The following is a 144,179-nucleotide window of genomic DNA, read 5'->3' as shown; positions in this document are numbered from 1 at the left end:
GTGCTTTACTTCAGCTTAAAATCAGATGAGATTACGAGAATCTAGTGTAGTCACAGGCTTTTTGGGGAGTCAGGATTTTAGAAGGTCATAGTCAAGATGTGCTACCTTAAAGTTGGTAATTGACCATTGACTGACGGGGGATCCGGTATAGTAATAATAATAATAAAAATTCAATTCAGTATTTAAGTGAACACGTAAGTACCCAAAAGCCTTACTTTCTCAACAGCAAATGTAAGTGTAAAAAAAAAACCAGCAGTTCATTGGTAGGCACTATGCTTCAGATGGAAATGCAGGAAGCCTCAGTTGTCCACACTAAGGACATAACCAGCTGACAGTGAGTGCATGCATTGCTTGGTAAAGCAACGTGAGGGCTGAGTAGGCACTAAATAAAACAGAGAAGGGAGAATTTCTGAAGACATCCTTAAAGGTTATGTAGTCACTGTAGCCATTTATCGAGCGGACATAAGATACCATGCACTTAGTTTTGCATTGTTACAGAACTTTTGTTTAGCAGATATAAACGATGACATAACTGTAAACGTCACAACACAGTGACACAATAGTCTCCAATGAGCTCCCAAACAAACTGTTGTAATCTCACTGCATTTCTATAAACAAAAATGGAAATAAGATAAATTGTTGCGGAATGGATCGCTTCTATCTGATTGTAGAGCTGCAAAAAACAAGAGGTCTTAAAAACAAGTAAGTGGTTTACATAATAAGTGCAGAATGTTTGACTTACTAAAATTCGAATTGATCTTTGAGCAAAAGACAATCTCAGCGCCGTATTCTTAAAAGTGATGTTCCACTTACTTTGCTGAATTTAACCCCCTTGTAACAAATTGAAGCAATTGAAACATCATTGCTTCACTCAATTCTTCCAGTTTTTCATGGGGGGGGGTCACCAAAAACCCCCCTATACATTGAAGCTTTGTGGCTTCAAAGTGATGTTTTCAGCCTAACACATCTCCTGCGCATGCACGCTATACTCACAGTCAGCTCCAAGAGATAAACTACCTTAATATGCATTCTTTCTTGGTGAGGCTCCACGGGGCAGCGCACCATCCTCTTAACTGTCCTAAAATATGGTACATGTAGTAGTTTTTCAAATTGTAATCGCCTTTTTATTTTTTCATTAACACAAAGCACGAGCAGACATTATTCAGAATGTGCCAAGAAGAGAGGAACAGGCGAGTTAAATGGAAAGATAAAACAGTAGAAATTGCTAGGATCATAAAACTGGTCAAAGCTGCAAAATTATTATTTTGTGTAATCTGAATGTAACGATATACTAGTTACTAAAACTACAATTCCGAGAAAGGTTAAATGCATGTACGCTGTAAAGAAAGCTGGCTAGGATATTTGTTCAGGGTAATTCTGTCTGTTTTCTGGGGGCTGGGATGACTTTGGGACCATTGTTGGTTCACAAACGTGTCATTGTCTGTAGGAATCCAGAGAGAATCCACATTCTACTTTACAAAAGGTGTCTGTGAAACAAGTATTCAGGATGAATACAGAAGGTGAGGGAGAGGCAAATATAAACTGGAGCCTACGGCGGGAACCCATAACATTTTAAATCTAAGAATTCCTCCTTTAGCTTAGAAGGAAATACTGATTCAACAACATACTGAGAAATTATGTTCTCTACTATAACTTAGTAGGTGATACATCTTTAGGTGAGGCTCCATAACAGTTGATAGCACTAGAATCTCTCTCTAGTAATTGAGCAAGTTGGGACCACAACTGGAAACATTTAGTGGAGAAACCCACTATGTAAAAAGGCATTTCCAATGTCCTTCACAATACTAAACTAGTGTCTGATCCTAAGTTTTATGAAAAATAAAAAAAACAATTGTGCTATATCTGATGTATTGAGTGCCAGGCAATAAAAAGCAATGCAGATGTTAATGAGAGCCACAGGCACAAGCGTTTTGGCCAAGTGATGCAAGGCAAGCATTATGTGTTATAACTGTGTGTATGTGTGTGTGTGTGTGTGTGTGTGTGTGTGTGTGTGTGTGTGTAGGGTGGGGGTCTTTCAAGTTGCACTTTACGATGACAGCTAAGTGTTTACTCTCTGATCTTCATTTTTTCTGCAGTCATATTAATAAGATGGTCCCTGGGGTCTTGTACCTCGCATTCATTTCCTGGGTACTTAAGTCTGTGACATCTTCATACATCACAACCCCAGAAGTGATCCCTCAAATGACACTCTCTTTAACGCCATCACATTTCACAGCCCTTGGCACTCCGGAGTTGAGCACAGTTTGCACAGAGGAATGTGTCCAAGGAGATTATCTGGCAGAGCAAGGTGATCAAATGGACTACGAGACCACATTTCCCAACGGGAGCCGCACACTCACTACACTGACCATACACGTGCAGAGTGGTGGTAACAGGCTGTTGGAAAATAAAAAACGCTCTTTAAGATCTCGTAGGCAAATCTATGGTCCAGATGTTCGATTTTCTATCCGCAGCCGTAGATTCTTGAGAGATGTCCCTTTTGCGGCAGCTGTGCGTGTGTCCACAGGCTGCACTGGAGTGCTGGTAACTGAACGCCACGTCTTAACGGCTGCCCACTGCATCCACGATGGACAAGACTATGTACAAGGTGCACGCAAACTGCGCGTTGGTTTTTTGCACCCAGGACGGCGTCCCTCTTTGCGTTGGGTGCGTGTCAAAAGCACTCGAATTCCCAGTGGCTGGATAGGGGCTCCAGCAGAACTCAGCATGGATTATGATTACGCTCTTTTGGAACTCCGCCGGGCCCAGTCACAGCTTCCCATGAAAATTGCAGCATCACCACCAGTGCAGGAGTTGGCTGGTGGACGGGTGCATTTCTCAGGCTTTGACAGCGATCGCCCGGGAGAACTGGTTTACCGCTCATGTCGAGTGAAGCAGCAGACAGCGCACCTGCTTTATCAACACTGTGACGCACGCCCAGGTGCCAGTGGCTCAGGTGTCTATGGTCGGCTGAGGCATAACGGTCGGTGGGAGAGGAAGGTGATTGGGATATTCTCAGGACACCAATGGGTGGAAGTGTCTGGTGAGCCAAAGGACTATAATGTAGCAGTCCGGCTAACACCCCTAAAGCATGCACAGATCTGCTACTGGATCCGTGAAGCCAACTACAGCTGCAGATATGAATGATGGGAACAAATGACTCAACAAAATACCTCATCACAAAGAAGGTTATACACCAAATGACACATCTTGAACACAGGAATGTAAAATGATTCTTTTAAGCCTTTAGTTACCTGTAAGTTGTAGTTGGCAGTATTTTTGAGTTAAATTGCAGGAACTTAATGGGGCAGTCGAGTTATTATCTCATCTTCCTCCTCCTTTTGGGTACACAGAAAAAACCCCCCAATGGTAGCCCTACAAAGAAGCTGCTGGCAGTGTACTTCATCACACTTGAAGACAACATTGATTGGTATTCCAACATTATTTTAAGCAGTCACATGCTGCGATAGTTATTGTTAAAAGTAAACATTAACTAAATTAATAAAAACTACTTGAATGAACAAAAATTCAATAAGTTTGTAGAATTATAGAATTCATTTTAAGTTTCAGTTAATGATTTGTGCGCATACTTTTATTTACTCACTTAAAATGTATGGGGTACAGACTGAAGCAGGATTTAGGACCACTGAATATTTACCACTTAGACTACCTGTCCAGTGTATCCAACCATAGCAATCACGTTGGGTCCTTATGCCAAGTGAGGAAGGGGGCCATCAGCACCTTTCATCTTTTTATTTAGTTTAGCAAGTTAAATATTAATTGTTAAATATTTCTAAAATGTCTTAATGTATTTGATAAATTATAATTGTATTGACTTTTGACTTCAGAGGTCGACAAATTTTATTTGGATCTAGGAGCCGGTCAAAAAATTCAGGAGCCAACTTTTTTTTCCCTTCACTAATGTTTTTATTTTAATTTATTTACCCCTGTCTGCAGTGAAATTATATGTATTCTCGTTTGAGCAGGGCCCGCCTCACCTGTTGTCTCTGTTAGTCAATTTGTTATGTTACATACTACTTGTTATGTCCTGTCTACCCATTGTACAGCGCTACGGAATTTGATGGCGCTATATAAAACAATACATAAATAATAATAATAATGTATTGGGGCAATACAACATAAAATACAGCTTTATTCAATGCTGCACCACTGTACAGTACTGCAGTTAAACTGTGCATGACTACGGCTAACTATTTAGCTATTATAACTATTATTCTTACACACACCAACACCATACAGTAACAGACACATGCTAATGTCTTATGCTAACAAATAATAACACACTAACATTCTACAGTCATATATACACACACTAACACAATGTACACTATTTGCTGATATACACACTCATGCTAATGCCATACCGCAACATACACTCCACCACACACATATATATCTAAATACACACTCTAACACTATGCACACTGCTGGAAAGCAAAGGCTGCAGGATTTATGATGGCAGCCCTGGTAAGCTTTTACCCCCTTGTTCCCCAAAACCCTAGCTGCCAGGAACTTTTTTTATTCCCCATGGCAACCTGGTGCCCAGGGTTAGTTGAACCTTGTTCAACTAACCCTGGGCACCAGGTTGCCATGGGTTGCCACCACCCTATTTCGAATACATTGGTTTTTAAAGGTCCTTAAGAGGCACCTGTTGAACCAGACCTGTAGTTCCAGGGCTCCGGACTTTCAAGGCTGGGGTTAATCTGTTGATCTGTTAATTATTGAATGACAATTAGGCATTCCCTGAAAAATTATGGATGGCGAGGCCAGACTGATCAGATTATCTTGTATTTCTCTCCTGGGCTCATACACTTGTGAGTCACGTTAATTTTATTGGTAATTTGATTACTTTTATATTGATTCTATTCAAACTAGTTTTCTTAAAAACATTAATTTACTGATTACAGTTATCTATGAAAAATAACCGATTCATTGGTGAAAATAATAAATCAGATTTTGATTTGGTTTGAGAGTTATGATGTACTGAAGTCTTATTGCCCACTGAGATTAATGAACCTTGTGTGCCTTTATTTCACTTTGGTGCTGGTTTCACTGGGTGTTTGTGAAGTTTTACATTCAGAGCTGTGTCACAATGTCACTGTGTTTTTGGATAATAAAAAGAGTGGTGACTGAGTCAGTTTGGCCACATAGATTACAGTGTGCCTTGGCTTTTATTGAGAGGGGTCTGTGTGCGTGTCGGTTTGAATGAGAGTTGCATTTGTCAGTTAGGGTAAGAATGGTGTTTGCACGCTTGCTCAGCTGGCAAGCGAGTGAGAGTGTGAAGGTTTGACTGCAATAATGGCAAGTGCTCGCGGTGGTAGTTGTGGTGCTTGAGAGTATCAGCGGAGTCAGAGCATGGGAAAGAGTTGAGGTATGTAGTGTGTGCCAGACAAAAAAAATAAAATAAAAATAAGCATTACACTCATTTTTCACTCCATTGTCTAGTAAGGCCGACGAATATTTTTGAGGCCAGCCTATTACATCAAGATCAAGTAGAGCAAGCAGCAGGTGGAATTAACATACCTTTGACCATGGGAGTTTTGTCAAGATGGTTGCAGCTAGTGGTAATAATCCATATCACGATATACAAAGACATCTAACTTGTATATGCTAACCAGGACTGCTAATTTCAGAACATCTGTATAGACCAAAGTTTATCAAGCTGAGATAAGACATTCTGCATAATAAACACACTGTGATTTTAGTAGTTTTAACATCCAAGACAGCATTGTATGTAAGTTCTTTAACGACCAGTGATGTGCCTGGCACGTCAGAGACACCGCCCTCTGTATGTTTCGTGCTGGAAGTTCCTAAGAGCTTGCAGCCTGTATACTGATGGGATTTGTGATGGAATGTGGGTGATGGGATTGGGGGTTGGGTTCGGTGCAGATTGAATTAAGATTCTATATAAATAAAAGGAGTTCTTGTTTTACTACGAATGGTGGTCTGACTGATCCGTGGATAGCAGGAGCTATCCATATGAGGGACTGACTGGTGATTCCTCAGCCCTCAAACAGGGGTATCCAGCCTTGGGTACGGTGACCCTGTAACAGTAAGGACCTGAGATCCTCAGGCGCTTCTCCTTTAAGCAAGGGTAGGATATCTTAACTGGGACATGGGGACAGGAGAGAGGAACTGAGATCCTCAGATGATTCAGGGAAAAGAGGGCAAAGGCACATGAATGACAGACAAACATGAATACAGGAACTAGCCTAGGACTATATGATAACAATTGGAGATTCCATCACATTTTTTGGCCATAGTATGCTTAGCCCACCACTACGCCAAAGTACTCCAATATTCGGTGGGTCCTAGTTACACTAGAATAATGGAGAATGCCCAAACTGAGGTCCTGGCCCTGCCTGAAACAGACCATCCTGAAACCTCTGGAGGTACTGTGATCAGCGATGCAGGGCAATGGAGCAAGTGATGTCACCATGATCAACCTCATAAGGGGTGCCATCCGGTTTCAAAAGAGATCCTTGAGGTCTTGAAAGATTGTAAAGTATCCAGTTAGAAATGTAAAATATATATATATATATATATATATATCCACAAACACCTCTCACTGGTCCTACTCTAAATATACATTAAAGATTACTCCTTCTTAGGTTTTATTTTTACATATTATTACTAAAAGTGGTATAAAGCCCTTGCTGTCCTTGAAAAAATATATGTAATTTGTGTGGGTACACTAATCATGGAAAAGGGGAATCATCATACCTCCCAAATTTTCAACAGCAAAGGCAGATCAGCCTTAACACTGGTACTAATCCATGCTACTTAAGCTGAAAATATTTCTCAGCAACATGCATTATCATATATCAGAACCCCAGCCAGGTAATATCACACAGTAACATGCATTATCTATATCAGAGCCCCAGCCAGGTAATATCGCACAGTAACATGCATTATCATATATCAGAGCCCCAGCCAGGTAATATCACACAGTAACATGCATTATCAAATATCAGAGACCCAACGAGGTAATATCACACTGTAACATGCATTATCATATATCAGAACCCCAGCCAGGTAATATCACACAGTAACATGCATTATCATATATCAGAACCCCAGCCAGGTAATATCACACAGTAACATGCATTATCATATATCAGAGCCCTAGCCAGGTAATATCACACAGTAACATGCATTATGAGAGCCCCAGCCAGGTAATATCACACAGTAACATGCATTATATATATCAGAGCCCCAGCCAGGTAATATCACACAGTAACATGCATTATATATATCAGAGCCCCAGCCAGGTAATGCAAAGTAACATGCATTTGCTATATCAGAGCCCCAGCCACATAATATCACACAGTAACATGCGTTATCATTTATCAGAGACCCAATGAGGTAATATCGCACAGTAACGTGCTTCATCTATATCAGAACCCCAGCCAGGTAATATCGCACAGTAACATGCATTATCTATATCAGAGCCCCAGCCAGGTAATATCACACAGTAACATGCATTATCAAATATCAGAGACCCAACGAGGTAATATCACACTGTAACATGCATTATCATATATCAGAGCCCCAGCCAGGTAATATCACACGGTAACATGCATCATCTATATCAGAGCCCCAACGAGGTAATATCACACAGTAATATGCATTATCATATATCAGAGACCCAACTAGGTAATATTGCACAGTAACATGCATTATCTATATGAGAGCCCCAGCCAGGTAATATCGCACAGTAACATGCATTATCATATATCAGAGACCCAACGAGGTAATATCGCTTCTTTTTAAAATCATATTAATCCCTTTAGTATTGATTTATCATGTAATGGCCCCAGTTGCCCTCTTGTGTATTGGTGACCCCACAACCTTGTGTATTGCCTGCAGTCAGGCCTCTATTATGTTTTCATGCCCCCTGCCAGCCCCCCTTTATGTGATAGCCCTCACTCCCTTGTGTGTTGCCAACAGCCAGACCCCCATTGTGTATTTATACTACCACCCAGCCCCCTTTCAGTATAGATGTAAGTGATGTCCCTAGCCAGCCCCCCTTGTGTATTAATGCCCCCACAACCTTGTGTCCCTTGCCTTCCCCCACTGTGTATGTATGCTCCCAGCCAGCAGCCCTTTTAGTCTTGATTTATATAATGCCCCAGCTTTTTCCCTATTGTGTAATATTATCCCATTCACTTTGAGCCCCCCCAGCCGCATACCTTTTTTCTGACTTGCCTACCTGCTCCACAGGACTGACTGACACAACTCTGTGAGCCCGCCCCCTCCAGCATCGCACCCCCTCTTCAAGGGGGCGGGACAAAGAGTGTAACTGAAGCAGAAGCTCTGGAAATATAGGGGTTAAAAGGCATATCATGGGACAGAGTGGCATATAGGGGGTTAAAAGTAATTTCTGGAGGTAGATGGGCATATAGGTGGTTAAAATGCATTTCTAGAGGCAGAGTGGCATGAAGGGAGTTAAAAGGCATCTCATGGGGCACTCTGCCTCCAGAAAAGCCTTAAGCCCCCATATAAACCTCCCTCCCTCCCTGACTTACCACTGCTTCTGGTGAGGGCAGCGGGTAGAGGCTGGCATTCATGAAGTTAACGGGGGCGGTGTTCACGCACCGCGCTGCCCAATGGCCGTGCCTGGGCTCTTCGTCCCACCCCTTTTAAGACGTGGGACGAAGTGCTGAGACACTGCCATTGGGCGGCGCGGTGTGTGCACCTGCCCACTTAACTTCATTAGACGCCGGCGGCGGGAGGAGGCGGCCCGGGTGCCGCTTTTGACACTAAGCGGCTGTTTTGAAGGTTTGTCTCCGGCGGAGGCCCACGGATCAGTCCGGCCCTGATCGGGACGGAGCTAGGGACAGAGCCCCAGTTGGTGGCCTGAATCATGGTGGAACAACGATATGCCAAAAATGGCAAAAAGCTCTGGTAACTTTGGGAGTAAAACCCCTCTGTCACCAAGCGATTAAGCTTAGTTTTTTATTCACTCTCATCTTCTTCATTCTGAGTCTGGCTTTGGTTCCTAAGTGCTACCTTGTCCTTCAGCACACCTGCAGAGTACCATGGTGGTTTCCTTTTTTTTTTGTCTTTTTCTAAACTCTTTAAGTCAATACAAAAAAAAAGACAAAACAAACTTACGTTTTGTCTGATGCTGCTAACAAAAAATGGTGAAAGTTCTCCTTTCACAGAAATTGTAGCTAAAAGCTAGACAAGATGCGCGCCAACAAGGACTAATGCATGCAATAAACCTAAATGAAATTAAATAAAACAATGTCCCTTCAATAATAAAAAACGGCATTACTATATAGAGTGCTGTGTATATGTTTTTAATGAGATCTTAGGTCCCAGAGAACCCCACAACACACAATACCTTTGTCCAAGAAAAAAGGAATCCAGAAGCGCCTTGAATAATGTCCTGGCACATGACCATACATGGGAACTTCTGGGCACCGGCTACCCAGAGTCTTCCCTTGCGGGACGTGGCCAGGACTGCCCACTGACGTCGTTGGGCGGTTCCATTAACATCGGTGGGAAACCCCGCGACCCGGAGGATTTTGGTCTTGACCCGGAGAAGCAGTGCTTCACCTGGCAATTTTTCCCAGGGATGCTTATCAACTACTATAAATAAGCCAGAAGAAGAAGAGGGGTACAAGTCAGGGGCAACTAAATGCAGGGAGGTGGGGGCAAGAGAAACTCTAGGACCACCACAATATAGACAGATATAGACTAGATAGATACTCTATTGTATGTTATTGTATACTACCCTTCTGCTTCCATTGATCCCGTGTCATAGCCGTTCCTGGTACTAGATCCTGACAGCGTGCTGAAGCCTCTGGCTGAGACACAGTGAGACGGAAGAAGCCTGAATACCGCGTGCAGCGCCCGACACCCTGGAGCCATGCTAGTCGCACTCACACTTCCCCTCTGCCACTCCCATAACACACGACACAGCAGTCTGAAGCCACCATCCTGGTTGACCTCGTCTCCCAGCCTATGTGCGCAGCTTAATTTAACCAATGAGAATAGCAGCTTTGCAGACCGCTAACGCCCTGTACCGTGGTGTATGTGTGGAGGGCTTAAAAGATTTTCCTGTGGGTGACCCCATTAACTACAACTATACCATACCACGCAAGTGTCCCTGTTTAGTAGGGGAAAGCCCTCTTTAAGACCCAGTCCTCAGTGCCATATTTCCTCCCTCGGAGTCTTTTGGTGGGTATGAGTCTATCACAGTGTTCTGCAGCCCTAAAGGTAATTACATTAAATCATATTTATAGAGCGCCTGTAGATTCCACAGCACACAATAATGTGTATATAAATCAAAGAAAATGCATGCCATCCAACTGTCCTGCTTTGCGTGGGACAGTATTGATTTACCCGCTGCTCAGGACAGTGGTAGAACTCAGCAGGACTGCAGTCCCAATTGTGTCCTCCAGTGTCCAGTGCCCAGTAAACTTCTCTCCCTGGCCAATGCCGTTCCGCGGAGCTTGAGAAGTAAGCGCTACTGCACGTGCGCATATACACAGTAGCACACCCCTAGCCACACCCATTTTTTCATAAAAAGTGCCCTGCTCAAAGATATCTAATTATGAGATGCCAAACTTTCTCAAACCAAAATTCGGAAAAAAGGCCGCCCCATGTGCAAAATGGAGGATGACTCGGATAGGTTGACAGACCACATATTCTGCAAGCCGATCTACTCCAGCATCGCTCATGAGAAGCATTTGTAAATCTCAAGAAACCCAAGAACCTACCTGGCACTCAATGAAGACTTTTAAAAGAAATGTGATTAGAATTGATGGATCTTGAAGACAATTTCATCCAGAGTCCATGGGAGGCTGAAACCTAAATGACTCGAGTCCATTACTTTGATCACTCATATGGGCAGCAGCCCGTCATTGGATGATGACAGAGGAGGCCCATGCCGGTGACCAATAGAGTTGCTTGTACGGACCTTTAACTCCTGATGGTGAAACTTGGCCTGGGGAGGTTCCAGGAGTTAAAGATCCATACGAGCAAATCTATTGGTTACCATCAGGGGCCTCCTCTGGCAAACTTTTGAAGGGTAGTGTGGAGAGTCCCGATATTTGGGCATTATTCCGGGTAGCTGCCTATTGTCAGGGGTTCGCTAATGATCCTGCTGCGCTAAGCAATTATTGTACATTTGTTGTTTAAAGTGACATTAAACTTTATATTTCACTCTTAGGAAAATGATTAAGCAAACTTTACTCCTAGGAAAAGATAGCTTTTTTCGTAATCTTAAGTATCTGATTAAAAAGCCATTGTGCTTACCTAACCATCAATTGCTTCCTGCTGCCCGCTCCCTCTCTCCAACAGTATGCCAGCAGTGTCCACATAGACAGTTCTCTTCCATCTGGGATGAACCAACAGCGTGATATGAACACTGCTGGCCTCCATACTCGAAGAGCGAGGGAGTAAGCAACGGAAGTGCTTGACGGTAAGCTAAGCCGTATGTAAGCAAATCCAGAAGCCCCCCTGTGAACTGTCAGAAACGTCCGTTTCTGATTTCCATATAACATAAAGAAATGTTGTTTGCAGTAAAGAAAAAGAGTAAGGAGGGTCTTTGGAGTAATAAGCAGTTTACAGAACATCTATTTGTAAATAAGACAGCATTGTGTAGCCAATGGAACCACAAACGGAAAATCAATCATCAGTCAGTAATTCTTATATCCTCCCGCTTTACCACCAGACACCAAGTACAGTAAACCATGGACTTCCCCACCAATGTTTTAAGGAAGTCCTAAGCAGTCTTTAAGGAATTACAGACCGACCAACCTAGTTACACTGTTCTTCCATAACTACCAACAGCCCAGAAATTGCTTCGACACACTCAACCACCCAGCTTATGCAGATTTTGCATGTACACACCTTGAATCGAGTGCTATGTATCTATAAACACATTAAACACTCTTTTTCCCATTTTTTAGGTGGATGCAAAGAAGAACTAAGTATTGACAATCCCATTAACGAAGATCATTAGCAAGGATAACATTGGATAAAGGAGTCAAGATATGGTCACATAAAATGACTGAACTTTTAATGGAATACAATATTGTAGTCAATATGTACATTGCATTAGCAAGTTCCTTTCTAATTTGTTAAAATGTACAAATAGTGTTGATTTTAAATAAAATAGGAATAGTTGCTTGTTTATTTGTTTTATATTTTCCCACCTAAATTCTACATGATTTTAATCTTCAAACTAAGAGTGACGATCTGAATAGTAATAGTGATGGTCACATATCAAAGAACGTGTTTGCGAGTCAAATCAAATACATGTATACGAGCAACTACTCAAAGGATCTGTGTTACATGTTAAGATGTTCACTCTGGTTCTATTAACCTGCATGAGATTCACACCTAACGCTTGCATATGGACAGATCATGGAGGACACTGACTCATCCACACACTTGTCTAAGCTCCTATAAAAAGGAATGCTTTCGAGAAATTGCCTCTGCCAGGTAACTTTGTCTTATGTTCGATGACTTCAGGTTAAGAAAATTGAAGTTTCTCGCAAATTCCTCATCTATGTAAAATAAGTTTTACTTGATAGATAAGGGAATATAAATGTTTACTTTATCATTATGTAATATCTTGAGACATTATGTAAATGTCTTTTAAGTGCTTCATAGACCTTTTTGCATCATTCTTGTGTTTTATGACTTACAGCTGCCTATTTGAATCAATTTATTTTCATAATGGTTGGAAGATTTAGTATGTTACATTATTATACGCATATATTGGAATTCACTGTATTTGCCACAGTAGAATATATGATTAGTAGATCATGAACAGAGCTCTGAAGTGCTGAAATAAGCTTCATCTTAGGCCTGTTCCACCCATACCCTCAGTTTTGTTAAACTTACTGTGATGGTCTGATAGGGAGACTAAATACGGAATTGTCCATTTCAAAATCAGACGCCCTACTGCCAAGTGAAGAGAAAGGCTGAGGTCCACAGGTTAAACCACATGAAAATGTCACAAGTAGGATAATAAACAATACAATGAGTACATTTGAACTTTAAGATTATATTATTTATTAGAAAAATATCTGTAGTTGAAAGTACCACCTAGCATAATGTGGTCAAGTACATTAAGTAGTACTCAAGCGTACAGAAAACACCCTCTGGACTCACTTAGAGTCATCCTCCAGCACTCAGGAGAGGAAAACCCCCTGTGGGGGAAACCTCTGGGGATCCATGGCTAAAAGGACTGCCCATCCCTCTAGGCAATAAGAGGTTAGTAATTAAACTGAGGTTGCAAGCACAATTGTACTGGAAGTAGAATGGACTTGCTGAAGGTGGCTCTGTGGATCTTATTATTATACAATTGGAACTTTATAACTTGTTCAGGTAATGTTGAAGAAAAGATGATCATCATGCTCACTTCTAAAAGGGAAAGCAACATAAAGTTAGTTAGAATAACAGCTCTATGTACTAGCTACTGGAAAAAAATGACTCCTCCCCATTTCCGACAGGCACTCAACCGGGAATCTCTTTGGCATTTAAAAACTCAAGCCTTTACAGACAACATAAGTCGAGAACCCTTCATACAGGGTTCTAACTGCACCTGTCCACCTGTCCGTGTCTCTTCAGGCTATGAGTGATAATGTCATGTAAGGTCTCTGGCCTTACCCTTCAGGTGACTCGTTGTCTCTGATTATCCTGCTGTCCTAAGGGTACATAGTACTGAGCGCTATTATCAGGAACCACGACAGGTAGAAATCCACCTGTCTGGAAACATAGTGTCCATCAGGTTCCTGCAACGCTGGTCCTCCAACTGTTACACTATACGTGTTTGTGTGTAGGTGTTTGTGTTAGTATCTTGGTATATGTTAGTGTGAGTGTCTGTGTGTGTGTTAGTGTAACTGTCCCCTCCGCGATAAGTCTCTGGATCTGCCAATAGTTACATCTACCATCGCTAACAGGCTCTCACCAGGGAATCTTTCTTGCATTTAAAAACTCAAGCCTTTACAGACACAGTAAGGTGAGCACCCTTCATTCAGGGTTCTAACTGCACCTGTCCACCTGTCCGTGTCTCTTCAGGCTATGAGTGATAATTTCATGTAAGGTCTCTGGCCTTACCCTTCATGTGACTCTTTGTCTCTGACTATCCTGCGGTCCTAAGGGTGTATAGTACTGAGCGCTATTATCAGGAACCACCACAGGTTGAAATCCACCTGTCTGGAAACTTTCTCTCTGTCAGGTTCCTGCAACGCTGGTCCTCAAAGTGTTACACTATACGTGTTGGGTGGCTTGATCTGTGTTAGTGTGAGTGTCTGTGTGTGTTAGTGTAACATCCCTTATCGCAATCAGTCTCTGGATCTGCCAATTGTCACGTCTGCCGTCGCCGACAGGCACTGACCGGCGAATCTAATTTGCATTTAAAAACTCAAGCCTTTACATACAACGTAGTATGAACACCCTCCTCACAGGGTTCAATCTACACCTCTCCACCTGTCCGTGACTCTTCAGGCTATGAGTGATAATTTGAAGTAAGATGTCTGGCCTCATCATTCAAGTTACATTTTGTACTTGACTGTCCTGCGGTCTTAAGGGTATATAGTACTGAGCGCTATTATCAGGAACCACGACAGGTCTAAATCCACCTGTCTTGAAATTTACTGGCTATCAGGTTCCTTCAACGCTGGTCCTCCAAATGTTACACTATACGAATTTTTTGTCTAGGTGTTTGTGCTTGGTCTGTGTTAGTGTGAGTGTCTGTGTGTGTTAGTGTAACATCCCTTTCCATAATCAGTCTCTGGATCTGCCAATTGCCACGTCAGCCATCGCTGACAGGCACTCACCCAGGGAATCTTTTATGCATTTAAAAACTCCAGCCTTTACAGACAAAGTAATACAAGCACCCTCCTTACAGGGTTCTAACTGCACCTGTCCACCTGTCTGTGTCTCTTCAGGCTAAGAGTGAAAATTTCATGTAAGGCCTCTGGCCTTACCCATCAGGTGATTCTTTGTCTCTGACTATGCTGCGGTCCTAAGGGTATATAGTACTGAGCGCTATTATCAGGAACTACGACAGGTCGAAATCCACCTGTCTGGAAACTTACTGTCTATCAGGTTACTGCAACGCTGGTCCTCCAGATGTTACACTAAACGTGTTTATGTTAGTATCTTGGTATATGTTAGTGTGAGTGTCTGTGTATGTTAGTGTAACTGTCCCCTCCGCAATAAGTCTCTGGATCTGCCAATTGTTAAATCTACCATCGCTAACAGGCTCTCAACAGGGAATCTTTTTTGCATTTAAAAACATAAGCATTTACAGACAAAGTAAGACCAGCACCCTCCTTACAGGGTTCTAACTAAACCTGTCCACCTGTCCGTGTCTCTTCAGGGTATGAGTGATAATGTCATGTAAGGTCTCTGGCCTTACCCTTCAGGTGACTCGTTGTCTCTGATTATCCTGCTGTCCTAAGGGTACATAGTACTGAGCGCTATTATCAGGAACCACGACAGGTAGAAATCCACCTGTCTGGAAACTTACTGTCCATCAGGTTCCTGCAACGCTGGTCCTCCAACTGTTACACTATACTTGTTTGTGTGTAGGTGTTTGTGTTAGTATCTTGGTATATGTTAGTGTGAGTGTCTGTGTGTGTGTTTGTGTAACTGTCCCCTCCGCGATAAGTCTCTGGATCTGCCAATAGTTACATCTACCATTGCTAACAAGCTCTCACCAGGGAATCTTTCTTGCATTTAAAAACTCAAGCCTTTACAGACACAGTAAGGTGAGCACCCTTCATTCAGGGTTCTAACTGCACCTGTCCACCTGTCCGTGTCTCTTCAGGCTATGAGTGATAATTTCATGTAAGGTCTCTGGCCTTACCCTTCATGTGACTCTTTGTCTCCGACTATCCTGCGGTCCTAAGGGTGTATAGTACTGAGCGCTATTATCAGGAACCACGACAGGTCGAAATCCACCTGTCTGGAAACTTTCTCTCTATCAGGTTCCTGCAACGCTGGTCCTCAAAGTGTTACACTATATGTGTTGGGTGGCTTGATCTGTGTTAGTGTGAGTGTCTGTGTGTGTTAGTGTAACATCCCTTACCGCAATCAGTCTCTGGATCTGCCAATTGTCACGTCTGCCGTCGCCGACAGGCACTGACTGGCGAATCTAATTTGCATTTAAAAACTCAAGCCTTTACATACAACGTAGTATGAACACCCTCCTCACAGGGTTCAACCTGCACCTCTCCACCTGTCCGTTACTCTTCAGGCTATGAGTGATAATTTGAAGTAAGATGTTTGGCCTCATCATTCAAGTTACATTTTGTACTTGACTGTCCTACGGTCTTAAGGGTGTATAGTACTGAGCGCTATTATCTGGAACCACAACAGGTCGAAATCCACCTGTCTTGAAATTTACTGGCTATCAGGTTCCTTCAACGCTGGTCCTCCAAATGTTACACTATACGAATATTTTGTCTAGGTGTTTGTGCTTGGTCTGTGTTAGTGTGAGTGTCTGTGTGTGTTAGTGTAACATCCCTTTCCATAATCAGTCTCTGGATCTGCCAATTGCCACGTCAGCCATCGCTAACGGGCACTCACCAGGAAATCTTTTTTGCATTTAAAAACTCCAGCCTTTACAGACAAAGTAAGACAAGTACCCTCCTTACAGGGTTCTAACTGCACCTGTCCACCTGTCCGTGTCTCTTCAGGCTATGAGTGAAAATTTCATGTAAGGCCTCTGGCCTTACCCATCAGGTGATTCTTTGTCTCTGACTATGCTGCGGTCCTAAGGGTATATAGTACTAAGCGCTATTATCAGGAACTACGACAGGTTGAAATCCACCTGTCTGGAAACTTACTGTCTATCAGGTTACTGCAACGCTGGTCCTCCAAGTGTTACACTACACATGTTTATGTTAGTATCTTGGTATATGTTAGTGTGAGTGTCTGTGTGTGTTAGTGTAACTGTCCCCTCCGCAATAAGTCTCTGGATCTGCCAATTGTTACATCTACCATCGCTAACAGGCTCTCAACAGGGAATCTTTTTTGCATTTAAAAACATAAGCATTTACAGACAAAGTAAGACGAGCACCCTCCTTACAGGATTCTAACTGCACCTGTCCACCTGTCCGTGTCTCTTCAGGCTATGAGTGATAATTTCATGTAAGGTCTCTGTCCTTACCCTTCAGGTGATTCTTTGTCTCTGACTATCCTGCGGTCCTAAGGGTACATAGTACTGAGCGCTATTATCAGGAACCATGACAGGTCGAAATCCACCTGTCTGGAAACTTTCTCTCTATCAGGTTCCTGCAACGCTGGTCCTCAAAGTGTTACACTATATGTGTTGGGTGGCTTGATCTGTGTTAGTGTGAGTGTCTGTGTGTGTTAGTGTAACATCCCTTACCGCAATCAGTCTCTGGATCTGCCAATTGTCACGTCTGCCGTCGCCAACAGGCACTGACCGGGGAATCTCATTTGCATTTAAAAACTCAAGCCTTTACATACAATGTAGTATGAACACCCTCCTCACAGGGTTCAACCTGCACCTCTCTACTTGTCCGTGACTCTTCAGGCTATGAGTGATAATTTGAAGTAAGATCTCTGGCCTCATCTTTCAAGTTACATTTTGTACTTGACTGTCCTGCGGTCTTAAGGGTATATAGTACTGAGCGCTATTATCAGGAACCACGACAGGTCTAAATCCACCTGTCTTGAAATTTACCGAGTATCAGGTTCCTTCAACGCTGGTCCTCCAAATGTTACACTATACAAATTTTTGTCTAGGTGTTTGTGCTTGGTCTGTGTTAGTGTGAGTGTCTGTGTGTGTTAGTGTAACATCCCTTTCCATAATCAGTCTCTGGATCTGCCAATTGCCACGTCAGCCATCGCTGACAGGCACTCACCCATGGAATCTTTTTTGCATTTAAAAACTCAAGCCTTTACAGACGAAGTAAGACAAGCACCCTCCTTACAGGATTCTAACTGCACCTCTCCACCTGTCCGTGTCTCTTCAGGCTATGAGTGATAATTTCATGTAAGGTCTCTGGCCTTACCCTTCATGTGACTCTTTGTCTCTGGCTATCCTACGGTCCTAAGGGTACATAGTACTGAGCGCTATCATCAGGAACCACGACAGGTCGAAATCCACCTGTCTGGAAACTTTTTCTCTATCAGGTTCCTGCAACGCTGGTCCTCCAAGTGTTACACGATACGTGTTTGTGGCTTGATCTGTGTTAGTGTGAGTGTCTGGGTGTGTTAGTGTAACATCCCTTACCGCAATCAGTCTCTGGATCTGCCAATTGTCACGTCTGTCGTCGCCGACAGGCACTGACCGGGGAATCTCATTTGCATTTAAAAACTCAAGCCTTTACAGACAACGTAGTATGAACACCCTCCTCACAGGGTTCAATCTACACCTCTCCACCTGTCTGTGACTCTTCAGGCTATGAGTGATAATTTGAAGTAAGATCTCTGGCCTCATCTTTCAAGTTACCTTTTGTACTTGACTGTCCTGCGGTCTTAGGGTGTATAGTACTGAGCGCTATTATCAGGAACCACAACAGGTCGAAATCCACCTGTCTGGAAACTTATTGTCCATCACGTTCCTGCAACGCTGGTCCTCCAACTGTTACACTATACAAATTTTTGTCTAGGTGTTTGTGGCTTGGTCTGTGTTAGTGTGAGTGTCTGTGTGTGTTAGTGTAACATCCCTTTCCGCAATCAGTCTCTGGATCTGGCAATTGCCACGTCAGCCATCGCTAACGGGCACTCACCAGGGAATCTTTTTTGCATTTAAAAACTCAAGCCTTTACAGACACAGTAAGACAAGTACCCTCCTTACAGGGTTCTAACTGCACCTGTCCACCTGTCTGTGTCTCTTCAGGCTATGAGTGATAATTTCATGTAAGGACTCTGGCCTTACCCTTCAGGTGATTCTTTGTCTCTGATTATCCTGCGGTCCTAAGGGTACATAGTACTGAGCGCTATTATCAGGAACCACGACAGGTAGAAATCCACCTGTCTGGAAACATAGTGTCCATCAGGTTCCTGCAACGCTGGTCCTCCAAGTGTTACACTATACGTGTTTGTGTCTAGGTGTTTGTGTTAGTATCTTGGTATATGTTCGTGTGAGTGTCTGTGTGTGTGTTAGTGTAACTGTCCCCTCCGCGATAAGTCTCTGGATCTGCCAATAGTTACATCAACCATCGCTAACAGGCTGTCAACAGGGAATCTTTTTTGCATTTAAAAACTCCAGCCTTTACAGACACAGTAAGGTGAGCACCCTTCATTCAGGGTTCTAACTGCACCTGTCCACCTGTCCGTGTCTCTTCAGGCTATGAGTGATAATTTCATGTAAGGTCTCTGGCCTTACCCTTCATGTGACTCTTTGTCTCTGACTATCCTGCGGTCCTAAGGGTGTATAGTACTGAGCGCTATTATCAGGAACTACGACAGGTCGAAATCTACCTGTCTGGAAACTTTCTCTCTATCAGGTTCCTGCAACGCTGGTCCTCAAAGTGTTACACTATACGTGTTGGGTGGCTTGATCTGTGTTAGTGTGAGTGTCTGTGTGTGTTAGTGTAACATCCCTTATCGCAATCAGTCTCTGGATCTGCCAATTGTCACGTCTGCCGTCGCCGACAGGCACTGACCGGCGAATCTAATTTGCATTTAAAAACTCAAGCCTTTACAGACAACGTAGTATGAACACCCTCCTCACAGGGTTCAACCTGCACCTCTCCACCTGTCCGTTACTCTTCAGGCTATGAGTGATAATTTGAAGTAAGATGTCTGGCCTCATCATTCAAGTTACATTTTGTACTTGACTGTCCTGCGGTCTTAAGGGTATATAGTACTGAGCGCTATTATCAGGAACCACAACAGGTCTAAATCCACCTGTCTTGAAATTTACTGGCTATCAGGTTCCTTCAACTGTTACACTACACGAATTTTTTGTCTAGGTGTTTGTGCTTGGTCTGTGTTAGTGTGAGTGTCTGTGTGTGTTAGTGTAACATCCCTTTCCATAATCAGTCTCTGGATCTGCCAATTGCCACGTCAGCCATCGCTGACAGGCACTCACCCAGGGAATCTTTTTTGCATTTAAAAACTCCAGCCTTTATAGACAAAGTAATACAAGCACCCTCCTTACAGGGTTCTAACTGCACCTGTCCACCTGTCTGTGTCTCTTCAGGCTAAGAGTGAAAATTTCATGTAAGGCCTCTGGCCTTACCCATCAGGTGATTCTTTGTCTCTGACTATGCTGCGGTCCTAAGGGTCTATAGTACTGAGCGCTATTATCAGGAACTACGACAGGTCGAAATCCACCTGTCTGGAAACTTACTGTCTATCAGGTTACTGCAACGCTGGTCCTCCAGATGTTACACTAAACATGTTTATGTTAGTATCTTGGTATATGTTAGTGTGAGTGTCTGTGTATGTTAGTGTAACTGTCCCCTCCGCAATAAGTCTCTGGATCTGCCAATTGTTAAATCTACCATCGCTAACAGGCTCTCAACAGGGAATCTTTTTTGCATTTAAAAACATAAGCATTTACAGACAAAGTAAGACCAGCACCCTCCTTACAGGGTTCTAACTAAACCTGTACACCTGTCCGTGTCTCTTCAGGCTATGAGTGATAATTTCATGTAAGGTCTCTGGCCTTACCCTTCATGTGACTCTTTGTCTCCGACTATCCTGCGGTCCTAAGGGTGTATAGTACTGAGCGCTATTATCAGGAACCACGACAGGTCGAAATCCACCTGTCTGGAAACTTTCTCTCTATCAGGTTCCTGCAACGCTGGTCCTCAAAGTGTTACACTATATGTGTTGGGTGGCTTGATCTATGTTAGTGTGAGTGTCTGTGTGTGTTAGTGTAACATCCCTTACCGCAATCAGTCTCTGGATCTGCCAATTGTCACGTCTGCCATCGCCGACAGGCACTGACTGGCGAATCTAATTTGCATTTAAAAACTCAAGCCTTTACAGACAACGTAGTATGAACACCCTCCTCACAGGGTTCAACCTGCACCTCTCCACCTGTCCGTTACTCTTCAGGCTATGAGTGATAGTTTGAAGTAAGATGTTTGGCCTCATCATTCAAGTTACATTTTGTACTTGACTGTCCTACAGTCTTAAGGGTATATAGTACTGAGCGCTATTATCAGGAACCACAACAGGTCTAAATCCACCTGTCTTGAAATTTACTGGCTATCAGGTTCCTTCAACGCTGGTCCTCCAAATGTTACACTATACGAATTTTTTGTCTAGGTGTTTGTGCTTGGTCTGTGTTAGTGTGAGTGTCTGTGTGTGTTAGTGTAACATCCCTTTCCATAATCAGTCTCTGGATCTGCCAATTGCCACGTCAGCCATCGCTAACGGGCACTCACCAGGAAATCTTTTTTGCATTTAAAAACTCCAGCCTTTACAGACAAAGTAAGACAAGTACCCTCCTTACAGGGTTCTAACTGCACCTGTCCACCTGTCCGTGTCTCTTCAGGCTATGAGTGAAAATTTCATGTAAGGCCTCTGGCCTTACCCTTCAGGTGATTCTTTGTCTCTGACTATGCTGCGGTCCTAAGGATATATAGTACTGAGCGCTATTATCAGGAACTACGACAGGTCGAAATCCACCTGTCTGGAAACTTACTGTCTATCAGGTTACTGCAACGCTGGTCCTCCAAGTGTTACACTACACATGTTTATGTTAGTATCTTGGTATATGTTAGTGTGAGTGTCTGTGTGTGTTAGTGTAACTGTCCCCTCCGCAATAAGTCTCTGGATCTGCCAATTGTTACATCTACCATCGCTAACAGGCTCTCAACAGGGAATCTTTTTTGCATTTAAAAACATAAGCATTTACAGACAAAGTAAGACGAGCACCCTCCTTACAGGATTCTAACTGCACCTGTCCACCTGTCCGTGTCTCTTCAGGCTAGGAGTGATAATTTCATGTAAGGTCTCTGTCCTTACCCTTCAGGTGATTCTTTGTCTCTGACTATCCTGCGGTCCTAAGGGTACATAGTACTGAGCGCTATTATCAGGAACCATGACAGGTCGAAATCCACCTGTCTGGAAACTTTCTCTCTATCAGGTTGCTGCAATGCTGGTCCTGCAAGTGTTACACTATATGTGTTTGTGGCTTGATCTGTGTTAGTGTGAGTGTCTGGGTGTGTAAGTGTAACATCCCTTACTGCAATCAGTCTCTGGATCTGCCAATTGTCACGTCTGCCGTCGCCGACAGGCACTGACCGGGGAATCTCATTTGCATTTAAAAACTCAAGCCTTTACATACAATGTAGTATGAACACCCTCCTCACAGGGTTCAATCTACACCTCTCTACTTGTCCGTGACTCTTCAGGCTATGAGTGATAATTTGAAGTAAGATCTCTAGCCTCATCTTTCAAGTTACATTTTGTACTTGACTGTCCTGCGGTCTTAAGGGTATATAGTACTGAGCGCTATTATCAGGAACCACGACAGGTCTAAATCCACCTGTCTTGAAATTTACCGAGTATCAGGTTCCTTCAACGCTGGTCCTCCAAATGTTACACTATACGAATTTTTGTCTAGGTGTTTGTGCTTGGTCTGTGTTAGTGTGAGTGTCTGTGTGTGTTAGTGTAACATCCCTTTCCGCAATCAGTCTCTGGATCTGCCAATTGCCACGTCAGCCATCGCTGACAGGCACTCACCCATGGAATCTTTTTTGCATTTAAAAACTCAAGCCTTTACAGACGAAGTAAGACAAGCACCCTCCTTACAGGATTCTAACTGCACCTCTCCACCTGTCCGTGTCTCTTCAGGCTATGAGTGATAATTTCATGTAAGGTCTCTGGCCTTACCCTTCATGTGACTCTTTGTCTCTGACTATCCTACGGTCCTAAGGGTGTATAGTACTGAGCGCTATCATCAGGAACCACGACAGGTCGAAATCCACCTGTCTGGAAACTTTTTCTCTATCAGGTTCCTGCAACGCTGGTCCTCCAAGTGTTACACGATACGTGTTTGTGGCTTGATCTGTGTTAGTGTGAGTGTCTGGGTGTGTTAGTGTAACATCCCCTACCGCAATCAGTCTCTGGATCTGCCAATTGTCACGTCTGTCGTCGCCGACAGGCACTGACCGGGGAATCTCATTTGCATTTAAAAACTCAAGCCTTTACAGACAACGTAGTATGAACACCCTCCTCACAGGGTTCAATCTACACCTCTCCACCTGTCTGTGACTCTTCAGGCTATGAGTGATAATTTGAAGTAAGATCTCTGGCCTCATCTTTCAAGTTACCTTTTGTACTTGACTGTCCTGCGGTCTTAGGGTGTATAGTACTGAGCGCTATTATCAGGAACCACAACAGGTCTAAATCCACCTGTCTGGAAACTTATTGTCCATCACGTTCCTGCAACGCTGGTCTTCCAACTGTTACACTATACAAATTTTTGTCTAGGTGTTTGTGGCTTGGTCTGTGTTAGTGTGAGTGTCTGTGTGTGTTAGTGTAACATCCCTTTCCGCAATCAGTCTCTGGATCTGGCAATTGCCACGTCAGCCATCGCTAACGGGCACTCACCAGGGAATCTTTTTTGCATTTAAAAACTCAAGCCTTTACAGACACAGTAAGACAAGCACCCTCCTTACAGGGTTCTAACTGAACCTGTCCACCTGTCCGTGTCTCTTCAGGCTATGAGTGATAATGTCATGTAAGGTCTCTGGCCTTACCCTTCAGGTGATTCTTTGTCTCTGATTATCCTGCTGTCCTAAGGGTACATAGTACTGAGCGCTATTATCAGGAACCACGACAGGTAGAAATCCACCTGTCTGGAAACATAGTGTCCATCAGGTTCCTGCAACGCTGGTCCTCCAACTGTTACACTATACGTGTTTGTGTGTAGGTGTTTGTGTTAGTATCTTGGTATATGTTCGTGTGAGTGTCTGTGTGTGTTAGTGTAACTGTCCCCTCCGCGATAAGTCTCTGGATCTGCCAATAGTTACATCTACCATCGCTAACAGGCTCTCAACAGGGAATCTTTTTTGCATTTAAAAACTCAAGCCTTTACAGACAAAGTAATACAAGCACCCTCCTTACAGGGTTCTAACTGCACCTGTCCACCTGTCCGTGTCTCTTCAGGCTATGAGTGATAATGTCATGTAAGGTCTCTGGCCTTACCCTTCATGTGACTCTTTGTCTCCGACTATCCTGCGGTCCTAAGGGTGTATAGTACTGAGCGCTATTATCAGGAACCACGACAGGTCGAAATCCACCTGTCTGGAAACTTTCTCTCTATCAGGTTCCTGCAACGCTGGTCCTCAAAGTGTTACACTATACGTGTTGGGTGGCTTGATCTGTGTTAGTGTGAGTGTCTGTGTGTGTTAGTGTAACATCCCTTACCGCAATCAGTCTCTGGATCTGCCAATTGTCACGTCTGCCGTCGCCGACAGGCACTGACCGGCGAATCTAATTTGCATTTAAAAACTCAAGCCTTTACAGACAACGTAGTATGAACACCCACCTTACAGGGTTCAATCTGCACCTCTCCGCCTGTCCGTGACTCTTCAGGCTATGAGTGATAGTTTGAAGTAAGATGTCTGGCCTCATCATTCAAGTTACATTTTGTACTTGACTGTCCTGCGGTCTTAAGGGTATATAGTACTGAGCGCTATTATCAGGAACCACAACAGGTCTAAATCCACCTGTCTTGAAATTTACTGGCTATCAGGTTCCTTCAACGCTGGTCCTCCAAATGTTACACTATACGAATTTTTTGTCTAGGTGTTTGTGCTTGGTCTGTGTTAGTGTGAGTGTCTGTGTGTGTTAGCGTAACATCCCTTTCCATAATCAGTCTCTGGATCTGCCAATTGCCACGTCAGCCATCGCTGACAGGCACTCACCAGGGAATCTTTTTTGCATTTAAAAACTCCAGCCTTTACAGACAAAGTAATACAAGCACCCTCCTTACAGGGTTCTAACTGCACCTGTCCACCTGTCCGTGTCTCTTCAGGCTATGAGTGATAATTTCATGTAAGGTCTCTGGACTTACCCTTCAGGTGATTCTTTGTCTCTGATTATCCTGCTGTCCTAAGGGTCTATAGTACTGAGCGCTATTATCAGGAACTACGACAGGTCGAAATCCACCTGTCTGGAAACTTGTTGCCTATCAGGTTCCTGCAACGCTGGTCCTCAAAGTGTTACACTATACATGTTTCTGTCTATGTGTTTGTTATAGTGGCTTACAATTCCAATAATTTTCACATATTTTTTAAACATATTTTTGCTAGGTTATATAAACACGTATCCAAACATAAATCAAAAGCCTTCAATTAATACTTATCAAAACTCTCTTATTCCCTAAAATGGAAAACATTTTTAGCAAACTGATTAATGTGGATAAAAAGGCCACATTTTTTTTTACAATGTTTTAAGTAAAGATCAGAGACAATAAGTGGATTTTAGGCCACATTAACCAGCTTTTTATGGAATTTGGCATCCTACACAGCAAAATTAAAAAGTAAAATTTGCTCAGTTCAATCATTTAAATGTAGCTTAAAACTAAAATATAATATATTTCATTCAAATATAACTTGTTCCTGTGGGCTTCCCAGTGCAGGCCACCAACTGGGAAATCGTTCCCCTTACTTTCAAATATATCTAATATTATATAAACAAATTCCATTGGTCATGAAGGAGTTAAGCAAAATCAGACATTTTAAATATAAGACATTTTTGGAAGACTAGAACTTAAATAAGAACCTTCAGCAAATTTTATGTAAAGTTTTGAATTTGGTCATATTGTCAATACCAAAAATAAAGAAATTACGTTTTTTGGGATTGGAGCTTGGTTAAAATGCAAAATTATGAGCAAATTGGCTTCATTTGGCACAAATTCTGAAAAATGTAAAATCATTTTTTTTTTATCATTTTCCACATTAAATGTGTTAAAAAAAAGTCAATGATATATACATACATATAACAGAAACACAAAAATACAAAGTAAGGGTGACAAAAAAGCAATAAAAACAGAAAGTAGGGAAAGCAGAAAAAGCATAAAATGGAAATACAGTTTGAAATAAACAATAGAGAATAGAAAGATATATCCAAATATGTGAGACTTCCTACCAGACATTCACCAGTCAAGAAATGCATCCAATCGAGATGGCTCCATAAAATTAAACAATCATGTATACTTTGCATTGAGCGTATGTGTCATATATATGTAAATATAGATATATAGATAGATATATAATAGTATTGTACGTTTCCATGCTGATTTGTGTGTATGTCTGCTGCTGATTTGGGTGTGTAGCTGTTTGTTATTTTCCGGTGATGTGTGAGAGAAAGATTACTGTTAGCTCACTGATGTTGAGAGTCTGCATTATGACATCACTGCCTAGCATCACAATTCTAGCAGGGATGGGAAGCAAATATGGAAAAAGGGCTATATTTTGTATGCAATGTTAAATGTATATGGGCATATTAAACATTATTCAGGTTTTTATGTATTTTGGAGACCCACTATCTCAATAATTTAAATGTAGCTTAGCACTAAAATCAAATATATTGCAATCAAATATAAATTATCTCCTGAGTTTCCGCAATGCAAGTCAACACCTCGTCCAGGACTTTTAGTGAAACACAAAGCTTTTCCCTTCAATCATTCTCTATACTTGTCCAAAAATAAATTGTTGCATGAAAAAGATCCTTCAGCATTTTTCACAATAAATGTGTTAAAAAGCTAGTGATATATATACATAAAATGGAAACATAAAAATACGAAGCAAGGGGAAAAAACAATAAAAACAGAAAGTAGGGGAGGCAGAAAAAGCATAACATAGAGATCCAGTTACAAATAAACTATAGAGAATAGAAAGATTATCTCCACAAATGTGAGACTTCCTACCAGACTTTCACCAGTCAAGAAATGCATCCAATCGAGATGGCTCCATAAAATTAAACAATCATGTATACTTTGTATGTGTGTATGTATATGTGTGTATATATATATATATATATATATGTGTGTGTGTGTGTGTGTATGTTGCTGGTTTGCATGTATGTATTTTGCTGAGTGTGTGTTCGCTGCTGTTTGTTAAATGATGTGTGAGAAAGAGATTACTGCTAGCGCACTGTTATTGAGAGTCGGCATTATGACATCACTGCCTAGCATCACAACTCTAGCAGGAGGGGGAAGTTAAAGCTGATTAACGTGGGAAAAAATGTTTTATGCAAAGTCAGTGAATGTATTTTGAGCATATTAAGACACTAACACTAATCAGGTTTTTTTTGGAGCTTGGAAGCGTACACTGCCAAAAATGAAACAAACATTAGAAAATACCTTGACAGAACTTTCTATCACTTGATGCAGCAAAATAAGTGCAATCAATGATAAGTTTACTTTATAACAGTAAATCTAGAGACTCTATCATGACGATTTCATGGATGTTTGTGGCTCACTATTTCAATAATTTAACTGCAGCTTAACACTAAAGGGACATGGCTGTTGTGCAGGGAGAGGACTGTCTCCAATGGAACATCAGACCCATGCTGCAGGCTGTCTCCGTGGAGGAAGAAGTGTCAGCAGGTGAAGAGCAGAGATCGTCCAGGTGAGTATCCAGCCCTGCAACAAAGCTGAACCCTTCTGATCCAGAAAGCCCCAGAGGCCAAAACGAACTACATGGGGCTGCATGACCGGGGCAAACGGAAGTGAACAGCCTATCCTTAGAAACCATGTGGTGTAGTGGAAGCAGCAGCGAATGGGCAATAGAAAGGTGTGGTACATATATGTATATATATATATGTATATGTGTATATGTATATATATATATATATATATATATACCAGACGCCCTCCCCTTGTTCCTGGCGCGCCCTGTTTTTTCGGTCATCTTGATGTATTTTGATGATCCTGTTAATTAATTTTTTGGAGACGGTTCGTCAATAGTGAGGTGGAGGTACGCCGCAGTAAGTTGTATTGTTTTCCCTAGGGCAGGGTCCCTTTGGAAACATAACGTGATTTATGCCAGTCCGCCTGCCAATGTAGGCTTATGACAGGCGGGAATAATGTCGGCATTGGTTACTGTGGCTTGTTGCCATATGTTTTATGAATATTTTAAGGCAAACTTATGACCAAATGTTTACTGTTCTTACACGGTGTATTGCTTGACAAGCAGCGTTTGACGAGTATTAACATTTGAATGCTGTTTTACAGTGTACAATAAAAGAACTAATAAAGCGCTGTGGCCATACACTTTCCAACTAAATTTCGGTCTCCTGTGTGTTTCATTATTATTATGTGAACTCAAAAAGCGGTATGCAGTCAAGAATCCTGACAATGCTATCGGCAGAGGGGTTCCACCTCTGAGGCTCGTCTGGATCGCAGAAAATAGCTGTGAGGGTGAAATCATATATTTTGCTTAAAGTTCTTCTGTACTGTTGGTGCCACAGCTGGACAATGACACAATTTATATTCAGCATCATCTTCTAATTACGGTCCCCACATACATAGTTCTTCTTTGTTTAAGAGAGCCACATCCATGCTTTACAAACTTCCCTATATTACATATGTTTGGGGCTAGTGATTTTTATACTATATACTATAATACTTATAGTGGTAGACTAAGAGGTTCTTTTTAAAAGTATAGTTTTTTTATTTATTTATGGCAATCCTTGTATGACGGTGTACCAGGTCTCGCAGCGAGCGCTGTTAAAGATGATTGTTCTGTAGGAAGCCAACAAAGCTGTTTTCTAAGGACTGTCTGATCTCCGAAGATCAGCAAGTCCGGACGTACTGATATGTCCCAATGTTACAGGTTTCAAGGATAAAGGGACTAAACATTTTAAAGAAGAAAATGAAGGAAAAAAAAAAGGAATACTTTCCAAAATGTATTTTTAATGTAATAAATAAAAAATGCATGGAGCCCCTTTATGGGTTAGATTAAGGGTTAGTGGCCTTGCACTAGGGAATTACATATTGTCCTGGTTACAGGGTTTAGGCTGTCCAGGGTTAGAATTAGGGATAGAGGGTGACAAATACCTGATCATTTTACAAACAGAACAGAATCGAAAAATAAAACAAATAATTTAGGGTCAAACTGCTGTCTAAGCCAGAAACAGATGACTCAAACAACAAAAAAAAACTTTTTTTGAATTATATATATATTTTAATAATTATATATATATCAAATATTTCATGAAGCAGCAGCAGAAGTATCTGTAAAAAAACAAAAGGACACATTATTAGAAGATATTAGAGCCTGTCTCTAAATAATGGAATATTATCTGTAATAATCTTGTTATACAGTTGGCAGTCTGGTTGGCAGTATGATTGAACGGTGCTGAAAAATATAATGGAGCTCTATAAAATGACATAATATTAATAATTATATTGTATTAATTGCTCTTCTGTTACTGTTTCTTCTATATAGGAGGTCACAGTATGATCTGTGTCTCTAGCTGCATGTAATTGTAACAGAATAACGCAGAATAATGAAAATGTATCCAGCTTCTGTGTATTTATAAGAATATGTTACTAAACGTGAAAAAAATGTTTACCTCTTCCGAGTGTTTCCCTGTTTGCTGAAATACGAAATAAAGCATGAGTTATCTGTTTCATTACTTATTTCTCTCCCACGTGTTTCACATTCCCGATATCTCGCCCTCTCTACACATATTCCATCCCTGGTTACTTCCCTCCTGTTCTTAAACTATAATCTCCCTCTCCCATTAATTGCTTTAGCTTTACGTATTGTTGCTCTTCCTCTCTCTATCAGACGTAAAAATAAAAAGAGGCTTTTTCGAGAAGCTATATCCATAGAGAGAATTAATAACTGGCCTCTGTGTTTATATACAGACCATGTGGACTAAGATCTTCCCTCTAAATACTCACCACACAGTCACTGCAGGCTCTTCTTCAACTAAAAATACAAAGCAATAAGTAACATTAATATGATATTTTTGGGTTCTTTTTTCATTCATCAACCACCTTGCTATTAGAAGCCATCATATATTCATCGTTATGATTCAAGATCAGTTGGACGTCTCTCTGCAGGCTACCCCTGGCGTTACTGTCCCTTGTATACAATACCAATGCCGCCTTACAATTCCATGTGATTTAGGATATTTTCCCAACATCACGTTATTAAGCTATAATATTATGAACTCTTTCTCACTGTAATTAAAAAAAACAAGCATTATTAATGGTGTTGAAGGAAATATTTTAAATACTGAAAATCTCTGCCCAAGGAAACAAACGCTGAGAACTCCTATCGTTTTTAATGAAAACCAATGACTTTACTGCGATCTGTAGAGCATCCATGACACCTCAATATGTTCCCTGTCTGGGGTTTTAATAACAGAAGCTACAATATGATGGGGTCTTGTGTATTACTGTAAAAAGTTACTTCAGAATGCACTTACATGTCATCTGACTTCCCTTCTCCTGAGAAATGAAAAACAGACATAAAATGTGAAATAATATTGTAAAAAGGCTTCCATGTCCACATTTATTCAGTTCCATATCGTATCTATATATCCACAATATGTCTCGTTGAGCCGGGTTTGCTGGGGTAACCAGGACAGGAAATTCCTCTATGGTGGGAGAGGGAGATGAAGCCCCTTATAATCCCTATTCTGATAATTAAACCCAATAGACATTGGTTACTGGGTTTTAGGATTTCAGTCCTTCACGGCATAGCGTGTTACCAATTGTTTTCTCAATGACTATGGTCCCAGCTGTCTTGAGATCATTGACAAGATACTCCTGTGTAGTTCAGGGGCTGAATCCTCACCGTTCTCATGATCTTTGAAACTCCATGAGGTAGGATCTTGCATGGAGCCCCAGACCGAAGGAGCTCCGAAGGAGATCTTGGCCATGGTGGAGAGTCTGGAATCTGAATGATTGCTTCTGTGGACAGGTGACAAGCTGAGATTAGAAGCACTCTCTTTAAGATATGCCAGTCTGCCTCCCTGATATTCCTTTTAACCCGCGATATGCTACTGTGCCTCCCTATATTCCTTTTAACCCCCTATATGCCACTCTTACCATCCCCCGACTTCTCCCTGTGCTTCAGATTCCTTGGTGTATAGTGGTGGCAGACGGTGAAGGTCTGTGCGATGCGCCCAGACAACCTCTGCTGCTGCCGGCTCTTCCGGCTTCTATGAATGAGCACCGGAAGGTCATGTGACACTGGCGCTCTGTCATAGAAGCCACCGCAGAAGTGCCGGCAGCGGGGGCGTATCGCACAGACCTCCAGGTCCCCTGCAGCGCTGCGGGGGATCTGGATCTTAGTCTTGTAGTCAGATATCTATTTGAGGGCTGATTAGAAGTTGACCTCGAATATAAGTGGATCTGGTGAAAGCAATTCTGGAGGATAAAATGAATCCGGGACACATGCCCACTTACCCGCAAGTCACTGCTTTCCAGGAAAACCTCCATGGGTTTTAACTGCTCTGCGGGGTCATTTTGCTGCCATTTCATGTGCTTCAGGTAACTGGTGTTGGTCTGCAGGGTGTTCCAGGTACGGATGGCGTCCTAAAGACATGAGACCCATCATCGGCTATCTTGGAACCAAAAAACAGGCAAGAGGCTTCCAACAAGAGCTGCGCTTTGGGGCAACCAGATTGCATCTACCTACCTGCCATGAAGAATGTAGGGAAAGGGCCACCCCGGGGAGTATAAGGCAACGGCGGCTATTAACCCCTGCAGGGTGCCCGGTGCAGACACTGCTAGTTTCCGATATGCTGGCGGGAGGAGGAGGTATCTGGGAGATGTTCAGCGTGTTTTGCAGGAGAGAAAGCGGTAATAGATGTGAAAGGGGTATATAGAGGATATCACCCCGATCCTATCCATCTCTGCAAACACACAGGCTACTCATTACCCAAGCCAAGGGTAAGTTTATCAGCTGTTTTCCCCCACGCTTGGGGAGGAATAGCACGAAACCAGGGTTGACCCAAAGATCTACAAGCACGGGCACAGGAGACACAATATCACTGAATAAAGAGAGAGTGTGCGGCCCGCTGTGCTCCTTTAATTAACATATTAAATGCCAGTGCTTCCCGGTATCTCAAAAGCTGCCAGGTATAAGCAAATACATGTCCCTGGGCACTTAAACACAAGAGTGGCAATTTGTGGCACCAGTTAACAGTCTTCTGATGGAAGTACTGCCGAAGCCCACAAAGACATTTAGACCGGAGCGGTGGTGCCGGCAGGCGTGGGCGAAGCAGAGTGCCTATATCACATGTAAACGTCCCCAAAGAAAGTCACGCGTGTAAAGACAACATTTTCCCACCGGTTTGTTATGCCTGTAGCCGGACACTAACCCTTTTCATACCAGCGTACATCCCACACTCACCCTAACCACAGAGCTTCAAGGGTTAATATCAAGTGCACTCACAACACCTTATCAACTATTATAAATGACCCAGAAGGAGGGTACAAGTCAGGGGCAACTAAACGGGGGACGGGCAAGAGAAACTCTAGCACCCCCACAATATAGATAGATAGATAGATAGATAGATAGATGGATGGCCCATGTGTAGAAGTTAACAGATACTCTATTGTACATGACCCGTCGATTTCTGCAAGTTAATTAAGTGAACCAGGTAAATATTGGCCAAAAGTTTCAATAACAGTGCAAAACTATGATAACGTAAAGATTTAACGTGATGATGAACTTGGAGTCCAGCAAAAAACAAATAGAAATAACGGGGGGCTGTTGAAATGCATATTACTGAATGTGACTAGGCCATCACTGTGTTACCGAGCTGCACCTACACCATTAACAGCACCTGAGTGGTTACGTTACCTCTGCTGTAAAGACCGTTACTGCAGTCCGCCATAGGCGATTTTAATGCCCAGGTGAGGTCTATACTTATCGTTCAGTAAATCCAATTCACATCTCTTATTGTTCCAGATAGACAAAATAGCTTTACAACGCGACTGGCGCACGAGACCGTTGGCGCCTCGCTGGAGGTGTCTTTTTGGCGCGTGACAGGAACTCTGTGAGGGAAGCGTTTTTGATCCTAACGCGCAGGTATTGTTTTGAGGTACTGTGCGTCGGAAAACTACAAGGTGTTTTGTGACCCGCCAAATACGTAGTAATTAAAGTAGGCGACGGTATGTAATTCAGGCCTTCTGTGCTCTTCGCGAACATAGACGTTATATGTTTTTTTTTTTTGTATTTCTGTGTGCGACTCAAACCCCTCAATGTTTTGTGTAATGAGTAAATCACAGGCACCTTTATGGGTAAGTAAGCAGTATATAACATGTTTAAAACTTAAATTGTTTTGTAAAACACATAGTTTTTCATTGAAATACATTAAACTTCGATAGATAGCTGCCAATAGACCATGACGTCTCTGAAAATGTACCCAGGACCTAAAATAGTTCCCTTCTTCAAAATAGAAAACGTGCTTCATAACCAGTAATGTATTTTATATCCAAGAATTGATAATAAATAATAGCTCCCTGTTGTCCCTTCTGTGACCTGCTTTCTTCTCCTGAATTTCCTCTTTTCTATGAACTATGAAAGAATGTTTGCTTTATATCTTGGTATTCAATCCTTAAAGTTAAAAAGCATCAGTAAATGTGTTTAGCAATTCACATGTGTAACTAAAGTATGTTAGTCTAATAAATGTTATGCTCAATTGCATAATGTGGAATAGGTCATCCTCTAGCAATGCCTCTGATCGCATCCCCCTAAAACAAAGGTGACCATTTGGAATTTTAATGTGATGATTATCTGGCTAAGGACCGTATGTTTTGAGTTTAAAAATCTTACATTAAATATATGAGAGCGATGACCTGGTACGCCGAATGTGACAAATTTCCCATGTTTGCCTGTGTCCCTCATTAGTGTTCACGTTGGGAAATCCTCTCTTTTCATTCATACTTTCTTCCGTTTCAGTGTTTATGTAAACTGCACACATATTTATAAATGACACTTTATACAAAATACGTTGGGGTCTATTTACTAAAGGGCTGCGTTGACAGAAGAGTTTGCTGGAGTTTGTATTATAGCTATCACAATGCATTTTGAAGAGCCAGCCTCGGTGAGCTTCTGTTAAAGGCAGGGCTTGGCTGGCCCTGTGTAATGTGTAGTTAAATCAGTGAGATTTCTTCCGTCTCCATGGACTTTGGTTATACTTTATACAAGGCCAGCTGAGCCCTTCTTCCTTTAGAAACATACCTGTGTTGGCCATTCATAATGAAAAGCGAAGTGAGGGCGTTGAAATCACAGCTCTTCAACAAACTGTCCTTCCACCTCTCCATTTAATAAATAAATCCCTTTGTGAATTATTTCTGAAGTGTAGTTGTAATGCAAAATTACTATAAAGAGTAGCTTCCTGGGTTTTGCACCAGAATCTTTATTATCCATATTTTGAATATATTATATACAGAAATATACATATGGATGTTGGGAAGTGTTCTGTCCAATCATAGGAAATCACTACAATCCTCATGATGTTCTGTGGAGTCTCTTATCGGAGGGATTACACATACAGTGGTTAGAGTAAGACCGGGACTATAGAGATTGTTGTCAATAGAGAAACTTCTTGAAGCTTATCCGCTTAACGGCCGATGACGTGCCACATCATGAAAAGACAGTTAACAATCAATGACGTGGTATTAATTAGTTTAAAAAGCGATCAAAGGTCGCTTTCTTTGTTCAAACGATGCTTCTGCAGTCAGCAACATTAAAAACTGCTACAATACAGTGGTGGCTGCCCCTTCTAAGCCCAGGCAGTGTTGCTAAAATGCCTTGAACTCAAGGTGTTCAGCGCCACCGAAATCCCACCCCAGGACACACCGTGAAAGCCCTGGAGAGCGACCACATGTTGGTTCTCGCAAGATGACGGCACATGCTAAAAAATAAAAGTTCCCAAGAGGGTCTGTCAAGGTACTGCATTCAGCCATGCAAGTCAATGGGTCCCAGCTTACTAATAAACAGCATGTGATTAGTAAAATGTATAAAAAATAAATAAAAATGAGGTGATATGTAAAAATAATTCTCCAGTGACATCAGGGAACCATCTAGTTCTAACAAAATGTAAAAAATTTCCAAAAATTAATTTTAAAAGTCCTACAACTAGTGCTGTATCTTCCCAAAAATCTTGGCATGGAAAGAGTTAAAATACTAGTATTTGAAATACCCATGGGTTGTCTAGTAAAAAACAAACAAACAATGGTTTAACTTTAACAAAGGCTGATTAGTGCAAGGAAAACTTTTAAATACCAGCATTTAAAATACCCTGGGGTGTCTACATTTGAAAAATAGATTGATGGGGGTAAATGGAATTAGCCGGCTTCAAAGATGTCCCAAATAAGACATGGGGCAAGATGACCAGATGCCCAAGCAACCAGGTAAACCTATTCATGGGTGGTATTACTGTACTCAGGAGATGTTGTTTAACACATATTGGGGTGTTGTTTGGAAGTGACATATAACAGGACTACCCGATTTTTTTTTTTATTTTTTTTTTATTTTTTTTAAAAAAGGTTTTGAAATAGCAAAGCAATATTGTACTTATTGCCCAATAAGCATTGGGTTTTTCTAAACTCAGGACAAATATTAGAATCTATTTAGCAGGATTTTATTTTTTTTTCGATTTTTCACCATTTTCTTTTTTTTTTAATAGTAAATATGATTATATAATCAAAAATTGGTATCTAAAGAAAGCCCTTCTTGTCCTGAAAACCCCCCCAAAATATAACTTGTCTGGTTACAGCAAATGAGACAGAAGAAAATTACAGCTAGACACGAGCACAAACATGTTAAAACAACCTCATTCACGAAGGGTACAAAAAGAAAACAGCCCAGTCCTTAAGGGCTTTTAACTGGATGAAGCAGTGTGGGCTCCAGCTTAACATCTGGCTGCTTTGGAATGAGCGACTAACTAAAACTGTTTCCACTGTTTGGATCTTCTGTGCATGTATTTTGTACAACTATGTTACATTTGTATTTCAAAGTCTGATTTATTTAGGAACCAAGAGGCACATCTAATTTGCGGTTTGAAATATACCTATGTCCCGTGGCAGTAACAGCAAATGAATTTACTAATTCAGTAAAGCTAATTTTGTTGATGGAAATAAATGTGCAGATTTACATGTGCAAATGATTAAATTGGATGTATACAACAGATTTTTCTTTATTTCTTTAGACTTTTCCTTGGACTGTGGAAAAATGGTGGAGGAATCAAGTTTTGGTGTATTAACAGGTAATATAGTAACATTTAAGATACATAAGATTGTTAATTTTATTATTTATCTAGACTAATGCGGAATCAGGTCTTGGATCATTTTCCTCCAAGCACAATTCAAACTTCTGGAATGTATTGTACATATTTATGAAGCGTAGTGGCGTTTCCCTATATCCAGCCTGCGTCTCCGCTTTGATGTATTACGGTAACCCTGTACTAGAACTTCAACCTGGCAGACAGTGCCCATGGATTTTATGTAAGTAAACAATTCATAATAATACTTTACAGTGCTCCCAACCATCATCCTAATCAAAGCCATCTGAACATAACAGCTTCAACGCATCACTGCAACCAGATCAACTCATCCCCATCCAAGCAATCCTCTCGTATTGTCTCACGCCCCTCAACCACCGACTAGATTGTAAGCTCGCAAGAGCAGGGCCCTCTTCTCCTCTGCACCAGTTTGTTATTGTATGTGTTTATAAATTGTTCTAATGAATGTAACAGCGCTGCGGAATCTGCCAGCGCTTTATAAATAAAAATAATGTAATGTAAATGTACAATCCTGTCTAACCATATTTTAGGAGGGAGAAATGGTCATGTCCATAAAGATCAGTACCACAAACAGTTGTGCCGGCCTGGCCAGCTATTCCTGTAAGCAGTATTGGGAACCAAAAAAAAATGATTGTGAGTGAATATACGGTAATAATATATATCTGCTAGATTCAGTCAGTAAGTATATTAATAACATTAAGTCTGATTGCATTATAAACTGATTTTTAACATTATTACAGCAGTAAGGTTCATTCAGTTTACTTATTGAAAAGACATTTCATTGCCTGGAATTTTTCAGGTCTGTTCTAGTATTCACATTAATGCTTCACTAATCTGGATTACTATAACATTTCCTTTAGATCTATAATTTAAGATCCACAAAACTTGCCGCCACTCTGTAGTGAGTAATCGGGGCATGTCCTTGCAGAACAGCTCCATGGATGAAATATTTTTGCATTAACCTACAAGTCATTACTTCAGTCTAATTATTTTTTATTTCTGGAGAGTCATTTGCATGCGTGTACTGGTTCTGCAATATGGTTAGGTACTGAATCATTTGCAGGTTTTTTCTATTGTGGTTCTTGAAAAGGGACGTAAGGTTACTTTTCTTTATCGGAAAAACTAATTTTGAGTAGACAAATGATAATTCAAGTGAATAAATGTTTGTTCAATATTGTATATGTAATTAATATTAGCTACATGTCCCATGGTAAATATAGGATGATATTTGGTGCAGAAAAAATTCAGAAATCAAACTGGGACATATAAAGAGTTTATTCACCAACCGAAGAAATGGAGAATTGAGTGCAAGCTGTAAAAAAGATCTTAATACTAGGCTGCCTCCAACTCCTGAGTAAGAAATGTCCAGTCCTCTGACAAGAAAACAGACAGGAAGCCAATATCAGGTTTCAATCACAGTATTTTTTTTTCTACGACACATAAAGCTTCCACATCCTGATAACGGGCACATGGAAAGTGCTGTCGGGCACTGTAGGAATATGTCCTCACAGAAGAGAATCTAATTATAAAATAGATGTTAATTTGATCACCGTAAGGGCAGCATTTGTTCTTTAGCAGAGATTATGTAACAACCTTAAATCTCATCTGACTGCTAGCCAAAGGGCTGCCAATACAGCAGCTTCCCCATTGGAAAGAGACGTTATCTGCTAAACTGTTCAGCAGTTCATGCATTTAATGTTACTGCGTAATCACGTTGCCCACCCTCATAGAACTTTGATTCTGGCATTGGTAATTGGGTATATTGCATGTATTATTTATTTTACTTCTGGTTTAGATAAATAGCTGAATATGTATAGATAACTTTTTTGTAGACTACCTATGTGTGTGTGTAATATTGTTGAAGGTTTTAATGCTCTGCTCTACTTATCTGGGGGGAAATACAGTTCTGGTTATATATAACAGTTGCACATGGAGCTATCTTCTGGTTGTTGCTAGTGTGTGCCCCAAGGGGCAGTCTGTTTCTGCACATAAAATGATTATTTACACTATGTGTATGGTAAAATATTCTCTGGTTCTAGGCCTTATTAGAGACCTGTTGCAAAGACAGACTCCAGTAGCTGGCACTGAGCTCATTGACCAGATGTTCAGAGAGATTAAATGTCTGGAGGAAGATACAAACCGAGGTACTCCTGATGACCAGGTTAGAACCATACATCTAAGGAGGGTAGAATGGCTCCATTTGAATTTTTATTGTAGCATGTATTGTTATTTACATAATTTACTTAGTATAGCATATTGTTGTTACTAGTTAGCGTCAGCAATTTATGCAGTGCGACAAAAGTAAAGTTTACAGAGTAATACAAACCGATACCTATCCGCAACCCCAACAAGTTGCTTACCTCCACTCATCTCTGGGACTGGTTCAGAGAATACTTCTTTGTTTAGACCTCTGTGCACATGTGCGGAAAGCGTCCCCTTGATTTTAAAGGAAGTGGTTTCCTGCCGCTGATTCGCTCACAAACACACAAGTACACATGCATACTCTCTCACACAGACACAAGTACACATCATCCATGCTCACTCACACACACACAAGTACACATCTATACAAATACATATATACACATACATGCAAACACATACACATATATCCCACCTCCCCCACTTACCTCTCACTGCTCCCGACTCCGATACGCTCCTGTCAAAATAGTTTAGAAAGGGCCCTTCTGACCTGAATCGGTGCAGTCCAGGTCCGAACAAATTTAAACCGGTATAAGGAGACAGGAAGAAGGGGTCGCACCGGGTCCCTTAGGGACACGGGCCCTATGACCCCTGTAGTTACGCCAGTGAGTGAGTTGGTCTTCTGTAAAGAATAATTAATGCAGTGAGGTAAAAAAAATGCTTTAAGATAACTTAAAAATGCTTTAATTTATTACTTGAGCTGTGAGCGGGCTTGTTAAGTAAAGAGAATTGCAGTTTTGTTGATGATAATAAGAAAAAACAGTATTGTTTGTACAGGCTTTCATTCCGAGTTGTAGAGTTTTTTTTTTTTTTTTGTGTGTGCAGGTTGATGAATGTGCTATTAACTTGTGGAACTGGGGTGTTACCAAAAGAGTTGAAGAGTCTATCACTGAGAAGGAGCGAGCAATGGGTAGGCTGTCACATTAGGAATGCGTTAAACAGTCAGTAAAGTCTGATATAATTATAGTGTGGCGAGAGCGATCATTGATGAGTTTATTGAAGTCACTCAGAAAATGAGAAAGCCATATACAAAAGTGACCAATAAATCCGGATGTATAACCCGGGGGTCGGTAAGGCATGGCAAGTGGAGAGAAGAGTAGGAACGAGTGAGAAAAAGAGAATACATTAGTAGTACACGCTAAAAAGTGCATTGTGAAAGGATACCTATACCCTCCCTATCTCGCTCCATATCTAGAGATGTGGCTAATGTGTAGGGCTCCCTAAGAACAAGCAGCAGGAAGGGTACGGTCAGAAGTTGAGAGCCAGGATCCAGTGACGGCAAGAAGGTTGATGATGTTACCAATGAAGAGATCATAAACTCCAGTGAGATTGTTGCAGACGGATAAAAGGCAGCTATTTAGCCGACTTTAAATTCCATTGTCATGGAAAGCTTTTGGTCAGGACATGATTTCTTCTAAAGCAGGAGATGACAACCATTCTGCAAATTTCATTTTGTCTGTAAAAGTGAACCAAGCATTTTGGAACTGAAGTTCACTAATTTAAACCTCTCCAAAATACTAATTTGTCTCTAAATGCTGGACACTAATTCTGCAACACAGAAATGTACACGTGTTATATGAATATAGTTTTTTTCCAGATTAAGATTTCTTTACCATAACATTTTTAATCATAAAAATAACACTAAACAACAACTCAGAGAAATAGTTTTTCTATTTCTGTTTGTTGTGTTTGTGCTTTTTGCGGGCACCCCTTGTTTATGTGTATCAATTGTTAATCATATAAGAAACACATAGTTGCTTTTTATTATCATCTTGTTTAAAAAAGGGCCTGTGTAAGTTCTGGGACATGGTGATTGGAAGTATAGTGCTTTCTTAAGAGGAAATGCTGAAGTTTTTCTAAAGTGAACTTGAGTAGCCCAAGTGACAAATACATGTGTGTTTGCAGTACGTCATATATCCTGCAGGCTTGGGATCTGGTGTGAAGGTCCGGAACCATCCGAGGGAATTGTCCGTAGAAACATAATGGTAAGGCCACACCCAGAATATTTTTTAGGTCATGTTTTGGAAGGTCTAATTATTCTTTTAACACATTAAGACTTATTCAGAATCAATTTGTTAATTACCCATATAACTAAGAGTCGCCTATTAAAGTCCTCTCTTAACATCGGCTGTGCACACCTGGCTGTACAGCTATGCTTACAGTCCAGGTTAGTGCAGGAACAGTGACCTGACCCATATGTTTCCAGTGGATGTATATCCCAGATGTCATAAAGGTTTGGCTAAAATATCCTTTAATGTTAAAATGGTAGTAAACTTTAAAATGTAGAAGGCAATGTTGCAAATACAATACAGGTTCATCCTAATATAAATATTACATACTGCAGGGAAGTATTTTATCTGGGCTGGTCAGCGATATGTAAAAAATATAGGTGTCCTGGAAAACATTGCTGATGTGGTCACCCTAAGTACCATGTGTCTACATCATTTTAATTGGATATTTCACATTGTATAGAAAACTACCTTTAAAGCAGACCTAATGGCAAATCTAAAATGCTTGCCGTTAAATAATGGGCTTATTCTCTGCTTGTACTGTCGCTGCACTTTCTGTTGCAATGTATCTGTGTTCCATGATGCTGAATTCCCATAAAAAGGGGCTATACATGTGACATTGATAGACATATTCATTCATATCTCAATGTAAACAAATGTATAGCATATAATGTGTCTAGGGAGACAGTTTAAAATACATCGGTACATTTACCAAGTACATTTTTCTCTCTATCTTATTACCAAAAGGTTTTAGCTGTAATTTGAGTCAGTTAGAGCTGAAATAAGAAATATACTCGGTTATACATTTGTGCATTCATAATAGAAAAAAACATTATATTCTTTGTTGTGTTGTACCTAAAAATACACAATTGTTAGGAAAGGAACAACAATGACAGGAATTAAAACAAGTATGCATTCTCTGTTTTTTAGATGGCAATCAAAACTGGAAAAGGCTGGATAGATGTAGGAATGCCTGAACTTTCCAGCTGGTTCCTTGAAATTGCTTTGAATGTAAGTGGTTAGTTTTACACATGGTTGGCTAGGCCAATGCTATTCTTGTAATCCTTGTTTCTCTTGCTTTTGCTAGAGTCTGGAGAAGTTGTATGCCATCCTTACACAGAGGAGCTCTGAAGAAGCAGACATGAATGTACACAAAACCTACGTGGAAAAAGATCTCTTTAAAGTGCTGACATACCAGGCAGAAGCGGTAAGTTATGTGACTGACCTTTTGGACACAGGGAGTCAAAGCAGTGAGATTCCCTTACTTTTCTTAATGTGAATGGTCGGTTTACTTTTTTATTACTGATTTGCTTTATTGATTATTTCTATTTGCACAATGGCAAATGTGGATTCTGTCGGTTTTATGGATCATGAATATAGATACCCTTAATACTTGGTGAATGTTTGTTTGTTTTAGGCAGTGGCAAAAAAAGATTTTGAAACTGCCTCCCTGAGAATTCAGAGGTGCAAAGATATGCTGCTTAGACAACCAAAAGAGGTAGGAATGACAGAGATTCACATTATTGTCCACTGTTTTGCTGGGAGATGTTTTAAACACTTTCTACAGAACAATTTATAGGTAATGATCACAGTAATACAACTCATTTATTTACATTTTCCTGTTTCTTGATTAAATAAATGTCAAGCCATAATGTATGTATTTTAAAAAAAAATGAAGCAAAGCAAAATTTCCTTAACTCCTTGATGACAATCGACATCAAGGAAATTCATCATGTAGACAACAATTGACGTGCCTGGCACTTCATGCGCTTAAAGTGGTTTAGAATGTGATCAAATATTGCTTTCTTCTCCCAAATGGTGTTACTGCAATGCCTTTGATATCAATGCATTCAGCAACACTGAAAACTGCAGCAGGGGCCCCGTTTGCTCGCTCCGGCTTTAAAAGAAGTTAGGAGATGATCAACGATTGCTTCCTAAGCTCAAATGGGGTTGCTGAAATACCTTGATATCAAGGCATTCAACAACACCGAAAACCCACTTTGATTGGGGCAAATTGAATTTTCTGGCTTTAAGGCCGTCCCAAATAACACAGGGGGCAGGATTACCAAATGCGAAAATTCCAAATTGAAAAATGCACACCTCCCAAATGTGCCATTGAAGCCAACAAACAACCCAGGATACCTATGCATGGGTGGTATAGATGTACTCAGGAGGTGTTGCTGAACACGTTTTAAGGCCATATACCAGGAACTGTTAATTTATACCTAAAGTACAATGTGTGTGTGGGGGGGAAACGCAAAAGAAACCACAAATTTTGACAAAGGCTAGTGGAAGATGTAATTCAAAGCATTTCAAATATCCTGGGGTGTCTGTTTTTTTTAAACATATGGGGTTTGATGGTGGCAGATTGAATTGGCTGGCTTCAAAGATGTCCCAAATAGGACATGGGGCATAGTGACCAGTTTTGAAAAATAAAAGGTTTTGAAATATGCTACTTATACTACTTGCTTTATAGCTTGCAAAAAGCATACACATTTTATATATTTTGTACAGTAAATTAGATGATATGATCAAAATAATGCTATCTAAAAAAAAAAGAAATCTAAAGAAACCCTTGTTCAAAAAAATTAACTCGTGTGGGTACACTAAATGAAAGAGAAGAAAATTATAGCTAAACATGAGTACAGCCCAACAAGCTATTGTCCCCCAGCTCTGTCCTTAAGGGGTTAAATCTTCCATTATTTTGATTATTCTTCTTTAGTATTTTGTCAAACCATACCATAATATTGCATCAAGGGTAAGCTCTAAGGTGAAACTTATATGGTACTTTCAGAAATACATTAAACCATGTATTTACATTCAAGAATATTATTTAAAAATTAATCATGCTGAATACGGGTTTCACTGTATTTTTAAATTCACTCTGAATGTTACTAGTGCTTCTGAAACAGTAGAGGTGAAATGCATAATGGATATTTATTGTGAACCATTAAAAAATACCACCAGACAAGAGTGTTTAATTGATCAATATGAAGAATTTCATATTGCCACAGTATGCATTATGAAGTGCTAACTCGTCCATTCTTCCAAGATAAACTACCCAGGCTTGCCATCCATATTGCACATTTGTAGTATCAGTTATGGGATTTTTTTCCCCCAGAAATCAATTTGTTTCTCATTCCATCTAGACAGGAACATTGGGTACTCCCAGTGCTTCCCCCCTTGTTGCTTGGTTCAATAATGACCTGTCCTTGTCAGTGGTAGACAAGCTGGAATGCCATTGTGTCAACAGTCGTTTATCTACTTCTAGTAGAAACACTGCATTGAAACACTGCATTGTACTGGTGGAATGAGGAGAGTTCATATTTAAACTAATATAAACTCAAAGACTGTTTCTTTATTACAGGGAGATGAAATGTTTTATTTCAATGTGAAAATACTATTTTCTGTTTCATTATTTTGGCTCACAGGCTGGGCATCTGTCAATTCTTTGCTACAACTTTGGAGTGGAGTCATATGAAGAGGTCATATATGAGCAAAGTTCTTATTGGCTGAGGTATGTACCTGGTAACTCTTTCTCCTGGATCAGTCTGTGAAGGCTTTTAGATCGAAAAGTGACAATGCTCAGTGACGTAAATAGTTCTGTTATACAATAATTAGAAAACCCTACATAGTAATTAACCTTTATAGAGAGTTATGAAAGGTGTAATTTAACATCATACAGAGCCCTAACTCTTAGTATTCACTTCTATATTGACATAGCTGTGTGAATGATTCTTAATAATAATATTTGCACCCAACCCGCACTCCCCCTCATCATATTATATTTTTAAAATTGTTCACAAAGGGCTGGTCGGAACTGGGTACAGGGAGACGAAAAAACTCGGCTAAGTTATGTAATGCAAACTGCTTGCACCGTGTGCCAGACACAGTGTTTTTCCTTGATGGCCAAAAAGCTCAATTTGAGTCTCACCCTACCAGAGTACTTTCTTCTATATGTTTGGGGAGTCTCCCACATGCCTTTTGGCAAACAGCACACGTGTCTGCTTATTTTTTATTTTTAAGCAATAGCTTTTTTTCTGGCCACTCTTCTGTAAAGCCCAGCTCTGTGGAGTATACGGCTTAAAGTGGTCCTATGGACAGATGTTCCAATTTCTGCTGTGGAGCTTTGCAGTAGAGCCCTGTGTGGGAATGTTTTTTTTAATCCCGCTCCATCTGATTTTGTGACCATTACCGCCCGCTCCCGCAACATACGTGTCCAATCCCGTCACCTATGTGGTCAATCCCGCCCACCACTTTCCTAAACTGCAGATTTCCCACGCAGTAGCGCAAGGCTGCCTTTACTTCCCGTGACTCCGTTGGGTTCCTGGGCGGAACAAAAGAGGAGACTCTGCAAGGGAGCAGCGTGAAGGCAGCCTTGCGGAACTGTGCGGGATTACTGGGACCCGCAGGTACAGTGTCTGACCGCTCGCTCCCGCCCGCAACACCTGAAAGACTGCCCCGTGTCTGCATCCCAATGCAGTCCTCTACTTTGCAGCTGTGGTATTTTTGTTGCCTCTCTGAGTAATACCCTGCTTGCCTGGTCTGTGAGTTTTGGTGGGTGAACCTCTCTTGGCAGGTTTGTTGTGGTGCCTTATTCTCTCAATTTCTGAATAATGGATTTAATGGTGATCTGTGGGATGTTCAACATTTTGGATTTTTTTTGTAACCTGATTTGTACTTCTCCACAACTTTGGCCCACTACCTGTTTGGAGGTCATCCATTTTATCCATGTAATTATGTTTTATTGTTTTAATTATATACATATGTTGTGTCTTGTTAATTAGTGGTTAAGGGGTTCATTTTTTTAAATATAGAAACTGTGTCAGCTGTCAGACAAAAGAAAAAGGCATGCCTCTGTAAAAGACCAAGGAAAGGAACATATTGAACAAAATATTGCATTTTAGCTCATTAAAGTAACCTAGTGGTTACACGGGCAGTGTCCCTCCAATTGGGTTGCTAACATGTAACAACATATCTGTAATAACTTTTTATACAATTGCTTCCTCTGTTTTGTGATTGTTTTTCGTTTCTAGCCAGAGCTATGAAATTGGAAATATTGATAAAAGATACGGCCCTGGACCAGAGATGCAGGTACATGCTGTTGAGATTAGGGGTTGGAATAAGTAGTTATAATGGATTTGTGTAACCTAGCTCAAGATTTTTAATAAAAGCTTGTGCCAGCAGGAATGGAAATAGATGAACCTCTACAGTCTGTATATGCAAAATGAATCAATTAACCGTGAGACTGAAAGATAAGGCTGCCTTGCAAAATTGTAATGTTTAAAAATAGTAATAGTTAATTGTAGTTCTGGATGGTGTCAAGTATTTGGGAGTGATATTTGTGCATTAATGGATACATCTTCTCGTGAGCAATAGTATTATTCACTATTATTTTTTTTTACTACTGCTTTGGTGTGTACAGGCCAAGGTGCTGAGACTACTAGCAACAGTGTACCTGGAATGGGACTGCAGATTATACCAAGATAAGGCTCTAAATGCTGTCAGAATGGCTAATGAGGTATTGCAGGCATTTATGCTTTTTCACTTATTTTTGCTTACTTATTACAGGCATAATGGCATTCAGCCATACCCCACATTAACCCCTTAAGGACCAGGCAGTTTTTTTACTTTTTGTACCCTTTGGGGCCCAGGCTGTTTTAACGCTTTTACGGTGCTCATGTTTAGATGTAATTTTCTCCTCATCCATTTAGTGAACCCACACAAGTTATATATTGTTTGGATTTTTTGATCATATCTAATTTCCTATAAAAAAAATAAAGTATGATGAAGAATTAAAACAAAACACTTTTTCTCACTTTTATTTGAAAAATCTTTTGAAAAAAACTAATGAACCTGCTAAAAAGATTCTACTGTTTGTCCTGAGTTTAGAAATACCCAATGTTTTTTTTGCTTTTTTTCTGTAAATTATTGGGCAATAAGCACAAGTAGCGTTTTGCTGTTTCAAAACCAATTATTTTCCAAATCTGGGCATTCTGCCTCATGTGCTGTTTTGGGTTTCTTTAAAGCTGGCCAATGCAATTTACCCCATCAAACCATATATTTTAAACACCCCCAGGTATTTCAAATGCTGGTATTTTAACCCTTTCTATGCATGAGATTCGGCCACCAGCCTTTGCCAAAGTTATTTTATATTTTGTTTTCACACAAATTGTAGTCCAGGTATAACTTTATAGCTCCAGGTATTCGTCACTATCAAACAAAATGCGTTCAGCAACATCTCTCGAGTACAGTGATGACAAACCCATGCATGGTGTTTGGGGGCTAAAAGTCCACATTTGGGAAGTGCGCTTTTTTCCCACATTTGGGTAGTGCGCTTTTTTTCCACATTTTGGTCAGTCTGTACCTGTGTTCAACCTGCAAGTGGAGCCAGAGTTCTCAAGAGGGTCTGAAGACCCTATAGCGAACGTTCCCAATTTTGTTCCTTTAAAGGATGTGCCGCCATCTTGCGAGTGGCAAAATCACTCGCAGTGGCGGTTGTGACCGCTCTCCGGATTGGTCCCACGCGTCCTGAGGTCAGTGTTCGGTGTCGCTGAATGCCTCGTTATCGAGGCATTTCAGCGACATCATTGAAGTTTAGGAGGCAAAAGTTGATCGCCTCCTAATCTCGACATCAAGTCATTACAGCATCACCATTTAAGCGAAGAAAGTGATCATTGATCACTTTCTAAGCTTGTTTAATGAATTGACGTACCTGACCTTTTGTGTCTGACGTGCCTGGGCCGTCATTGGGCGTTAAGGGGTTAATGTACACAATGAGCATGTGTGTAAAAAGAAAATGTACTTTAAATGAAGCACTACATTTTTTCACTTATCAATGCATGTAATCGTTGTCATATAATTTGCACTCAAAAGACACTCGAAAGATGAACTGGCGTGCTGGTGTCATGCTGTTATGTGTCCGTTCTCGCAAAGCAAGTGTACATAAACCCTCTGCTGCAACTATGTCCTTATTCTTATGTAGGATACAACGTTACTGTCTAAATGAGGGTGGATTCACTTGCACTTGTTGCCCTGTCAGACTTTTATAGCCATATGATGATTTTTTTTCTGATCATGGAAATGTGGGGATGAAATCTCGAGGATGACTTAAGGAAGCACAGGCGCCCACCGGCTGCCAGAGAAGAGGATCCAGGTCCCCTGCAGCGCTGCGGGGAATCTGGGTCTTAGTGTTATTATCCGACCTCTATTTGAAGTCGGATTATAAAACGAAGGGTATTTTTCAGAGCATTTGCTCTGAAGAAACCCTCATCTTATACATCATAAAATCAATTCAACTAATCGATAAAGAAATTTGTTGGAAACGATTTTCATTACCGATTATGGATTATTATAGATTAGTTGTTACAGCCCTATAACAAGGGATTTTAAAATTAAAGAAATGTATGATTTTCTCTTGTTACAGTACTATCCATGCAGAAAACGCAGAAAACTGTACTGTGAACCATAGCAATTCTCTGTTTTTTTTTTTCCCCCACACCTGCTTTTCTTTTCTGACAACCCTTGCATGCGAATGACTAGGAAAGTGTACATCCCGCTGGCCTTTTTTTGAAGGTCAAAATTCTTTTGAGATGTGCAGTGCCTGATGATGTCATCAATATGGGTGAGATGCTTTGGATTTGGTAAAATTACGATGATCAGTATTTATGCCAAATCACCATACTATCTGATTTGTTATTCTTTAAACCCTCTCAGGCGTCACAGAGATGCTGCATCATAAACTATCGCTGGAGATTTATCTGAGCACAGCAAAACTACTACTAGAACATAGAAGGCAAGGAATTTCAGAAATGTTCTTCAGTTTGTACATGTTTGTTGTATGTTCTAGGTTATGTTATTAACTCATGCATGTTGTTTTTGTCTCGTCATATATGTTATCACCTTGCTCAGTGTGGTGTCAAAAACAAACTTTCAATTTGCATGCTTATCTCTAAAAATTACTGATGTAACGATAAGACATACGAGTACACTAATTTTTTATGCCTCCTTTCCTGTTTATTCTTAACATTCTCTGGGGTGGCAGCCTTAGTAAATCCTGCTTGTGTAGTATACAACTCAATTAGGTTTTCTGAAGCCATTGAGATTGGAAGCCGTTTGTTTTTGGTAGCTGTATTTTTTACTCCACGGCTGTCCTTGTGTAGCCCTGCATTACATATATGCTTAACGATATTATGTGGTTCAAAGTGTTCACTAAGCCATTGAGTTTTCACATATTGATAGTATATAATATGATATTGTGTTATGCCTTTTCAGGGACTGTGTGGGATTTGAGTTCCTCAAGATGGTCTGTGGGCAGTTTGAAGACTCCCCTGATCTCGGAAAAGCCCTGATTCTACAAATTGAACTTTTGCTGCAACGAGGGAAGGTACTTTTAGCACAGCAGAAGATTGAAGATCTAATAACAGGTATATTTCAACAGAATAACAAGGGATGGGAAATAAACGGACATGTAGATAGAAATAAGAGAACATTCCTGTCTGGATGCTGGCAGGATGGATGTCATAGGTGGTATATGAAAAAATATTTGTCATAGGTGGTATATGAAAAAAATAAGCTTTCTTGCAGTAACATAATAACCAGTTCTTACCTGAGGTGGTGTTTACTTATTGTGTAAGCCACCCCTTGAAAATAATAATTATTACTGAATGGATCTCATGCACTTTGACTGTATATAGTCTTTTGGTCATCATACGCCAATGAATCATTGTATTATTTCTTCCGAATTCCTCGATTTACCATATTGCCATGTATTTTCTTAATAGAAAAGGTGAGAGGTAGTGTGGGGTTTTATCAGTGACAGGGGGTTCTAGCAGCTGAGATGGTATGGCTTCTCTTGAAAAAGTGGACTTTTAAATGTTTCTTGAATGTTGGAAGGGTGAAAGCTTAAGGTTAGGCTGAAGTAGGTTCCAGAGATATGGGGTAGCACGAGTGAAATCTTATAGACGGGAAAAGAAAGAGGTGATAAGTGAGGAGGAGTGCCTTAGCTAATGGGAAGAACGTAAAGATTGAATGTGTATATGTATATATATATGATTTATGACACCCAGGACACATCCAGTTTGCAATGTTTATTCAGTGAAAATGAACAGCAGTCAAAACAAACTTGCTTGAGGACTTGCTAGAAAGCAACAGCTTTCTCCAATTGGGTGGCTTTCCTTCTTGCCAATAATTCAGACAACTTTTAGAGAAAGCCACTCCTCAGTCCATCAGCTATCCTTGATTAACAATGAATTATCTCTGCTGCATCAGGATGACCCTTCTTTTTACACACTGCCGGCTAATTGATCAGGCACAGATGAGCGCCAATTTGTCCACACCTGTAGTCCTTCTGTCTATAATACATGCTCTGGTCTGTATTTTAAATGGTAATTAGTGCTGTTGGAGCACTGGCCCAGCCTGCTCCCCATTTGCTACACTCCAGTGACTTTTACCATTGTTTCCAAATTACCAGCAACTAATGTTCTTTGCCTAGGACAAATGTTCTCCCAGTCTTCCATTGTCCAATTTTGGTGAGCCTGTGCGAATTGTAGCCCCAGTTTCCTGTTCTTAGCTGACAGGAGTGGCACCCGGTGTGGTCTTCTGCTGCTGTAGCCCATCTGCTTCAAGGTTCAAAGTGATGTAACGAGTGGTGATTTGGTTGTAACGAGTGGTGATTTGAGTTACTGTTGCCTTTCTGTCATCTCGAATCAGTCGGCCCATTCTCCTCTGAAATCAACAATGCATTTTCATCACACAACTGCTGCTCACTGGATATTTTTTATTATGGTGGTTGTGCATGATCCCAGTAGATCAGCAGTTTCGGAAATACTCAGACCAGCCGTCTGGCTACAACAACCATGCCACGTTAAAAGTCACTTAAATCCCCTTTCTTCCCCATTCTGATGCTCAGTTTGAACTTCAGCAAGTTGTCTTGACCATGTCTACATGCCTAAATGCATTGAGTTGCTGCCATGTGATTGGCTGATTAGCTATTTGTGTTAACAAGCAAATGAACAGGTGTATCCAATAAAGTGGTCATTCAGTGTATGTCCTAAAAGAAAACGACTGCCCATAATGAAACTTTTAGGCATGTTCTGTTTCAAAAGCTAACCCAACGTTTGTTTTTTTTTATCTCAGGTCATTACACTGGAAAGAAGCTATCCCAAGAGACTCTGAACATGTTCCACCACATTCTTTGGGACAATGCAGCCAAAAGCTTTGAGGTCCAGTATGAGTTTTAAAGAAAGAAATGGTATTGCTAGGGTACTCTAATGTTTTCATGGACATCCAATAGACAGCAGTACTTATTAAGTATGTTAGTCCTGTGGAGATATGCAGTCATATTTTTATATTATATGTGTAATATTAAGTCTTTGCTTTGACATTGGGTATGACTGCTGTTATCCACAGGCTAATAACTACGCAGAAGCTCTCCAGTGGTACAACTATTCATTAAGCGTTCATGCTGCTGACCATCCAGAGCCGAACCTTGCCAAACTCCAGAGAAACCGGGCCACCTGCTTCCTTCGTCTTAATGATCTGCACAAGGTCACCCAAACAGAATGTTGATATTTGCACCTTTTTTTCCAGAGCTGTTAAAGTCTGTGACTGTACTGTAGAAAGACATTTAAAGATATTTAAGTGCTGGAAGGTGGGGAACAAGATGTATAACCGATTTGTAGAAAGTAGCACTTGGCGTGTGTGTGTGTGTGTGTGTGTGTGTGTGTGTGTGTGTGTGGATTTCACTGGTTTTGCACAGTGAGGTTTTGCCTGCCCTGGGCTATAGTACTTTGAAGCACATACCTTAATGTCTTTAGATTTGGTGCCTTGGGACTAGATTTGTCTTTTAGTGCTACATTACCTCATCATTATGACTGGCCCCAGCAAAGACTGGATATTGTATTTTTTATAGTATACGGCTGTTTTACAGGCCAGGGAGGCAATAAAAGAAGCAGAGTGCTCCGATCCAGGGAACATCTTCACTCACTTCAGCTTATATAAACTAGCTCTGCTCGAAAATAATGTCTTGGAAGGTAGGCGCTCTTGTAAATGTATACCCACTTTATGCCACTATGAATTGATTTAGTGCTCCTCTTTACTTAATAAAGCTTTGACATGTTGTGCAGGGCTGGTCCACAGTAAGACTTGGAACATGAGCAACCATGCTGGGGGAACTTAGATGGTTATGTGGGGTCCAGAGATGCAGAAAATGCTAAGGAGAAGCAGCACATATGAAGCAGAGAGTTATATTGGTTTAACAAACATGCATCAAGAGGCTCACTGTTTTTTAGTGATTTAGTGGTAGCTTCAACCATTTTGCCCATGCTCTTTCCAATTTCTACCAAGGTCCTCCTACAAAGCCTTAAATCTTATTACATTCGTCCTTCCTTGCATACCTTTGATGTGTTCTCTGACCAACCACTATTCTCATTATTTTTGTTAAATCAAGACATGCAGTATTTGTATTCACATGTTTTGTGCACTTCTATATTACATCATAAATTACAAATCCTATTTTGTGTATTCAGTGGTAAAAATATAAAAAACACATTGTGGGTTACATAACTTATCATTATAATTACTACCGCAGCAATGAATGCTTTGTCTGCCATGGGGAGTATTGCAACCCAGTCAAAATCAAAAGGTTTTCTCGAGGAGCAGAGCTGCTCAGACACCAACCTGCTAAGCCTGGCAGCACAGATAGCCTTGGAGGTGAGAGAATCTCAGCATGCCAACATTATACTGTCATGTACGTACAGGCAGCACCAGCCTTGGCCTGTTTTATGTGTCTTTGTCTTGGGATTTATGCAATTGAATCCAAAGGATGGTGTTGAAATGTACTTTATGTAACTGATTTTATTTGTGAACAATAAATCTTATATGCACAGGAATTTATTCAATATACCACTTCACACTTCTGGTTTTCTACCAGGAATCTGTTCAATCACTATAAAAACATGGATCTGCTGTGCACACCTTACTTTTTATGGGAGGCTGGACAAATAGTTTGGAAGAGGCTCACCCCAATTTAGGTGCAGAGTAAACCATCTAGTACTAGGACAAATGTACACATGTTATGTAGCTTAGTTTCATCATCTTTTAGCAATGAAGTCATCAGCGTGTTCATTTAGTATTCACCACTACATAGGAGTTCTCCAGCAGTCACACTGATAGAAAATAGGATATTTTCTCCTCTCTGATCTATTCTTTTTGGACACAGATAGGTGTGTAAACCAATATCATATTAAATATGTGCTCCAGTAATGTTTTCATTGCTGTCTTGTGCTGCCATCATGTGTCCATAGCTGGTTTTGGACAGTTTATGCAAGTATGTTGTAAAACCTTAACAACTTGTAGAACATAATACATTTGTACACCCATGTAAAAAAAATCTTCACATGTTAACATGCGTTTCTTGCATGAATATCTGCTTTCCTAAGGAGACAGGCTCCTTAAGTTATGCTTTTTTCTGTGTGTTTTGTAGCCAGATCTAAAAAGGTATTATTCTGAGAGAATATGTTCATGAGGTTTGCACTTAATGTGTCCTTAATATGGACAAAGATGTATGAAAGTAGCTCAACTGAGAACAGACAGTATCCTAATACCCTGCCATATGGTGTGTTACCTCCTCCGTGGTCCCTTCTCTTCCGCGAGCAGGGATGCCGAGACGCAGCCCATGCGTTCAGCCCACTGCTCTCGACGGGGCGCGCGTCTCGACGTCATGAGAGCCGTTTGCGCATGCTAACTCATGATATTTATCTTTTTTCCTCCTCCCCTAATTAGGTGGGTAGGAGGATCCAGTTTGGTGGAGGGATATTTAAACCCTCATTTTACACTACACCTTTGCCTGTGATAGTTCCTAATAGCCTACACTAGCGTTTGACCTGCTTTATCTATTTTGCCTGACCCCTGGAATGTATTATTTTCATTCCTGAATTATCTAAAACCATCTATGTTGCTTAATCTGTTGTTCTCTGATCACGTCTCCGTTTCGCTGGTTGCTGAACGTCCCATCTCCGCTAGGAGGCGCCTTTTCTGCAGTGCGGATCCACAGCCAGTACCACTATAGTGACAGTGTGTCACTGCTCATGGGAGTCTTAAATTTTACCATTTAGACTCCCCTACATCTAAATCTACATCCGCATATCAGTCTAATCCTGCACACAAGGGCAGTCTGGAACCAAAACATGAGGCAAATTTCATATGAGGGAACCAACAACTCCAGACAAGCTTTTTAGCCTTCTTGTGCCTCAGCAGTGTGGTGTGGTTGGTATCCCCTCCTAGGCATAAGTGAGCATAAAGATTAGTGTAGTTCCTTATTTGCAACTTGAAGTGATGTATTGCACAGATTTGTATTTTAGAAGGTGGTATCTGAATTGTACCAACAAGTATTTTATATTTTCTCTTGCACAACACGTTTTTCTTGCTGTTTTAGAAAAAGCTGTGGGATGTGGCTATAAAAGCTTTAGAATACCTGGTTGACAAATCTCTTGACACCGAGCAGGTTTTCATTTCCCTCAGGTAAGGATGCTATCTAAGATACACATAAATATGACCCATATGACTCATTATGTAAAAAAAAAAACTATACCAGTGATAACAAAACAGTCAGTGATATGTGTTTTTTTAATGTTACCTTAGTCATTGCTACAGTTTTTAAACCTCAATAGACACGGTAAAAGCTGACCTTTTCTCTGTAGGTGTTTGGTGCGTCTTGTACTCTCAAGTGAAGCATCAGTTTCTGAAGAGAGGTGAGACCAGACTATGCATGAGTATGGGAATATGTTTACTCCCAGATGTGGTAAAATTTACTATGATCATACAAAATTAAACTTGAAAATTGTTGGAATCCTTTAGGGGAAAACAATTGCCATTTTTCAGTTGTTACCAATATATTGGTACCTAATGGGTACTGTTACTAAACAGGGAGTTGGCAGACGAGTTGCAGCTTCATCTCATTGATTTCACATTATGAAGGTCCGATCCTATTGAGCTTCACCTCCATGAATGGCTTGGATGGAATCATATAAGGACACAGCTGTTTTTTATTTTTGTACTCTTCATGACAATGACTTAACATTCTGCGGTGCCATAATTTTCTTCTTTCTCTCATTTAGTGGACCCACACAAGTTTTATTTATATATTTTTATATATATAATATACAAAAGCTAATGACGAAACCTGCTCAATAGATTCCAATATCTCTCCTTAGTTTAGAAATACTCAACGTTTTCATGTTATTTTGCAAGTTGTAGGGCAATAAGTACAAGTAGCATATTGTTATTTCAAAACATTTTTTTTTCAAATCTGGTCATGCTGCCCCATGTCCCATTTGGGACATCTTTAAAGCCAAAGTTAGTTCAATTTGCCCCCCATCAAACCATATATATTTAATAACTTGACACCCCAGGGTACTTTAAATGCTAGTATTTTAACCCTTTCCATGCATTAATCCTACTACCAGCTTTTGTCAAACTTTGTGATAGTAATTTGTTTTTTCCACACACATTTTACTTTGGGTATTAATTTACAGCTCCTAGTATAGTTCAATGTCAAACAACACCCCAGAATATGTGTTGAAAAGTCTGTCCCGTGCCCTATTTGGGACATCCTTTAAGCTGGCCAATTCAATTTATCCCATCAAATGATAAATGTTTGAAAACTAGACACCCGATGGTATTTCAAATGCTGTTTTTTAACTCTTTGCATGCACACATTTTCCAGCCAGCCTTTGTCAAAGTTTTCATTAGTATCTTTGTGTGTGGTTTTTTTCACACACGTTTTACTTCAGGTTTGATTTTACAGCACCTGGTATATGTCACTGACAAACAACACCCCAAAATGTGTTCAGCATCATCTCACAAGTACAGTGATACCTCCATGCATAGGGTTGTTGGAATGTTTGGGCAGTAAAAGGCCACATTTTGGAGTTGTGAATTTCAATGTCGTCTGTGCCTATTTGGGACATCTTTGAACCCATCCAATTCGTCTTACCCCATTAAATCATACATTTTTTTAAAACTAGACACCATGAAGACATTTAAAAATGCTAGTCTTGTAACTCTTTCCATGCACTTTCCATCAGTTGTGAATTATTTTTACATTAGTTAACTTTTTTTTATTTTTTGTTATTTTTTATTTATTTTACTAATAACATTGTGATTAGAACGCTGAGTTCCCAGGAGGCTGCCATCTTGGAAGAGGCAAAGTCTCTCGCTGTGGCGCTTGTGACTGCTCTTCATGTTGAGGCTCTGTGAAGCGATCAGATCCCCTGGTTTAGATTTCGGTGTTTCTGAACACTGTTTGGGAGAAGAAAGCGACCATGGATCGTTTTCTACACAAGTTTAAAGTCATGTTGTGCCAAGCATGTCAGTTTTCCACAAGATGTTTTTCTGTGATGTGCCTGACACGCCAATCGTCAAGGAGTTAAATCAGTTAGACTCTCACTGATTGATCTATCAGGGTCAGCTCAGCCATTCTTGCAGATAAATTTGCCAGGGATGGCCCTATATAGTGCATATTTAATTCATGTAGTGGAAACATTAACTCTCCTGCCAACTCCTTTAAAATGTTACGTTACTCTGCCACTTATATGAAACTGGATCATATATCTATATCCAGTGTGTCTTAGTGACATTCACTCTTGTGCCAACAACAGAAAAAGCTCAGTAGATTGTTAGTCCCCTTAAGGCTTTTGGGAAGATGCAGCATTTCGTACACCGTTAACAAGGGGAAATTCTGTGTACTGAAAACCAGCAGCCACATAAAATAAAGAGACTAACACAACAAAAGTCTATGCAAAGTGACTCTTCAGGAGAGTTTTGTGAGTATCTTATATACACCCATATATTGTATAAATACGTGTGTGTATTTACAATTTTCACGTTTTCAAGGCGCAAAGTATATAATCAGACAGCTCGTGGTTTCTGCTTAATCTGACTGCGATGTGTCATTTTAATGAAATTATTCGTTATGCTGTAATTTGGGTCAACATTTACCTGAATATTTTGTTTCCTTAGGACCGGTGACACAGAACGACTGCTTTCATATTTAAAAAGTGGTAATATCTCTCAAGCTCCGTTTTTTCTTATTCATCATAAACATGCCCCGTGTGATTTGAGAAGTGTAGTGCTCTTTGAGAGAACTCCACTTATGGCTGTGTGGCTATACAGAAATCTCAACCGTTACTACTTGTGATTGAAAACAACTAGTTTTTACTAGTAATAATATGAATGCCTTCTAAAAGTCCTGCTGACACATAGGCCATAGGGGTTTAAATCATTAAAAGGTGAGTTGTACATGACATATGGAGAGATAACAAATTTCCTTTTACCACAGTAACTATGCATTATGAAGGACTTCATGAGGCATAGTTACTGAGATCACACCCTGCACTTGCTATTTTTGAATATATGCCAAAGTGTATTTTCCCACAACCTTCCACTAGTTAGTACAAAATATCTACAGTAAACCGCTCTGACGCCAAGCAGTCAGTAGTAGCAGTAGTAGTGATTCCTCATTGACTCTTATGTGTGTAGTATTTGTGATCCCTTTGTCATGGTTCCTCCATGTTCCATTTTCCCAAAATTTCAGGTTGCTATGTAGCAGATCAACTCAGGGGGGATTATTCACTAAAATGGGGATTGCATGCCCTAATTAATAAATTCCAGAATTGTGTGGGTTTTTTTTATATAAATTGCATAAACTCTGTGCTGCAGTCAAGTTGATGCCAGTGTAGTATAATTTAATTCAAGTGGAAATGCAGAAGGTTGTTGTTACTACCTGTATAAGTTTGCAGCTACAAACTTGTTTATACTGCCAACTTGTATACTCTTGCATGATAGTGAATAGACCAAAGAGTGATTATCGAACTAGTATGGATTTATTTAAGTAAACCAGACCATGTACACAGTTATTTGTCGTCTCACATATTCAGATAATTATTGGCAACCATTATTGTAACGCCTGAATTCTGGTTTCTGTTTTGGCTTTGATTTGGTCTCTTGTAATATTTTGTTCTATCATTACTTTGGCACTGACTTCAAACATTTGTATTTCAATAATACAAAGGAAGAATTCAGTGCATGCCCAAGGGATACCATTCAAAAAACACCTAAAGCATAAATATTGGGGATTATGTCATACTATATTGGCATATATTGCTTAGCCCGCCACTTCATCAAAGCACCCCAAGTTTGGATCAAATCTTTCATGGCTATATTGCTTACCAAGGAGCTACATCAATGGGACTGCCCTGCATTTTAACCCAAACGAGACTCTCAAGCAATTTAAAGCCTTCTCTGGACACCAATAGCTCTTCATTCCCAGGGCTTTTTGGTACCTTACATCCAAGAGCTTTTTTTTTTTTTTAATATATAATGTCTAGGTTTAATTAAGATTCCCCTTTTACGTGTTTGATGTACCCACGGAAATTATTTTTTTTTTCAGAACAAATAGGGCTTTCATTTAAAACCATAGAAATATGCAAAAAATAATTTTGAGTGCTAGTATGTAAAAAAAAATAAAAAAAAATTGGGTAAATAGGGAAATAGATTTTATTGTACAGTTTTTGTGCCAATGTACAATGAGCAATTTTTTTATTGATTTTCACATAAAAAAAAAATAAGAAATGATGTTTGATCCAGGTCTGCTTAACTCTCACAGCAATTGGGCAATTTGGCGGCCATGTTTTCCACTTGTGAGGCTTCCAGTAAAACCGTATTGCCGTGATTAGTCATCTGCGTGGCAGTGCTGCAGATCTGAGATCTGAACTTGCCTTATAATAGATCAAATATTGTATTACCCTATCTGAGGTGAGCAGTGAACTTCCTGCCTAGGTCTTATTAAAACCAAAACCATTTAATGAATAACGCTGCTTCACATCTTACTGTAGTTTCATAAAAGTGACGTGCTGTTAGTGTACTCCGAATAATTCATGCCTGTTCTAGTCACTGGCAAATTCATGCATTTTTCTCATTGGGTGCATTTGTCTTTTCAAAGCTTACGAGAAGCTGTCAGAGTCCCAGATTGAGGGTATTATTAGCCATGACAAGCGTTCAATTGAAGCACACTGGTTCAGAAAAACAGGTGAGAATCTAGTATCGCAGTATGCTTTACTGTGTTATACTTCTTCAGCCTTTTCCCTACTAGTGTCATTAAAGGAACATTTTAGTCTGTGATGATGTGTTTTTGTGCATGTTGGAGTGCAGTTTAAATGGAAAGGCAATTAATGTTTTCCTTTTTCCAGGACAATTCAAGTTTTCTTCTGAAACAATTAGCTTTTATATATACACTTTCATTTAATATGGGAGGGGACCCTTTTTTTCACAGTGTTGCGGTAGATTTCTTCAACAGAAAATGTGCAAATATGCAGTCATGTGTGATGACGCTCTATGGTGCTGCAGGCTGTCCATTTAAACACCTGGGACTGGTTTTAGTTAGGCTTAAATCTGTTAAATAAAGGTCTCATGACTAACATAGGAACTGTTCTAAAATAATTTCCCTCACCCTAACAAAATCTGCCTAAACCAATCAGTGTCCACGGTGTGTGTGTGGGGGGGAATAACTTAATGATAGAGAAATAAGTTAATGGGACATGAGAACAAGAGGTGGGGATGGATTTTTGAATGGTATGCACATAAAGGGTATTTGTGATACGTATGTAAGTAAATATTGAAATATTTGAATGCAAACAGTAAAGCCTCCAACTGAATATTAAATTAAAAAGCAAATAAACTGTTCTTCTTACAAAAGAACAACAAACGGCACTCTGTAAGCATGACATTGTATTAAAAGAAAAACATCCTCATCACAGGCCTTTAGGCATAGTAAAGTGTAAAGTGTTTGCCAATACGCCATTTTTGTGTGTGCACTATATAAAAAGCATTTGTCTCAAAAATAAATTCAGTACAAACATGTATAATCAGTTTTGGACTTATTTTGCTCCCAAACTAGCATGGAATTTGGCTGTTCAATCTGTGGACTTCCCTAAAGTGATGAGTGATGCCTTCATCCTTTCATACAAGGTATTGGTTGGGCCAGTTGAAGGGATGTTGTTGAAGTAAAATGATGAAACCTCACCTTGTGTCTCTGTACAGCTGTCCCTGTTCTGCACATGTGATAAGCCAGTTTTGGTGGCACAGAAGTCTTGCCTTTTAATGGCAGCTGCTGTTGACCTGGAAATGGCTAGGAAGAGCAGTGACCGCTCAGAACAGGTATTAACGGTGAAAATATGCACAATAGGAAGCACTTTGAGCCTAAGAACGCATACTGTATGATTCAAGTCTCTTGATGTTCATGTGCTTAGGGTTTAAGTTTCATCGGTACATTTTCAGTGCTCTAAATTGTATTTTGGCATTAATTACAATTCTTTTTGTTGATGTGCAGTTTACCATCAGATCTCATTTATAATATGTATTTTTGTACTGACATAATTTAGGTCCAATGTTTTAGGAAAATAATATGAGTAATTTCTGTACCTGTGTATAGTATGCATTTAATCTTAGTTTTTTTTAATACAGAAAAAAATTAAAATACCTCAAATTGTAAAGTTTCTTTAAAAATTTATATATTTAGTTCTATTTTCTGTACAGGTGGAGCTGCTCACTAAGTCACTGGATCATATTCAGCTGTGCCAGGAGATCTGGAAAGTTCTGCAGTTCTCTGGTATGCTCTTCTCACGACCGTACATTTAATTTCTAAATTCAGCAATTCTATTACCTTTCTGTGTGATCTCTTCACAGGGGATTTCTCTCAAGATCCCACAGAGATCCTTTTGCTCCTTTATGAATTTGAAATCCGAGCCAAATTGAATGACCCAAGGCTGGAGAACATTTTTGAATCGGTGTGGGAGCTGCCCAAACTTGAAATCAAGACTTTGGAAACCATTGCATGTAGGTGACCTTTATGCAGATCTTGATTGTGTTTTAAGATGTGCAATGTAAGGACGTGTGCTGCTGTCTATGTGGATGTCCTGGCAGCCAGCCCGTATGTGCATGGACAAATTAATGTAGTTTCCATTTCATCACATGTCTATTAACTTAATACCAAGTTGGCCTGATAATTAGCCTAAGAGTAATGCAGATAAGAGCATAACCTGAGCTTGAGTTAAAAAGGTTTCCCACAACATGTGCTGCAGAGCTGAATCAAGAGGGACTCAACTCTTGGTAGTTTAATATTGCCCTGCAAGCACACTGTCCCTACTGCCGTTCTCACTGCTAACCCTAGGCTCACATCTGACATGCTAACACCAAAAATTAACACATACACATACTCATGCTAACACCATACTCTTACACATGCACATTTGTTTTTTAGATATGCTACTTAAGGGTAAACACCGAACATGTTGTTGAAAGGAATACTGAAACTTATTTCTGAATAATGTGATGCCAAGAGTTTAAAGAAAAAATATCCAGCTTTGCAGAAAGATTTTAATCAGAAGCCTTTGATTTGGGGTGGAAAGGAACCTCCCTGACTGATGATTCCTCTAATGCCTTTACTAGTGACCCCTTAAAACGTCCATCCACTCTCCTTCTCTCTGTCCCCATCCCTTTGGTCTCTCCCTTTCTCTACTATCTTCAGTGTACCTCACACAGTTGCCCTGCCTTCACTGCGTGAAGAGCATGAATAACCTGACCCTGATGAGTTCCTATGTTGTCGTGCCATACAATGCCCCTTACTATTACTCCATATTTCAGCTTTTCATTGCATCCCCCTGATTTAGAAGCACATCACCTTTTACTGGCATATGTAATAAAAGAAAAAGTGGTGTGCTTCTAAATCAGGAGATTATTCCAACATAAAAGAATTGTTCAGCCATTCCAAAAATGATGTTTCAACTAACTAACTTTTCCAATTTTGTCATTCATTCATGAAGTAAATAGGAACTTGTCCAGCCCTTTTTGACCGAGACACTTTGAACTCCAATTCCCTTACTGCACCATCTGTATTAATGACATACAGAGTTTATGTAGATGTATGTGTTTTACACACACTACTAAACTACTCTTTGGTCTTTCTGAAGATTTATCTATGGAAACCCCAGCATACTACCCATCTATTTGCAAGCGTGCACTGAGGGGAGTGCTAGCTATCCTGAAGAAACAGGACCCACTAGATGTCACCAAGTTTAGGTAATACATTTAAGAGACTTTCTGCCTTAAAGTTAACAGCGCATAGATCTTGAGAAGTGGCATGCTGATAGATAGATATGTACAGATATTTCTGGGAATGAGAGAGACAAGAGTTAGAAATGTAGGATTTATAAAATTCTTGATCAAACTTTAGAGCATTTTTGATTACTATAAAGTTGCGTAATAGCATTATTTTCTCTTTTTAGCAAACAGATGAACTCTATAATGATTTCTGTCAGGAAGTAGCTTTGTCTACCATCACTGGCAACACATCCAGTCTTACAGGCAAATTGACTTGTGGGACTTTGTATTTAAGGCTTTCATATTTCAATAAGTCTGTATTACAAGAACTCATAAGCGTTTCTGCATGGGAATCAAGCATCCCTTACATAGACACATCCTCACAGAAGTGCGACTCGCCTAGCACGTTATAGCACGTGGATAGAAAAATCATACTTTGAGAAAATGCTTTTACGAAGATTACTGAGATATGTAATACAAGAGCCAGCTTGTAAGTGAAACATGTAGAGCTGTAATACTGTTTTCTACCCCCAGTAAATGTCTGCACAGTCTGATAAAGCTAAGTTCACCTGAGAGTGCAGGAGGCCTTGAGACCTGTGTCCAAGAGGAGGTGTGGAAGTACTACCAAGAAGCACTTGCAGTCCTCACCAGCTGTGTGAGTACAGCACAACACGCAGTATACATACACTGGAGCATTTCAGCTACGGGGAGGGACATCTCTGGCCTTCTTATTAAAAACATTTACCTCCATATATCACTTCTTATCAAGTATCCCTAATAGGCAAATTAATGGTACCTGATCATAAACAATGTGCTTTTGCTTTGTAAGTATCCATGCTGCATAATATAGGTCTTGGCTCGTTTACACCTGTTGACCTGTGGATGCCAACCAGTACCTTTCCAGTTGGTAATGTAAGACTTGGTGAGCCAGGGTGGGCTTGAGCCCAGCACAGTGCCTGTTATGATTGGAGGGTTTTGCTCAAGTACTGTAATATATCCACCTCTAACTAAAATTTTGGTACCAACAATGTAAGTAAAGGTGATAGTTCTCTGGCTGTTATTCCAGTATAATTCCTATCTGTTGGATAGCCCAGTATTACATCCTTGTGCTTGTGCACAGCAACAGTGTTTCAGCCAATCAGGGCAGCCGTGCTGAGTAGATGGCAACGTTGATGGAGGACGCTTTATCTGTGGCAGATAGGAGAAGCCCCATCAATGTGAAAAGGCTCCATAAGAGAGCCTTTCTTGCCAGGGACCTGTCCTCTTCTTCTGAGGATACAGTCTCAGTTTCAGTTAAAAGAATTAAAAAGGGATACCTTCCCTCATCTGAGGAACAGGATTTTGGTCCTTTCCCCTCATACTTGTTTGAGTAAGAAAAGTCTTAAAAGGACAGTACCTATAAGAAGGAAATATGTGTTTTCTTCGTTTGAGTTTTCTAAACACATTTCCCACAAAAGGGACAAGGCTCGTTGGAGCGCTGGTAGTTCGGCACGTTCCTCCTCTCGGGCGTTTGCTCAGTCTTCCTCCCTAAGTCGTTCCGGTTCCAGACAGGGGTCGCCTGAAATTTATTGGGTGTCATTGGATGCGGTCCGCTCAGCAACTTCCACTGAAAGAGGGAAGCTGAGCAATATTCAAATGACTAGGGTTGGCCCTTTGGGTAAAGTGCTACCTTCAAAATTGTTTGATTCTAGATGGCTATGGAGCAGGAGTCAGAAGCCAGGGACTTTGCAAAATTGGCCTTTTGATCCCCATTAGTTAAAGAGGATGCTGTCCTCCTCGGGAACCATATTGGCATTCCAGATCTTCAAGCATTGATAGCTCCAGAAGTGGAGTGCTTTCTATTACTGGGAGAAATGTCTGCGGATACCATGGATCAGACACTTTGCAATACTCAGTTTAAGATTTACTGATGCTGTTGGACCCCTGTTATTTATGTTGGATAAGGTAGATAGAGATGGTTCTTCTTATCAACCCACTGCATCAACTTTACTAGCCTCAAAGATGGTACTTTTGAAAGCTTCCAGCAGGAAACCTTTTCGTCCTGCTAAGGTTAACACAATCAGGGGTTGGATTCTGTCTGCTGCGGGCATTGATGTCACTATCTTCACGGGTCGATCTATGAAGGCAGTGAAAGCAGCTGCAGGAGGTCTCCCTCTTCCAACTATTTTGAAAGCTGCAAGATGGTCCTCCTGTAAGACTTGTTTTACTGGAGACCGTCTGAAGTGGAACGTTCCTTAGAACCACCACCAGTTAGAACCACCACCAGTAGGTGGTTATGCCTCCCGGAGGGACAAAATAGAGTTTGCAGGAATCTATGATCTGCAAACTTTCTTTGTCCTAGGGATGAACATAACCACCTAGCAACAGCGCCCATCCCTCTCTCCCTGGCTTGTGTTGGTGCCTGCTGGTGGTTGGGTTTATTATTGTAGTGCATTTTAAGATACTATAGTGTGTGTTCCTCCTAATTATCCATGAATGGGTCTTCTTAGATTACAACTGTCCTCTAAGACAAGATTAGCAGACCAAGGACCCTCCTAAAAAGATTTAATGGACCCTAAGGCACTTGCAGATGCTCCTTTGGTGGGAGGCTTGATACTTCTCACAAAGACTCTTTCCAAGGTTTTTTAACTACTTTTTATGGATAGCTTTGTTACATTTATTGTGTTACTATTTGTAAGTTTACAGGACTTGGCTTTTGTTACACTGTTTTCTTCTATTACTGATTCAGGGCTGTTAGCATATTGAATTGCCTGAGTTTCCCTTTATTATGGGATATGTTGTTAAATGTTTTTGCAGGTTCATTGCCATTGTGTGTTAATTCTTAATTTACATGGTACTTTATTTGTTTAGCTTTTTCTTAAGGAGAGACGGTATACAGACCGCTTTATCTTAGAAACATAGAAACATAGAAAGTGACGGCAGATAAGAGCCAGAAGGCCCATCCAGTCTGCCCAACCTCTGAGTACTCTCCTTTAGTACTTGCCCTTATCCTATATCTAGCTTGGCATTATGCCTATCCCATGCTTGCTTAAATGACTTTACTGTATTAACATCTACCACTTCCACTGGGAGGCTATTCTATGCGTCCACTACCCTTTCCGTAAAGTAATATTTTCTGATGTTACCATTAAACCTTTGCCCCTCTAGTTTATGCTTGTGTCCTCTTGTTGCGGTTTTATTTCTTCTTTTAAATAAACTTTCTTCCTTTACTTTGTTGATTCCCTTTAAGTATTTAAATGTTTCTATCATATCCCCCCTGTCCCGTCTTTTTTCCAGGCTATATAGGTTAAGATCCTTTAACCTGTCCTGGTAAGGTTTATTTTGTAATCCATAAACCATTTTAGTAGCCCTTCTCTGCACTTTCTCCAACATATCTATATCCTTCTGGAGATATGGTCTCCAGTACTGTACACAATACTCCAAGTGAGGTCTCACCAGTGATCTGTACAGCGGCATGAGCACTTCCCTCTTCCTACTGCTAATACCTCTCCCTATACAACCAATATAGAGTGGGTTCTACTGGATGAGTTATCGGTTTCCCATTTTTAAAATCAGAATTGGTCAGAGCTCCCGCGCTCAGCATGGCCGTCCTGATCACCTGATTGGCTGAAATGCTGTTGCTGTACACGAGCGCAGCGCAGGCATTTTCAGCTTGGAAATGTAACTCCGAGAGGCTGCTGCATACCCACTAGCTTTGCTAGGTGGTTATGCTCATCCCTAAGACAAAGAAAGTTTGCTTATGATAGATTCCTGCAAACTCTATTATCCAACATTTAAACCTTTGAGGGGCAACTACATATATCATGTTTAGTAGCTCTCTGGGTTCTAAAACTGTGGTGTAGGAGAGGATTCTGATCAGCTACCAAGCTGAGTGGCAGCCACCTAACCTCATCTAGATGGAAGTCAAGAGCTTTTCTATTACCCCCCCCATTATAAAATTTCAATCTGATCCCTGCCTTCAAGCAACAACCAGGCCATGGTGCAGGCAGTACAGTATGGTAACAGATACTGTAGGTGGAAGGGGATGTTAAAATGCCTGACGTATTATGAGATCAAGTGGTTGGTAAAAAACAAAAAAAAAGTTGACATACTTAGACATATATATGTTCTACCTAGAGTTTGTCTTTATCACAAATACATAATTTAACCTCTTCCTGTAGCATGTGCGTTCCATGTGCTATACTGTGTATTGTAAACTTTGTATGTTTGCTATGTATGTGTATGTCCTACCCCAGCTATTGGATACATTTAGTAAGGTGATGGAGTTTTTCAGAAAAGTATTCAGTTTGTTACATTCTAAATCAAACCGTAAAAGTAAGGGAAATATTAGAATGTAGTCTACCTACAACTAGGTATCTTAAGTTATCCTGAAAAAAATTAAAAATGTAGTTTTTCTCTAGGTAAAAATGCTGGTTTGGACTGCCATCCAACTTTTAAAATTATACTGTGTGTTTTTTCCCCCAGGAGGACTATCCAGAGCTTGAAACTTTATGGTTAATGACCCAGTCCTGGAATACAGGTATCTGCCAGTATAGCTTGAAAAAATACGCAGATGCTGAGCGTTGGTGTGCATTGGCCATGCGCCTGCTGAACTACCTTGGGGATTTAAAGAGCAGTTATGAGAATCAGGTATGTACAAAAGGGACTTGGCTGTGAACATTTTTTTAGCGTGAGATTAACCCTTTTTTTTTTTTTTACTGAATGTGTTTGTACCTAAAAACTTATTTTATTTTTTTTTTAAGCATTTTTGCTTAACCTTGATTCTCCTTCAATAAAAAGTCCTTTACGGTTATTGCCTAAGTTCTTCTTGCTGGGCTTAATTTGTAGCATTGCTGGATTAATCATAAGGCAGCCACACAAGATGTTCAACATGATCCTGTAGAAATGCTGGGTGCCCTAACTTTACCTTTAGACACAGGAAGAATTGTGTACTCAATTAATAAGCAGTCTATTATTCTATAATTTGATATCAAGAAATTATATATATATATATATATATATATATATATATATATATATATATATATATATATATAGTAAAGAAGAAAATGTTTGGCATGTGTGTCAAATTATAACTGATTTATTTAGTGCTTATCAGATATCTAAGCATATACGTGGCGAGACTGCCAAAAATGCAGGGACATACAGTACTAACCCCCATTTTCCCCTCTTTAAAAAGATGGTTGGTCTGTACAGTGAGATACTGGACCAAGTGGATAAAGCGAAAAGAGTCCTTCCTAATGAAGAGTAGGTCCTCAGAAGTTTTACCTCACTGACCTTTAGCAGTTTTATCTCTTACTCTATCAACAATAACCATGTTGCATTTTGAACTGTAACTGTATTCCTTAATATGCGTTAGTATTTCTGTACAACAGATAAAAAGTATTGTGCATTTACTGTGTTGCAATCAGTACATTGTTATTTATAAATGTTAATGCAGTGCTGGAGTCTTTTTTCATTTAACAGAATGGTATCTAATATAGAAACATTGGGATTGGGCTTCAAGTATGTTTAGCGGTGGTGTAAAGGAAGATAAACAGAATGTTCACAAAATAATACCTGATTCACAGACTCCTCTGAAAGCAGAGCGAAAATGTGAGCTTGGCTTCCTCCCAGCACTGCTAATCCTTGGTACAATAAAGGCATTTTAGCTGAAAAACATTTAAAAACAATGTGTTGCTTATGCACCCCCAATTCATTCACTAAAGCATAGGGGAAAGAGGAGAAATATAATTGGCTTTCCACTATATGTAGTAGTAAACATACGGATGCAGTAGCAGGCATCTGGGTATTTACCTCTATGCCACGGATCATTGGCTGCCCACACTGTGCCTTATCATGAAGGAGCTCATCATCGGTGCTCCGCTGCCTAGTGCAGCGTTATCTTAAACAAGTCAGATAAGAATGCACATTCTGCCACAGGTTGGTTAGAACAAAATACTCCTCAGCTAAAACACATTATATCCCAGTAAGAGGCAGCTGAAATTAGGACTGGTCCTGCTTCTTAGTGTGCATGAAGAGCACACCATATTTAAAAGATAGGTGTGTGTGTCTATATCTTTTTTTTTTTTTTTTTTTGAGAAAGCAGCATCACCAACAAGGGAAGTATATATTTAAGTATATTACCAATTAAGTTAAGTATGCTTTTTTAAAATGTATTTTAACTTGCAAGAAATAAGCCCCTTCTTGTCCTCACCTCTCTTTTGGATTCCGGACAGCTTCAACTACTAGAAGCAGACAAGAGAGCGCTCCTGCTGAGCACCAAATGCACAGGCGTCAGACACTAGACCCCCCTGGAATTCCCACACCCGCCAGTGCTAGACCCGACTGGAGGCAAGTAGCCACGTGTCTGCACTGCTGCTCGGGAGCTGGGTTTCACCTAACACTTCTAAACGGAGTAGGGAAACAGTGCAGATTCATGGATGGGTTCTCCAGAATCCTTGCTATGCATTTGAATAATAATAATAATAAAATGGGTCACTTAGATATAATAGTTCATATGATAGTTCTAGTTTATCTTCCATGAAATGGGTAGCATTCTTTTGGTATGCTAACAGAATAGAGCTCATCTATCATGCCATACAGAGATTGCCAGCCATCAGAGAGGTAGGGCTGTCCACGTTTGATACTCTGTAATATGAAATTAACATCCCATCTTTGGCTTAAAACACACCCTGCTAAGACCAAGCTGTGCATGTCAGGACACCAAGCTGCCTGTGTAAATTTGTCAGTGAGGCGGAGCTAAATTATAAAATGCCTGCAATGTACAGTCAACAATTACAATACCAAAACAGGTCTGAGGGATTTTGGATGAAGTTGAGACACTTAGTAACCAGATATAGTATTGAGCAACCCACCTAAAGGTCTAGGTTTTGTATCAATCACTAATCTACAAGTTGTGGTGAGATGGAGTAGTGAGAACAGCTTGGAGATTTTCAAACTCACGCATTGGTTTGGGGAACTCTTCCTCCCCTAGTTGTTGCACTAAAATCCTTAAAGGAAAAACAAGCAAAACTTGACTTTTGCAATTATCTCCTCTTTACTTGTAGATTGGTCAGTAAGTCTTACAGAGATCTAAGACAAATACTTTCATATGGACATTTCTTAAAACCGTTTCAGTTGTGTTTATAGTAGTGACCCATATTTAGTCAGGGCACTTCAGATGCTGCGACTCGAAACCGCTCTTTTACAAGCCTTGGAAAGCTCCCTACACAGGAGTTTCTGTCCTCCGCTTTAGCTGTTGTGTGCAACGTTGTTAGACTGACTTGTGTTAATGCAGACTTCTTAGACAACTTTCACAGTGCTGAGCAGCAAAATCCTATACAATAGTGTAGTATAAATGACTGGAGAGACCATGCAAAAAGTAAAAAGAAAAAAAAAAAAAAGTTGTCTGAACTCATAGCAACTCCGTTTATTAAAAAATATATGTGCCTCCTGGGTATACCAGCGTTTCTTTAAACAATCAGATTTCCATTTCAGTTCTGCTTTGCTGTAAATTACACTTCAAGGAAGGGGTAAGACAGGGATACAGAATATTTATATATATATATAAAAAGTTTAACAACTACACATTGGTACCAGTCCCCCCGCCTGCCTCAATCGTACTACATGATAAAAATCCATGCTCTGTCCAAACACATTGACATGGCTAGACAGAGAGCAGGTGGAAGCAATTAGCTAAAATCAGATTTCCCCCAAAGAAAGAAGCTTTGACCCCCCCCACGATAGCCATAAGATCGATCTCTGCCTCGAGCTACATACCTTCTGTAACTTTAATCCACTCCCAGCCACTGTGATTAGTTCATCATCTTAAGCAAGCAACAAATATATAGCCCTAAAGTGAATAGCCCTACACTACCACCATCTGAAAGTGCAGGACAAACCAGAAATACCAGCTGGTTTACAGCGCCACCAAAAGTAGGTTCAGCTTAAACAGTGTGAGTTCTGCAGCGTCAATATTAAGAAATAACACCCATCACATTGGGAAGGGACCCTGAGCTTTAGTGAATGTCATAATGAGCTTCGAAAGAGTTTGTCTCCACTCTACAATTTCAGCTCTTTCAAAGTATAATTATGCAAATTGGCACAGAGTTGTACAAAAATTGTGTTTTAGGGACCCGCTAACCCATTAATCAAGTATCAGTGATGTTCATAAGATAAAATGGCAAGTGGTGCTGACAAATCAGCAGTTGTTGAAAGTCATGTCAGACCCAACTATAACGCAGCTCATAACTGCTCTAAATTGGCTCAGAGATATAGGGAACCCTTACACTTGTGGCTTCTCAATATCGCACAACTGCAGGTCCTCTAAACGTCTAATTAAAGGGTACCATAGATCACATTGAGCTAGCCCTCTGCTGCCTGCAAAGCCATACACGGCGTACCACCGAATTCGCCGCCTTCCTGCAGATCAGATGAATCCGCCTTGAGAACATCCCATTAAATACATTAGGATTTCCATTGTTCTTTTAAGTGAACATAGCAGCGCAGCGCCGAGCAGAAGGGAAGTGGGGAAATAAAGCCGACGAGGTTTTCCTTTCCACATATACAGTGCAGGTAAAAATATTAAAGGAAGGGGTGTCAAAACAGGAGAAAAGGGAAAACAAATTGCTCCCTAACTTAAGACTAAATTTCTTCTTATACTCATTTCTTCCCAGGCTCACAAGTATTTAAATGTGTTCTTAAATGGCAGAATATTTTTCTAAAAAATAAATATTAAAAACAAAAATTAGAACAAAGGATTTTATACCCGTTCAGTTAAAAATTAAGCTACCATGAAAAATGCATGTATGGCAATACAACATAACTGGATGAACAAAAGCAAAAAAAACAACAACAAAAAAAAAAAAAGTTATAAAGGAATGCGTTTTTGCCAACATCGAGTTTAGAGCCACTAGTTCGGTCATCCTACTCAAGGCAGCGTCTACACCTCAAATATTCTTCTTGCTGCTTTCCCTTATCATCCTCTTGGCGTCTAGATCAAAATAATCAGATAAGTCCTTGGAACCGATACATCCTGTGGTCTTGAGGTTCGTTATATGACCGGCAGAATGGAAGTGTCCGTGCGCCCCTGGATAGAATCGCGTGCAAATCCCTGTAGGGAACTCCCCCTCAAAATTTTAAATAAAAAAAAAAAAAAAAAAAATAGGGAAAATGGTGAAAAAAAAAAAGCTCTCCAACCAGAAAATAAAATGTAAATGCCATATGGATCAGCACTGCAACAAAAAGCTCTGCAGACATTTTTAGGAGCCAATAGCAGCCACAGGGGTGCCGTCTGATCACAGCTTGTCAAAGCAGTTGTTTCTCATTCAGACCGTATCCTTTTAAAGTCCTGGTTTCGAGTCATGTCAGTTAAAAAGCCTCCTTCCTGCAGATATACAGTACAAGGATAACCATAGTGGGTCTTCTCTGTACACATCTGCTTATGGTTTAAAAATCTCAGTTCCTAAAAATAATGCACATTGGGTCAGTTTTCAGTCTTCTATGAAGTTCAGTGTACCTAGGAGAGACACTTTAGACTTGACAAGCAGCAAGCAGGCAGCCAGATCCCTGATCCACGCTCTCCCTTAAGTTTGGTGCAACCACATTTAAAAATGTTACCACATACCCAGCCTGAGCAAATCCAGCCGTGGCGGGCAGGCGATATAGTACCAGGCAGAGACTAAAGCTCTACCAATCACAGGAAAAAAAAATCCCTTACAAAAACAATAGAATAGCAGGGACCAATATCCCATCACAGCCAAAATATATATAATATATATATAATCATATATAAATTATATATACACACGCGCACACACATACACACATTATATATATATTTATAGGTATATAAATATGCCTTCTTCCAACCCAGCAGGGGTAAGTGTGATAAAGGAGGGGTTACTTTTATAGTTGGGAGGACATTGCATCTTCTATTCCTTTTCCCTTTTTGCATTTCTGTTTTTAACTAAAATGTTCAAAGTTCTTTTCCCTCTCGGCTCAAACAAGAGAAGGGATTTTGTTTAGTGCCCAGCAGAACATTCACCGTTGGATCCGTATAGCTTCAGACAAATGGGATTTTCCTGGGACCGATGGCTTTCTGGGACACCCAAAAGGGATCAAAACTCCTTGTGTTTGATGGTAGAAGAATGCAGTCAGAACCTCCTATTTTCTTGGGGCGTGGGTAGAGGAGTATGGTGGGGGTTAATTATCCAATATCCATTTAAAAGGAGACTTAGAGTTTTTCGGGGGATGAAACCCAGATGTGATGTCCAGAATGATCTTCAATTATCTGCTTGATTCTATTATAGATTTCTTCCAGTGAATCCCCCTGTACGATGGCTGTGGAGAGGAGACATTAATTATTGTTTGCCATTATTATATGCAGAAGAGAGAAGGGGGCGAGGACACATTTTCATGTTCACAATGTCATACACATGTATTTATATACAGGAAGTTACACTATACACACTAAAAATCCAACAAGCAGAAATACTGGAGGAGGAATAAATGTGTTATGGTGTTTACTCATAAGCACATGTTAAAGCATATAAGGAGCACATATGGATCAAAAACTATTTGAACACATTTTCAGTTTAGTTTTTTTCTTCTTTTTCTGGAAACAATTTGCTGTCTTTATTCATTCACACACTGTCTCCCAATCTTATCTGACAACCACTTTACCGGCCCGTCTCAGATACCGGTTCTCTGTCTGCGTTCTTCGCTGCTCCTCAGAGTACTTCTGCAACAGGGTAGAGCCTCCAAGCACACCACGGGAACAACCTCTCCCAGCTGAAGGAACGGGCGAGAGGTTGACTTCATGGTTTGCACGAAGGCTCAGTCCTGTTGCGGAAGGAATGGAGACTGAGAAGCGAAGACAGGGCAGCAGATAAGGAGAGGGAAGAGCAGTGGCCAGTGAAGGTAGGGTGAGAGTGAGGGGGGGGGGAATCAAAGGAAAATTCTAATCTTTCTTGGACATCTGTATGAATTGGCGAATTTAGCAAAAGTTGTTAAAATTTGTACTAATCGGAATGCACAGGTCTAGCACCCAATGTGTTTTACGTCACCTGGTGTTTCTAGTTAGATTGCAATATTTTAAGATTTTGTATTCAAATCCACAATTAATGTTGTAGATATTATAATCTTACTACTTCAATACACTCACTGTTAACGGTATTCCATAACACAGTGATTGATTGAGGTTGTAAGCAAATAAATGTAATTTTAATGCAGGTTTCTTTAAACTGCAGATCAGATCCAGCACCGGGTCACAAGCTGTAAGTTACTGGGTCTCAGCAGGGCAATGGTTTCAGATGGCATGATTGGAGCCATTTGGAGGTTTCAGTCACCTATAAGATGAAGGCACCTGCAGCTTTACCGCAACACTAAATATCCAGAACACTTAATTTACAAATTAGAAACCGTAAAAGCAGCCATTTCTTAACACAAAGTTGGTAGCCATCCTTACCTGTGAAATATTCTCCAAACTCCTGCTCCAGCTTAGTAGCTTTATCAAACATCTTGTGGGCCTGTTCAAATGTTTGCCTCCGGTTCATCTCCCTAAGTTAAAAGCAATAAAGTATCCATATCAAAATCTCTACCACCAAAAAAGGAAAGGTTTAAAAAGGAAGCTTTAGTCTTATAATTACAGTCACCCCCTCCTAATCTTAATTTCCTAACGACTCTTCTGTTTAAATATAAAATTTCCATTGGCTGGAAAGTTTAAATCTATTTTAAATGAGCTTTTATGAGCACAATGTCCAAAGTAAATAGGCCAATAAGCCTTGAGGCATTATGATCTTTCACACAAACAAAAGGATGGCTGGTCACGATTAACCCCTTCCCTACCGGTGACATATCTGGTACTTCCTGGTTGGGTGTCACCCACAGACCGGGACATACCAGCTACGGACCAATGGGTGTCCACAGCGATCCGTAGCAGCCACGCCCCCTCAATTCCGAGCGAATCACGAGCACGGAATTAAAATATTTAAATAAAAGCGCGGTCTTCAAGGGAAGACGCATTATGAGAACGCCAGTCCTGAAGGGGTTAAGGCACCTTCCTGACTGCTATGGATTAATATGCTTTATCTTCTGACAGGGCCCACTTCAAAGAGGGGGGGCTGTATAACGACACCACCACCAATGTTATACTTACATAAGCGCTTCTACAGATTTTGGCTTGATGAAAATAGCAATGGGGAATAGCTGCGCTTGTTGCAATCGCTTGATTGCATTCCCAGACACATCAAGAATGCAGTGTTTTCCCTGGGAAAAGACAAAAAAATTACACAATCACAGCCAATACCAAACCTCCAGTACATTACTGGGTGAGCATCTTATGGATGTGAGAACCCCACAAACTCACCCTTTCAGCCACCGCGCGCACAGACTGGACACTGGTCCCGTATAAATTGTCATTGAACTGTCCAGCTTCAATAAATTTGTTTTCTTGGATATCCTTCTCCATCTGCTCTCGCGAGGCCACAAAATGGTAGTCTTGGCCATCCATCTCCGTCTCCCTTCTTGGCCGTGTAGTGTCTGTCAAGAAAGATGAAGCTCTTAATGCCACTAAACAATTGTGTAAAAAGTCAGATTATTGGGGGGCTATCGGCAGAATACTTACGTGGAACGCAAGAGCCAAATTTATGTGGAAATTCTGAGATGAGGTCATCATTAACTCTATCTTTCAGTGGACCTAAGATGATAACTGGCCTTGTGTAGTGAACTAGGAGAGAAAAAGATTGGTGATTATTTTCACACATTATAACACATTTCAATTCCCACACAGCCTTCGCTAAGAATTAGAAAACGACCACGTATTCCTCATATGTACAAAATATGAAATATATATATAGATATATAAATACTTACTCTCTTGCCTGGTCACTGGTTCATATGATAAAATAGTGTCTTCTTGTCCCTCTGTGGGGGGAGGGGGGAACAAAACAGGTTAAGCTCTGTTCTGATATCAGAAACTTCCAAAAAGTAGACAACAGAAGGTCACTTACTGGAGCTGCTTTCGCTGTCACTTGTATTTGATGTCACCGCCTCTACAAAATAGAATACGTATGTCACTTAAAGCAAAGCACGGAAGGTACATCAAACACACGCACACAGCAGGGGTCGGGAATGGATCACAACCAGTTAGAGGATCGGAATGGCGGGGCTCGGTCCTATTACTACCAATTCTATTCTATCCAACCTGTGGTTTCAATGAGAAGCCACACAGGAAAAATTGTAAAGTTAAATAAAAAGTATAAAGAGGAAAAACTAAGAATCCTTTGTACTTACTATAAGAACTATCAGGAGAAGATTTGAATGCCCCAATTTACTAGAAATGAGCATCAAAATATGTCAGTGTGTCTAAGCTTTCACCTCACCTATGACATGCCTTTTTCCAGTGACATTGAGTTCATTTGTTTACACAAATGAATAATAACAATAAAAATCAATATAAAATGTAACCACTGCATCCACATTATTAACCCATAATACCTTCAAATAAACCGAGAGCATTGCTGTTTACACACTTATGTTCCAACTTTAGTTTTGCGGACCTACAAATCGATCATTTATACAATCATATTTGTTGATAATATACTAGAATGTAAGAAATGAACTATGCCCCCAATCCAAAACAGGCATAATGGGCCCAAAACACCCTGGGATAAGCTTAGAGCCCCCACCCCCTCACACTGAGGGACTTACTCAGACTCTTTGATCCATAATAATCGTCACTTAAGCCAGGGAAGTCCTGATATTAACAGACAGGAGAGAGGAAAGACAGAGACAGTGAGAGACAGCCAACAAGAGAGAAAGCATTAGGAGGAAGCTGCCATACAAGAAGAATCAAAACAGGCAACAGATGTCAAAGAATCAGTGTTATCTCCTCCAGTGTGCAGCTAGCAGGAAAGAAGAAGGTATTTAGCAGCCTTTTAGAAAGGTGGGAGGTTTCACAGATATCAGGAAATATGAAAAATACCAATGACTCATGGAAAGGTGTAATATTTCATGTGAAGACCGAGTGAAGACTTATCTGTGGAAAGCATGAATCTCCCAAGACAGCCCTACACAGCAGTTACAGCAACCTGGATGACACTTAGAGCCTAGCGTAGGGCAAAAAGGTGATCAAACCCTGTACAACCCTGTGCAAAGGCCAGCACAGCAATACAAGGAACTCCTGAATAACTGCAGCAAATGGACACAACCCTGCATGGCATTTACCTGACCTAGTAACACGTTCACGTATCTGTGCTCACTACAGAGAAACCACCGATCTATCACTACAGCTTATTTGGACACTGGTAATGGCATAAACTGAACTTTACACTGCCATGGGCACTGTCCTAACTGGTCATACCAAACACACGCACACATAGAACCTCCATGAAGCTGTTAAAGAGCCAACATGCTCTAAACTAGGACCAACTGCTTTCTTCTACTGCCAGCCCACACATCACTCCATCACCATGACGCTTATCCTGCACGGAAGTCACCAACTTTGTCCCACCAGCAATCTCCAGGTTGCTTTGTAACATTTTGTACGAGTAAACAGATGTAAGCATCATTCGGACTTACAGAAATAAAATGTGACGGGGCCTCTACTCAACTAAGCTTATAATAGTTTGTGCTTTATTACGCAAATATATACTGCTGTAACATATATATATATATATACTGACCACCATTCCTTCCACCCCTGCACTACTACAGTGCACAACCATTCTACTCTTACTTACGTGCCGTGTCGGAATCCTGAACAAGGTTCTTGTAAAACGGAAACTTGCGAGACAGTCGGAAACTCTTTTTACGCTTGGATTTGATGGACTGTGAAGGAGGTGGGAGAACACAGAAAATGGAGGTGCGGGATACGAAGAAGGGATCAAGATGATGCAGATGAAGAGAATGGGCAGACATGGGAGTAAGGATAAGGATGTGGAAAACAAGGGGGAAAAAATAAACACAAAAATATGGGTTTACAAAGCATGCAAAAGAAACTATAATGGAATAATGTGATGAGCTGAAAGGGAAGGGACTGACATGATACGCTAAATTATCCCACTAACAATATTGTGTGTACCGTTCCCACACGGCATTACTGTAGCCCGTTTTCATTTTTTAGGATCCACAATAACAAGGGCTCTATACACAAGAGAAAATTGGAAACTAAGGATTATCTTTGGAAACAAAGGGGGTTATAAAACAGGTGTCGCGATATCAACTTCTCATCCGACACCACAATAAATAAAGCGCCGTGTGTGGCTTCACATGTTTATTCATATAACTAACCGTGTGCTTAGCCATCCGTGTTTCTGTACTACACATTTCATACAGAGTTCAAAACCCAGACATTTTCTGAGGAACAGTATAAATGGTATTTAGTTCTTAAATACGCACCCTGTTTGACTCCATCCCCGACCGACCATGGAACTTGACAGTTTTCAGCCGTGCTCGTTCCTTTTTCTCAACGCTGCAAAAAAGGGTTAATTACAATGGTTATGGATCGGTTCAGAGGTAAATAAAAATGACAAGGTCGTACTGGAGATGAAAGGTAAATAGACTCTCCTTACCGCTTTTTGCTGGGGATAACACCGATCTGCTCACTCTCTCCATGGGGTGTGACCAATCTCGCCTGCCACCATTCATCATCAGAAGCGTTGATAACATGCAGAATGTCTCCATAAGAGAAACTCAGACCTTGGCTGGGTAGGCAGCTGTCCCGCGAGCGGTCATAGTCAAAGAGAGCTCTGGAGGACAGAACACATACGGCTATTATGAAGTGTCTACGCCATTTAGGGTTATACATGATTTTACGAGAAACATTCCTCAAAGGTGGAGTGCAGAGAGGAAGTGTCACAAAAACCTGCAGAACCAGTCATAAAATAAATAGAGACACATATACAGAAGTTATAGTCATATAGAATATGGGTTATTGCTGCTTCAAGAGTAATACACAACCCATTCTTGCTGAGGTTTCTGCATTCAAGCGTTAGGAAGCATGGCCTGTCATACAACTGCATAGACATTTTCTGTCCCGTACAAACGCTTTCACAGCATCTACCTGACATAAAGCGATCTCTTCTCGCTGGTACGGAGGGACCCGGACCCTGAGCTCATGCTGCTGTTCATCATCTGCTCTCGGAGGTCATGGATCTTTGACTCAAATCGACTGTATTCTGTGGAAGTGGAAATGTCTTAATGTTAAAGTTTATACTCTACATAGGCGCTTGGAAGACGCAGAAATAAAGCAATAGTTTGTCTTCTATGACAACCATCAAGGGGAGGAGGGAGAATTCAACTGGAATCATCAGGAGCTTAGATAACCAACAAGTGACAGCCGATCCCTGCAGCTTAACCATCTAAACCTCACGCAGGGCAGGGAGGCTGCACGATCTTTAAGTCCAAACACAGACATACGGAGCATCCGGTTTTATACAAAACCTGGAAATTCTACTTGTCACAAGCTAAACCGCCTGTGCCCTAAACCAAGCCGTGCGTAATTCATAACAACTCATTGGTGTCACAGTAAAAGATCCTGAGGCACACAACTGCAGGGCCCCTACTTGTTAATATTACAGACACACTAGAACCCATGCCACGTGTGCATTAACGCTGAAACACAGATTTAAAGCAATAATACGACAATGCGTGGATTCAATGAATGTAGCAAAGCAACAAACTTAATTCTTACAAAATTGCACGTTACGACACATACTGGTAGAAAAAGCCAGTTTAGATTTTGCTCCAAGAGTTTTTAGATAGCAGTCTACAATGTAGGAGTTACTAAGTCATTCCTCCGGGTGACCCGTAATGTCTCAATGCAGACAGTAATATGGATGTAAAAAAAACCAACAGGGGTGCCCTCCAAAATGCTGCCCCAGGCATCTGTGACATCCCACTTGTCAATCAAAATGAAAGCGTCTCGTTGCAGGAGTGATGAGAGATCCAGCATCGGATGACTGGCTAAGATGCTACGGGATTAAGACATTTACAGTTGATAAACTGTCAAGTAGCAGCTACAGGAAATGAAGTATGACTTCATTAAGTACAAGCTTAATGGTTCTTTAAACCAGCAGCACACACTGTATATTACACACGTGCCCTAAACATTAAGCTTCAGGAAGGCATAAACAATACATCGTACATAGAATGGATAAAGAAGCAGAATTTAAACAGCATATAATAACCTTTCGGTCCATCTACACTGCCCCTTTTTCCAGATGTAAAGACTCAGTCAATGATCTTGTCTTAGATTCAGGATAGTTTCATGCCCACCTCACGCATGTTTAAATTCCCTCAATGCATTAGCCGCTTCTGCTGGGAGGCTGCACAATTTATCTACCTCGCTCTCAGTAAAGTAAAACTTCCTTGCATTAATCAGGTATGATGAGGGTTGCCATAAAGCGCACAACAAGAACAATCTGTAACTAATATTCCAGAGTTTATACACTGGATTTTTCATTTACAAATAAAACTGACAATAACCAAAGGCACACGACTTCACCGAGCTCTTCCCAATTCATTTTCTCACCCCTTTACACCTGAATATGCACAGTATTTTGGTTTCTTGCCCAAAATGCCCCAAAACATGCAAATATTAAAAAACAAAACTAAATGACATTGTGGATGATGAGGTTTCTAATGAGACCCCCCCCCCAAAGTACTTACTCCCCAATAGATATATTACAAATAAGGCAACCAGTATGTAAGGCAACGTTCATCAAAATCAAGCATTGTAGCCAAGTGCGCTTCAGGCTATTAAGAGGGCAACTACATTGGATTACCGGGCATATTACTGTTCTTTCTACGCTCTGCTCAGAATCTTTAAAAAAACCGGTTAAAATATTTGTGTAAAGACGATTCTCTTCCAGATATCACTTATAAATGGTACCAACGGTGAGATGTGGATTAAATGATTAATTCAGTGCAGGGAGAATGACATCATACAACTGCTCGTGTGGGTATGAGGCAATGACAGAATATATTAGTCACTTCAAGGTGTATTTCTTCTTTGCTTCTTTACAGAAAGGCACAAAAACACCTGTATACTTATGGATTAGTCACACATCACAGGCACAGTACCCACATTAGAAATGAAAAGATAACACGGTGTGACTTGTCCGAGGGGACACTCGATCTTACAGGTGGAAAAACAAGCAGCGCTCACATTTTTGTAAGCAAGCTAGTTAAAGATTGACAGGACATTTTTACAGGTATGTAAAAGTTGGAATGTATATTATAAAGACTGCTGTTGGGAGGTCAAAGAAGTGGGGGGTTTTCTTATTATTAAACGTCCTTGTGATGCATTTGATGTTTCTCTATTCCGAGTAACTTGTTGAAGCTTTATGAGATTTGATTGCAATCCACAAATTAATAAACCCACTTCTTCATGATTCAAGACCATCATGACATCGAAGAATGTCATGCGTTTGCGAGAGATATCCGCTTGTGTGCCTAGTCATGTGATCTGGGACCGGCGAATCAGTGATCACCATCTATCTCTATCCGCCTTACTGCCATCAGCAGACAGGGAGTGCGGGAAATAGATTATATATTAGGTCTTTAGTTATAGATTGGGGGCCATTGGAAGGAGCTAGAGGTGTGTGCGTTATTCTTTGCAGATTTGTCCCTATGTTTGTTGGGGGGTTGGAGTATTTTAGAGGTATTTTTACCTCTTACATTTTTTTCCCCATTTACATCCAAACAAAACACTTCCCATTGGGGGGGGTTGTTTGTTTAGTGGGACAAAACTGTAAAAAAAAATCAAAATAAACACATGGAGCAGTATATGTCACAAAGGACTCACACAGTGCTGCAAATAGGGTAGTGTAATGACAGAATCTACTGATCACATTCATTTAAATGCACTTTATAAAAACGGCAACTTTTTTTTTTTTCTTTTTCAGTCGGGGCATTTCAAAGAACATAAAATCGGACACAGAAGAGAAACCCAAGCTTAGTTTTTTCCCTTTATTAAAATACTGAAGTCACAAATACCTGACACCATTGAGTCCTAAACCTCTCCCCATTTCTTTGGACCGGCACCCCTTACACAGTGCCAATGGCATGAGCGGGGTGCCAAACCCAGACACAAAGGGAGAAACGCGTTTGTGCCCAAATACATGCATATCCCCGGGGTGGCTGTCTGATGTCACAAAGCAACCAACTAGCATTTCTAAGAACTGGGCATGAACTGGGCAGACAGAATTGCGCAATACACAATATTCTCTTCCGCCTAAGAGGCAGAACACTGGACCTTGACACTTTTATGGCACTCTTCAGTGGCTCCGGAAAAAGCTGCTAGATAAAAAGATGTTCTGAACATTCTTCTCGAACAATTATCACCTTTATTACTTTTTCCCCATCCCTCTTGTTTCGTAAACAGAGTTTTGGGGATTTCTTAATTATAAAAGTACCTTCACTTCTGTCAACAGAAAATAATCAATGGTTTTATTGATCTTGGAGTTTGAGCCAGGCTTAAGGTAGGATCCTTGTCCCGCTTCAAGAAAGTGGACACGCGAAGTCCCCAGTTGGCGCCCACATACAAGAAGCGCACGCTTACATATAAAACAGAATATTTTGGATTGGTCCTTCAAATTTCCTTACGAATCTGATGACCGGTGAATGACTTTGCGTGGATTATCCCATTACCATTGTGTGTGTATATTATGTCTCAAAACGATGCTACAAAGGAAGCGAGCGAACGTACCGGACAGCCAGGTAATCGGCTTAGACCGGTTGCCACAAACCTGGATGTCTACGCGTCCTTAAAGGCCATAATAACCAAGACGTCTACAATTATGATTTAGCACACGGCACAGATAATTACACGTTGAATAAAGTAAACATTCCCTTTGGCCTCTTCACTTCCTGCTTCATATTACAGGCACCAGCCCTGGAAATCCATTGCAAAGACAGCAAAACGATCTGTCAAGACATTCCCGCGTAGCTCAGCTTCTTACATTAACATCGGACGTCAGCCTCTCGCACGGCTCCGAACCTTCTATATCATACAGCGCTCCCGGAGTGCATTCCTTGCCCATAAGCAACCCGATGTCAGCAAATAGCAAGCCGAGCACCGAAGAGGAATCCCCTCCAAGCCCCTACAGCAGGAATACCTGCTCACCATTAGTAGGACATTGTAACCCTTTACAGAGATAGCCTCACACTATAACACGACACATCGCCCTATTTTGTTAACACCCTAATGTACACACACAGGTACACGCGCCGGCTCCACACACAGGTACACGCGCCGGCTCCACACACAGGTACACGCGCCGGCTCCACACACAGGTACACGCGCCGGCTCCACACACAGGTACACGCAGGATCCAGAGGCTTTCCAGTAGCACAGTGTATTTCACCGAGGGGCGGATAGGGCAGGCAGTAAGCCATTTGCTTGGCTGATTACCAGCAGGGGTAGGAAGCAGTGACCTTGTACCTACAGATCATGGGAGCAGCAGCTCAAACACCTTGTTCTGCAATACTAGGCGAGCGGATGCTTTCATCATTTAGCTCTTTCATGGACAGTCCTTATTACTACAGTCCATTTATATATGAAGCGAGGAGTGGGAATCGATCCCTAAAATTTGTACTACAGATTCCATCAACACGATGGATGGGAGTTATCGTTCAGCAACAATTTAGGGAATTACAAATCTACTTTGCTCTAAAGCAGCCTCCTCGAAGCCAAAGTTCCAAGCCTGCAGACAAAAGCGCTGCCTCCGTGGGAGCTCCTCGTCTCACAGAGAGCGTCCACTCCCCAGCACGGCATCGGACTCCTGCTCTGCAGGCAGCGCCTTTCCAACACCCCACGGAAAGCGTCTGCTCTTAGCATACCGTGTCACCCCGAAGCGGCACGGAGAGTCCCTATTCTCTGCACTTACCCGCTCCGCCCGCCGGTGAAGTTTTATTCACACAGTAAAACAGCTCCCGCTCCCGGTTCCGAAGCCGTTCCAGCGATCGCCGAAAGTCCCGCCCTTTCCGGTGAAACTAGTGACCCCGCCCACGCAGCTTGGGCCCAGAGCACCTATCACCTCCCACGCAGCCTCAGTCCCTCCAGCCGGCTTCTCCTCTGCTCCAGCGCTCACCTCACACTCCTCTCAAAGGCATGTTACAAAGAAGCCGGCCCCTTGCCATGATGTATACACATGATCCACCATGACATGTTTGCATGTGTGTAATGACACATACACATTATATATTGATATAGATAGATCTATCTATCTATCTATATAGATAGATAGATAGATAGATAGATAGATAGATATATCTATATCAATATATAATGTGTATTGTATATATCTATCTATATATATATATATATATATATATATATATATGTATATAATGGTAATTTTGGACTATTTTATTCTTCATATTTAGGGTCTGGTCAGTGACAATTCGCCACTATGAATCTTCTCTCTATATAATGGAATCATACGATTGATATATTACAATCTATATATAATATTGTTAGTAAAATAAAGCATGACAAACAGTCAGTCAGCTGAGATGGCTACTTGCTACCATGGTAACCAGTGATGCCACCAAAAAGTGGCCAGCATGCATCCAGCTGACCTGTTGGGAGGTCCCCCGGTTAGCAGGCTGCTAGAAAAGCCTGATTCCTGCTGACATGGACCCCAAAAAGAAAAACAAGGAGAGACAAATGTCCTTAAGGGGTATAGGAGTGCTGGCATAGTGTGCGTGGGCTGCCCGGCTCATGTCTGCTGGGGTGTGGGAATACACAAGTACCACTATATATTTCCTTTTTTAATAAAAAATGGTCTGATGAGGTTTCTGGAACACAACTGACATCGCACTCAGGCAGCATACTGAAGAGAGTGATGGGAGTTGTAGCCTGCCAGAGGTGCAAAAAAGTGTGTCATACTTGTGAACATGTTTATTTGCAACCACAAGTTTGTTTCTTTAGCATGATTTGGGGACTCAGACCCTTTCAATGTATTCCTACCCTGCAGTATTTTGTGTACTGTAAGCTATATGTATGGTTGCAGTGCTGCATGCGCCTTCATTCCTCACACGCGCCTTCATTCCTCACACGCGCCTTCACTCCTCACATGCGCCGTCACTCCTCACACGCTGCATGCCCCTGAGTGCTGGGAAATTACATTATACCCTGGCACTCAGACTCAGTGTGTTGGGACTGGGAAATGCAGATAGAGAGGGCTTAGTAGGTGGCCATGCTCGCCATTATATGTCAGTCCCCCCCCTTTTTAGTGCGTGAGGACATCGAAATAGCAGAACAGACCCTTCACCTGCCGCTGGACCACAAGGGATGAGCCTTCTGCCAAGCTGCAAGTCAGGTAGGTAAACTAGGAGGGTGTCCTAAATGTACATGTGGTGAGTGAGGCATTGAGTGAGTTTGTATATGTGAGTGTGTGTGTATATATATATATAAAAGTACATTTTTCCTAGAAAATTGCTTGGAAAGTTATACCTGTGTATTATACCCAAGATTTTACTGTAGTTACTTTTTGACGATTTGGTTTGAAACTAATGGGGAAACAAAATTATTACCTGAGAATTTCTTTTCCTTGTCACTTTCCGGTAGCATAGAAGAAAAAATAAAATGCCCAGAACCTCCTCCCTACCCTCAGTGAATACAAAAGACCTCTGAAAATAGAAAATCATCTTTATTAGGGAGGGCAAAAAATTGCTACTAGGTAGCATAGGAAATCTAACAAAACTTATAGGCAGGGTCCCTAGCAAAACTCTTCTTCCAAACTAGAAGTCTCTAGCCGATAATGTCTCATAAAGGTGTGAACACTCTTCCATACAGCCACTCTCTAGGTCAGGACCCCAGCTGGCTCAGCCCAAGTTGTCTATACGGCCCATGTTGAATGAGCTTTAGGTCCTGAGGAAGGTTCTTCACCGCCAGCCTTGTAAGCTTCTGAAATGGCAGAGACTAGCCACCGGGCTGTGGATGCCCTGGAAACCGGTGCCCCGGAGACTGGATCTCCACTACCCGTCTGGCTGATGTTAAGGCTACCAATAGAGCAGTCTTCAGAATAAGCATCCTGATGGAGACGTCTTGCAAAGGCTCAAACAGAGCTAAGGTCAGACAGGTGAGGACCAAATGCAGATCCCAGAAAGTCACCAGTGATCACTTATTTGAAAGGCCGTAGGCTGCAGATAGACTTAATTAAGCATTTAACCCAAGGGTGGAATGCCAGTTGTGTGTTCAGGGGTGAACTAAGGCCTGCAACATGGAGCTTCAAGGTGGTAGGACTCTTCACCTGCTAGCTGCCTTTGCTGACCTCAGACGCCCTCATCTCGGAATAGCCTGCTCGTGCACGGAAGTGCATCATGGGAATAGTTTCTGGCTGAGGTAACCGTTCCTATCCTGCAGAGTACCACAAAGCCCAGACCAAGGGCTTCATGGTAGTGAAAACGGATTCACTGGGATCTGTCAAGGAATGAATTCCCCAGCAGTGGAGAATGATCCTCCCACAGTCCAACCAGGGCAGGGGCGGATAGATGGCGGGATACGGGGCAGGAAACGGAGCTCTCCCACGAGCTCAAGAAAATAACAAATGGGGATGACTGCACCTACCCAGCGTAGGACAGGAAAAAACACAGGTTTAGGTGGAGGTTCTGGGGGTTTTATTTTCACCTGCCCTATCCAGATAGGCGAAGCCATCTCCTATGCTACAGGGAGTGACTAGGGAAATAGGAAACATAGCTTTCCCTAGTTGAAGTGTAAGCTTTTCCTTTTGTGTGAGCCCAATCTGGAGTTGGCCGTCAGTGAGTATACCTGTAAGTGGGTGTAATCGTGAATAGCAGATCACCTACTGGCAGTACACAATTTTTCACAATTTTAGCGACATAAAAGCTCAGGGAATTTACTTGTATTACGAGAATTCTTCCTTCTACAAGCATCTCCAGGTTATCCAAGCTGACTCCATATTGATTTCAATTGGAATACAAACTTGTGCTCTCCCTTACATTTGGATAGTTAAGAACATGGCTACAATAAGAGTTGCTTGGTTCTGAGGATGTGTTTAACTCCAACAATTTTAAAGAGTTTGAGTACTTTCAAGAATACATAAATACCCACAGAAGAAAATGCTTAGGAATCCTCATCTAGCAATCCACTCATCTTTTAATGCACATACCCCAATGACTATGTGTTCACTACAAGAGAACAGCATGAAATCAGATGAAAAATGTATCATCCCAATCCAGGGATTTTGAAAGAATGGAACAAATAGTCTAGGACCTGATTGCACACAAACAACAAACTGGTCCCATGAAAATGCTGGCCTGTACAGAACACTACCAATAAATGAGCTACTGTTTATTGTCTTAAACCATGTGGATTGATGCATACATGCGGTGAAAACCCAAATGCAACACACTTGCATTGTACCAGCACAAAGGCAGAGATGTTAATTTCCTGATCTCCAATGAAAAACAAAGCAGGGCAGACGTTACGGCTGAATATTGACTAAATTCCGTCTAGTGGATGCAACCATTTCTATGACTCCAATCATCACACAGAAAGCCAGAATACGGAGGTCCATGTTCTAAACATGATCTAGTTGTGTTGCCAATGATGCATAAGGGCATTGTTTACTATTATAGTGTATATATTTATAATAATATATCTCACAATGTTCCACTACCTACCTTCTGGCCGATATTGTGCTACGATTGTCACGGTCTGGCCTGCCCGTTTCAGGGCTGCTGCCGCCTGTTCATGTGTTGCACTGCGAAGATTCACTCCGTTAACCTGCATCAGGAGAAAAAAACCCATAAATTAGCCATATTAATACCTTGCATATTATATGGTGCCACCCAATTGGGGAAAGAGAGGTAAAGACGCTCTGCATTAATAGCCAGCATGCTCCATAAGGGACCAGTGAAACAGAATTCTGTATGAACTGCCGGTTAGAGACAGATCCATGATTTCCTCAACCGGCCCTGGTCCTCCAGTCTATGGAAACAGTATATAATGTTTTATAAATTAAATTGTGTAAGTAAAATATTCTTCTAAATGCCTTACCTGGTTACATAAATAAAGAAATCTAGAGGTCTTGGTAAAGCACTGCTCCCTACTCACGCTGCATAAAACAGAGGTGTCCCTTTCTGCCCATTCAAAATGTTAGGAGGTATGCAGACACATACATGTACAAACCGAAAAAATGGCAGGACGCTGATAGTCTAGTATTGCCTGCCAGGGGTCATACATGTTCCAACAAGAAGGGTCTAACACTGCTCGCATTCAAACACGCAACTGAATATTACACCCGCATTAAAAGTCTCTGATTTATATTCGGTATCTAAATAACGCTAGTTACTTGTCCCATCTACTCTGCTTAATTTACCATTTCTGAATGAAATACATTATTTGGAACATCATTCGTACTAGTGCTGAATCCCTAAACCCTTCCCAGAAATAATTCTCTAATCATATAAAATTTTCTCTCATTGATCATTTTTTCCACACTTAATCATGTGACACAAAATCAAATACTGAATGATTGTTGCCATAGAAACATAAAAAGCATCATTATAGATCTGCATAGCACAGCACAGATTGAAACCCTTTTGCCTAAACACAGCACATTTAATACTTGTTTAGCTTCATCACTTAATAGTTAAAGGTAAATATTTTTGATGATGCGTGATTGGCTGCTAGTCTATAGGATTGGATGTCCAATGTATGAAACCAAGTAGAGGTTTCCTGATCTTGCTCGGAAAAGGAGAGGCGTATGCTGGGAATATATTAAATTCTAAGCCCGAGGCACAGAAGATCTACCTTCAGAAACATTTCTTAAACACAAATCAATATTCTTGGTGTGACAGATTTAAAATGTTATCATGTTATATTCATTTTTGTTTTTAAACTACTGGTATTGTATAGATTTTGGTTGCCATTAAAGACTAATGTATGCTGAGAAGCACTCAAATCTTTATCTGGGTTGCAAGGAAAAATGCTGATGTAGTTACAATTGTCATGGTGACCCAAAAATAATCTAATTGCACCATAAAAGCAACCAAGTTGTGACTTTAGCATGACCCTGCTGAAAATCATCCCTGAATAATATTAAAATTCTAAAGCCCTTGGAGATGCATAATTTCAAGTTTTATCTATACCATTAACACCACTTTTTATGTAGGTATGAGTTTTATCGAGCATAAGTGGGGGCAGGTTGGCAAATAAAAGAAAATGCATTTTTCTCAATCATAGTTTTTATTAAATATGAATTAATAGTTTATATGTAAATTAGTATTTACTAGTAAAACTTTTTTCCTATAGGGTAGTCTTATATTCAGATTTTTTTTCCCTAAATTAATATTAACATTTTTTTTATGATCAAGCAAATACGGTCTTAGTCCTGAGATGTATCAGATGATGGTTGAGAATTCAAGTTCTGACTAAATGTGTGAATATTGAGGTGGCATTGGCTTATTAGTGTACCAGTGTTTTGGACAGGCTACAGTATGAAAAGATAGGGTTATAGAGGGACATATTGGTATATTAACCCTATGTTGTCATATGGATGAGCAAAATACATGTTTAACAATTGATTGCTCATTCCTCTGGAATTTACGGGGTAACCTAATTTGGTGTTTCAGTGCTAAACGGCAACAAAACACTAGAACTGACAAATGATTAAATATCTTTGAACAAACATATCAGGAAAGAAAGATTTTCCACTGCAGAAACAAGCACTCACAGAAAGGATGCGGTCCCCACGGCGAAGCTCTCCACTCAGGTCAGCTGGTCCCCCAGCTAAGATAAATGACACAAATATTCCCTCTCCATCTTCTCCACCAACAATGTTGAAGCCCAGTCCTGTGGAGCCTTTGTGTAGAATGATCTTTCGTGGCTCCCTAGACATACGACGGAAAGACATGTCTAGAACTTAGAACCAGGTTGGTGAGAGGAGTGAGAGAGAAGAGCAACAGAGAGGTAGAGGTAGAGAGAGAGCGGGAAGAAAAAGCCAGTGTGCAGAAGATAAAAGAAGACAAGGAATCCAGAGCAGATATGATTTGTAAGAACCAAGGAAAGGGAACAAATAGATTACAAGCTGTTTTTAGCAATGTCTCAGAGATAATCAAATTAAGACTGAGTGGATAAGTAGGATGTGAAACTTCAGTAGTAGACTAGCTGGAGCAGTTGGGATAGTGGAGAGCAGCCTGGTTGGTATGAGCAGCTGAAATGAGCTGGATATAGAAACAGCCGCATGGCCGGTCTGACTGGTGCTATCAAAGGAAATCTAATTAAATCCTCTGATGAGTTTCTGGGCAGGTACGCTTATGGATTGCAACATCACCAAAGCCAGCGAAGAATGTACATTACTCGGCTCCCGTAAACCCTCCTCTACTTCCCCTACAGTTGCTCTGAGGTTGTGACTGCATGGTTCGTAAAGAGGAGACATTATACTGCTCTACAGCTCTTTGTGATGGTTTGCAATATCAAACCACTTCGTAGGGACCCTCTACAACCTCTAAGCAAACAGCCTAACAAAACAAATAGCTCCAATCCTACACCTCTCCTCAATCCCCCTTCTTTCACTCCTACCTCTCTCGGTTTGTCCTTTGCGCAGGAAGCTGTCGCTTCAGGGGTGCTGTTATTGGGGGTCTCCGGTACGACATAGATGAAGAGACATTCACAGCAAACATGAGTGCTGATCAGCTCACGCTCCTCTCCCCTTCTCTAGAGGTTTAAGGTTCCTTTGCAGCAGTGATGTCTCAGTATAGATTTCTGCCCTCCATGATTTTCTACATTGCCCTCCCTCACCCTTCTTTCCTATTCACTATCAATATTTCTTCTTCTTCTATTTCTCACTCCCTATACTCTTTCCTCTTCACTAATCCACCATTCATTCTTTTGATCTTCCTCTGGTAAATTCTCCCTGTTCTCAGTCACTGCTGCCTATTTCTAGCTCCGCTCTGTCTGTCTCCCTGTCCTTCTCCCAGGAACTTGCAGAGATATTTTGAGCTCCTGTTCACCATCTAGTCTGCACTAATCTGCCTTTCCAACACTTACTTGCTCAATCTCTCACACTGACACATTCTCGCTCGCAAAACACGTAACGTGTTGTTAACACCTCTCTCTCTCTCTTCAGCTTAAAAATTAACCACTGAATGTTATTCAGGAAGAATGACATGCGAAATATAGAACAACACCTACTGAAAGGACCCCTTCTCCTGAGAGCACAGATTGACCACCTTTCCATATAATTCCACAATCGCAGAATGTGGAGATTCCTCTTTGTGTGGCCATGACCGGGGGAACCCTTTACTGAGAACAGCTGACATACTGAGCTATATACTGAATGTGATAGTTTGGGGACATTAATTGTCTGGGGACATTAATTGTACTTCCTGCATCTATGACACGGTCGGTAGCATTGCTGTTGAGCTAGTTTGCATTCCAATCATGCCAAGTCATGTTATGTCACCAGTTCAGAGATCTGGCGGTGATGTCACTTAGCACCTGTTCACGTGTCCTTACAAACAAGATTTAATTGTTTTATGAGGATGTGATTCACTAAGGTGCCTGTGTTGTCAATGACACCCATTAATCTAGCTCGCCAAATACACTCTCTATTGGCCCTTGTCTCTCTCTCTAAATTTCCAGTGTATTTCTCTATCATTTATCTCGTTCCACCTCACTTCCTTTAATCATGGCAGCACCCTTCCAAATCTCTCTCTCCCTTGAACCTCCAATTTTGGATGCCCCCTCCACTTTATTTGCATCATGATTCAGACCGCAGACATTCTAATTTAGCTACGCCCGTAACGGATTGATATTAACCGATTTTATTAAACACATTCCGTTTTCTTTAATTATTGGGTTGTGTATCCTTGATCGGATGCTCGATGCAGGAATCAATCTTTTATTAGGTCATGTAACGAACATGTAAGCCTGACCAGAAGCATCACTAGTTTTGGGAAACTTACTATGACAATTCACTTAGAGTTTGAATTTAATTTGAAGGTCAATTCAGCTAAAATGCAGTCAGATGTTTTTTTACTAAAATATTATTGCGATATAATTAAAGCTTCTGTGTACATGCGCAGCCCAGAGACTAAAAATATTTCAAATATTTATACCAGTGAGTTTTATACCTCTGTGAGTTTTGCTGATGCTATACACAATAGTAGCATACCTAAGAGGGGCAGTGTGCCCCGCGTGCCACTAATCAGGGGGGTGCCACCTACCAGGAAACTTTCAGGCACAGGCAGAGTACTTAAGGGGCAGGGGTGATACAGGCAGACTACTTAAGGATCAGGGGCGGCACAGGCAGGCTACGTAAGGGGTAGAGGTAGCACAGACAGACTAATTAAGGGGCAGGGGTGGCACAGGCAGGCTGCTTTAAGGGGCAGAGTTGGCACAGGCAGACTGCTTAAGGGGCAGGGGTGACATAGGCAGACAGCTTAAGAGGCAGGAGTGGAACAAGCAATTTTTTTGGGGGGGCAGAAGTGGCACAGGCAGGCTGTTTCAGGGGCAGAGGGGGCACAGACAGGCTGTCTGATTCAAGGGTAGAGGTGGCACCGGCAGGCTACCTGTTTTAGGGGTAGAGGTGGCACAGACAGGCTCTTTCTAGGGCACAGGCCTACCATGTCAATGTCTGGCTTAGTATATTGTGATGGAGGCTATGCTAAACTACTGTCAATGTCAGGCTCAGTATATAGATATAGGAGTTATGCTGTACCATATTTGTTCAGTAAATTGTTATTCTATTTATTTAGTTTATTTATAAGATAATTTATTTTTTCAGATTTCTAGGTTTTTTTTTCCAGCTTAAATACAGTTTTTTGTGGGTGTCTTTACATTTTAGGGTGTGGGGGTGCCACATACAGGATGCGCCCCGAGTGCAAAATACTCTAGGTACGCCCCTGATACACAAGCAAATGACTAAAACAACATTCCAGTTTTCACTTCTATTTTTATAGTCTTTATAATAAGATTATGGCTTGTAAGTATGGTATGAAACTAAGCAACCATCAATCAGAGCATTTGCCTGACAATGATAGGCTGCTTCAAGCAGCCAATCAATAGCACGACTCGTGGAGCGACAAAGGAGGAAGTTGCTGCAAGTAAGAGCTTTTCTTGTTTGTTTTTAAAGAATGCAGGGTACTTCGATATACATTTTTCTTCAGTGAGGCTGTCAGAAACAGTAAACTGTCCCTTTAATTACCAAAATGAGCTTATATTTGCATGTAGATATACATATATATATATATATATATATATATATAAACACACCCATAAAAACAAACGGTTAGAATCAATAATTTTAAGTTCTATTCTATGACTGACTCAGAAATAATTAGTGAATTCCCAGGAAGCATCTCACCAAACTGAAGGTTCTGAAAACTGGTTTAACCAGATTCAGTCAAAAGATTTGCTGGAAACATTAAAATCCCCAGCCATGGCTTTAAACGTAATCTGCCATGAAAACATCCTTTATATTTCGTTTCTTAACTTTGACCACATAAACGTCAGGAACTGGATATCTCATTTCACTTGTTGTTAACTCTCTTGGGTGCCAGAGGGCTTTGCAAACATACACTTTAAAAAAAAATAATAATACGTGATTGTAAATACTGTATGTTAACCAGCAACTAGACTGGGGTGCAGAACTGGATTTTAGAATGACTTGAGGCTCTAGATTGAGTATGTCGATGACATATCATTCAAGATTTCTCAAATATATCAGAAACATTGAAGTCTAATACCAATAAACCAGTTAAGGTAACACAAACAACTACTAAACAACTAAGACCAAGAGGGTCTGCGCAGAAAACTAATATAATATCACACAAAAGTCCCAGTCATAGTATAAATACTATCTCATGTTCTAGATTGCAGGCACGTTTGAACAGAGTCCTCCTCACCTTTTGTTTCTGTAAGTCGAAACTGTGATGCACTGCTTGTAGTGTCATATTTACCTATTTTACAGTCCTGTGGGATATGATGGGGCTAGATCAATCAATAAATAATCATGGTCACATAACTCTTGACATCATGGTGGCTATAAGTAGAACTATAAGAACAACCTTGAGAATAAGCAGAAGCAAGCTCATGGCAGTGGGCCAACATTTTACAACGTGAGATCCCCCGGGGCATAAGTTCCCTCATCTTTTGCAACCAAAAATGGTATTCTTTACCAAATCTTGTCCATGGATAGCAAGGCCCTGCTTCATACCAAACTATGCAACAAAGAGTTCTTGGTAACGTCCTATGGTATTTTGATCTACCCTCTTTTGTTTGCTTATTGCTTGCAATATAAGAACCAGCAACTGTTAATTAAAAGTGGCACCTATATGAAAACACAGTGTTACAATATGCAACGGATTTCAAACGTTATTTTATAGCTCGTCTTTAATCTTGAGCCAAGCTGCAGTTAAAGCGAACTTGTCACATTAACCTTAATGTGGAACAAATGTTTGCTGAGGTTTTCTGTTTAATCACCAGCCAACTTGTGGGTTAAATGGATGTGTCTCACTCTATTAGAGAACTAAAAAAAATATTCAATCGTTTGAATTGGTCTTTTATAGGCAAAATTAAGATTTATAGATGGGGTATGGGACATTGACATTGTGTTTAGCTGACAATGAATGTATTAATATGTAAAGAAAGGGGCAGGTGACTTTGAGAATGCATCTCACAAGGTCTGTGGAGCTGATATGGTGGGGTGATTGCCTCCTGGGCAACTTTTCTTAGAGTTTTCTCTGTAGTTCCGCACATCAAAGTACATTATGAGCAAAAAATGGTTTAACACAGTATTTTGTTCTTTTAATTTGTTTTAAAAGCTCCTTCCTAAATGGCACTTTTACTAGTTGACACCTGAAAAGGACCACATGTCTCAACTTTGCCTTGCACATAATTTAGGGTCTCTCCTGCAATTTACGTCATAATGGTCTGCTGAGAATATGGAAACAGTGACAGCACTCACTTCTCGATGGATGAAATGTCTAGTGATCTTACTGCGGGCAATCTACCAGGTAATGCATGATGTCAGTGATTAGCTGCATGCTCTGGCTTGATTCATGCATAAAAGATAGTGAGCTCCAAGCATCAAGAAGCCTCACTTGACCCACACATAGGAAGAAGTATTGCGTATTCATATGCTTCATGCTGTCACAGCAGTCTGCGGATCCAGTGCCACGGAGGCAGCAAACAACACAAGTCTTTTCATATAGGTGAAGTCATGGGAGCAGGAGCTTTCACGGGTATCTAGCAAAAACGGTGACACCCAGCAGTGGGAAGACCATGTAAATATTTACCTTTTATGTTGTATTTCTAGTTCTACAGTATGTTTTCACAAATCAATACAGATCGTAATTATGTGTTTCCTCTATACTCAGGACTCCTTAATATGCAAGTATTTATTTTATTCTAGGTTTTACTCTTGACTTCTTTCCTACTACTTGCAACTTCACTGTCCACTTTGTGGAGGTACGTGTAAGATTGCATTACAACCACGCATAACGGTGTTTTTATTGCTGCAGTATCATAGATTGTAAGCTTTCAAGACTATCTAGATCTCTTTTTCAGGCGTATCATATAAAATCTGCTGGGTTTTTTCCTACTGCTAGCACAGTACAAATCTTTGCTTTACATAATTGCAGCAAATGTGTTGTGTTGCAAGAAGAGAGCCAGCATCCAAGCCTTTGAGCAAAATATGTTAACCTCTGCTGCCCTCTAGTGCCCAATTTAGCTCTTTACAATGGCTGTTTTCTTCATGTATATGTTTCTTTATTGAAAGCTCCGCATCATTACTCCTTCTGTGCCAAAGCTCTATGAGACCATCAGCAGATTGCCAGGTTATGGTTATTTCTAATGTATCCAAATTACCATATTTCTTAATTTGTTATTTCTTAATCTCTGTTGTTTCTCTGGTTTTCCTCTTTTAATATAAGTAAGATTTTCTTAATTGTTTTCTTAAGGGTCAAATGACAACAATTTACTGCCTGCAGACAGGTAACCTTCCAGATGTTTGAAACTAACACTTATGAAGTATAGCCAGACCCATCCTGCTCTAATCCTTATGTTACTCGCGAACTGCTCAACAGCTGTTACAAAATAACCTTATTTATATTTTATAGCTGTTTTTGTGGCTGTTCTTGTGACTGTAGTGATTTTTTATTCATTACAGGTATTTTTTATGTTTTATTTGATCTATTGGTTTGTTTCTCATTTTAGATTTTCACCATGTGTCCAAAACTACATATAAACACATGGTCACACAAACAAGATTTCTTTTTTAAAAGGACACGTCTGTGGAAATATGCATTGTGTTTGATGACTGAATACTCTTTATTTGTACAACAAAACTCATAAGGCGCCTATTAGTAAATGCTTGTGTGAAGCACATTCGAAAATTCACTTTTCAAGCCCCCCATTTTAAGAGACTACATAATTTAACAATTTAAGTGCCCATGGAAATCCTTCTACGGTTTTAGTGTTTGGAAGAGTTTTCATTTTTCATGACCTGGACCTAAACCCAGTTGTTTATCTGCATCCTTAAATCAACAACGTGAAGCATATTGCAACTTTCTTCAACTTTGGTGTCAATATTTGCCAATTATTCTCTGTCGCTGAAATTTTCTAGTCTAACTCCCACTAAAGTTTTGGCAGACTCACAAAATCTGGGGCTTGAGCTCACACATTTATACACTCCACTAACATACATTGTAAACTTGCCTTCCTATGTGATATATTTTTACCGTATTCATCTCCTAGTCTTGGGCATTAACTATTTAAAAGCAAATCATGATTATTCTATGTAGTTTCTCACCAAATGTGTTAGCCCCAATGGCCCTAATACTGGTCCTCATGAAAACATTGAGTTGTCATTATTTAAAGACACACTTAATTGAGTCACCTGCATTCAAGCAGGGATATCAACCATAAAATACTGGTAGCAAAAACACCAATTGGGAATCTTAATTATCCTCAAAGGAGGGTAGAATCCTCAAGGCTTCAGCCCCCTTACTACCATCTTACAATGCATCTGCTTTCTTACACTTAAAAGTTAATTCCCACCAGATGGCATTGGATAAAAAAGACATTTTTTAAAATAATGTGCTGTGTTCCTTTTTTAAACAGTTCTAGTTTTTTGAATAATATTTTTTTCTTACTATATGGACCAAGGTATTGGGACATCCCTTCTAATTAATGAGTTTATATATTTCAGCCACATCCATTGCTAACAGGCATGTAAATTCAAGCACGTAGGCATGTCATCTCCATAGACAAACATGGATCATACTGAAGAGCTCAGTGGCTTTAAACGTGTTAATGTTATGGAATGCCACCTTTGCCACAAGTCAGTTTGTGAAATTTCTGTCCTGCTAGATCTGCCCCGATGCACTGTAAGCACTATTATTCTGAAGGAGAGCTGTCTAGGAGTAACAAAAGCTTAGCAACCAAGCAGTAGACCACTCACACTCACAGAGTGGGGCTGCCGAGTGAAGAGCATTGTGCATAAAAATGATCTGGAGAGCATCACCCTCTCCAGAGTTCCAAACTGCCTCTGAAAGCAACATCGGCACAAGCACTGTGTGTCGGGAGCTTCATGATATTGGTTTCTATCGCCAAACTGCTACACACAAGCCAAAGATCAATAGCTTGCAATGGTGTAAAGCACATTTACTCTGGAGCAGTGGAAATATGTTCTTTGAGTTGACGGACGATGGACAAATTTGGGTTTGGCAGATGCCAGGAAAACTCTACCTACCGGACTGCATAGTGCCTACGGTAAAGTTTGGTGGCGGAAGGGATAATGATCTGGGACTGTTTTTCAGGGTTTGGACTAAGCCCCTTAGTGCCAGTGAAGGGTATACAAAGACATTTAGACAATTATATGTTTCCAACATTGTGTCAACCATTTTCAGGAAGACCCTGTCTTGTTCCGCATGTCTTTTCCGCCATTCACAAAACAAGGTCCATAAAGACATGGCTTGAAGAGTATGGTGTGGAGGAACTTGAGTGGCATACAGAGCCCTGAACTTTACCCCACTAAACACCTTTGGGATCAACTGGAACGATGACTATGAGCCAGGCCTTCTCATCCAATGGCAGTGCCAGACCTCACAAATGCTACCTTGGCTGAATGGGCACAAATTCCCACAGACATACTCCATCTTGTGGAAACCCTTCCTAGATGAGTGGAGGCTGTTATAGCCGCAAAGGGTGAGGATTTCATATTAATACTTACTGTTTTGGAATGGGATGTTCAGCAAACTCATATAGTGTGATGTCAGGTGCCCCAATACTTTTGTCCATATAGTGTAATCTGGATATCAGCCAATTGTATGATCTGTTATATTAGCCCAATCTACTAGACATACACCCTGGGTCGTTATCATACTGCCTGTGGTAAATCATACATAGGCTCATTCTGACTAATGAACACCTATGGAGGACTGAATTAGCATTGCCATAAAAATCAGCTCAATGTTGTGTTTGTGCAGAGAAAGTCAACCAAAATATCACACCACTGACAGCAATGGCGGCAGGTTTTTGTCAATGCCGACCTACACTACTGTATAAAGCACTGGATTGTATTCTCAAATTTGAAAAATACTCCTTCCCATAGGCTGCCATCCATTTGTGAACAATTAAAGTATCAAAATATTTAGTGCAGCCTCTGCTTGCTCACACATGTACAAGTTCTATTCCTGTTTAACACATATTCTGATCATCTCTTTTGTGATGTACAAATCTAAAGCCATTCATAAAACCGATGGAAGAATCCTCAATAGATACAGAATTATTCCAAAAGTCTACTATTTCATTTTCATAGTGCACTTCATGGACTGATTTAGCTGTAGAAAATGCCTAGGGCTTATTGTTTAACTAAATATGATTCCAGCCAGCAGTCATGTCAGTTCCCCATCCTATCAATGATCCACTCAGCCTTTTTTATGGAACAAAGTTTGAATTAACTCATTATAATATTTGTCGATACAGAGCCTGGGATGTGAATCTGACCCCAGTTTACACACAGCCAAAGCTTACCTGGTAAAATCCTCTTCTCCCAGCATGTGTCGGGGAACAGGTGAAAATCTGGAAGGGGTAACTTGAGGAGGCTGGTAGGGGGATTTGCTCTCCACACTGCTGAGGTATCCCCCAAGAGTAGAGTTATGGCTTATGTGGTTTTCAACTGTGAAGGCTGGATACAAGAAAACAAAACAATAATAACTGAGACATGGTAAGGGGAACAGAGAATTGAAAGTGTAAGGAGCTCAAATATGTAACATTTGGGAGCAGAAGTATGGAAACATCTGACAAAACCTGAAACTAGCTGAGGAACCAGACAAGTGAAATGAGCTGCATTAAGCCTTTACATGTTGCTGACAGGACACCAATATAGGACACCGCTGCATCCTTCCTCGGCCATCCAATTCACAGCAGGATGAGTCTCTTCTGAGTATACAGTAACCTAGGTTGCCTGTCTGCGTATGAATGTCATAGGTGTGCAAATGTAAATCTTTATGATTTGAGTGAGTAACAGGATGTGTCATGCAAGAAAATGAAACACTGAGGTGGGAGAGTGAATGGGAATTGGCAGGTGATGGATGAAGTGTTCTAGCACTTGAATAAGAAGCTTTATTCCTTTTGTTATTGTTTGAATGAATGAATGAATGAGTGAATGAATGTTGTGTAGGAACAGGAAAAGAGGGTTCTACGGATTAAGGAAAAAATATACTTAATGAGCAAATTGATGAGAATGCAAGATACAATAAGAAAAAATGTAAGCCAATGAATGTTATGCCATGAATAAGGAAACCAGAAAAAAAATAGTATTTGTGGTCCATAAACCGTAAATGAAGATGATTGGATGTGATGCTTTAAATGCTGAATTGATGTATGGAACCAGTTAGGAAACAGAGCATATACAGAGCAAATAAACAGTGCAAGGTTGGTAAATGGTGTGTGACTAGTGATCACTGGGAAGGAATATAATAATTTGTTAAATTAATTAATGAATGATGTGATGCATTAGAGGAATGTATTAAAATCTGTAATGTGAAATAATTAAAAGCTACATCATAGGCTTTATATCTATAATTATGGAATGCTACTACTGAGTGAGAAGCTTATGATAAGCAAATTGTTTGTACCAGGCATTATTTAATTAAGATTGACAAACTTGACAAAAAAAGTCAAACACAAAACATTATCATTCTGAACGAAGGGACCTGAAATATCAAAAGCAAATTTTCCATACAAACTCCATGAAAGAAGTATATCGATTAAAGTAATAGGGTATATCTAGGGACTCACTGCTGGCATAGTCAGGAGGTGCGTAAATCTCGTTGAGGTGAACAGGGCCAGGTTTGGCAACTTTGAGATAAACCATATCAGAGGTGTTCTTCAAGGCGGCCACTGCTTCCTCATGCCGGACATCTTGTAGGTTTGTGTTGTTCACCTGTTGAGAAGAAAAAATAATGACAACAGGGATACAAGGCAGTAATACAAGCTAGTTTCATCATGTACATGGTATCAAGGGTGAGGGGAAGTCTAAGGCCTACTGTGGGTTGGATTACTAGGGAGACACAACTCTGCTCAAAGCATACATGAAAGATACCCTAGAACTAGTGCTACTTACAAATAATGTCTGTTCAGGGTTGACTTGACTTTATGCAAATCTTAAGGATTCAAAGATGTATGTGGTTTTCCACAGATATAAAGTTGGAAAGACCAGGATTCACGATCCTTATTTGTAGGTTATCAGTATTGATGAGAGGTCATTCAGAGAAGAGAAGAACGAGAGGGATGAGCAAAAGAGAAATGGGAGAGATGAAGATGGGCTTTCCTAAAAGAATTACCATTTGGAGACATATGCTCTCCCAACTCACCGCCAACAGCCTGTCTCCAATTTGGAGTCTCCCGTCCTTCTGTGCAGCTCCTCCTTCAATGATCTTTGTGATGTAGATGCTGTTGTCCCCTGGAATGTGCTGGTTACCAATACCTCCAGCAATGCTGAACCCAAGCCCTGTAGATTTCAAAGGAGGCAACTTTTAGGTATAGTAACATGAGAACAGGGGTAAGGTGATTTCTTAGACATTACCATGGCATTCTGACTTTAAATACAACACAATGAATGATCAAGTCATTTCCAATAAGGTCACTGCAGGTCCCTCAAACTTCAATTACTGCTTATATAGTTTCTGACAGCTCCCACAAAGAAGCCACAGGTGCACATGGGGAGGGACACATACTAAAATTACAGTAGATTATTATTTATGGTTAGTTATGGTATATTTAAGACAAAAATATGCTTTATATATCCTACTTTGACTACGGAGAGGAGACTAACATGATTATTAATAGTGGTATATACTAAGGACATATGTATTAATTTTGCCCTCTGTAAACTCACCTTTAGGTCCTTTTAATAGATTGACCTCCATGATGGTCTCTGGGGGGCTGTGCCTGCGTCGCACCAGAAGCCTCACCACCGGTCCAGCCTCCTTTAGAGCCTCCACTGCCTTACTGTGCACAACCTCAGTCACATCCACGTCATTCACACGCAAGACGCAATCACCCACCCTGCACAGGGGTTGAGGCATGGTTAGTATTGGAGTGGTGATAAACAGCAAGGTAGTGCAGAGACAAAATAAGACATTATCATGTAAACATAGACAACTGTTGGGCCATCTCACCCTAATCTCCCATCCATCGCTGCAGCTCCTCCTGGAATGATCTTGGTGATAAATATTCCAGGGTCATCAGGAACATGCGGATTGTCAATACCTCCAGCAATGCTGAACCCCAACCCAGAATTCCCCTGCAGGAAATGGAGAAAATTCATAGAGAGGTCTTTATTTTCAGAAGGTATAATGTAGGATAACACAAGAATTGACTTTGGAAAGGAGAAGATTCAGAGAACAACACAAAGCATCTACTATGCAAGTCATACTCACCCTCTCCAATACAATTTCTTCATATTTATACAAGCCATCACTGCCATTTACCTACAAGAAGAGGAACAGAGCCACTGAATTACAAATAGCAGACAGAATTAAAATAAAAGTCAAGAAAGCATAAAGAAATCATGAAGTAATGTGTTAGACCATGCAGAGCCCTCAGAACTATTGCACATCACTATCTGCTCCTATAGTAAACAGAGGACAACTTTGAAAACACAATATTCCTACTGAATGGCCTGCAACAATGTCAATGAGAATAGCTACCTCTAGGACAACTCAATAAACATCTGGTTTATTTCTGAGTTCTCATTTCTAGTACATACAATACACATATGGAGTATCTGCACTCTACACAGATCACTGTAAACAAGCAACACATAAAAAGGACAGACACAAATACAGAGACTTATGAGATTCATTGTCATTGTCAGGTAGTCATGGAACCATTGTTTCAAAATAAAAGAAAATGGACCACGGTACCGGTCCGGTGCTTGATCTGTTATGGACCAGGTGCATACTTAGATTTACAATGAAGCCTCATCACTTTGCTGAACGTGTTCTTCTATGCACTTCTATTTTAAAGCTCCATTGGTGCGCTTCATCATGGTACACAAATCCATCTTTTTTATAATATGTGGAACTAAAGAAGAGAACTGCAGGCTACAGTGGTCACTTAAGGTGAAACTCTCCTGACTCTCCTGATGAAGTCTCCATACTGCTGCCTTTGTTACCTTCCCACCTTGGAGAGTAGTTTTAAACTGTGTAACCCAGAGGTTTCCTTAATTGGAACAGGTTTCCCAAAGGGAAGGCCTTTTTGTCTATAGAGCCATAGATGATGGATGGCACCTGTCTTTTAGAAGTCCAAATTACACTGTAGGACATGTGGAATCTCACAATCACATATAAACAACCAGACACATTGTTTATCAGATTTGTCTGGGACAAAAAAGGGAGTATGTGCAATTTGCCCAGAAGTGTATGCAGGAGATTGTAATGGGAAGGAGGACCAGGGTTAAATTATTTGATATTTCATTCCACAAAACTGATGCAATACATGGGCTTATATGGACCAAACAACAAATAAGGATCAAGTCCAACAGAAAAAAAAAATTTACTACAAGACAATACATAGAAGTTCATGCTTTAGTTTTTTTTTTTTTTAACATTTACACTTTAAATAAGTATTTAGTATGGAACAGAGGGATAATTAATTCACTTTTGATTGTTACCATTCTGCAAACACTTTATGTACTTAAGCTGGGTTTGAAATGATCACACATTAATGGTTCTGAAGATTCTGGCTGTACCAAAGCTAACAAAAGCCAACATCTTGACTCAACACCAATGTGGTCACTCACACATTCAGGAAACAAATCTGCGGAGTGGGCAGAAGAATAAATATCTGAAGGCTCAGACAAAAGTGCAACCAATCTTACCCACACAGAACATATCCAACCGACAACTAACTAAACTGGATAATATACAGAATTGAGAGATTTACAAAGGATTCTATGTTTTAGGGACCTTGAATAAAGCTGAAAAGTAGCCCTGTCCAAATTACGCAGCCTTCGGAGCAATGGTTATTTAACAAAGATTGTGGTAAGCCAACAAATAAGGGCAACTGTTACTACATCTATATATCTAATTCTTAGCTCTCAATGCCGGTATGCTTGGCTCAGTAAAGCTTGTTGTGGCTCATAAGAAGACACTGCACTGACATGGAAGGTAGAAACTATTCTTCAAACCCCTGCCCTCATACCTACATCTCACAATTACATATGCAGTGCTTCCAGTGGACAGCTTATGTATCATTCATACCTGCTTGTAATGCAGCTATTCACTGGCTACTGTTTATCAAGAAATTCCTGTTTTCAGGTTTTTTTTGGCAATAAGGATTTTGCAGAATGCACCCCTGTACTGAACTTACCCTCTCCAAATAATAGGTCCTTCATCAGGAAGTAGGTCAAACACAGTAGTGTGTAGCTTGGCCACTGGAGGGGCATACTGTATCCCATGTAGCCTGTGTAAGGCATGGATTAATAAACTACTTTCTGCCAGGCTCTGACTCTCTGGCCCCGTGGGAGGTCTGGGTCTAAACCACTGTAAAGTGGTGACATGAGCACAGGGACTAAGATCTGCCACTGTGATTTCAGCAAACACACAGAGCGTTCTGGCAGTCACTGGTATGATACAGCCAACGGGAGGTAAGGCCAACAAGGGGACAAATAAACTACAAGGAGGAGAACCAAAAGGAAAAAAACACCAAGACGAAATAAAAACGAACAAAAATACACCCATCTGTACTAAGAGGGTACAAAGAAGTACAAACACAAACAAAAACAATACATAGGTTTCCAGTGGAGACGCTAGTAAACATGTAGACATAACTTTAAAGACATGAGTAACCATTTGAGGTTATACCTGTGTATTGTAACCTGAACTATATATAAGCAATAATATGTATAGTAAGAGAAAACACTACTGTGCTTTCCCTAATGATGGGAAACTATTACTAGAAGCTTTCTCAAACAAAGCATGGTGGACACTGCATGGTGGACACTGTCAGTTCAGGGGACATTTCCACAGATACTACAAAGACATTTCCATCCACAAATATTATCCTGGGACAGAGGTCACAATCAGGGGCCATTCGAGCGGTAGTGTTCAGTGGCATATTAGGTTGGTCCTAGGCATGTAACATTTCTGTGCTTTGAACACATAGGAGCATCATGTGAACTAAAATAACTCCCACGCTACACATAAACATTCTATACCATTAGCATACATCAAATACACACAGATGGTCATGTGCTGCTTTTGTGCTTCCCTCCACAGTGGCTAGCTCCTACTTGATCTACAAGATGAGATGTTGCAGATGAAGAGGAGATCTTGGGCCAGGGGTGTCCAACCTGCGGCCCTCCAGCTGCTGCAGGACTACATCTCCCATACTCCTCAGCCAGGTGAAAGAGCATTATGGTAAATGTAGTCCTGCAGCAGCTGGACTGTATTGGACTGTTACCTTTAACTTTCTGCAAACAAACATTTATCATTTATCATTTCTGCAAACAAACATTTATTTAACTTTAAGAGTTTTTTTTGTTTCTCACACCCCCCCTAATTCACCATGCTGTATATCATAGATAATTAGGTAATTTGAGATACTGCTTCTTATAGATATGTACTGGCACATTTAAAGTCCTAGTTTCCAGTAACAGTGACGGGACATCCAGATCTGGAAACTGGCCTTTCAGTTAGCACAATTTACAAGACCCAAAGGACATGGAACACGTACATCAACGAGGTACCTCATTAACAAGGAGAAGATCTCATTAACTGGTCTCAGTTTATTAACAGGTAAGGAACAATTACGTATTGTAGAATACAAAGCATCTTCATCTGTGAACTTTTAGTCATATACACTTGTGGATGAGATATGATACATACAGAAACCATGTTTAAGGAGACATCTTCCCGTGTGTTTTGTGGTCATGCAAACCTTTTTTTCAAGGTGGCAAAGTTAAATGCAGAAAAAACACATATCACTTGTGTAGTAAAGTACTAAAAATTAACTACTTTTATGTTTTTGGATGGGGTTTCACTTTTATGTTTCCAAGAGTTAACTTTTACTTACTGAGGAACCTGGATCCAGACAGTCCGCGTTCACCAGCAATGGTGGCGCCCCTGCCTGTTGGAAATAAATAGGTAGGATTATTAAGTTAGCTGGACATTTAGCAGGTCTATAAAACAGGAGAGAATGCAAACACCAAAGCTTGAGGAGATAAAAGGTTCAGCAAAAGCAGTGGTGAGTTTCGGCAAAACCTCCCCCAAAACATTCAGGTTATCTCAAGCTGGACTGTTACGGGGCAGCATGTGGCCCACTTGATGTTTGATACAATATAGTATGTGTAAGATCTCCGACATCCCATGCATGCCAAGAACCATCATGGTGCCTTGTGAAAGAGACGCTGATGTCCTTTAAGATGGTTAATTTTGCAAACTCTTCTCTGAAATAAATGTGGTCATTGATATGGCATACCTCTTCAGAAAATCAACGTAAGAGAGGAGGACGACGTATGCTGGTAACTTATGGAATTTATGAATGCATAACAGTATGTGCTAATGATCTGTGCTAATGCATACATTTTGCAAAAACCATATAGTTAAAAACATGGGCCCTGACTGTTCCATCCCATGTTTGTGCCGCCTGTGAATATTTTACATAAATGGTACTAAAACCATGATATATTTCATATATACTGTATGAGAAGACAGGGCAGTCTAGGAGTCCCTGACATATAACGATGTGGCCTGCACCTTATCCTAAATGTAATGGATATAGCGTTGACGGAGTAACTTGCTGCATAGCCGACACTCTGCCGGTCATATAATTTATTCTTCTCTCACATCCCTGTTCCTAAAAAATTAAGAAACACTCTATAGAGCTGCCTGGCCCCTCACTAAAAACTTAAGCGCAATAAAACAAATGTTCTACTGCTTTATAACCAAAGCCCACTAATATTTACATTTTTATTATTATTATTATTATTTGCAGAAACAAAAATAGAAGATTAAAAAAGCCAATTAGAGTCAGTAGCAACCTTAATGGGCACAATCGCACGTTACCGTAAACAGCCAAATATGTTTCTACAGCTCAGTATATAAAGCCTGCTTCTGCCGTTCCACCAAATATTAGTTCGGGGGAAGATGCGTAATCTTGGTGACTATGTTATGATTGTTGGTGCCAGATGCGGCTTTTCTACTCCATAAACAGCAGACATCCTTGGATTTTTATGCACCACAGTTTCTACAATTTACAGAAAATGGTACGATAAACAAAAACATCCAGTGAGTGTCAGCTCTGTAGGTGAAAGACCTCCACTATGGTGGCTGCATTAGAGAAGAGGGCAATGAGAATGGAATGGACTGGTGGAAGAAGAGGGGATTCTAATAATGTTGCAAGATTTTTGTCACACACACAGGCAATACATCCGATTGGAAACAGAGAATAGAAGGGGGTTTTGCTTACACGGTGTAGGAGGGGGAGAGTCGATGGGCCTCTATCAGCAGGTTAATAGGGGCATGTGTGCGTGACAAGCAGTTCTGGCAGCAGTTGGCCAGATTTAGATTTAGTAATTAACATTACTGGGTGACACTAATTAAACATCAGGAGCTTGTTACATGCAGCGGTTTCATCAGAACCCCCACCCACATTTGGTTGATGAGAACATATCCTTGTTGGGTAGGTTGGTAAAAATAAGAACTATACAATATGATGGATTAGTTAAAATGCTATTTGTAAATTCAAAAGTACAGGCAGGAGTAGTTATGCCAGAGGGTTATGCTAAATCTGTAATATCACCTTCGTTTTTAACTAATAACTATGAGGCAGGACTCTTGGGAGTCCCAGTTAGTGGGCTAAGCAATACATAACCTGATTGCATTAGCTCCCTGGAGAGATTAGAGAGCTTTTAGGACAGTGTTCTCAATGTAATTAGGTGTAGCTGCTCCATCTGCCCAGGACATGATCACAGAAGGCAGTGGCCACTTCCTTATATTGTTTGCATGTCCCCACAGAAGCCCCTCACCCTATGTCTAGAAATGGATTCCTATTAAAGCACACATTCAAACTAAACCTTAACCAAAGGTATCCACCAAAAAACAATCAAACTCAGCAAAAGGGTGTTCTATAAGGTTGAGGTCTGGGCTCTGTGTGGGCAGTCATGTTCTTCAATCATCCTCATCCAACCATGTCATTATGGAACAGAAAAGGGCTTTCTCTAAAATGTTCCCACAAAGTTGGAAGCATAGCATTGTCCAAAATGTCTTGGTATGCTGAAACATTAAGATTTCCCCAAAGCCTGATTTCAATTATTAAGAGGTAAGGCCCAATCATTTTGTCCATATAGTGGTGCACAAATCAAGGTCCATAAAGACACAGTTGCATGAGTCCGGTTTGGAAGAACTTGACCGGCCTGCACAGAGCCCTGACCTCAACCCCAGTGAACACTTCTGGGATTAACTGGAAAGCCTTCTCAGAAGAAAGGAAGCTGTTATAGCTGCAAAAGGGGACCAACTTCATATTTATGTCTATGTTTTTAGAATGTAATGTAATCAAAGTACCTGTTGGTGTAATGGTCACCTGCCCCAATACTTTTGTCCATATAATGTATGCTTTATGGATATACATATGGAAGGAGGTTCATATTAGATACACACTATATTATGCATTGATCCAACCCCCACCTTTCCCTCAGCATTTGCCTCGGGCTGTTAAATAAATTGCAGAGTTTTCAGCTTCACTTAGCTAATCTCCAATGACCAAGCAATCAATATTCAGATACTGAGCTGTACACTGGGTGTGGAGTCCCTAGGGCACATCTGTTAAACCCATTGTGTGAGCTCAGCCAATCAAAATCTAAAATTCATGGTATCCAGCCCCACCTACCATCACTCTCGGCATCAACTAATCAGAGACTGGAATGAACTGCACAAGAAAAGGACTAGGGATGAAAAAAAGGTCATTTCCAACCCTGGCACATGACAATAGCTGGACACCATCAACGTTCTTCCCGCACTGCTAAACGTAGTTGGTGAAATCTCGTTCTATGTCTGATTATAAATACATGCTAAGTTCATACTACTCTGCTCTAACCCTTGCTGAGGAAATATACTTCACCTTTCTTATCTATTAACTGTCTTATAACCCGAAATGGCTCTTCAATACTTCAATTACCTTCTTCGTCCTCTAGCCTTACTGCGTCTGAATATGCCACATACTTCAATAAAAAAATTGAAACCATCACATGTGAAATATCTGCACAGTACTTCTGCTGCTCTTGTCCTACCTCTGACTCTGCACCCTCCCATACCTCTTCTACATTAAACTGATTCTTTCTTGTCACTGAAGATGAGGTTTTTGCTCTTCTTCTTTCCTCTTGTCCAAGCTCATCTCCCCTTGATCATATCCCTTCTCATCTTAGCCATTCTCTCTTATCTATTCTTGTCCCTACATTAGCTCATATCTTCAACTTCTCTCTCTCTACTGGATCTTTCCTAACTACTATCTAGAATGTGCCCTCCCTGGACCCGACTGATCTGTTGAACTACTGTCCCATCTCTCCACTTCCTCATGCCTCTAAGCACAAATTGCATACAAATAACAACATTTCTTGACTCCAGCTCCTTACATTACCTTCTTCAATCTGGAATCCGCTCTTGGCATTCTACTGAGACCACCCTTACTAAAGTTACTAATGACCTACTTACGGTTAATCCAAGGGCCTCTACTCTATGCTAATCCTTCTGGATCTTTCTGCTGCTTTTGATACTGTGGACCACCCTCTTCTCGTTCAAACTCTTCACGATCTTGGTCTCTGTAACACTGCTATCTCAAGGTTCGCATCCTACCTTTCTGATCGTACCTTCAGCATTATAGTCTCCAGTAACACTTCCTCTCCCCTACCCCTCTCAGTTGCTCTACCCCAAGGCTCAGGTGTATGAACTCTTCTGTTCTCACTTTACACTACTTCACTTTGCAAACTAATCTTAATCTTAACTTTCAATACCACCTGTACGCCAATGACACCCAGATCTACCTGTCCTCTCCTGATCTCTCTCCCTCTGTCTTAGATTAACTAATTGCCCTGTCTCTAAATGGATGTCTGCATGATTCCTAAAACTCAATGTCTCCAAAACCTAACCTCTTATCTACTCTCCCTCCAATGCTAACATTCCATCAACAGTTTCCCTCAATGTCAATGGTGCAATCTTCCCGTTCCCTCACGCTCGCTACCTTGGTTTCACCCTTGACCCTGACCTTTCATTCACCCTCTACATCCAATCTGTCTCAAAAAACTGCCATCTCCATCTTAGAAACATTGCTCGCATGTGTGCCTTCCTAACACAAGATGCCACTAAGGATCTTATTCATACCCTCATTATTTCCAACCTTGACTGTTGTAACCCTGTCTTAGCTGGTCACCATCATGCCTGTCTCATTCCTCTTTAATCCACCATGAATGCTGCTGTTTGACTTATCTCCCGTTCGCTTTACTAACACCTCTCCCCTCTGTCAGTCTCTTTACTGACTGCCTGTGCATTTCAGGATTCATTTCAAAATCCTGACTCAAAAGGAGTCAATGATTTTCATAGTGGTTCCCCTACTTACGTCTCCTCACTCATCTCCAAATATACTCCCACCAGTTTTCTCTGCTCATCCAATGATCTCCGTCTGTGCTCTCCTGCGATCTCTAGTTCTCATGCACACTTGCAAGATTTGATGTATAATTTTTATGAATTTCTATATTGAGGGCAGTCATTTTGGTCATTGGGTATGAAGGGGTAGTTCTTATATTGTATCATTAACTTACATAGATTTACACTTACATCATACTTTTATTTTAGACTCTATCTGAAGTTACATGGTGGTGAATTCAAAATCATATTTTGCCCAATGTTCCCTTCAATTTAACCCTTAGAGTTCTGGGGACAGGGACACATTTTTCCTTGTGGGAACCTGGGGCAATTTTCGTAGACCTTCTATAGGTAGATTTAGTTGACAACCATATAAGCAGTTTACACTTTACCCAGGGAAACCAATATTTTTTTTTCAGGACGTGTTATTTGTACATACCTAGTTTAGGCAAACTGTGCATCCAATCACATGATATAATAGAAATAAAATAAAAAAACAAACCAAAATATCCTCATTATTTTCAAACATATGTCAAACTAAGGAGTAAAAGTAAGGAAGATAAAAATAAAACTATTAAAAAGCCTCCACCCCTTACTAAATTTGTACATACATACACACGTATAGCCAATGTAGGTGATACTTCACAATATATTGCTGGGTAGGTGCATGTAAGAAGGGGTTCAATTCCATAATTATGCTAATCAAACATAATAAAATACACATTTCCACAAATGTGCTAAACATTTTGCACCTCTGGTGCAACCTCTTTTGAGGGCTACAACAAATTAAAAATAATTGTATTTGTGTTTTTAACCTGTTAAAAAAATAAAGGCTTACCTGGTGCAAATGCGGCAGCCTTGGTATTGCAGCCCCCTTCTGCTACCTGCATTTTGCACAAGCATGTTAGCAGGGGTCAGAAATTTTCCAGCATACTAGCAAAGCCAGTCTCACAACAGATCAGCAGGCAGCTTACTGCCTCTTCTACATTTTTTTATCACTTGTTGCCATAGTAGCAAGCAGCCATATTATGCTGCCTGCACCATGATCCAATCTCTGTCCAAATGCAAAGATCGAATATCACTTTTTAATCTTAGTCAGTGCCCGATCTGCAACATTTTCTGAAGTACAGAGGAAGCCACCTCCTGTAAACTCAAGGATGTCGTCTTTAAATTAAGTCTTGTGTATACAGTTAAACATGTGAGAAGGAAGGGAAGATTGCTTATCCTCTACATAGGAGCATCTGCATTGCAAGAGTTACGTTTGGCTGCATACGTACCACCAGCAAGTGCACACGTTCACAAGAGCTTTAGGGGTTCTACAGAGACCCCTACATGTATGTACAGAAAGTGGTCCCATTGCTTTCAGTGGGAGCGCTTTCCTGCCTGTAATTGGCTACTTCAGCAGGTTATTTTTTTATGTCTTTACAGGTATATATTGCATATTAAAGCAGTTAAAAAAGTGCTATGTGTTAGCATGAGTATGTAAGGGTGAGTTTGTGTAAATGTGCGAGCGTGTGTAATGGGGGCAAGGGGCTGATGGGGCCATTTGGCTTTACCTGCTCCCAAGCCAGAAGGCACCAGCCCTGTGTATTGGAGTATATGTCATAAGTAAACTACTTCACAAATGCTTCCGTTCTTGAAAGAATTAAATTGTACATAAAAAAGGGAAACTAACACAGGTATTGAAGATGCCAAGATGCATAGTTAAAATAATTCATTAAAATTGTTCAATTCTGTTTGAAATTATTTGGTAGGGAACTTGATCAACTCAAGAGAACTGAGATATGTGTCAAAACTAGTATCCATTCAATTTCCTTTCTCAAAGAAAGCTCCTGTCCCTTCACCCCACCACGCTTAAACAACCTAAAAAACAAGACAACAGCTCATTGGGGTGGGAAGTTAATGATGTCAGTTTCTACTACTATATACATTACATTCTATTCAAATGTATTTCTTATTGTAAAGGCACTTTTTGGCTCCTGCCATAAAAACAAAGTTCTTAAAAGTTTCTGTGTTGTTTTTATATGAGTAATCCTTCAAAAAATGGCAGATTTGCTGAAGCTTATTTGCTTAGTATACTAGAGAGTGCCAATAATGTTTTGTGAAACAACACGTTTTATCTACTGAACAGTAAAATGTTACATTTTATCTCCAAACTTGTTTAAGTTTCCCCCTTTATACGTTGTATATTCTTATGTACAATCAAAATCAAAAGTTGCAATATAACAGTTTTTGCAGAACAAAATTTCAACTAAACTACCAACTGAAGGCATCCAGCCTGCTTAAAGAAATATAATAGTATAGATAGATTTTTATTACACGCAACTTGATGTATAGCCTCTTATGCCTTCCTTTTGTCTTTAAAATGGTATCTGTGTTTTATATACATTTACTTATATTTCCTAATGTCAAACTAAAACGATGCAGTGGTAAAAAGACAGTTTACTGTCCCTTGCAGCCTCACTAACAGGTACATCATGAAATAATGCTCCTGCGGATCAGTCTACAGCAGATCCTCCTCACTTCCGGGCTCTTCTACAGCCATTCACATACACAAATACAATCAATCTCCGTTCTCTGCCTCTCTCCTCACTGTGATGGTGAGCTGGAGAGCGACAGAGAATAATAAGATATATAGTTTGCCTGGGTCCCAAGCCCCAGATTTCTGTTTTAAATATATATATATACCGTATTGGCTCGGATATAGGCCGCCCCCGTATATAGGCCGCACCCTAAAAGTTTGGTGCTTTTTTAAAGAAAAAGTTTTTTTTCTTTAAAAAAGCACCAAAAAAAACATGCTGCCACTCTGTCCTCCCCCCCGAGATACGCTGCCGCTGTCCTCCCTCCCCGAGATACGCTGCCGCTGTCCTCCCTCCCCGAGATACGCTGCCGCTGTCCTCCCTCCCCGCGATACGCTGCCGCTGTCCTCCCTCCCCGCGATACGCTGCCGCTGTCCTCCCTCCCCGCGATACGCTGCCGCTGTCCTCCCTCCCCGCGATACGCTGCCGCTGTCCTCCTCTGCCCCCCCTCCTCGACTTACCGGAGCAGACTCCCGGGTGTCTTGCGGGGCCGGCGAGGGACATCTACGCAATACGCGTATGCAACTTCCGGTACCGGAAGTTGCATACGCGTATTGCGTAGATGTCTCCCGCCGGCCCCGCAAGACACCCGGGAGTCTGCTCCGGTAAGTCGGGGGTGGGCAGAGGTAAAACGCTTAGATAACCTCCCGTGCCGGCACCCCCCCCCGTGGGAAGTGCTGGCAGGGGAGGCTGTCTGAGCGTATCGGGGAGAAGGAGAAGGATGCAGGTCCCCTGCACCGCTGCGGGGGATCTGTATCTTAACCCCGCGCCCGTCGGGCGCTAGACCCCGAATATAGGCCGCACCCCCACTTTAAAAACTTAAAGTGGGGGAAAAAAGTGCGGCCTATATTCGAGCCAATACGGTATATGTATATATATATATATATATATATATATATACATATATATATATATATCGTTTAAATGTTATTGCTTCTTAAAATAACTTAAAATAATATAAGACTATATCAAATATTTTCAAATCAGGGCAAGTAAACAAATATACTTTTGATATTTTTTCCATTTATACTAACTGTGTATAATGTATATATCTCTAAAACTGTGATTAAATGTGTTTTTAATCCTCCTTTTTTTAAAAAAATATATGCCTTACGTATATCAATATATATAAAAAAGCCCCGGTTGTCCTGAAAATAAATAAATACCATGCTTGATAAAGGTCCCTGTGCGGACCAAAACGTTACTTTTTTAACATGCTAAAATAAACTTTCATAAGCTTTACATTTTAAGTCCTAGTGTGCACCTCCTTATCTTGTATATGCTATTTTGAGCTGTGGATGTTAGCACCTGGGCGATTTTCTACTACTTTAATATGCATTTGTGGGGCTTCAGTGTCCCCTCTGCAGTTGAGTTTTGCTCCACTTTTGGCACCCTTGAACCTTGAAACACTTGCACAGAGAGGGGCATTAAAGTGCATGTGGTGGCTGGAGTGTCCCTTTAACGTCTCTCGTAGCCAATACATATTACCAGTCACAACCTGCTATTCATTGTAGATGAAAAAAAGGTTAGTAAAAGTGTAACCAGTTCTCTTGCTTTGTGTGAAGAAAAAAAGGTAAGGCTCCTTCAATACTATTATTATATTATGGAAAGGGTCTGATTCTTGCATAGGACTGCTCCTACGGCTTCTAGCTCCTGCGTGCATTTGTTTCCTGACAAAAACCTCATGGCAACTCTACCATAATACCTCTCAAACCCTATACTCTAGGCCGGTGCCTAGTTTGATTCCCAACACACAGGGGAATATACTGTGACTCTTGCCATGAAGGTAGTTTGTCTCTCAAATCAATACAGGGAAACCCCTTTAATGTGTCTAACTATAAACCTTGTATGTTGGTTTACTGGGTATTTTCTCTCCCCCATGAGCTCCTGGGCTTTACAGTATGTGTAATATCAAGGTACCTTTGAAAGAATTTGTAATTCATAATTGCGGGCTTGAATCTAGCTGATTTCAGCAAGTCCTGATCTTAGGGGCTAAATCATTAACATATTTTTACAGAGGGGCTCTTCTGAGATTGAAGACAGAAAATAACAGAAACACTAGCCCTGGAGTTGACTCTAATTCACATTTTCTGACTACCGTACCAAGTGCAGATTTCTGCAAATTCACACTAGGTGGATAGTTTATTCCTCTTAAACACATTTGCCAGAGTAATTCACAATATGTTCATGATAACTGTGTCATATCATGTTTGATGTCATTATGTTTGATGCCATACATTCTTTCTTTACAGGAACATAGTTGGAGAAGTACACGTCATGATGTTATCTATTATTATCTATTATTCATAAGTTTCTCTTTGTCGCCAACAAAAGTACAATCACAGATATCACTGAAATATGGGGCTAGATTCAATGTCATGTTTTCTACCTTAAATTGTGCTATCAAATGTTGGATTCCCATGGCGCGGATTCTCTCAGGAGTGCAAAGACATACCGTGCTGTGCTCTCAGCCAGCAGTCCACTGGCATTTGCCCTACTTGCCAGATGGCCAGTCCAAGCCTGTCTATGGGATGTAATCAGGCAGCCGTGAACCTTAAAGAGACAGTATTTTTCTACTTAAGCATAAATACTGTCGCATGTCAAACTGTTATGTGATATACTATTTGTTACGTCCTGTCTACCCATTGTGCAGCGCTACAAAATTTGATGGCGCTATATAAAACAATAAATAATAATATACATAACGTAGCTTAGCATTGTGTTTTATCTCATTAAACTTCCTTTGCCTATAGACCTGTAGGCTGGAATTGTTGTCATGTGATATTTTGGGTGACTTTGCCTGCTTACACACCACACCGGGCTGATTCTTTATGGCAATGCTAATAAAGTCCTTCATATGTTCCTCCATAGGCTTTCATTAGGCAGAATGTCAGCTGGGTGATTATACCTGAGCAATTCTATTATTCAGGGAGCTACACCACATATAAATGGCTAATATGCAGCTGCCTGAAAACATTACATTATGCAAAAACTAGAACTGTTTTAAAAAAGAAAACAGCACAATATTTTTGAAAACATATTTTTAAACTGATATTAGTAAATAAAAGGAATATCCCTATTAAATACACATGGTTTGCAATTTGTAAGCATCCTCCTTACCTCTTATTTCTGTAAGTCAAATTGTTATGCACTACTTGTTATCTTCTGTTTACCCATTGTACAGCGCTACGGAATATGATGTTGCTATATAAAACAACCAATAATGGAATGGCACAATCAACATGGCCATTCCACTGGCTGCCTGGGTGGTAAGGCCACTCTTTAAACTGAGACTTAACTCTCTCGCACATACTTAGAGTGCAATTATTCTGTTATACCACCCTGGGTATAATAATAAAAGAGAATGCATGCTGCTACATGATGTAATGTCATGTTTCTCTTCCAAACGCACCATCTATCTTTAAAAAAGAAAAACTTTCTCAGATAAGCAGATTTCCTTTTTATCTTTCCCAAATTCAACACCTGGAAACTCTAACCAAAGTTACAGGACCCATAATCTAGATGACATTGATAATAAATAAAAAACCTAATTGTGATTTCAGTTCGTACTTGGAATACCATCACAAATAGAGTTGACTCATTTCATGTTATATTTGACGATTCAAAGATTCTGTCACTCTATACGTCAGTGAAGACAACAAAGTGTATTGTTATCATCTGTAATGACAGCTAATACGCAGAAAATAACATCAAAAATGTCGATGGCTTCATATATAACATTTTATGTAATATTTGGCGTCTATTTGGCCATCATGATCAAGCAGATCATCTTCCCAAGCAGATACTTCTGCTTTCAACAAAATGTACTCTCTCTCATCCATATGCATGCACGCTCTCATATATTTATCTATACTATTAATAGATTAAGATTTAGATGATAGTTAAACCCACCCTCCGTTTCTCAGAACCCGATCCTTCAGGCTGTGTTCCAAACATCTCAGGTACGCTAACTGCCCTTAGAAATGTTATTTAGTTACCATTACTAATTTATAAAAATATAAGGAAAATATCCTAACCAGCATCGATTTGTTTCAAAAATATAACATGTTATTGTTGTCTAACTGAATATCGGTGGGTGTTTTTTCTCATGGCCCCATCCTTACCCCTAAATGTCCTGCTTCTACCGTGACTGCACATGGTCCTCTACCCTACCTGGATGATCTGCACCCCTCTAAATTAAAAAAGTACCCTCACTGCATACAGTGTGTGTGATAATACATGTTTCTCTTCTTCATATGCCACACAATTGATCTTTGTCATGGGTGTCCAACTCTATCCACGATGGATGAAAAGCTCTAGCACTTCTAGAGTAAACTGTGTTCCCTTGTGATGCAAGCAGAAGGAACATTCTCTTGATTTCCATGGTAACTACTCCATATTTAGAACTCTAGAATCTGAGAATTGTTCTTTATCCTTATAGCCATGCGTGCATCACTGAGCAATATATGACGTACCACCCGGCAAACATGCTCTATATCACTTTATGGAACCGTCTCCCAGATAACACTTATTATAAAAGTTATGAATATTGAAAAGTAGGCTGTCTCTCTCTGTATTTTGATTTTGGAATCACATTATTTCAAATGTGTCATTTTTGTAGAGGACCGACTCTCTTTCCAACACCATTTCTTGCCATCATTTGAAGGCAGTCTCTAATATTTAATTAAAAAATACTGATAATAATACATAATATCTAAGTATGTCTACTTTGACTGATAAGAATCGTCATTAGAAAAAAAAAATGTCGATAAACTGCAGCCGTTTCTTCATTTACGTCATTTCAATTTTGCTCATTGGAAAGTACACATGCTCACTCATTAGAGTTCAAGGATAAAAAGAGAGTGATGGAGACTGAGTAACGGCTAGAGAGCGAGAAAACTACATGGAGATGGAGTGAGAAAGCAATGGTGGAGAGGTGGGAGTGTACAGATTCTGGTACATGATGATCTGTGCAGGAGGAGGAGGTTTCCATGGTAACTGAATTCCTACTCTTTTCCTCCCCTCTCAGGATAATTAACCCCTTTACCGCCATGAACCTGCCTCACCGGAGTTGCCAGCTGTCATGAAACACATGTATACACTGAGAGCGAAAAGCTAAACATGGACATGCGTGCATCCGTTGTGTATAATCACCCAGAACTTAATGGCATTCATAAGTCCTAGTTAGAACAGATCAACATTTTCATTTCATCGTAAATATTACCTTGATTGGACTTGGGGACCATTTGTGGTCTGCTTGAGAACAGATGCTTTAGAACTTCCTTCTGCAATTGGCCAAATGTGGCTGTCCAAACCAGTCTGAAAAACCCATAGGCTGAATTACCCTTACCGGTCCCACCCCACCCCCCTCAAAGTGGTACTTGGCCATCCATGATAAAAAAGTTGGTCAACACTTCCTTCGAAAGATATCTGCTTACAGATTATTTCCCAAAAGGGCTATAAAACCCTATTTACAAGATTTGTATATTTTGTCCTATGACATCATCGCTGTCAAATACACACACACAGAACCGGGTAGGATGAGAACCACTATTTGACATGGTATAGAGTCACACTGAACTCATTCCGCTCTTACATTCATGTATACACCCGTTACGCATTAATATACACGGCGTGTAAAACTGATACCTCATATACTAAAAAAACAAATACATAACTTCAACACCATGTGCACTCAACATTCAAATAGACGCTACTGTATATATTCTACGTGAAGAAGACCTGCCCAGAAACCTGCTCTTTTATTAAATCTAGCAAATAAACATACTGTATCCTTCCGTATGTGCAGAAGGATTAGCTATACATTTGTGTGGCTGTCTCCGTGGGATTGCATGTCTGCACACAGCCTCCATTTTGCAGCTCTCAGATTTCTCCGTCCATTTTCTCTGCCGACTGAAACTCTATAACACAAGGAATCATCATCTAGCCTCCCACCCCCACATGGGAAATAATATACGTGAATGTGTTATAGAAATATGTGTGTAGAATATGTATATTATATGTTATACACCATATGTACCATCATTATCAGGCATATTATATTGTGGACTATATACATACAGCCTTCCTAGCACTTATATGAAGACCATACATACATTTATATGCTATAGCTATGAAATGAGTCAGACTGGGCACATGATTTCACCGAATACCACCAGGACGCCAGTCATCTCTGCCGGTAAAAAGTCATAACCACTCAATGAGACAGCTGGAGAGCACGGTACATTCAAAATGTGACAGACATATGAGACACGGGAAGAAAAAGAACAAAAAAAAAAAAGGAGGAGGTGATGTGTCGTAAGGTGAGGACCCGGCAAAAATGGAGGGGGTCTAGTACAGTCTAGTATAAGCGTGTGTCTCTAGGAGGATCATGGAAGCTGGAGGGGTACCTGTTTCAGGACTGTCCCACTCATTCAAGGATAAGGCTTGTGTTCTCTTCACCGGAGGCTCAGTAATTCCTGTATTTTTAGGCCGCACTCTCATTCTACGGGTGTCTGTCCCCTCTGTTACCATTCGGAGAGTGCTGCCGCTTATAAGGCGGCTGTTTTCACACATTGGGGAGAGGCGTCTCTTGGTAGTGACAATCTATGGGAAGGCCATGTCACTATCTAGCATGTGCCAGCGTGCCATTCACTGGCTTATCAGACATGCTCCCCAAAACACCCTTTCTGGTTGTTTCTTTAAAAGACGTTAAAATAACACAACAGCCACCTAAAATAACTCCAGCGTGTACCATATAGCACACCGGAAATTATATTTTCACTTAGAAAATACTGTACACCATAAGTCATTCCGGACTGCTTTCCCTAGACACCTATGACTGTGTATGTGTCCATACATGTAATGCATGTTCTATTGGTGTAACATAGCTTCACAAACGCCGCTGCGCTTCCACCTGTACGGCAGCCTATGGAAAACACCGTGAACGCGCATATGTACATCCACCCACACATTGAACAGTCATGTACACAGACACACACACAACACTGATATCTCATGTACATCTGTGCCAACTTCATACACATGTATACAGCATCCACCCGCTTAACATAAACAGCTGACTTTCACATTTTACTCAATGAATATGGGCGCACTAGTCACATATGTAACATAATGGTAGGGTAACATGACACTGGTATATTATATATCTATATATATCTATATATATATTTATATATACTTTTATATATAGTATATAATTATACATACATTATATATATATATATATATATATATATATATATATATATAGTGTGATATTGTACATACATTATATATATATATATATATATACACATATATATATATATATAGTATGATATTGTACATACATTATATATATATTAGATATATATAGATATATATATATATTACTTACAGGATAGACTAAAACCCCGGGCTTTACTCGAGAGCCGGTACCCTTGGATGGTGACAGCACAGCGGGGGTGGCTTATGAAACACAAAGTATATGGGGGGTGATTGAAGCTTTAAAGCCCGGGTGGGTAGGGGGAGCACATGTTGGATCTCTGTCGGTAACACTCACCTGTTCATACCAGTCACGGTTGGTGCACGTACACTCGGGCCACCAGTTGGGGCTGTTGCCGTTCATTTTCGGGGTGGCACTCTTAGGGGGGCCCTTCAGGGTAGGGGTGAGATTATCACGCGTGGCGGGGACCATCTTGGATTTGCCACGGGCAGTAGGGGTGACGGCAGGTTGCGACGGGAGGGTCTGAGAGCTGTAACCCCCGTAGCCGCCCCCGTACTGTTCATGCTGCCACTCGCCGTAAGTCGGGGGCTCCATCCTACGCAGAGCGGACATGCGAGACGCCTCGAAACACTCCGGGCACTTGCAGCAGTGATGGTGTTTGTGCATCGTAAGATCCCCGATTCCGAGATGAATGAGCCAAATCACACACACCGACCCAGCTCACAAATCCGCCTCTTCAACCTGCCCCCACCAACAAAAAAAGTCCGGGTACACAGGCGGTATCTACACAGACTGTACCCCGCCACCCAGATATCCTCCACAGCGGTCAGAGAGCCAGACAGCGGCCACGATCTACACCCGATGGAATGGGTTATAAGGCAGCGCCCCCAAATATGACCTCCCGAAATGAAATATGTAGCTGGGAGGGATGAGGCCGGCTGGGGTGTCGTATACGGACAGGAAAAAAATACTTACAAAATCCAATTGATCGTGAAAAATATACAAAAATGACAAAAAATGTGCCCTTATTTCCTTGAACCCCCCATCATTTCTTTTTTTCCTGAGCTTGTATTCTGCAGGTCTCCTCTCCTCCCCTCCTCGATGCCGGGGGCCTGGGCTGGAGGGGGGGGGTAGATAAGATGCAGGCTTGGGTGCTTCCCTTTGGCTCTTTGACTATAAAGATGGCGGCAACGCCTCCCCTTTTTCCTGTGTCGGGAGAGGGCTCTGCTTGGTACTGGGGCTTGTCGAGCCCAGGTGCCGTGTGAGGGTGCCTCGGGCTGGGCGCTGGGTGCTCCTGGACGGTGTGCAGAGGAAGCTGTGCTCTGGTCCTGATGGAGAGGCTGCCTCTGGATGCAGCATCTTCTGGTTGCAGCCAATCAGGAGCCAGCAGCAGCATCAGCACCACCGGCTGTAACCCTGCCGCTGCCAGAACGGAGCCTGCAGTGCGCTGAGCTGCCATTGTGAACTGTGGATCCACCAGGAGGTGAGGAGTTAACCAGTGAAGGCTTAACGGGACCGGATTCTGCATCTGACAGACTCGGAGGGGGAGGGTGGCAGTGGCAAGGGGGTAGGGCCACCGACATTTTAACCAGGGTTCCTCAATCACAGCAAACAACCACACATTGATGTTCTATCGCTTTATTTTGTGGCTGGCAGTGCCGGTTAAAAAAGCATAATCATCTTCATAACACATGTACTGCCCTGACCCTAACCAGGTCCTCCATACAGCACAAACCGGCAACCAGAGGTGCAGACCATGACCATGCTGCAGATTTATAAATAATGGAAAGAATCAACTACTAGTACAATGTGTTGAATCATGGGTGTGCATTCACAGGTTAATGCAGGAAAATGAGTGTGCAACATGCATCACCAGCACAAACCGAATCACCATTAGCAGAGCTGTAGAGAACATATAGTCCCTCCGAAAAAAATCTATATGCACTGCACATTATTGTGTATGACATGCAGACATATATGGAAATGCAATTTAAAATGCATGGTGCACGTGAGAAGTACAGAAACTCTGTGGGTGTGAGTATATGTAACATGCACAGCTTATGTGAGCCGAAAATAGACTCTGTAAGATGCAAAAGTACAAAGCTATGTGCAGAACACAATGTATAAGACCTATGCACAATAAAGTCCATGCAGTACATTATTTGTGAATGTATAGATATGTACATTTACTGAGCATAGACAGCTCAGTAACCTATGGTTTCTAGGGGCATAACTAGAAACCATAGGGTCCTGTTGCAAAAATGGCCCCAAGGCCTCCAACTTCACCAAGCAACATGTCCCACACTGCCATCTTTGCCCCCAAACAGCTTATGTGTGGCACCTTTGCCCATACACAGCTTGTGAGTGGCAACTTTGCCCCAAGCAGCTTACGAGTGCTACTCTACACCCCAAACAGCTTGCCAGTGCCCCCAAATAGCTTGTCTGTACCATCATTGCACCTTGCCCATACATACCCCTACCACCTGCACCCCCTTACATCTCCCGCAGATTTCGGTCTGCCTCGGTTTCACAGCAGGGTCAGGTTCCTGCCTCCCCAGGCTGGTTCAAAATTGTTTAGAAAGGGGCCTTCTAACCTGGACCATGCCCTTTCTGAATAATTTTAAGTGGCAGGAGGGCCCCGGGCCCCCTAGAGAAACAGGACTAACGTTTTTGCGACCCCTGTAGTTAAGCCACTGCTTGTTCTGTAGGCTAACTGGGTCTTAGGTTCTTCTCTGCTTTAAAACCATGCACATAAAGCAATAAAACAGCACTGTGTTGACTATTAAAACATAAAAATATAAATATACAAATATGTAATATAATGAAAAAGTACAGTATTAGTAGTATTGTACAGATTCTAACAAAATAAGCATGGTGCAGCAGAGTACATATTCCATTGGAACACTGGGACCCAAACCTTCTACATTCAAACAGGCCCCCCAGCATTAATTCAACACTCAACATACATGCTCAAAATGGCCAGATCATAGTTTTATTATGCATGCTGAAAATCTTTTTGTGCTTGACATTTATAAGGGGAACAAGGGCCTGACTGTCTTTGCCAATAACATACTCAGATCGTCAGGCATTCTGAAAGCTTAGCCGGTAATATCGGTTCTAAGACATCCAGCACTCATTTTCAGGATCTCTTTAACAAAATAATTTTTCCCACCCAGTAAAACAGACTAGCGCCTGTGCCAAGTGTAGGAGACAATGGACACTTTATTAGGGAAAGGATGTTGCAGCTTTTATCCTCTACAGATCAAAGGCGAGATCAAAACAAATGCGGCATCTAAACAGATATAACATACCAAACAGATGAGTAGTCGCATGTAAATAAATACACAGTAGCGGAGGGTGGGTTTGTGGTGGTTGTGCGAAGAGATAAGGTGGCCAATGGGGAAGGTGTCTATTTTCTTACAGTCACCGCTGAGAAGGGTGTACATCTTCTACATGCTATGATATGTAGAAGGGCAACTGCTGGGAGGAGACCCTACTTTCTCCATGTTATTCTATGGCGATATGGGCACAGACAGCCCAGCTTAAGCTCTATTGTATGCATCCTCCTGAATCCGGCCCTGGGGGACACCAGGCTTTCCAATTCCGGTACAACATTAGGCAAATGCACATGACGGATGTTGAATTTATGCATGCTCAGTTACATGTATAGAGCATGATTCCTCAAACTTGGGATTGCCACCTGCTATTGGATGCCTGTCACTGGATATGATGTCACTTTTGCTGGCATGCAGCATCAGGAGAGCTCTGTTAGGGAGACGCTGATAACTAAGTGTGGGAACTACAGAAAGTGTTCTAGTGCAACAATAATGGTTGTGAAACTAGACTGGAGACATTCATTCACAAAGTCCCTAGATAATTTGGATTTGCTACAGTGGAACTAAGTGCACTGTATATTTCCTAAAATAGCAATAACACTGTAATTGTTAGAATTTATGAGGTAATAAAATATAGATAAATATCAGATTCCATGGACTAAATACTTTATTAAACATGTGTTCCAGGCAATTATATATTTCTGGGACACCTCCAGATGTATTATTCCAAGGTGGTCCCTTTCACCTTGTTTGCTTATTTGCTTGGAGCTCGATGTGATGTCATATGCCAGTGTTCTGCTCGCCTCAGTTGGCCCGTTGAGAGTTGGCTCAGGCTGGGCTGTAATTTGTGTGTGTAATCTGGGTGCTGGTCAAGTTCTATGTGGACACCAGGGCTGGCTTTGGGGTGTGCAACCTGTGATCTATGCCTGTAATTTAGTTTGTTTTAATCTATACCTTTAATGCTGAGTTTATATGTGATTTCCAGTTGATCTATACCTGCAAAGCCGGATGTGTGTGTTATTCTGTTGATCTATATCTGATATGCTATGTTTCCATGCATTATTTACGTATACCTGGGTTTGTATATCCTATTTAGTTGATCTATACCCGCAGTGCTGTTTCCATGTGTTGTTTATCTGATCTATACCTTCATTGCTGAGTTTACATGTGATCCCCAGTTGATCTATACCTGCAAAGCTTGTGTGTTATTCTGTTGGACTATAACTGCAATGCTATACACACAAGTGTTGTTTACATATGTTGTTTATTTGATCTATACCTGAACTAGAAAGAGGAAGGAAAAGAGAGGTGTGGCATAGTGAATGAGGGGTCAAAGAGACTCTGGGGATGATTATGGGGGAGAGGACCTTTCAAAGTCTCGGTAGAGTCAGAAGGAGGGAAGACTGACTCTCAGTCTTCCCCTAATCTGCAGTCAGTGTGGCGAGAGCGAGTGATTACATGCTAGGGTGCATGGAAGGAGTGCAAAGGAAATAATTGCCTAGGGTCCAATTTTTTAAATATTTAAAGAAAAATTGTTTTTGTTAGAAAGATTGCCCCCCCCTATATTTAATGTATTTAAGGTACATTATTTTTAGTGGTATCTCCAGTTATATATTATTGTACTTGTTTGCACTTGCACGTAAATAATCTCTAGTTAAAACTAGTTGTTTGTTACAAGATTTTTTCCCTTTTAGTCTCTGAGTGCTATGTTGCATTAAATTGCAGTTGCCACACTTTCCATCATTCTTTTTATTTATTTAAATCATTTGAAATTTGGTTCTTAATGATAGACTGGGGACCTGAGCATTTTTAAAACATTAACTGCTCTTCTTCTTTGCTCCTAGACTAACTTTGTCATACTACTCCTCTTGTATGGTAGCCGAGAAGAATGTGGAAGGTCATTCACTATTCTTTATTTTCTACTTTGGACCTCAGTTCTGAAGTAGACAACAAGAAACTTGTTGTCAAAAGTACTGGAGTAATACACAGAATGATGCCAAGTTTAATACTTTTATCATTACTTCTGGAATTTTAGATTTGCAGAAGCTGGAACTGCACAGCCAGTATATTCCTATAGAATTGTTTGATGCCACTCCAGAAGTATGGACTATATCTTCTTTTTACACACATTCTTTACTTTGTTGACCCATTATTTATTTGAGGGGGTCAGTTGGGTCACACGTGAAAGAAATTCTTTTACACTCTCTACCACAATTGCTTTTTATACGTAAATCCCTGTATCTGTAGTGCAATATTCCAAAACGCACAGTTGATCTCAATTGGACTCATAGCCACTGGCTGGGCACTAAAGGTTCAGTCAATTGCATGGACCAGCCTCCTGACAAATCCTTGTCCCCTGTCATATAATTATTTTATACACTAACATATACACATGCATTCAAATATACAGTGAGACACACACATATAGATACTCACAAATTCACATTTACATTTACACATTTTTAATCCACTTCCCATGGAAATTTGAATCTATGTACATAAGTGATTAAGATTTTATTTTTTACACTTGCTTATCCTATTACACACTAGCATACTTCCACACACTCACACACACAGTAACTGTCACAAGCAGCCGCCTGGTAAGTACACGCCGCCTGGAGATTTTGCACTGGCTGGCTGCAGGGACCCATAACATTAACATAGTTAGTGTGTGTGCAGAAGTAACATACTCACACACACACACTAACATACTTCCGCATACATTAACATACTTCCACATATACAATATCATTCTTACACATACACATACTAACAGACTTGGCGGAGGAATATCTAATCTACAGCTGTCAATGCTCTAGAGACACTTAGCTCCTCTGTGGAGTATGTGATTGATAACCAACACACACAGGGGCTACTACAAACAAGGAAAAATTATATATCTGGAAACATTATCACAATTGTGCTCTACAGCTTTTTCCCTTCCCTATGGAGGCAGGAGATGAATATGGGGTAGTTTGGTAGGACAACAGGTTCAAAGCCTGAACCCAACCAGCAGTGATAATGTATGGTGAGCATGTGCATATCCTGTCCAAAAAGTGCTTGCTCTACCACACACGTATGATCATGTCAGACTTTCATGACATTTGGCATGGATTAAATACTATAAACCAGCAACCAGGTTTTTCTGTGAAGACCAGGTTCATTCAATTAACCTTTGATATTAGGAATAGTATGGTAGGTAAGTGTACTACTAATATTTCTATTCAAAACTTGCTTTCATTTTCCCAGTGTTTACTGCCCCTTTTAGGGAGTGACATAATTGCCTTGACTTCATAATAACACTGCCCTGAGGGCCAATTGAGTTGCAGTTTAGTATTATGAAGTCAGGCCATTAGACACAGGCTCCTGAAGTGGATTGGTCTGTGGGACTTATAAAACGAGCTCTGTCTTTGCATTTCATGAAAGCAGTAACTTTCCCAAATGGTAAAGCATATAAATATTTTATTACTATGATTTTTTTTTAAATGTATGTTCTTATACTGTATGTATGGAATATGTATGGAATATACCAGGAAGAAACCGTGTAATCACTAATCCTTAAAAAATTTAACTGGTGGTTTCTTAATTTAAGAGTATGTTATGTAGGACTCCATCTACATACCATCTAGCAAAACCAGGGTGTCTGCTTATTAGGTCTGCTTTAGGCCTAACGTGATAGATATTTTCAACTCATGTCTTATGTAATAATTTCCATTTCATTAATTCCTCTGATATTTTGTAGCTGTCATTTGCATTAACTACCCCACTCAGTCCTGTCACCCAAATGACAGCAAAGCAGTTGGTGTTTGCTGTGTCATTATAATGTTTGCAGTTTGAAATGAAGTCCATGACTCATCTGATGACACGTAGATCCTTTTAATATACCCCACTCAACTATATACCATACTCCAACAGACTTTAAAGCACCCACTTCACACCAAAGTCCACCTGTATATATTCTTTATAATAACCTAAATTATCACATACCTGGAAAATATCATTGAATTAACGGCTGCAATATAGCCATGTGAAAAATAAGCCCTATATTTTCTAATAATTCGCTAAACTTAGACACTGATTCAAAGGCTGCCAGAATTTCAAACAATTTAGACAGACTAACTGCCAAATTGGGGTTACTTTGAGAGCTTGGACCTCAAGCAGTGGTCCTGAAACCACGGCCCGTGGGCCACATCTGCCCAGCAGCAATGTAAGCTGCTGCCTGTAAGCTGCCTTACCTGAGGCTGGATTTATAGGACTTTTCTTTAAGGATATTTTTGTTTTGTTAGGATATTTATGAAAAAATGTAATAGACGTTGACCTAAAACAGCAATGTGGGGTTTGCATGTGTTACTCGGTTGATCTCTGTTTCCATACGGTTCTTACTTGATCAATTCTCAATGCATGTGTTATTCACACACAATCTAACGGCTTACTTACGCATACAGTTTACAAATACGTACACAAACAATCTAGGGGGCTCGGGGCCAGACTCCTCCTTACAGACTATGTGCCCTGGCCTTGGAACGGGTTCTATTTTTTTGGGAAGTGGTTGCAGGGGTCTATTGGGACTATTTCTTCCCCCATGGTACAGAGTGTCACGTTTCCACAATTACAAGAGACTCTAAAGACTGTGGAGCTTGGACGCAGATTTCGGGCACCTGCATTTTGGGAGGGGGTTTATGTGTGGTGTTTTACTCTCCATCGGGTCAGGACTTACAGGGCAGAGACCTCTATGGCCAGTATTTGCGCTAGGATCTGATATCCAGCAGGTTTCAGCCAAAAATCAGGGAACTGCCTGTGTTTACCATCTTCCCCACAGACTACAATAGTGACCCCCTACTGGGCTGAGATGGGCCGAGTGCAAATACTGAATTGTGTGCAAAGGAGGGCCTGATGGAGAACTATATGTGGTTTGCTGATACATGCACTGAAGGGGTTAACCACTAGTGTCCAGGCAGGAGGGAGCATAGTTTGGCAGGAGTACCCAGTCGGGGTACAGGGCGTCCAGTCACACACTGGCACTATAGGCATAGATGTAATGTATGGAAGTTTTTATGTTACTGTTTTATATAAATGAAAAGGCCTCCCAGCAGAAGAGGCTAATACAGTGAGGGAATTTAAACATCCATGGGATAGGCATAAAGCTATCCTGAATCTAAGACAAGACTAAGGAATGATTAAGGTCGGAGTCATTAGATCAGGAAAAAATGGGCAAACCAGATGGTCTGAATGGTTCTTATCTTCCATGAAAATTTCATGTTTCTGTGTAGACTGACCATGACTGGAATTTTGAGATTTGGTCATCCTGCACCTATATCCTATTTGAGACATCTTTGAAGCCAGCTAATTAAATTAACCAGGAGTTTCCATGCCAGGATGTTTGGGAAAATACAGTGCCAATTTTAGGGCTTGCTCTTAATTTTTTTTATTGATCATATAGTGATTATTAAGCTGGGCTCTATTGATCTGCATGGTTGGCTGCAAACTCTCTGGGAACTCTTTTAAGTTATTACTGGGCGCCGCCATCTTGTGAGAGGCAACATGCTTCTCACTATGGCGTTTGCACTCAGGATTAAGCTATGTTATGAGATTTATTTTCTTTTTATGTCCCAAACTTTATTCAGCACAACAGAGGGATTACATAAAATGCTCTTAATTATACATATACACTGTATGTATGTATGTATATGTGTAGTATTGCAGAGTAGGCGGTGATACCTTTTTTATTGGACTAACATAATATTTAAAAGACAAGCTTTCGAGAGTTATCCTCCCTTCATCAGGTCCGAAGCACTACTAATCAACATGATGGAGGTTACAACTTAAAACAAGTGATGGTATTAGAGAAGGGTGGGGGGGGGCTGAGTGGGGTGTCGTAAATAACACCATAAAAGAAGGACATAATGTGGATTCTGGTTTCCTTACACACTACCAGAACTTCATATAAACTTCATCTAAACATCCAATGTGTGTCTAATTGCTGTTACTTTCTTTGATGTTTTACTGTGGTTATTGGTTTCCTAGGTTTATTTGTTCTGTCCCTTGGTTATCTCACTACCTCTCTGCATTTCTCACCTCCAGACCTATTATTTACGACACCCACTATTTATGACACCCTGCTCGCTAGCTTACAACCTTGAGGGAATGGCGTGACAAACATAAGGAACAGAGAAAAGTAGTGTGGGGTTGTATCAGTGACAGAGAGGTTCTAGCACCTAAGATGGTATGCTTCTCTGAAGAAGGGTTTGAGATGTTTCTTGAATGTTGGGAGGGAGGGTGAAAGCTGAAGGTTCAGTGGAAGTAGGTTCCACAGATATGAGTGAAATCTTGAAGATGGGAAAAGGAAGAGATGATAAGTGAGGAGGAGAGAAATAGCCCATGGGAAGAACGTAAAGACCGAGTAGGGTAGTATTTGTTTATGAGTCCAGAAATGTGTGGAGGAGCAGTGTTATGGAGGGCCTTATATGTTAGTACCAGGATTTTACATTTTATTCTAAAGGTAATAGGGAGCCAGCGGAGGATTTCACAAAGTGAGGAAGCAGAAGAGGAGCAGTGTGCAAGGATACACCTAGCAGCAGCATTTAGGACAGACTGCAGAGGAAAGAGTCGAGAGTGGAATGCCAACTAGAAGAGGTAGTAGTTGCAGTAGTTTTTGTGGATTCTTGGGTGATGAATGGGCAGATGCAAGAGATGTTTTTTAGGTGTAAGCGACAGGATCTGGCGACAGACTGAATGTAAGGGATGAAGGAGAGGTTTGAGTCAAGGATGACCCCAAGGCATCGGGCCTGGTTATTAGGAGAGACAGTCTTATTAATGGTGATAGAGAATTCAGGTAGTGGGGTGGAGATGGAAGGAGGGAAGGTAATGAGTTCAGTCTTAGAGATTAAGTTTCAGGTAGTGTGCACACTGTGAAAAGAAAAAATGTCGGTGCGCTAAGCTAGTCACAGGCTCAAATATTTGTTGCCAACTTTATTAGGGTAAGAAGCGCAGACAGTTTTTGTTTTTTGTATACATTGTACAGCCAATACACTGTTTTTGCAGCATGCTTACACCTGTTTGGTAGGCCTCGTATTATACATTTGTATTATTTGAGCCTGTGACTAGCTTAGCGCACCGACATTTTTTCTTTTCCCTGTTTGCACATATTTGAGGTTGTTGGCTCCTCATTAGTCTGGTTGCAGCTTGCTGTCCAGGGGTTAATAGGGAGGAGGTTTAATTGCACCTCCCCCAACACATTAATAAGGTTTTGGTAGCAGTATAAACTGCTTTGTGTGCCCACTATGTAGGAGGTGAGAGTAGGTTCTCACCCTATTGAGAGTGTGCCTTGACGTGGCGGGTGAGCTTAATTATGCTTTGGCCAATTCATATAACCAAAACCTCTCATTTATATTATGTTTATATATTTGTTGCCAACTTTATTAGGGTAAGAAGCGCAGACAGTTTTTGTTTTTTGTATACAGCGTGCACACTGTATTTAGGTCTAATCTGACATTGTGTGGCAACATCACATGGCTACTTCAGCTTTAACAAATAAAGTATGTAAGAAATAACTGTTACTTTTATTCTGTTCAACACACTTTAGGCCTGAATGCAACTTGAGTACTAGGAACATATGTTCTCAAACAAGAAATGTAGCTATTTGAGGCTCTTCTGTGGAATGCTAGTGTATCCTATGACTGTGCCAATAGGATTTCTTAAATTCATATATAGTAAAGAACTTATACCCTAACTGAATGTAAAAGTGTATAAATACTCATGGCTCCAAGGTTTGTTTGTTTGTTTGTTTGTTTGTTTCTTTCTTTCACCTTCATCTCACCAAGAATACCGAGCCTACAGTACCTAAGACCACCATCTGTTCATCAATCAGCACTGTATGTATACTACTTTGTTACTAAATAAACCTACTCAAGAAGACTTGGAAGCTGTGGTCACTGGAAAAGTTTAGATATTTAAGACAAAAAAATATCTAACAAAGTACATCCATGTACCTGACAGTTTCCTGACCAATGAGACATCATGGCATAATTCTGCCCACTTCATCCTGTGCTTCCACCCCATTTGATCATGAATGTGAAGCTCACTGTAATTCAGGCATTACCTATTCAAAGCGGCCAGCAAATCCTAAAAATCGAGACATTGGTCAGGACAGTGGAGTTGCCACTTCTTGGCATGGTCCAACCAAAATCAACAATGTTGAAAATGATTTATCCATTAAATATCTTGCGCACCCAATGGCTACCCCATTTTCTATTCATAATCTGATTGCAAAAGCAGTATCTAGAGTTCTCTAAAGGTCTAACCTTTGGCAGTGTTGAATAAAGTGGGCTCAACAGAGTACATGAATTCTCTCTCTGCCCCATCATTCTCTCCACCACACGAACACAATGAGGCTCCAGGTCAGAGGACACTTCATCCCAGATTTGAAGATCATTGGGTTCCTGAGAGAGAAAATATAGTAATTATGGATAAAACGGTAAATCACATTTTTGGATATGTTAATTCCAGGAAATTGTGAAAATATTTCTTCAGGTTCTATATTTTTATTTAAACCAAGTAAAGTATTTTATATTTTTACTATGCATTAGTTTGGCAAACCTTAGACACACACACCACTGCTCTATCAAATATGATCATTTACCTGTGAGTCTGGTGTATACTGAGGAAAGTCAACACTGGGTACCCCAGTGAAATGTCTGTTTGCACAATTTAGCATGACCTCATAATACTCCTGTATGTCTGTAAAAACACAAGAATATAAGTAAAGTAAACTCCGTAAACAGGCATAACACAACCAATTAACAAATACAAATACTCTCTTCCACAGAGACTCTAGTGTGATGACTCACAAGGAGAGTTGCTTACATGTATATTTAACTTTTTAGATTAGGTTTTTTGGGGTACATTGGTGCTTTTATTCTAGTGCATGGATGACCAACCAATTTCCTTATAGGGTCTGTTCACTGATGATGGCATCTATAGAAAACATATAGATTGTGACAAGTTGGTTATAGAGCATATTGATCTTCTCGCTTTATTTCCCAACTGCAAGTCTATTCGAAGCTACCATTCTTTACCGCAAAAGCCTAAAGTGATTTGTTAAAGTTCACAAAGTGGAGAGTCAATTGCTCCTTTTCTCTACCTTTACACTATGAAGTGTGGTGAGGGTTTTTACTGAAGAGCCTTCAACAGGCCATCTTCTCCTCACAACATGGTTAATATTTTTCTACGTCATGGTTCCTATGGCAATGACAGCTTCTTTTATCCCTTCTTCTTTTGCTTCTTTTAGTATTATTATGTATTTATTTTTATATTACCACCAGTAGGCACTGGCGTTTTGTGGGCTGTTTCATCTAATAGCCATGCTGTAGCCAACAATGCAGCCATCTACAATCCAGACTAACGAAAAAACAAAACACTAAAATCATACTGACTAGTAAGTAATTTTATGGCAAGACAGGAGGCTTCATATTTTGCATAAACCTTCTTTACTGTTAACACACCAAGGGCACACAGTCAATCAAGCAACAAGCCACTGGCGTAACTACAGGGGGCGTAGCGGTCACAGCTGCGATGGGGCCCGTGCCTCTAGGGGGCCCAGTGTGACCCCTGCTACCCCTTGTTCCTGTCACGCGACCCCACTGTGAAACCAAGGCCAGAGAGGAAGCTGCAGGAGCGGTATGTTTGTATGTATGATTGTTAGCATAGATGTGTAATTGTGTGTGTGAGCATGGATGTGTAATTTTGTGTGAGCATGGATGTGTAATTGTGTGTGTGTAAGGATGGGCATGTAATTGTGTGTGTAAGGATGAATGTGTAATTGAGCATGTGTATGGATGTGTAATTGTGTGTATGCAAGGATGGATGTGTAATTGTGTGTGCAAGGATGGATGTGTGTGTGTGTGTGAGGATGGATGCGTGTGTGTGTGAGGATGGATGTGTAATTGTGTGTGACCATGCATGTGTAACTGTGTGTGTGTGCCAGAGTGTATGTTGGAAGCGGGGGCAAGGGGCAAAGAAGGCACAGGCGAGTTTGGGGGCAATGATGGCACATGCCAGCTGTTGGGGGAGTCGGGGCAACTTTCGCACTTGGGCCCTTTGGTTTCTTGTTACGCCCCTGCAACAAGCTCTAACTGTTACTCCTTGTTTACACATTTAGTGAACATGACTCAGCCTTCTCATAGTCAGCAATATTTTCAATTTAAAATCATTGCTCATCTAAGCAGATCAAATCAAAGCTATGGGGAGCCAACTGAGATCAATGTAATTAAACAATTACATTCAATTAAGCTAAACTAGCAATAAAATGTGTCCAGATCCCCTTGATACTTGATGTGCAAATTAGATACGATCTTTACTTATCTATTCTTATACATTTTAAACCCTACACATTAGCATCATATTGATGCTACAACTGTTTTGCGTAAATATGTGAGTATTAATTTAAATATGTAAAATGGTTTCATTAATACATCAATTATGAAAAGTCGCTTGTCAGAGCTTTATTGGGGAGGGTTCTGAGTTGTAAAAATTACCCTTTCAATGCTGGCACTTTTGTTGCCTTAACATTTTTTTATTTCTGCTTATTTAGAGGTCACTGCAAAAAAAATAGTATTGTAAGTATTATATACATATTCGCTACTTAACTACACTATTCTTGCATTGTAATGCTGGCACATAATACATTTCATCTGCCAATGAAGGGGTTAATTTGTCTGTATTAAATTGTATTTAGACTCCTCTGCGCAAGTGTTAGTTGTACCATTTAATGACTTTATATGAAAATGCACCATATGCATTGTACAGCACTGCTGAATATGATGGCGGTATATAAAACAATGAATAACAATACAGGTTGAGTACTCCTTATGTGAAATGCTTAAGACCAGGAGTATTTCACATAGCTAATAATTTTGGATAACAGATCTGTCTTATTACCTGTGCCTGCTCAGTTTGTTCAAGCTTCTCCCCACGGACCCAGCTTGCTTGTGGTCTGTTGTTTTGGCTTCAGAGGGGAAGTGCTCTGGAAAGGGGAGCAGAAGTGCTCTGGGGAATCCCGAACAACTGACTGAAAGTGCTTGGGATCCCGGGGAGAGAAGACAGGACAATGGAGCCAACAGCAGGGAGAAGCCGAAAAGGTGGCAGGGAAAGGATCTAATGACTGCAGGAGGGGTCAGGCATCTCCATCCTGTCCCACCTCAGTCTCGAAAATCCTTTATCTGAAAAAAATTCGGATTTCGGATAAGAGATACTCAACTTGTACTCAATTACATAGATAGCTATGCTAGGTCACAAAGTCACATATAAAGTATCTGTCTCGGTAATACCTTGTCCCCTACCCACACTTCTAACCACTGCCCTTTTTGGTCATTCGAAATGTTGGAAGAAATGTTTTTGTGCAGCCAAACAATGACAACATGACAACACTTAAAAGATTTCTATGGGGCAAAATGACCTGGAATGCCCTCTCCCGGTCTATCCACCTTTCCCCCATGTCCCTCTTCTTTAGGGACGCTTACGAACTTACACGTTAACACTCTTCCTCCCATAGTTCTTAGCCAACTTTTCCTAGTCCCTCTCCTGCCTTCGGACAGTACTTATACTAATGTGGCCGTTTCATCCCTAACACTGACACTTTTACCTCTTGTGTAATACACCCTAACTCCCTCTAGAGCAGACCTGGGCAAAGCACGGCCCGCGGGCCACATCCGGCCCGCTGAATAGCTCGGACCGGCCCGCAAAGAGTGTCCTGGTGACTCACCAATGAGTCCGGTGTCCCCCCCCCCCGCCCCGGTCACTTACCTTAAACTCCTGTGTTGGAAGCGTTTGTCTCGGGTGCCGGCGCTTTACGCTGGGCGCCGGCATATGACGTCAGACGCCGGCGATCAGCAGTGAAGCGCCGGCACCCGAGACAAACGCCTCACGCTTCCAACACAGGAGTTTAAGGTAAGTGACCGGGGCGGGGGGGGGAAGATCCTGAGAAGGGGGGGTTAGGGAGTTAGAGGGGAGATACTGAGAAGGGGGGGTTAGGGAGTTAGAGGGGAGATACTGAGAAGGGGGGTTAGGGAGGGAGGTCTTACTGTGTGTGTGTGTCTTACTGTGTTTGTGTGTGTGTGTCTTACTGTGTGTGTGTGTATCTTACTGTGTCTGTGTGTGTCTCACTGTGTCTGTGTGTGTCTTACTGTGTCTGTGTGTGTCTTACTGTGTCTGTGTGTGTCTCACTGTGTCTGTGTGTGTCTCACTGTGTCTGTGTGTGTCTTACTGTGTCTGTGTGTGTCTCACTGTGTCTGTGTGTGTCTTACTGTGTCTGTGTGTGTCTTACTGTGTCTGTGTGTGTCTCACTGTGTCTGTGTGTATCTTACTGTGTCTGTGTGTGTCTCACTGTGTCTGTGTGTGTCTCACTGTGTCTGTGTGTGTCTCACTGTGTCTGTGTGTGTCTTACTGTGTCTGTGTGTGTCTTACTGTGTCTGTGTGTGTCTCACTGTGTCTGTGTGTATCTTACTGTGTCTGTGTGTGTCTCACTGTGTCTGTGTGTGTCTCACTGTGTCTGTGTGTGTCTTACTGTGTCTGTGTGTGTCTTACTGTGTCTGTGTGTGTCTCACTGTGTCTGTGTGTGTCTTACTGTGTCTGTGTGTGTCTTACTGTGTCTGTGTGTGTCTTACTGCGTGTGTCTTACTGTGTTCATAGCTTATTCAGTTATTGTAATAAATATTTTAGCCCATTTTTTAGCTCAAAATATTTTTTCCTTTTTTTTCTCCTCTAAAATCTAGGTGCGTCTTATCAGCAGGTGCGTCTTATAGAGCGAAAAATACGGTATGCACTCCGAAGCCTTGTTCATTTTGTTCACTTCTGTGCTGTGCTAATAGTTATTCAGGCCTTACTTATTCAAGCACCTCTACCAATGACGTAGGCTTGAATAACTTTATTAAACAGCACATAAGTTAACAAAATGGACAAGGCTTCGGAGTTTGTAGTTTGTAGAGGTCTGGCCCTCTAAAACCATTCCAATTTCTCATGTGGCCCCATGGGAAAATTAATTGCCCACCCCTGCTCTAGAGTGTACATGAAAAATTTGATTTCCAACTTGTTATGCTAAAACTAAGTCCTTCTTAGAGGCTAGTGGGGTCATGAAGTTCTTGTGGTAGGTAAGCATTTGTCTCTATTGAAAACGAACCTCTTTTGAGTAATGAAATTTAGGTGCACTCATAAAGAGCCAGGTTCACCAGTGAAGTTTGTCCGTAGAACATAATTTGACAATTTGACAAGTAAAAACAAAACTGCACTAGGAAACGTTATGGTGAATCCAAGTCCCATTGCTTACATACAGACATCTGTTTACAGCACTGTAAATGTAAAATAAGCATTTGCAATCATTGCCTCTCCGATTAAGCATCTCTGTGGTGCATTACAATATTAACACAGTAATCCGTTAATGTTTCAATTTATTGTCTGCATCTATGCTCTCGCTTCCTGGGAAAATAACTGTGAACCTATGAAGCATAAGATTCACAGCTCCTGCTTCACTGGGCATTAACCCTCACCCAACCATGCAGTCTGGCTAACAATTAACAGTCCTGTAACCCATCTGGGCATTAACCCTCTCAATGTCATACAATGTCTAAAAAAATGGGATCTTTCTACAAAAAAAAGTTCATAGATTTTGCATACCAAGAAGAGCTTGGAAGAGGTGGCTTCCCAGCATTCTGGTAATCTCTTGGATGGATGTTCTGAGATGCTGTTCTTCTGGAGCACATAGTCTTTCATAGTAGGTGGAGAGCAGATGCAATGCCCGCTGGGTGTCTGCAGATATAGATATTTGCATTGAAAAACTCAGTTCTCATGAACATAGTTATAGGAACAAGCGGGAGTTCAGGACAGAACTATTAAGTTAGTGGGGGTTATCTTCAGCAAATGATTTAGGTGCATGATGGAGGTTTGAATTTTCTAAGTAAAAGTGGCTCAAAGGGTTTCAAAAATCTCACCTGTCTTGGGGGACATTATGCAGGAGTACTGTTTTCTTCCTTGCGGCTTGCAGCTCAGGAAAGCATCACATTCCATGCAAAGTCTGTTAACTTTGTCTAATCCCTCCCACTGGGTTGAAATATTTGAAGTCCTGGCAAACACCTTTCACTTTCTCTCACCACTCTCCCTGTTTCCTTCCTCTGTCTGTCACCGACTGTCCCTTTCTCTAATGTGGGAGGGTTGTTTTCAGAAACTAGGACAAAGTGCAAGTGCTTTAAAAACACAGATTTGTTTCTTTGGAGAGAGAAAACTGAGAAAACTGTTTTACATACACGCACGCACACACGCACACATGCACACACACCCAGAAACACATATACAAACTGACATACTGTGTTGAAATGAATCCGCTCTTAAGAAATACACAAAATATTAAAACACAATATGCTAGCATTTCTCGGGTCGAAAACATACTCTGAATTTGTTGAGCACATCTACAGCCACCATGGTGTCTAGAGCAGATTTGAGTAGAATCTCCACTCTAACTGGATTATTACTTCATGTCTTGTATAGGAGTATAGGAAGATCCCTTTAAACAGTGCTAGGGAGACTACATTGTGTATGTTGTCTGCTAAATGTGCTTTTGTTTGCTATATTTCTGGGCTATTGCCTAGGCTTAGAGTCTCCACCCTGCCTAAGATTCATTGGCAAGTAGGCTATGTGCACATTCAAAGACACTGCTACACTGTCAAGGGATGTTTTGAACACTATTGTCACGCACAGCGAGGTTGGAGATACTGATGCAGGTAGGACACAAAGAGCAGAGGGGTTCAAGGTCAAAGTCAAGCCGAGGTCAGGGTGCCAGAGGTCAGGGAACAACGATAAACAAGCCGAGGTCAGGAATCCAGAGGTCAGAGTAAACAAGGTAAAGCCGAGGTCAAAACTGGAGACTGTAACAGAATGTGCACTGAGGAGAAGGGACTATGTAGCACAGGCACGACCATCAGAGGGCAAAGTCTGATGTCAAGTAAGGGTTTATAGTGATTAGGCAGCAATTAGAGGTTCTGGAGCCAAAGAGGTCTCCCTCTCCCCCGTGGCGGCTCCTGCGGCTGCTGGCAACGTGTTCCTCCTCCCCCTGAACCGGAACCGTTAGGGAAGCGGGGTACGAAATGATATAAAGATTACACACCAATGATTTGAGCAGGGAGACGTGGAAGACTCCTTGGATATGGAGGACCCTGGGCAAGGGGAGCCACAGCATTCACACATCGGACTATTTTAAAATGAGCCAATGAAGCGTAGAGCCAATTACATGGTAGGAACTCTGAGTCTCAGGTACCTGGTGGACAACCACACCCTGTCGCCCAGAGAAAAGGACGGGTGAGGTGAGAGTCTGTCTGGGTAACATTTCTGTCGCTGAGCAGCCCGTTCCAGCCCGTGCAGCTTCGATAGATAACCAGGTGGAGTAAAGGGAAGTGAGATGAGTATTGAGAGCTGGAACCGATGATGTCGGTAAGGAGCCCAGAAACACCTGCGGGTGAAGACCAAAGAGGCAATAGAAGGGAGAAACCCCGGGGGATCCCTGTATAGAGTTATTACATGCGAACTCTGCGAATGGTAGGAGGTCAACCCAGTCCCCCTGGTGATCGTTCACTATTAACCACAGGAACTGTTCGAGGTGCAGCTGCCCCATTAGTCTGGGGATGATACGCTGAGGAGAAGGCAAGGTTGAGTTTGAGAGCTTGCTGGAAGCGTGCCACAAATTGCGTTCCACGATCTGACACAATCTCCGTTGGCAACCCACGTTGTCGTACCACCTTCCAAATGAAGACCTCGGACAGGACTGTAGTGTTTGGGAGTTTCATCAAAGGTTACATCTGTGCCATTTGGAGAAGAGGCCCATGATCATAAGGATCACGGTATGACCCTTAGAATTGGTTAGATCAACAATGAAGTCCATAGTTAGATGAGTCCTTGGAGCAGAGGGGCGAGGAAGAGGTTGGAATAGACCGGCAGGTGGTGTTCTGGATGCCTTGTTGGCGGCACAAGCCATACAAGCTTTAACATATTCTGTAGTTTTCTTACTCCAATCTGGCCACCAGAAGTTTCGAGAGACAAGCTCTTTAGTACCTGCTGCTCCAGTCTTAAAACCTCCGTCCTGAGCTCCATCAGTACATATAATTTGCCTGGAGGCAAGACCGAGGGAGCTCCTGTCTGCACGCCAGAGAGTCGATCAATTAAGGGCGTTAGGCAGCATAGTTGTACAGGTGCTACGAGTTTGCCCAACTGGATGATTGATTCCGGGAGGCGGTTCTCCTCCTCTTCGGGTATAGTGAACATGCGTGGGAGAGCGACAGCCTTGACGTTCTTGGTCCCTGGTCGGTAGGTGAGAACGAAATAGTGCCCATCTAGACTGACGAGGGTTAAGGCATTTAGTGGATTAGATGTATTGCAGGTTCTTGTGGTCTGTTAATATCAGAGTGGCAACCTGGACCCCTTTGAGCAGATTACGTAATTCCTCCAAGGCGAGGGTGACTGCTAGCAGTTCTCATAGTTTCTTTACGCTGGAGTGAAACACTTAGAGAAGTCACCACAGGGGTGCCAGGAACTACCATAAGAGGCTCTTTGTCATAGTACTGCTCTTGCCCCAATCTCAGAAGCATCGACCTCCAACATGAAGAGTTGCTGTGGATCGGAGTGTCTGAGTACCGTTGGCTGTGACAAACTTCTACTTTAAGCGTGCAAGTGTCAGAATCACCTCAGGTGACCATGATTAAATGTTGGAACCCTTTTTAGTAAGGGCCATGAGGGGTGCAACAATCTTTGAGTAATCCCGAATGAACTTCCAGTAGTTGGCAAAACCAAGAAAGTGTTGAAGTGGTTTGAACCCTACCGGTTGAGGACATTCCTTGATTGCTTCTACCTTGGTCGGGTCCATCTCGAACCCCTCTGGGGTTATGATATACCCCAAAAACATCACTTTGCGCACCTCAAAAGAACATTTATCTAATTTAGCGTAAAGTCCGTGGAGTCAAAGATGAGCTAGAACACTACACATGTGTCTGCGATGAGTCTTGAGATCTAGAGAGTAACTCAGGATATCATCCAGATATATGGCCACGAATTGTGGGAGGAAATCTCAAAGGCAGTCATTGATGAATTCTTGGAAGACTGGCGGGGCGTTACACAGGCCGAAGGGCATAACGGTGTACTCGTAATGACCGGATCGAGTGTTGAAGGGGTCTTTCATTCATTGATAAGTCTGAAGAGGTTGTATGCCCCTAGGAGGTCTAATTTGGTATATACAGTGGCCCCTCGCAGCCTGTCAAAAAGTTCTGTGATCAGAGGTATCGCGTACGTATTGCGTCAAGTGATCTTGTTGAGGCCCCGGCAGTCTATACAGGGACTTAAGTCACCATCCTTCTTGCAAAAATGAACATGGCCCCAGCAGGTGACGTAGATCGACGAATAAACGCTCATTTAAGGTTCTCCTCAATATATGCCTCCATGGCTCGTGTCTCTGGAATGGATAGTGGATAGACAAGGCCTAAAGGGGGCAAAGTTCCTGGTAGTCGATGGGACAATCATAAGGCCTGTGAGGTGGTAACTTCTCTGCCTCCTTCCTGTCAAAAACATTGGCAAACTGTTTGTACGGTTATGGTACGGTCCATAGCCAAGGAGTTGAGGCGGACAGGTCTGTGCAATGCTGGGCACATGCTTTATCCCAAGCTGTGATTTGCCTTGACCTCTAGTCTATGGTGGTGTTGTGAGACTGTAACCATGGAAACCCCAGAATGAGGGAAATCATGGGAGAATGGATGACGTGGAATGATTGCTGTTACTCATGTAACGTACCATGAGTTACTGTGGCTGGTCGAAGAGGTCTCCCGTCAATGGCTTCCACAATCAGAGGAAACACCCTGGGTTCAGTGGGAATGTCTGATTGTTGGCAAAAGGTAGGGTCTATAAAGTTTCCCGTATCTGTTAGTTAATCTTTTGAAATTATGAAGTTAGTCTTTTAGAGTTTCAGAAAGACCATTCAGAAAGGTGACCAATGCCTCATTAGTACCGTTCACCTCTGCCAAACTTGGAGTAGGAACGAACAACTGGAATGTCTCTTTCCTAGAGTGGAGAGGCCCAAGCCATGGCCTTATCTGTGAGTGACGATATAACATCTCCAACCTTAGCCAGGTCAGTAAGGAATGCGTAAGGAGACAGTTTGAAATGAATCTCGCATTGATTCAGGAAACCACGATAGGCTGTCGGATCTCCCCCATAATGAGCTGGTGGAGGTAGGTTTAAAGGAGCATGGACCACTGAAACCGGAGCTGCAGGAGGCTGAACCATCTGTTGAGCCGTGTCGGTACGCTGTAGCAAGGTCTGGAGCGCTTTGGCAAACTGATCCAAACGGTGGTCCATCTCATCAATACAAGCCTCACATGAACCCTGCTGTCCTACCGATGCAGGTCTCTTAGTGGCCCTCTAAAACTGTCACACACAACAAGGTTGGAGACACTGATGCAGGTAGGATACAAGGAGCAGACGGGTTCAATGTCAAAGTCAAGGCGAGGTCAGTGTGCCAGAGGTCAGGGAACAACGATAAACAAGCAGAGGTCAGGAATCCAGAGTAAACAAGGTGAAGCCGAGGTCAAAACAGGAGACTATAACAGAACACGCACTGAGGAGTAGACACTATGTAGCATAGGCATGACCATCAGAGGGCAAAGTCTGATGTCAAGTGAGGGTTTATAAAAGGTGGGAAGTGACTAGGCACCAATTAGAGGCTTTGGCGCCAAAATATGAAACAGTCGGACTTCACTTCCCGTTTGGTGGATTATGGGGGCCATCTTGTGTGTGGCATGACCATAGCCTATAAGTATAGGCTCCTGTAGTTTCCGGATTCACCACCAGTGGGCGCATGCAGGCGAATGAAGGTCTTCCTCTCCGGAGCGGTAGCTGGCTGACGGAGTAGGGCCGGCCAAAGTAATTGTGCTACCTGATTTAAATCCTGCCACTCCCCACCAAAACCTATGCCTACCAAAACCGCACCCACATCCATTGTTATATTATTAATTAACTTGCTCTCTCACACTCTCGCTCACCCTTTCTCTCACGCTCTGTCAAACTCTTATTCACACTGTCTTTCAATAACTTCCTACCTTCTCCGCCGACTGCCTCAGTGCCCTTGTTTTCTTTTCCTGCAGCTCCACTTCTTCTCTTGCCTCTTCTTGTTCTTCTGTCTTCTTTCTTTTTCCGCTTCTCCCAGTGTCGTCCACTTCTCTGTAAACCTGGCATCCTGTATCCACTTCTGGGTACACCCTCTCCCCCGACTGGAGGAACATGGGAGAGGCTGTCCCCATGGCACCGCACTTTTGCGGAAGTGCACCAAGAAGCCAGAATAATCAGATTACGCTTTCTCCAGAAATCTATCCCGAGAACATGTCTTGGGGTGTTAAACTGCCACCCCTGTCAACGTGCCGCCTAGGTCCCATGGACCCATGTAAGGCTGGCTCTGAGTGTCTGGACAGCTGGCTCTCTTGTACCATGGAAGTTATAGCTTTGCGATGACCTGAATCCCCCATAATGTATCTGGGACCTTCAGGAGTGCAGTAAAAACATCTGCAATATATGGGGAACTGGCAAAAGAGGTCTACATTGGCATTCCAAGTGTGTGTGATGCGAACAACGCTATTTGCCTGTTGTCCCTCCTTCTGTTTTTCTTTTCTTCTTTAGGTATGTACTTCTATATATTTTAAAATAAAGATTTGTCTTGCTGTTTATTGTAACATAACATATGCAATTGAGTACCACCACAGACCATAAATTGTGATACATGGAACAAATATTTGCACAAACCAACAAACTAATAAAAATTTCTTTAAGTATGTAAGTTTTAAAAATGAAGATTTGTCCCCCTTTGTTTGTCTTTGTTAAGATGTCAGCTAAATACATATTAAAATGGGTTTATTAAATATACTGAACTGTACAATGAGGATTGTGGAGTGTGAAAAGTTTGCTTTAAATTATTTTTTTTGCAAAGCTGCTGCTGTGTTTTTGTATAATACTTTTTACAAATGCCTTTTGCATTTTTAGTGTTTGAATACTGCATTCATATACAACTTCTTTTCTGAAACAAGGCAATCAAGGTGTCATTTTTGACACCAACTTCTAGTCTTGTGTTTTGCTGCCACCAAGTGGTAATTTGTTTCCATTCCAAATGTAAAGTAAAGCCAAGAAAAACTCTGGATGAAGGGAACAACACTTACCAGGGTTTAAATCTATTCCAAGAGACCTTCTTCATCAATTCCATGGATTGTATAATTAATACATGCTAAGTATGGAAAAATTGTATAGCCTAAAGTATTCTAAGATGCCTTTGAGTAAGAGCTAATGCTCGAAACGTGTTAGGCTATGCAGTTTCCGCAAACTTAGCATTTATTGCTTTTTGGAATAAATTGTATTAATGAAGAAGGTCTCTTGGAATTGATTTATACTCTGACATGCATGGTTCTCTTCATCCAAGATTTTTCTTAGCTTCAGCTTGTGTTTTTCCTGGTTTGGGATGCCATGAGAACTAAGCTACTGACCACTCACACTACAAGCAGGAAAGGTAAGCCCAGTCGATTTATTTTCCTTATTCACCAGGTCTACTCCATAGTTTCTTTCCATTCCAAATGTCCTTAAGTTCCTTCTCATTCCAAAGCTTACAATCAGAAATACCATTATTTCTGCTAGTGGAGGATATACCAATACCATAAGGAAATAATACCACATTTTACTGTAAAGGGGGCTACAAATGGAGAATGTGAAACGTCTACATACTATAAAAAAAGCCTATAGGAAAAAAAGTTTTCCTAGTAAATACTAATTCACACATAAACTCTTTTAATAAAAACTATGATTGAAAAAAAATGTTTTTATTTCCTTTTATTTGCCACTCTGCCCTAGTTATGCACATCTGCCCCCCAGAAATGCCTTATACCCCCTATATTCCACTCGGCCTCCAGAAAACCATTGAAACCCACCACCATGCCACTCCTAACCCCCCATGCCACTCTTAACTCCCTCCCTGCCACTCTTAACCCACCCGACTTACCAGTCCCTGGTGTCTAGTGGGGCAGCCGGTGGAGGTTTGTGCGATGCAGACCTCCTCTGCTAGTGGCCAAGACTTCCGCTGGGGCCAGTGGAAGTGCTGGCAGCAGCGGAGGATGTCTGTGCGCATCCCGCAAACGTTCACTGGCTGCAGGACAACCTCCGCTGCTTTTATCAACCCCCATATCAAACCTATGGCCCAACAGGCAATGCTCCCTCCTCAGCAGTTCCCCGGATCTGGTCCAAAAAACACCTGCACATCCATTCATATAAACCACACATTCAAACAAACAATACATGAAATCCATTTTTGAAGAGATATCACATGAATAAAACATAAAGGGCATTGAAGGGGCAATGCTAAGAGCAAGGAAATCATCATCTAATTCAAATAAATAATCTAATAAGCGGAGCCGGTACTTCTATCCTTAACCGACAAGATAAGTTGTGCCATAGAGAATATGGCAACTGCCAAATGAATGCTGGAATGATAAAAGACCGCTGTTTCAGCTCAACATTCAATGCTAAGCTCTACTTCAAAATGCGCAGAATAGTTTAATGTTATGCAAGCAAAAGTATCTTAAACCTACTTGTTCAATCCAGTAGTCATCAAAATAGCTGAAGGTTGAATAACAATAAAATACACTTAATCTAAAAAATGTGCAGCGATATCATATGACTCGTATTTTATATCAGCTAGGCCCAGTCGTCTTAATACATTAGTATTGATCTTCAATTTCCAACATCATGGCCTTTGTTCACAGGGACAGTGCTAAGCCTAAAGTGCTATCATCAAATGTGCGGCCTCTTAATGAATTACCCCGAGTGTACTAACTACAGTGTAGATGAAAAGAAAAATAAATAATCATACCAGTTTCTAAGCAGATTTGTAATATCGCAGAAATCCATCATACTATGTGCTTAAGTGTGGAAGTGTATGTCGCTTTCCAAAACCTAATCAATAAAAAATAATACTTAAACCTAATGAGATCAAATAAATACATTTATATAAATCTGTAAATGTCATAATTCGGCTAGTGACCTTATCAGTTGCAAATAACAAAAGTGCTTATACATTTAAAAACTTGCAATATGCAGATTCTATATGTAGAGCAACTTACTACTGTCAACCCATAACGGTAAATTTATTTCTGATAATTTACACATAATGTTCGCATCCTAACTACTTGTGACTATCAAATAATTTTTGAGTAAGCATAGAAATTGGTAATAGTTTTATAAAAAGTGCGTGTATTGCTATTTAATGTAATTCTAGTGTTCCAGGATCAAGTAGGTT

At 40.9% G+C, this 144,179-nt stretch overlaps 3 protein-coding genes across 8 annotated transcripts in view; 2 read left to right on the top strand and 1 right to left on the bottom strand.

Moving 5' to 3' along the window:
• Window positions 1–3,293, top strand: part of LOC128502736 (serine protease 23-like) — a 3,451-nt gene extending 158 nt beyond the window's left edge. Inside the window, exon 2 of the mRNA XM_053472636.1 lies at window positions 2,097–3,293. Coding sequence (XP_053328611.1) covers window positions 2,110–3,147 — 1,038 coding nt within the window. The 5' untranslated portion in view covers window positions 2,097–2,109 and the 3' untranslated portion in view covers window positions 3,148–3,293. The remainder of the gene's footprint in view (window positions 1–2,096) is intronic.
• Window positions 3,294–35,292: 31,999 nt separating this feature from the next.
• On the top strand, window positions 35,293–66,980 carry TEX11 (testis expressed 11). Its single transcript, XM_053473342.1, has 31 exons — window positions 35,293–35,326; window positions 36,124–36,180; window positions 38,256–38,377; window positions 39,244–39,328; window positions 40,324–40,403; window positions 41,358–41,438; window positions 41,515–41,634; window positions 41,845–41,925; window positions 43,859–43,944; window positions 45,464–45,521; window positions 45,853–45,948; window positions 47,970–48,051; window positions 48,144–48,222; window positions 48,702–48,853; window positions 50,565–50,650; window positions 50,838–50,975; window positions 51,358–51,460; window positions 52,018–52,176; window positions 52,912–52,925; window positions 53,863–53,948; window positions 54,128–54,178; window positions 56,448–56,488; window positions 58,429–58,515; window positions 59,383–59,453; window positions 59,526–59,642; window positions 60,021–60,093; window positions 60,171–60,320; window positions 61,454–61,562; window positions 62,118–62,238; window positions 66,051–66,212; window positions 66,763–66,980. Exons 1-31 carry the CDS (start codon window positions 35,293–35,295, stop codon window positions 66,832–66,834), a joined length of 2,853 nt encoding a protein of 950 aa, XP_053329317.1. The 3' UTR covers window positions 66,835–66,980.
• A 3,331-nt stretch (window positions 66,981–70,311) lies between these two features.
• On the bottom strand, window positions 70,312–135,940 carry DLG3 (discs large MAGUK scaffold protein 3). 6 transcript variants are annotated; one of them, XM_053473955.1, is made up of 24 exons: window positions 135,811–135,940; window positions 135,497–135,628; window positions 130,470–130,567; window positions 130,132–130,269; window positions 104,128–104,181; window positions 100,491–100,541; window positions 100,230–100,354; window positions 99,947–100,116; window positions 99,423–99,559; window positions 98,848–98,992; window positions 97,579–97,732; window positions 88,274–88,430; window positions 86,220–86,322; window positions 77,629–77,743; window positions 77,138–77,314; window positions 76,965–77,037; window positions 76,307–76,394; window positions 74,576–74,617; window positions 74,439–74,489; window positions 74,191–74,292; window positions 73,933–74,105; window positions 73,723–73,832; window positions 73,033–73,124; window positions 70,312–71,906 (listed from the first exon to the last, which is right to left on the bottom strand). In XM_053473955.1, the coding sequence occupies exons 1-24, from the start codon at window positions 135,884–135,886 to the stop codon at window positions 71,800–71,802; spliced, it is 2,670 nt and encodes an 889-aa protein (XP_053329930.1). In that variant the 5' UTR covers window positions 135,887–135,940; the 3' UTR covers window positions 70,312–71,799. The 6 variants fall into 6 exon arrangements, with proteins under 6 accessions (XP_053329930.1, XP_053329931.1, XP_053329934.1 ...); XM_053473956.1 differs by lacking the exon at window positions 76,307–76,394 and adding an exon at window positions 75,276–75,321; XM_053473959.1 differs by lacking the exons at window positions 76,307–76,394; window positions 130,132–130,269; window positions 130,470–130,567; window positions 135,497–135,628; window positions 135,811–135,940 and adding exons at window positions 75,276–75,321; window positions 118,833–119,832.
• Between the last annotated feature and the right edge of the window lie 8,239 nt (window positions 135,941–144,179).

This window comes from Spea bombifrons, chromosome 8 (genome assembly GCF_027358695.1).
Source record: "Spea bombifrons isolate aSpeBom1 chromosome 8, aSpeBom1.2.pri, whole genome shotgun sequence".
Taxonomy (NCBI): Eukaryota; Metazoa; Chordata; class Amphibia; order Anura; family Pelobatidae; genus Spea; species Spea bombifrons.
The sequence above is the reverse complement of the archived record's forward strand: the minus strand, read 5'-3'. Positions and strand labels throughout refer to the sequence as shown.

Coding starts and splice junctions, on each gene's coding strand:
- TEX11 (XM_053473342.1), top strand. CDS start 35,293: ATGGGGCAAGATGACCAGATGCCCAAGCAACCAG. Junction 51,461..52,017: donor CGAAAATAATGTCTTGGAAG/GTAGGCGCTCTT, acceptor TTACTACCGCAG/CAATGAATGCTTTGTCTGCC. Junction 60,094..60,170: donor GAAAGTTCTGCAGTTCTCTG/GTATGCTCTTCT, acceptor ATCTCTTCACAG/GGGATTTCTCTCAAGATCCC.
- DLG3 (XM_053473955.1), bottom strand. CDS start 135,886: ATGGAATGTGATGCTTTCCTGAGCTGCAAGCCGCAAGGAAGAAAACAG. Junction 76,395..76,964: donor CGGGGATGGAGTCAAACAGG/GTGCGTATTTAA, acceptor CCTCCTTCACAG/TCCATCAAATCCAAGCGTAA. Junction 74,490..74,575: donor TGACAGCGAAAGCAGCTCCA/GTAAGTGACCTT, acceptor CTCCCCCCACAG/AGGGACAAGAAGACACTATT.